Source organism: Salarias fasciatus, chromosome 15 (genome assembly GCF_902148845.1).
Source record: "Salarias fasciatus chromosome 15, fSalaFa1.1, whole genome shotgun sequence".
NCBI lineage: Eukaryota > Metazoa > Chordata > Actinopteri > Blenniiformes > Blenniidae > Salarias > Salarias fasciatus.
Genome location: NC_043759.1, coordinates 3,145,626 through 3,289,352, shown reverse-complemented (window position 1 = coordinate 3,289,352; position 143,727 = coordinate 3,145,626). Strand labels below are relative to the sequence as shown.

General features: G+C 45.3%; 7 protein-coding genes across 7 annotated transcripts in view; 6 read left to right on the top strand and 1 right to left on the bottom strand.

Moving 5' to 3' along the window:
* Positions 1–29,777: 29,777 nt before the first annotated feature.
* tbc1d32 (TBC1 domain family, member 32) lies at positions 29,778–107,048 on the bottom strand. Its single transcript, XM_030110574.1, is given in 36 exon segments — positions 29,778–30,660; positions 40,912–41,100; positions 46,918–47,058; positions 48,163–48,317; positions 51,912–52,027; positions 53,296–53,365; positions 59,574–59,657; positions 62,444–62,569; positions 62,651–62,716; positions 62,719–62,743; positions 66,399–66,504; positions 70,374–70,496; positions 81,810–81,898; positions 82,116–82,235; positions 83,346–83,464; positions 83,676–83,763; positions 86,729–86,867; positions 88,632–88,711; positions 89,641–89,676; positions 89,678–89,846; positions 89,991–90,118; positions 90,190–90,332; positions 91,746–91,835; positions 94,876–95,007; positions 95,669–95,768; positions 96,584–96,643; positions 96,746–96,890; positions 97,362–97,423; positions 97,545–97,648; positions 100,188–100,266; positions 100,654–100,779; positions 101,610–101,681; positions 101,772–101,925; positions 102,508–102,672; positions 103,201–103,363; positions 107,001–107,048. Coding segments are annotated over 35 exon segments (3,876 nt in total). The 5' UTR covers positions 103,356–103,363; positions 107,001–107,048; the 3' UTR covers positions 29,778–30,540.
* A 732-nt stretch (positions 107,049–107,780) lies between these two features.
* hsdl1 (hydroxysteroid dehydrogenase like 1) lies at positions 107,781–111,461 on the top strand. Its single transcript, XM_030110572.1, has 5 exons — positions 107,781–108,240; positions 108,901–109,304; positions 109,391–109,474; positions 110,006–110,137; positions 110,636–111,461. The coding sequence occupies exons 1-5, from the start codon at positions 108,021–108,023 to the stop codon at positions 110,705–110,707; spliced, it is 912 nt and encodes a 303-aa protein (XP_029966432.1). The 5' UTR covers positions 107,781–108,020; the 3' UTR covers positions 110,708–111,461.
* A 3,884-nt stretch (positions 111,462–115,345) lies between these two features.
* On the top strand, positions 115,346–117,599 carry LOC115401756 (gap junction Cx32.7 protein-like). Its single transcript, XM_030110065.1, has 3 exons — positions 115,346–115,474; positions 116,515–116,700; positions 117,009–117,599. The coding sequence occupies exons 1-3, from the start codon at positions 115,346–115,348 to the stop codon at positions 117,597–117,599; spliced, it is 906 nt and encodes a 301-aa protein (XP_029965925.1).
* Positions 117,600–121,446: 3,847 nt separating this feature from the next.
* Positions 121,447–122,298, top strand: LOC115401757 (gap junction Cx32.2 protein-like). The gene has a single exon (XM_030110066.1). It carries the CDS (start codon positions 121,447–121,449, stop codon positions 122,296–122,298), a length of 852 nt encoding a protein of 283 aa, XP_029965926.1.
* A 3,939-nt stretch (positions 122,299–126,237) lies between these two features.
* LOC115401758 (gap junction Cx32.2 protein-like) lies at positions 126,238–127,482 on the top strand. Its single transcript, XM_030110067.1, has 2 exons — positions 126,238–126,366; positions 126,829–127,482. The coding sequence occupies exons 1-2, from the start codon at positions 126,238–126,240 to the stop codon at positions 127,480–127,482; spliced, it is 783 nt and encodes a 260-aa protein (XP_029965927.1).
* A 2,679-nt stretch (positions 127,483–130,161) lies between these two features.
* Positions 130,162–134,214, top strand: c15h1orf198 (chromosome 15 C1orf198 homolog). The gene is made up of 6 exons (XM_030110064.1): positions 130,162–130,485; positions 131,499–131,549; positions 131,633–131,758; positions 131,905–132,072; positions 132,178–132,516; positions 132,885–134,214. The coding sequence occupies exons 1-6, from the start codon at positions 130,180–130,182 to the stop codon at positions 132,939–132,941; spliced, it is 1,047 nt and encodes a 348-aa protein (XP_029965924.1). The 5' UTR covers positions 130,162–130,179; the 3' UTR covers positions 132,942–134,214.
* Positions 134,215–142,563: 8,349 nt separating this feature from the next.
* The window catches only part of clec11a (C-type lectin domain containing 11A), a 6,959-nt gene continuing 5,795 nt past the window's right edge, over positions 142,564–143,727 (top strand). Inside the window, exon 1 of the mRNA XM_030110297.1 lies at positions 142,564–142,650. Coding sequence (XP_029966157.1) covers positions 142,564–142,650 — 87 coding nt within the window. The remainder of the gene's footprint in view (positions 142,651–143,727) is intronic.

The following is a 143,727-nucleotide window of genomic DNA, read 5'->3' as shown; positions in this document are numbered from 1 at the left end:
TGACTCGGTGGCTGAAGGGCCGGTTGCATGGTTGGTTATTCAGATGGATGGATGGATGGCCACTCAGTCTGTAGGTTTGCTGTTTGGTCGATTGGTCATTCGCTCAGTCAATCACTTGGTTGCTGGTAGACCTGACTGAGGGTGCTTTCACACCTACAGCATTTGGTCCGCTTGAAGCGGACTAGAGTCCCCAACTCCTGCAGGTTCGGTTCGTATGCGCTGGTGTGAAAGCAGACCAGCTAGTTTTGGTCCAGGACAAAGAACCGTACTGAGACCTCCTCAAGGAGGCGGTCTCGGTGCAGTCTCGGTGCGGTCCGCTGCTGGTGTGAACGTTGACCAGCCTCGGTCCTGTCGGCTCTGTTCTGAAGAAGGCTTTTTGGTCGGCGGAGGCTTCCGTAGCAAGCCGCGCGGTGCATCACGTCACACATGCTGGCCAATCAGGGTTCACTTCCGTCACCCAAAACACACTATTGTGTGAACAGTGCCACCAAGGGGCTGGAGGGTCATTGTGGATAGTTCATCTGCATAAACAAGTGGTGTGAATGTGAATCGAACTAGCTGACAGGTGCGACATTTATGTCCGAACCAAACCACTCTAGTGGACTAGTAGGTGTGAAAGCACCCTCAGTGGCAACCTGGTGGCGACGCAAGTCTCAGCTGGTTTTGGCAACGTCTCTGCAGCATCTCCTGGAAACGAGTCGGGCTTCCAGCGAAATTCAAACATGTTTGACTTTCTTGGAGACTTTTTCCAGTCTCCAGTCGGTCTCCTCAACGTCTCCTTCAATTGCAGCAACATCACGGAGACTAATTTGATCCACGTCAAGGGACACGTCTCGGTTCAGACGTCTCCAGCACGCTGCCCTGCTGTTGCCCTGGCAACGTCTCCATCAGTGAGCTCCGCCCTTTAGTTGCTCTGTCTTGCAGCTAGTTGGTTGGTGTTGGTCAGCTGGGTTTCTGGATGACTCATTGATTGATTGGTGGATTTGTTCATTCATTCTCAGCTACTAAGTGCAGACTGTCAACAGTGACGCATTTCCAAACGAGACAAAAGGTTTTAAAAAGATGTTTGCCTGGTTCCGACTGGAGATGGAAAATTGTTTTCATTAGAGGTTTACAGGTTTGCAGTCTGACCCCTGAATCCAGTCCCAGAAGACCTCGGAGGACACGTTTGTACCTGTGTTTTTCCCTCACAGCCGTGGCTCTCATGCTGTTTGTTCTGGAAGTCTCATCAGCAGTGGAGCGTGTCAGGCAGCTGCAGCTATTTTCAAACCTCCTCCTCTCCTCTCTCTCCGCCGCGCTGCGATCCCTGGCAGGATTATCACAGCGAGGCCGTGTCGCTCCGGCTTCGGCGCCCGGCAGGGTGCACGGGTCGCCTTGTAGCCGGACGGCTGGCTCCCTGACTCACGCCTCCGCCGGGCGCTCGGCGAGTTACGTCACCCCGACAGGAGGAGCGGATTCCTTCCGCCAGGCTGAGTCTCAGCGTGGCGGCAAACGCCGCTCTCGCACATCTTCACGCCGGAGCTGCCGTCACGTCAGCCGCTTCGTCACAGCTCGCCACGCTGAAAATGAGACATTAACAGATACTCAAATCCAGAAATCCTGCGGAGCGCCAGTTTTGCATTGCTGCAAGAAAACAAACAATCAAAACCTCATTTATCCACAGCTGTCTGGGCTTCCTGTTTAGGTGGAATCAATGTAGAGCTGTGGATTCATGCAGCTGTTCTCATGTGTGCATTCATCAATCAAGAAGATTGGTAGAGTGGTCGACTTTCAATCAAAGTGCTGCAGGTTCAATTCCCTATCCGTCCACCTGTCGATGCATCCTTGAGCAACCAGTGGAGGGACTGAACACCTTACATGGCAGCCGCCTCCTCAATGTGTGTGTGTGTGAATAGATGCTTTGAGGACTGCTCAAGTGATGGAAAAGCACTTAAAAGTAAAACTTGTTTACTCTGCAACATTCTTAATCAATGGAGTTATCATGCCAGGCCACTAGTTGGTGCTGTTGTATGTTTATGTAATAAAACCACACATCAAACATTATAAGCATTAACTATGGAAGAACATCAAGCGAATTAAGATAATAATTGACAAATAGTGCACTAGAATATTTGAGTCATTGTCAAACAAACATTTCACCAATAAAATACACTAAATAAAGCTGTGTTTCTTAGAAATAGAAGCTTTTTTCCTGCTGGCTCTTCATGATGTGTATAATTTTTCAGGATGTGATAGTTATGTTCGCTCATTGAGAATATAAAACCTTCATCTTAAATAATAATGCTGCTATTCTGTCATAATCCTGGCAGTTGTTACATTACTGATTGTTATTATTGTACATTATTGGTTGTTACAAAGATAACATCCACAGACATCACCTTAGGGGTGCAATTTTTAATTCAGACATTATTTAGTATTTCACAAAGGGATAAAAGTGCAAAATTTCCATAGCGAGCCTTTGTGTGTTTCCCTTTTCCAGCTGCATGGATGATTTTTTTTCATCTTCACATGATTGCCAGTGTGAGCGACTTCATGAACAAAGGATCAGCGACTCTTTCTCTGCTCCGATTGTTGGAGAAGCTTTGACTTTGTCTCCCTCAGGCTTCGGATGGCTCACGCTGCATACTGGGTTTGTTGCAGGCTTTATATATATGTATATATCTTGTTGCATAAAATAAGATTTAAATGCCAGAGAAATCATCTTAGCCTTAAGTGGCTGCACGCATCTTGTGGTATTAGATAACTCTTGTTTCTGGGAGCCGGAGGCTGGACAGCTTAGCTGCTTACTCATGACCAAGGACAAGCATCGGGGGGAGAAAGGGATTTAGCAGCCAAGTCGTATTAACGTCACATGTGGTACTGCGGCGGGGAGAAACGAGCTCACCTCCACTCCCGAACAAATGCTCACCACGGGTTCTGACAGACGTTCGCGATATTTCACGTTTCGACCGACTCGCCCTCGACGCCGCGGCTGATTGACAGAACCTCGATTATTAGGTCAATTAGATTCATTATGCCTTCAGTGTATATCTCCTCCTTTCTTCTCTTCGGGCGAACTGGGCTCCGACCATCCAGTATATTAGAGACGTCGTCTTGAGGAGAAGATGCTGATGAGTCCTGACTGTATTCTGCCTCCATTTCAACTGATGTTCATGATAATTACTGTGGAAGTCAGAGCAGCCCGGCTTCCAGCTGAAAATCTCCCCTCTACCACATCCCATAGATAGATAGATTTTGTTCTTTAGAGCAGCTTCATTTTCTAAATGTTGCCATGTCAAACGTGAAACTTTCCTGGACAAAAACACCAAAACGATGCATTTCGCTCATTGTCAAAACACTGACTTTTTTTTCAGTCTCAGTTAATCTCATTTTAAATTGCACGTCTTGTTTGTTTGGTTGTTTTGCATTTCAAGGCCGTTCATCAGTCCAAACAGGAAGTTGATCTGATGAATAATTCAGAGTCAATCAATCTCCGTCAATTCGGCCCAACCTTGTAATTTTGTCAACCTTAGCTGAAGCGTCTTGTAAACGGCGACTGGTGAAGCGGTGGAAACGCGTTATGTAAATAAAGTCCATTTACAACACACAGCTGATATAAAGATGATTGCGATGTTGCCTTTGAGATTCTTCTCCATCACACCGGGAAAGCGGGAGGTCGAACCATGAAGATGATGAAGAAGTGGAAACGCTACCTGGAGAGCCGGCAGCTGTGTGGAGAGCCGGGTGAAAGCAGAGCTGCTCTTGACTACCAATCTCTCCCCCTTGAGGAAGGAGTGTAGATTTTCAATGAGCTTGATATCCAGTGAATGAGAAATAAATGCCGCTCTTAAGTACCTGTCAGCAACGCGAACAGAGCAACAGCTGTGCCACGCTCCGCTCCCCGCTTTTTAAAGCTTCCCCGGCTGAATGCTGGAGATGTAGAGGTTATTGAATAAGCTCGTAAAAAAAAAAGTCGGCGCGCGCATAAATACGTGACAGATTGCTTTTTCATTTGACTGTCGAGACATTTAGCTGACACTCTAATCGGAAGGAGATTAAAGCGAAGCCAGGAAACCAACCTTAAGACACATTTAAAAGCGAGAGTGAGGAAGTGATCATGATTCACTTATCTTAAAAAAGCACATGGATATGATGTTTTTTAAAAGCTTAGAAGAGAATAAAGTACGAAATAAAACCTTCTGAAAAACCATCAATAAACCCAAATAACTGGAGAAACTGATAAACACATCCATCAAGTCTCTACAAATAGGAAAGTTTGCTGGAGGCGGCACGGTGGAGCAGTGGTTAGCACTCACTGAGAGACACCAACCATGAAACAACCAAGTAAAACTGTTCAATCAAGGAAAACAAACCAAAAATTCAATGAACCAGTTAAGACAAAAAAACAAAACAAACCTGAAACCATCCAGTGGACCTAATGCTAAGCCCCGCCCCCAAATGCTAACGTTCCAACTACCAACTTATCGAAATTTCGTAGAAAAGTATTATTAGAGCTGGACACACTTTAGTTGCTTTCTGGGCTAATTAAGATGCAAAAATGGTCGAACGATGTTCCTGGGGCTCGTGCAAAACATGCAGCCCGCTGCAACAGCAGCTAAGGGGGGCGGGGCTTAGTGAAAGGTCAGCTGAGGGTCGATCAGTCTGCCGACTGAGCCCGATTCGCCTCGTGACTCCTAATCCAGATTCTCCTGGACTTGGATTCACCTCTAATAAAGCAAACAAGCTAACAGGCTAGCTACAGTAATCTCTCCCCACCTGATAGTTTTCAAACTTTGCTTCTTTTTCGAACAGAGTGGTTTTCTTGTAGTTTATTATTTTGGTTGTGGTGGTTTTTGATTTCTGAACGCTCTGACCACATGAATGTCCGTGTTCTCATTGCTAATGTTTCATTACAAAAACAAACATCACCCTCTAGTGGCTGAACATGCTAACTACATCAGTTTTACTGAATGGCTGTTTTCAAAACGTTGCCATGGAATTTATTCCTAAATTTACTGGTAAAACGATCAAATTGTCTTCAGGTGTCGAGTCCTGCTGGGCAGCAATGAGTTAATCAGTCATGACTGAGGCTTTTCCCGCCGTGAGCAAACGTCAACATAATACACTTCTTAGCAGACACTTATTAAAGGCTTCAGTGTGTATCGGCGCCGTGACGAGGTCGGTTTCCCACGACGTGGGCACAGACCGCGTTCCCGTCCGGAGCTCGGCCGGTTTAAAGAGGGTTCCTGGATCGACTGTTCCCCGTAGAAGAGTGGCGTGTATTGATGAAGGGCTTCACCTCCAATCGACCACACAGCTGACCGGCCCAATCAATTACAGCCTGGTGGACAGGAAGGAGGCCGGGAGGAGGGGAGCGGGGGGGGGCGAGGACGGGGACGGCGTCTGGAGAGACGATCCACAGTTAAACCTGTCATCTGTTCCAGGGTGTTTGTCAGCCGTCCTCCATTGTGCCTGTCAGGCTGCGTTCAGTCCTGGTTCCAGGATCAATCTCTCTACATTTTGCCGTTTGAACGTGAAACGACCAGCCAGTGAACGGCGAGGCGAAGAAAACCCGACGTCCTGTCGAGTTCACCGTTCAGTTCTGCTTAATGCTGCAAGCTTTTCATTTTTTTAATCAAAACTATCTTTCTTTCAGTCAGCAGAAATAACAATGATCAGTGTGGTGGGTTCAGGGACCGTCTGGAAATTACAAAACCGCTGCAGCAGTGACGACAGAGACCACAGAAAGATCTGATGCCGTCTCTGGTATTCACTGCATTTTTAACAAAGTCACTGCAGCTGTCACTTCTCTGACTGAAACACTCGATTTTATTTTTTTTAAAAAAGGCTTTTTCAGAGTTTGAATGGATTTAATTAGATCAATGAATCTCTCTTCAACTACGAAAAGAGTCCTGCTGATCATAATACAGCTGCTAGTTTAACCAAAAGGAATGAAAGAATGTTTTTATACATAATTTTAATCCATTTTTACATTCAATAGCTTCACTGTAACGCAGTGCAGATGAATGAAACTGTCAAGACGACTGCTGACCATTTAAAAAACTTGGTTAGATACTGATTTCATGGTAGTAGATGACTTCAGTGTGTGTAAATTTAGACTCGAGGCACTGAAAGATATGAGATCCTGATCCTGTTGGTCTCATGCAAGATGGAGGTCTGGGTCTCGTGTGCAAAAATATCTATTTCAGCGTTCAGACTGGTTGTCCTCCCCTCTTGTTGTTCCCTGCTTCTTCCTCTCCGTCAACACTCTGCATATATCTCCTGACCCCTCCCCCTCCCCCCTCATCAGCATTCACGGTGCCGGCCTGCTCGTCTGTCCTCATGAAACGCTGTTGCATTTTTGAAATGCTGCGGCGCCGCAGCCGTCACGTTCCCCGGCTAATTCAGGATCATCATGATGAGAGATCACCGAAGCTTCCCTGGAGCCTCTGAGCCCAACGCCACTCTGCCTGCGTGTGTGTGTGTGTGAGTTACAGCGCTCGCCACAACGTTAAGTGACAGATATTAAATGGAGGCAGCGGCAGTTTTAATCCTCGGCGTCGGAAAACACCGAGCCTCCTGCATCCGACTGACCCACAAAAACAGCTTCTCTACTTTCACCCTATTTGTAGGCTAAAGCACAAAAACTGCTCTGCGAGGAGCCGGTGGCGCCGGCCATGAATTATAGATGGCATTACCATCAATTTAAATATTTAGTATAAACACAGCAAAACAACATGAGAGCAGAAGCAGGCTTGAAGCGCGGCTGGTTTCTGAGGTTCTGGCGGCCAGGAAGCTTCGCACACCCGCTGCTGGCGCTCGTCTTCAAACATCACCCCGGGGTCTGGGCCGCCCAGCCCTCGCTGCATCATGGGAAATGGTGTCTATCCAATTGTAAGCAACTAAAAGAAAAGACTGAGGAGTGATGGTTTTGTTTGTGGCTGTGGAGTCCTGTACGAGGTCTGGGTCTGCGAGGAGCGTTCCAGAAACGATCCGCCAGCAGCAGATCTGTCAGAACGGAGAATCCACTGTTTTCAGAGGGAACGTAAAGGAATCCTTGATTACTGATGTTTCCTTACATTATGAAGTATTAGTAATTCCATCTGCTCTGTTTTCAACATAGAAGTCCAAACAACTGGCCTGTACGTGGCCCCGGAACCTGCATAACAGCATAGCCATGACAAGCATAGACGTGTGACACACAGACCCCTCGCTGGCTGTGGATGGATGCACTGCCGGGCCTATGTTGTATATCTATGGTGACTTCCTGGCACCATCTTGTGGAAGTTGTCAGTCAAGCAGCAGTGCAGGACAGTCTGGAGGTCAGAGGTTCTCCTAAAGTACGCTGCGATGCTGCACATGTGTATTTGGTGCTTCATGATTGGCTCCACCACCTGATGTAGACCCGGGGTGTAGAGCTCAGACTGAATGTTCACATAGTCAACTCAAATATGCATGAATGAACACAAACAAGGCTGAACTGAGGATTTTATGGCAGACAGACAATCATATGGACAGAACACCAAGTTGACTGACTGTCGACTCTGAAAGTACCAGGGCCAGGAGAATCTGGACTGGGAGTTCTGGCACTCTGGTCGAAAACGTTGTTCTTGTTTACTTCTGCCGTGGTGCTCATGAGCAGTAGCAGTTTCATAAAAGTTGCATTTTCCCCAGTTTACATGGAGACAGAGTTGTTTGCAAAAATGCATTGGACGTTTTGTGTTTTCTCCTGAACCCATCCTGTGACCTGGGCTGTAGTTCTTCAGCGTTTCTGACTGTCGCTCTTAAAGCCAGAGTCCTCCTCTGTTCTGCTTCCCTCAGTGTGTCCACCGGTGTCTTGTCGTCTCCGCTCACTACTGATTACCTCCAAACTCCCTGAACGAACATTATCGAGCAGCTCTGGTTGCTTTACTTTCCCAAGTAAAGGTTCCTGATGGGTTCCAGCTCACAGAAAACAAGAAGGACGACAGGAAACCTGCTCCAGGGTCTTTTTTCCTCTCTGAAACATCAGACCTGAAGCCCTGAAACCGTGACGGCTGCTCCTGCTCCTGCCTCATATCAGTGAGTGTCTGAAGGACGTCATGTCAGGTGATCTAGTTCAGGTTCGTTTCTGCTGCTGCTGCTCTGCAGCCAACTGAAATCATCCATTATTGATCTGTTAAATGAAGAAGACACGTCTGCTTTGTGAACCGTCCAGGCTTCATGACTTTGTGTTGTTTCACTAATTATTTTACAATCAGAGGCTGTTTCCATTAAATGGGTGGTTTGATTGAGTTAATGACAGCAGGAGCTCCACCCAGCGTCTCCTCACAATAGACAGAAACAGACTCGCTGGGTGACTTCAGCTCCTCCACCCTCAGCAGGATGGAGATCCTGATCCGGTTTGTTCTCAAAACACGCCTGGCTTTTTCAACAAGCTTCTCCACAAACTCCAGCCTCAAGTGAAGTGAAAACACATCGATTTAGTGTTTCTCAGGTTTCCGTGGAGACAGAAACAGAGCGTTTCCACAGAGATGCTCCAGAGTTGGAGTATTTTCAAAAAGTTGAATTTTCTCTCATTTCCATGGAGATGAAGTCATAGAATTGAAAAAAAACTAAAAACTTGTGTTTTATACTGTTTCCATGGAGACAAAGTTTCAAAAAGTTGAGTTTTTTTCTGATTTCTGTGGAGACAGATTTGGATAGTTTATGAAAAATTGTGTTTCCACAGAGGTAGAGCCGGAGCGTTCTCAAGAAGTTGCATTTTCTGCTGTTTCCACGGAAACAGAGCATTTTCAAAAAGTTGCATTCTCCCTCGCTTCCACGCAAACGGAGTTGTAGAATATTCACAAAGCGCCACTTTTTAAGCCATTTTCAAAACTTCCCATTTTCCGGGAGTCGTGTTGTGAGCAGGCGTCCAACACGCCGCTGAACCGTTCTGCCTTCACTCCGAAATGCTGCGAAACAACAGAAACGGGGCCCGAAACTTGTGATTTCTGCCGTGAACGTTAAACTCTCAGTTTTTGCTGGCGTGGCTGCGCCCGCTTCTCCATTTCCCCCGCGGATCCCGATTCCTGCACACCAGCAGGACTCCGCTCGCCCAGAGAGAGAGAGAGAGAGAGAGCGCTCTGCCGCCGGCAGCCATTGTTCATTGTCCGCCGTGAGCTCGCCTGCAGTCAGTCTCCACAGGTCACAGCGAGTCAGTGGGGAAAGACATCAACACACACACACACACACACACACACACACACACACACACACACACACACACACACACACACACACACACACACACACACACACACACACACACACACACACACACACACACACCTGCTGTTCACCGCCCCACCGCTGACGAAGCTCTTGCCGTTTGTTTTTTTCTGGTTTATCGACTTCGCTCATGCTGACTCGGCATCTTGCAGCTGAAATGAAATAATTGTAGCTGCGTATAAACAAGCCTCGACAATAAGCAACAATAAAGCTTTATGTGGAATCGATGCGCAGCTCCTCGGTCCGTCTGAGAGACGCAGCCGCGCTCTCTTTTCAACCGGTGTGTGCGCCTCGTAAGTAATCAGATTACCTCTTCCCGGGCTTGCCTGAAGCCGTATGGATTATGGATCAGGCTGCTGATAGCAGTCAGATCTGGTAAATCACGGCTCAGTGTGACCTTCAGCTCCACGTCCCAGCAGCCTCTTCTATTTTACACCTGATTGAGCCGGGATTTTCCAATATGCGCTCGCTCTCTGTGACCAGACATGATTGTGTTTGATCCGCCGCCTATCAGTCCACCATGTTTAACCAGATTCTGTCTTTTAACAAACAGTAGTGATGAATTATCTTATCTCCAACAGGAAATGGATTACACTCACTGCTGTCTCTGTCATTTCTGCTCATTGGGTCACATGTTAGCATTAGTGGAGAATATTTGCGCTACTGTTACTGTTACTGTTAGTACTGATGGAAGCCAAAGCTATTATCCTAGCTGTTACTTTTCCACTGAACTCCTGTTTGCCAGAGAATTTGTGCATTAACTTGAGTTTTCTGATAGCAATACAGTAAGTAAAATTAGCATTAGCAACCCGATGCTAATCTAATGCTAAGTAACCTCAGCATTGAACGAAGGTTAGTTCTGTTTTCAGTCGTTTTGCAGAAGCAGGACGGTACTGAACAGGTGTGCGTCTGTCTAATCAATGTTTTCCTACTTGAACCGTATGAGTACAAGTAAGAACTGTTCAACAAGAAATCCTTCTTCACTAACACTGTTAATTCATTTCTGTGACATTAAGTCACACTGTCTGTAGGAATCAACTGACTCCAGAATGACAGAAAGTCTTCTGGTTCTTCTTTATGGAAACACTATTTCTGTTTTGTATTTTTCTTCTGTTTGCGTTGTTCATTAAGGTCATGAACTCATCTCTGGTAAATCATCATGATTCCATCTGAGGACGATTGGTACGGTGTCATTCTGAACTCGCCGTCTTTCGGTGGAGAACCCGGCAGCACCGAGAGGCAGTTATCAGCTCCGACAGCAATCGACAGCTCCACTCCTCCGTCCCCCGAGTCCAGATCATCTTATTAACTAGTCCTCTGGATCAAGTCAATGATTCTGTCAAAAGAAATCGAGTCTGATCGCCTCACTAGACTTGATCTGTCCTCATTAAGAAGCTTAAGAAGAAAGACTCCGATTGATATCCAGGGAAAAGTTTCAACCCCAGATGAGCAGATAACAGTATCGATATCTGATGCTGCGCCGATTCTTATTTAATGTGGAAACAGAGACGACAGAGTCTGCATGTAAAGAACACTGGTGCATGTTGTGCTGTCTTCTCTGTATTGATCATCTAATTAATGCTCTTTCTTTGATTGGTTTCTTAATTCTGTACATGTTCAAGATAAAGCCTCTACTAACCACCACTATTTAATCTGGCTAAAAACAACTAAAGCAACCTGAATGACGGAAAACAGACAAAAAAGTTAAAAACTGCTCAAAATAATAGTCCAGGAAAAATGCTAAAATAGCAAAATGATTATAAACAGTCCAAAAAAAATGTACAAAAATGTAATATAGAGAACCTTTTGGAACCATTTCAAGGTGCAGAAGAGCTGCAAACAGGAGCAATGGCCAAAAGCATTGACTTAAAAGGGAGGCATCCTCAGAAATGCATACACAATTAGCTGATAAAATACAAGCTCACTGGTATTTAATCCATATGCTGGTATCGGTACTTTGTATTAATAAGTCGCTGCCGTTTCCTGTCAGTCGTCTTCTCAGCCTGGAGCTTCATCAGCCGATCAGCCTGGCCGTGGCTCCGCAGTAATGAAGGTGTTTCCAACAGTCACATGGCGGCGAGGAAGTCTTTCAGTGTGTGGTTTATGCTTTATTATCTGAAGGACAGAGACTCGATGGGAAATGCTCATATAACTGCTGAACGACTGACTATCATAGTAAAACAGAAGAGGACGAGGGTCACCAGGGAAACACGTCTCCGGGTGGAAAACCGGCCGAAGGTCACATTCAGTGACAGAGAGAAGGAAGCATTTAGCCTATAGAGGATAAATGAAGACGCTATACTCACTTTACGCTATTTTCAGAAAATAACCGGGCATTTTGGGAAACGATTTCCAAAAATCTGCAGGAAACACTGAGTCAAGAGTTTCCTGCTGTCCACGTTATTTCAATAGAAAGAGAAATATTTGGTTTAAATACTGATAAAGGAATGTAAAAACGGCTTTAACAAGGAACTGGGGGGAAGATTGACCCTCCTATTAAAGCTCAGTGATCAACAATGAATGAAGGAATCCATGGAAAAACAGAACTGATGAAAAGAAAGACAAATGGAAACAAATAGACTGAATGAGAGACTGGGAATGGACAAAAGACCAAATGAAGTGAGGATACCCATCAGTTACGTTCTCAGTTTTTCTCTGTATGTTTATAAAAAAAAAAAAGTTATATTTTCCCCATCTCCATGGACTTAGTTTAAAAAGAAGTTGCATTTTCAGTGGCTCTCAGCACCGTCATGGAAACGGACTCCGATAACGCTTCTAAAGCTTAAAATCTTCATTTGAAAAATTGTGACGTTAAAGGAGTTTGCACATTTTATGCGAAACAGCGCCCCCTGCAGGCCTTGGGCGTAATGCAGCTTAGTGAAAAACTCGTGCCTGTGGCTCGCGTGCACGGAAGACAGGAACTCCTTCCTCGCTCTTTTAGTAGCGCTCCAGTAAAATGTAAGTTTCTTTTACCTGGTGGAGTCTGTGTGGAGCTGTGGCAGTGCTAGAAGCCAGTCTGTTCTGACTTTCTGGAAGTTCCTGCTCAGTTGTTGCTCACTAAGCATCTGGCGGAGTAATGGCGGACAAAATGAAACCTAACTCCATCAGGCCAGCCGGGCGTGCATTACGTCATTCCTTTCAAATTCTCCCCAAAAAAACTCTGGTGCCGGACCGGCACTGCAACTTTCAAGTGACAATTTAGCGCTGTTAGAGGTACTTGTAATGAATATGTCAGGGCACATTGTACACATCATTAAAAATGTGTAACATGTTTATGGTGGAAAATAAGTATTTTTAAGGTTGTAAAACTCCTTAATGCACCTTTAACATGACCTGAGTGTTTTCCTGTTGCATTGGTTTAGAGCAGGGGTCACTAACTGGCGGACCGCGGTCCGGATCCAGACCCAGACGCCATCCAATACGGACCCGGACTTATATTGAGCGGAGCGGAGCGCGGCGTGCGGAGTAGTACGGCGTGTGACGCATGGATCGGTGCGCAAAGCGGTGCGGCACGGTGACTGCATGCGGTGCCCGTCCATGCTTCACATGTCCGCGTGGGTGCGCGTTGCGCGTTGGTCCGCGTGACGTAAAAATCGTCATGAATTCCTGTCCGCTAGGGTCCGCAGACCGATCGCGGACGTCCGCGCAGCAGCCAGATTTTGAGACCGCGTTGCGCGCAGCTCGTGGCGGTATACGCATGCGCCAGAGCGCCACAGCAAACCAAACATGACGGTAAAAGTGAAAGTAGACGGAGCTACAGCCTGATGGCTCCATTTAAAGACACCGAAAGAGTGTAAAACTCGTGGAAAGAGAGAGAGACTGTCTGGAGGGAGGAGAAGGTCTGCAGACAGAAGTGAAAAAGTAACTAATCACTCCGGCGCCGCCCCCGCGATTCAGAAACAGGAAAAAAAGGCTAAATAAACTTCAATACTTAATGATAATGTACCGACAATGTATGTGCTTAATTTTCTCTAAATAATCTGTAATAAAGGAGCAGATAAACAGTCTGTAGTGCCGGAAAAGCTTCGAGGATGCGTGGGTCAGCGTTCCTACTGAACGTTGCGCACAGCTGAGCTCAAAATGTAGTATCGGAGAACTATGGGAGAAAGCGCGTGCACATCGGTGGTGCGCGGACACTCCAAAGCGAACGCGGAAACGCGTACATGTGAAGCATGGATGAGCCTATGGGTCGGGGAGGCGCGGAGCCTGCATGCTGCGTCGGGATCCGTGAGTGGGGTGCTGGATGCCCCCCCCCCGCCTTTAATTCTGGCCCCCCCCAACCCTGGGCCCAGCACAACAGACCCATTTCCCCCCCCTGTCGGCGGGCCTGGAGCCCAGTATGATCAGTCCACCAGGATCCTGACAGTCACTCACTGCCCAGCAATGTGCAAATGAATGTTCCCTCAGAGTTGCTTGGATTTTGGGGCACCACAAAAAAACATTTAGTGATGGGAGGTTGTCAAGGAGTGCATGAATTCATTTGATTTGATAGTCAGCTACTGACATGCAGATGCTCATAGAACTACTAGGTTACATCAGCATATATCACACTAATTCAGTTAGACATTATGATGTTCCGGACCTTTGCTTTAACAAAATATCCCTGACCGGACCTCTGTGAATTTTAGTTGCATACCCCTGGTTTAGAGGAAGATCTGGAGCGGGTGCAGTTTTAGAGACGATCTGGAGCAGCTGCAGGTTCAAAGCTTTTGGACGTGTGCCGAGGAGAGACGGTGGACGACGGAGGGCGGGAGAGGAAGCAGTAGATCCTCCGTGAAGCAGAACCCGGTCCAGGTGGAGGAGGCAGACCTGGTCTGTGGTGACCAGAGCGGACCGATCCAGAGACGAACCGGACGGCGCCGCGGCTCGGCAACCCGACATGCCGTTAAAACATCTGAACCAGCTCCTCACTGCCTCACTCCACTTCCAGAAGGTTTGCGTCACGGCTTGATTTGCGCTGAGAACCCAGATCTCATCTCACCAGCGGCTAATCTTCATTTTTCAGTGAAGAACTCGCCTCTTTTCAGCCTCTGAAGGTTGAGAAGAGGAGAAAACCTCGTCCTCAGAAAAACGTTCTCAGCCCGCTCCAGCCTTCAGATCAGACTGTAAACATGATTTGCTCAGAGGCAGCCTGGGAAGAGAACCATCGACAGTCATCTGCTGCGCCGGCTCTGACTCCTTCTGGTGTTTTTAATGGATCTGAAGCAGGAAGGCGCCGACCCTAATGTTCTGAACTCAGCGTCTTCTCAAGCTTTTCTCTAAAATTCAAACCACGTCGACGTTCTGCCTTCCAGTGGAGAACCCACCAACTCCCAGCATGCACTCCACTCCTCCACCCTGAGACCAGGTCACCTTATCCAGTGCTCTGGATGGGCTCGGTACAGTCTGACTGCTGGAGTGGATCGCTAATCATTACAACGCTTCAGGAGAGTCTGGAGGAGGTGTGATGATAAATATCAAAACATCAGATTATTTAGATATCTACATTCATTAAAATCCAACTTTCACAGATCAGAATCTGGACTAGTAACCAGGAAATGTTCTCAGTCCAACATGATCTCCACTAGCCCAATTTTTTTTTCCACTTTTAATTTTGAATTAATAGTTGAATATTTTATTTTGTTTCAGGTGAAAGCACAGAAACAGAGGGGTTTTTTTTGGGGGGGGGAATTTAAAATGTAAATTAATCACAGTCATAAATGTGTTCCCAAATACCCCAGTCCAAATATCTTCATTTTCCCTCAACTTTCTCTTTATTGGTTAGTTTATTATTTACCCGGGAAAAGGAAGCCCAGCGAGACGGAGATCTGCTGTACAGAGTGACCTGCTCAAGATGCCCGAAAACCATATTTTAAACCAACACATTTAACAGCAGTTAAAAAAGAACAAAGTGCAGATTTCTAGAGAAAATATGAAATAAATACAAGTTATGTCAATAATAAAGCACAATAGTAAGATTCCAAGGTGCACCGGTCCATTGCAAAAGACTTTAAAAACACTGGTTGGTGAAGATTTGCTCTGTTATGTAAAACTGAGCAGAATTCACTGAAACCTGTTCAGATGTTTTAGTTTGTACTCTGGAGTGTTCCTGGCAGACATGACAAACTGAAAGCTGCTTTCCCAGAGTCCATCTGGACACGGGGAAGAAACATATCACTGAAGGTAAAGTGTAGCGTCTGATGGTTCTCTGGAGGGGAGAACTCAAGCAGGAAGGAACCGAGACAAGAAGAACCTTCAACACGGAGATCATCCAGTGAGTGGAGCCGATCAGCTGATTAGGAAAATACCAACAAAACAAAGGAAAAGGAAACTAAAGGCTGTAACCTGACCTTTAGAGACAGGAGGACGAGAAGAAAAAACCAAAGTCAAATAAAGAAGGGTTCTGACTGCTGCTTAATGCTGTGAACAGAGATAGAGGAAGCCAACGGCTCTCCTGCAGAACCCGGCTTCTCTGAATCAGCTCCAGTATCGAGGTTCTGGAACCAGACTGAGTCCAGCTGCTGGCCTTAAATCCCTCCTCCCTCCGGTCCACAGCCAATCACAAGGCTGCTGGTGTCACGTCCATCAGGACTTCCCCACCTGCCCTGCCTCAGCCAATCAATCAATCAATCAATCAATCAACCACTCATGTGAAGAGGAGAGCAGCAGCTCAGCAGGACTCTGCTGGTAAGCAATCGAGATCGGACATAATCAAATCTGTAACCGAGGCCGCGAACAGGTTTTGGGGCTTAGAGATTTTCAGCCAAAAGAGGCTATTTTCCTACATGAGGTCAGCCCAGAATGATCCTGTGCAGCCGAGCCAGGCCAGTGTGCGGGATGAGACTGAAACTGGCGATGAGGAAGGGTGTGACTTTGATGATGAATTTGAGTTCGAGAACATTGAAGATGTTTAGTCTAGTTCTCATGGTTAGTATTTTGCAGCGGAATGCACGTAGCCGTATCGCCAATGGGCAAGAGTTTAAAAAGTGTGTTAAAGATCTTGATACAAAGCCAGATGTGTTATGTGTTCAGGAAACATGGTTAAAGCCGTGCCTTGATTTTAATATCCCGGGATATAACTGTTTGCGTAAAGACAGAATTAGTAATCCTGGAAGGGGTTGCACCACTTTTATAAAAGAAGAGTTTCAGTACAAATGGTGTGATTTTGATGGTTCGCTTGAATGTTTGATCACAGAGGTGTGGAGTACAGAGGGGAAATTTCATATTGTTAATTGTTACAACCCGCCCAATCCCTTGATGTTTTCAGATTTAGAGGAAGTGGTGGAGAAAACTGGATCACGGACGATATGCGTTGGTGATTTCAACGCTCACAACCCACTGTGGGGTAGCCAGGAACGGGACTCCAACGGTTTGGTGATTGAAGATCTTTTGGACAGGAGTGGCTTAGTAATTTTAAATACGGGTACTCCAACACGTATTGATGTAAACTCAGGTAAAACCTCTTGCCTTGATTTGACTTTTGTTTTTCCCAACTTGGCCAGTATAGCAGAATGGGAGGTTCTGAATGACACCATTGGCAGTGACCACTTCCCTGTAAAAACGACAATTGTAAAGTCCTTCGTAATGGAGGCTCGGGATAGACTGCCTGGGTTTGATTATGCCCGTGCAGACTGTGAAAAATTCAGAAAATGTACAAATGATGGCCTAATGAATGTAAACAGTGAGGATTCAATTGATATTGTGTGTGATTCAATAACAGAAACGATTGTTAGGGTGGCCTCTGAGACCATAGCATGCAGAAGGGCCCCTCGAGATCGGGTTATTGTTCCTTGGTGGAACGAGGAGTGTGAAAAAGCTGTGAGCAAAAGGAAAAATGCAACTCTAGAAAATGTGGTTGAATATAAAAAGTGCAGAGCTTTTGCTCGTAAAACTATTAAAAAAGAAAGAAAGAAAAGTTGGAGAGACTTCTGTGGCACGTTGGGCCCTGAGACTCCGATCAGGCAGGTAGGGTCAAGGGTCCACAGAATGGCGGGGAGAATTACAAGCTCTTCTATGCCTGTCCTGAAGGCAGGTGGGAAAGAGGCAGTCTTAAGCAAAGAAAAGGCCAACATGTGTGTCAAAGTGTTCCAGGATGTCCATGATGCAAAGTTACTCAGGAAAGAAATTCTTAAGCTTGGAGATGAGTTTCTGTTGACTCAAGGCTGGAAGTTAACCAGTGGTGCTGAGTCTACAGATATGAATAGCCCTGCTAATATGTATTTCTCTTTTAGACAGATAAAGGATGCAGTAGAAGCTGGAGCAAATTCTTCCCCGGGTCCAGATCAGATGAGCTATAAGCTGTTGTAACATCTTGATGAACCTGTGCTTGAAGAGATCCTTGTGCTATACAATTATATCTGGGAGGCCGGCGCGTTGCCAAAGGTATAGAAGCATGCTGTGGTTGTACCTATTTGTAAACCAGGAAGGGACCCTTCTGCTCCCTCTTCTTACAGACCCATAGCCCTAACCTCTGTGCTGCGTAAGGTGATGGAGCGAATGGTTACGAACAGGCTTGTCTACTTTTTGGAGGTCTCGGGGTTTTTTGTTAATTATCAGAATGGTTTGAGAATTGGAAGAAATTCTATGGATTCAGTAGGAGTTCTAGACGGAGACATAAGAAAAGCGATTATTAATAAAGAAGCACTGCTTGCAGTTTTTGTTGATTTTGAAAAGCGTATGATAGTTTGTGGCGTGAGGGTTTATTGATTAAATTATTTGATGCAGGGGTTAGGGGGAGAATGTTCTCCTGGATTAAGGATTTTCTAAATAATAGATGAATTCAGGTGAGGGTGAACTGCGAATGTTCTGAAAAGGTTAGTATTTTGAACGGTACTCCTCAGGGATCGGTAATTAGTCCTGTGGTTTTTAATGTAATGTATTTTTAAAAATATTGACTCAAGATTTGGAAAATCCCTCTTTGCTGATGATGGCGCAATTTGGCGCAGAGGCAAGAACGTAGATCTTTTAATTGAGCATACTCAGATTGCTTTGGATCAATTAGTTCAATCAGCGGGGCTTTAAGATTTCCACCTCAAAGAGTAATTTCATGATTTTTGGTATTAAAAAGAAAATTCCAGATAGTGCATAGTTTTTATATGACCACCCACTGGAAAGGGTTAAAATCTTTAAATTGTTAGGTATGTGGATGGACTTACGTGGAAGTGTCATATTGAAAAAGTCATCTGTAAATGTGAAAAGATCATCAATATACTTCGCAGTTTGGCCGGCACGGATTGGGGGGCAGACCGTCTAACTTTTAAATGATATTTAGGGCGATGTTGAGGTCTACTTTGGATTACGGCTGTTTTGTGTATGGAGCTGCATCTGAGACCAGCTAAACTGGATAGAATTCAGGCAAAAGCACTGAGGGTCTGCTCAGGGGCTTTTAGAACGACACCGATTCCGGCTTTGTTAGTTGAAATGGGAGAGACCCCTTTGGGAATGCGAAGGCAGAAGCTCGGGCTCCAGTACTGGGCTCGACTAGCTGGGAGCATGATTCAAGTGCAAAGAGCCTCCTGGGAGAATGCTGGGAGTCCGCAAAAAAAAAAAAAAAGAGAGAAGGGCTAACTATCTGAGCTCATTATGCCGGGCTGCTTGTGATTTGGGGCTGAGCAAGCAAAATGTGACTAGCATAGTATGGTCCCCTATCCCTCCTTGGCTCCGACCAGATCCAGAAGTGCAGCTTGACCTGTTGGGTCAGAATAAGGAGAGTTTACCAACAAGTGAATGAATTTATTTCAAAGAGTGATTCGGGGTATTTTACTTTTACTGATGGGTCCAAGGACCCAAACTCAGGAAAAGCTGGCTTTGGAGTTTACATAATGAATAAGGAGATTAGGAAAAATATGCGAGTATCTAATAATGTGTCTGTTTTTTCTACTGAACTGTTGGCAATCTGGTGGGCCTTGGATTGGATCGAGCGGAATAAACCTGAGCTATCGTACATTTTTTCTGACTCTTCAGCTGCAATTCATTCTATAGCTGGTGGACTTTCAGGAGAGCGCTCTGATATAATCCTTGAAATTTTGAGCTGCTTGCGTAGAATTGAACAGTCTGGCTGTGCGGTAATTTTTGTATGGATGCCTGGTCACTCAGGTATATATGGAAACGAAACCGGATAATCTTGCTAAAGATTCTCTTCTTCATACTGAGGTGGAATATGAAATGGGCCTTGGGAAGCTGGAGTGCATCTCTCTTTTCAAAAGTGATGTATACAAACAATGGCAAACAAAGTGGGATAAGGAAACTAAAGGTAGAGTATATTTTAGCTGTCAGCCCGGAGTTAAAAATTGCAGACCACTGATAGTCAGCAGAATTAACCAAGTAAAAATAACTGGCATCAGACTGGTGCATTGTGGGCTTGCTGCCTATTTAAATATATCAGGAAAGCATCAGAGTGGCTTGTGTCAGTGTGGGGAAGCCGAAACCGTTATCCATGTATTATTTTCTTGTGTGTGTTACAGTGTGGAGAGGCCGGCTTTATATAAAGAACTATCACATTCTGGAATAACAGTCTTTTCCTTTAAGTCGTTATTTTCTGCCGGTTGCAATTCTTGCTTGATAGACAATGCTGTGATTAAGTTTTTGCGAGCCACCAACCTCAACTCCAGAATCTAAAGTGTGAACTGATGTTTACTACTTAACCTGAAGGGGCAGCATTGCGCTAAACAAGCGTACAGCCTGCCGGAAATCATTAGAAGAAGAAGAAGAAGAAGAAGAAGAATTAGAAGAAGAAGAAGAAGAAGAAGAAGGACTCTGCAGAACTTGCAGGAGTTCAGACCCGGTTCAGAACTCTGGAATTATGGGCGTTGGCCGTTTCCATGGAGACGGACTGAGAAGATTCTTTCAAAATGTGTCCTTTTTGCTCAGGCTTAAATATATTTTGAACTCTAAAATCTTGATTTCATTTGATTTGATTTGCAAGCTTTATTTCGAACATGTAAAAAAAAAAGTGTACAGACAGAAAAAGAAAGACAAACAGACATATGAAAGACTCATCACCATACCAGACTTTCACATGAACGAAACGGAGCAGGAAGAAGAAACAAATGTTAAATCTGTTTACATCAGTTTGAATAAACTCTTTAACATTTTTGATCTGTTAAAAAACAGTGTAACTTCAAATCTTTTTTGGTGCCGTTTCCCGTCCGGCCACTGAAGATGAAGTGGAGCTGAATGCAGAACCTGAAATAAAACGTGTTCGTCACTGATTTAAACCGTGCGGTCCAGGTTTAAACCAGGAGACAGTTTGATGGATTGAAAGAACAAACAATAACAAAAAATTTAAAAATGGTTGTAATCTGATCTGTGATCCTAAAACAAGGTCTTGTAGCAAAACTGTAAAAATAGATAAATAAACGCACTGCAGCTTAAACAGTTAAAAATATGCTGTGGTTAAAGCAGCTAGAAAGGGGGGAACGCTTTAGTTAAAACAGTTCAAATGTACTCTCGCTGAAAGAGAGTTAAAAACAATTGCAGGTGCTTCTCACACACACACACACACACGCACACACCCCGTCTGATCTGCTCTGTGTGGCGTTGCGGTCACGCTGCTTCAGTCACGGTTTCAGGAAAGAGAACTCCTGCCGTCTTTCCTTTGTTCTCCCTCTGTCGTTTCCGGTTCATCGTGAGCGCCGGCGCCGAGCCGAGCCGTCGTCCTCAACGCAGCCGGGCCGCTTCAGACCCAGGAAGAATCCGCCGTGGTCAACATTTACATGTTGGAGCTCATTTTCAAAGGAAATGTCAACCAGGGAGTTAAAAAATAAAAACAGAAATCACAATCTATCAAAATATAGTCGCTGTGTGCCAATACACTTAAAAATAAACCAGAACTACCCATTAATGTTGAGCCTTAGAAATTATGTATCTAATATAAAAATGTTTAACTTTTAACCATTTACATGAGTCAGATCACTTTTGAAATACACATTTTTACAATCAAATCTTCGGAAAACCACCCAAAAATGAGGTGCTGTGATAAAGAATCTGTGTTTGACTTTAAAAGATTCTCTGAACGTAGCAGATTTTTTTTTGTCCTGACGTAACCTAGCTAGCCTGATCCTAGCATAGCAATGCCTTGCCTTTTTACTTTAATAGTACTGCATAGATGTTGCAGAGCTGCTGTCTCTCTTCTCTCTGTCATTAGCATAATCTCAAACTGTTCCAACATTAAAAATATTTCAGAGGGTCAGCAACATTAGCATTAGCTTAAATCCACATTATTTTCCATGATCATTGGCAGCCATGGATGAATATTAGTTTCTTTATTTCAAGAGCAGGAAGTAAACTAAAGTTTATCTCAGCCTCAGATCATGATTCATTCAAGAAGAGTAAATATCCAGATTATAGAGCATCTTCCTCAGACTACCTGATGTAATTACAGCCGAGTCATTAATCTGATCCACACAGTGCAGATGGCTCAGCTAATGCTAATGCTAATGCTAACACTACAATGATACCATTGATCCGCCTCCATAATGCTCTCCTCCAGTCCTCGTCACTGAAAGCTGCTGTCGCCTGTGTTTTCTGACAGATTTCTGACTTTGTCGTGAACGTGTCGGTAGAACGAGCAGAGCTTCTGCTCTGTTCCACAAAGAACGTCAGTCAGATATCAAAGAGCGGCGACTCAGACTGGGGCCAAGACAGAAATACAAATACCTGCTCCAGCGCTCAACAGGATCCCACATAAACTCAGGATGGTGTGTTCTCTCGCACGTATGAGGGTCGATTCTTGTCGGGGCTCAGCCGGGATTAAAGTCAGAGGTTCTCCCAATCCTAACAGTACAAACAGTTCAGCCTGGCAGGTCTGAGAAGGCTGAGACAGAAATCTGTGCTTCAGCAGCACAACAGGAAAATGTTCGCATGGGATAAACTTCTAAATACCAATTATAGCAATGTGAGAACCAGAGTCAGGGAGACTTCCTGCAGAACCAGACTCCTGCAGAAGCTGCTGAAGCTTCAGTCCTGACTCCCTCCACCCAGCTCGCTTCTCGGCTCACTGTTTCAGTGCTCTGTAGTTTCCAGCGTGGTTCCCTCTCTCCACCCTCCTGACTGACAGTTCTGGTTGCTGCTCTCAGTGAAAACACTCTGATCCTCCTCAACCCTCCAGCTTCAAATGACTGACAAATTTAGCAACTCGCTGGTGACAACAGCGGAGCAGCAAGAATCAGGCAGGAGAAGCTCGGCGTTTGAATCCCAACGCAAAACACCATCAAACAGCCAAACTCTCCCGCGTGAAAATTCATCTGTCAGGGTGAATATACTCGTGTTCTGCTTTTATAGTGTGTAGAATATTTCCACTAAAGCAGAACACTGAATATGAAATGTCGTTTATAAAAGGAAAGACAACTGAAGCTTTTTGACAAATAGTCAATGAATGGTCTAAAATAATGGATCTGCTCTGATAGAGAACCTCAAATTCAAGACATTTGATCAAAAACTGAAGAAAAATAAGATTGAGATTTTCACAAAGTTAATGAGAGCAGAATTTCTTGTTCATTTCAGCTGCTTGTATCTGGATCTTGTCCTTTCGGTCATGACCTTAAAGCACATGACCAGAGGTGAGGGTAGGAGCAAACGACTGACCAGTAAATCTAGAGCTTTTCCTTTCGGCTCAGCTCCCTCTTCGCCACAACGGACCGATATGACGACTGAATCACTGCAGACGCTGCTCCGATCTGCCCGTCAGTCTCACCTCCATCCGTCCCCCACTCGTGAAGAAGACACCAAGATACTTCAACTCCTCCACCTGGACCAGGGTCTCTCCACTGACCTGGAGAGGACAGACCACCTTCGTCCGGTCCGGGACCATGGCCTCGGATTTGGAGATGCTGATCCTCATCCCCATCGCTTCACACTCGGCTGCAAACCGCCCTGGAGGAGGCCCCGGGGAAGACCCAGGACATGCTGGAGGGACCATGTCTCTGGGCTGGCCTGGGAACGCCTTGGGATCCTCCGGGGAGAGCTGGAGGACGAGTCTGGGGACAGGAAGTCTGAACATCCCTACTTAGGCTACTGGCACTGCGACCAGGTCCTGGATAAGCAGCTGAAAATGGATGCATGGATGGGTGGATGGATGGATGTCATTTTTCCATGGAATAAACGCTAAAAAAAAGGTAATTTTCATGTTGGTCCACTGGTTGGCGCTGCTGATTGTTTTCATAATGAACCACACACGCACATGCTGCAGAGAACACACTATAAACAAAAAAAACATTGTTTGATATCCAGAAGTTTTCTGTGGTTCTGTAGCAGCTTTCTGCTGTTATACAGTGACATCTGGTGGTAACAGGTGGTATCTACTGTCTAGATTGATGTATGTCGCCATTTATTAGGAGTCACATGACCAGAGTTTCCAGTGTGTTTTCCTTTCAGAAAAGTGTCATGTTTCAACATTTTGAAAACGATGTAGTTAGCATGTCGGTCCACTAGGTGGTGCGAATTTGGACTGGGAGTCATGACCCTCTGGAGGTGTTGTCATGTAAATGCAGCCTTTAGCATAAAACGGCCTTTACGGTTCCTGTTTCCTGTCGAATGGTCAAACATCTGGTCACCGACTTTCTGGATCCTACAGTGACCAGGACGAGTTTAAAAAACACCAAAACAAAATTCAACCTTTACCATTTCAGCTTATTTGCGTCAGCAGATCATCTGTGAAATTCGTCTTTTCTTCCTCTAAACCTGAGGAATAAAATCACTCACGCTGCTTTCCTCCCAAAGTTTCACTCTACGAGGCGTCGCCTCCTTTCTCTGAAACTTTCCCCACATTTGAACAATCTCCCTGAAGAGCAAACACCAGCAGAATGCTAAAGACGCCGATCTATACCCGTCTGCACGGCCGGGGCGTTCTCCAATCGGCCTCTCGTCCCGTTGTTCTGGACGGCGTGGTCCCGCCGTCTCCCGGTCCGCACATCGACGTGTTTCTGCCGCTCTTGTTGAGGAATTTGGAAATAAATGTGATTTCTGTCAGTAATCAGTAAAACGGGACTGCAGGGGAGCCGCAAGTCTCAACCCAATTAGTGACCTCCTTCGCCGAGCACGTCTCCTCTGCTCTCTTTGTATTCGCTCCCAGCCCTCCTCTCCTCCAGCCGCTAAACCCTTTCTTCTCTCCTCCGCCGGACTTGCTATTCTTCTCCTTCCCTTTCTTTTTTTTTTTCTTTTTCTTTTTCTTTTTCGTTCTCTCCGCACAAATGAGTCCATTTTGCCCCGGGGATGAGACCGCGGCGGTTAAATCAGATTGGGGCGAGGTTATATTTGGACTGTGGCGAGAGAGAGAGAGGGAGAGAGGGAGAGAGAGGGAGGCATCCAACAGCTGGGTGATGACTGCATGGCCTACTTTACGTCAGTAAATTGGCTGACAGTGAATTCCCCAGGCGCATCCAGATGACAATATTAGTGATATTAGTTTAATAAAAATACTCGACTCATTTGAAGCTGTCGCTCTAATTATGATGAACACACTCAGATAACGAGGAGGGATCCAGAAAACGACGGACGCCGATGGAGCCGTGACCTTCAGCCGGGAATCGAACGAACGGCCGAGAAAACCCAGGAAGGGTTCAGGACCGCTTCACACCACGACGATTCAGGGGAAAGATGGAAAACTACCGCCACCGTTTGGGAGTCCGATCCATCAGAGCCACTGAAAATGCAACTTTTTGAAAACTCACGAGTCCCAGTCCAGATTCTCCTGGTCCTGATTCTCCAGGTCCTGGTCCTGGTCCCAGTCCAGACTTGCCTGGATTTGATAGTTTTATGGGGCTTTTCCACTGGCACCTATGTGAAAGACCAGCACGAGGGCAGAGTCGTCTCCTTCTCCAAGTTTTTTTTAAATCCTTTTTGAACATGTTGAATGAAACAAGAAACAAGACTCCTTCCACAAGGTGGAGCTTTATTTTGAAACTGCCCGGTGCTGGCCCGGAGTGGGCGTGTCCGCCAGTGTTTGGGAAAAAGGAGGCGGAAGATGAAAACAGGTCCGGGAACCATTGTTCTTAGCAACTTCCAAAAAGTGAGGAAATGTCAATTTGCGGAAATCTTCTTGTTATTTTTTAATCCACAGCCTCAGCTGTGCTGCTCATCCCACAAATGTGGCCGGAGAGAGAAACACAGTGGCTTCCAGTGGTAGAAGGCTTCCTGACATGAAGCATCGTCACAAAAAAAATAAATAAAAGAATGGACTCCTGCTCTTGACATGGAGACTCTCGACCAAAAAGCCCCGCTGTGGGTTTCCTCTGCTCCAACTGGAGCCACTGAGCAGGAACGCCGTGGACAGCGCCGCCATTTTGGGTCATTAATGAGTGGCTGCAGTGAGCAGCCGAGCGGAGCAGTTTGAACTGATGGCAGCCGGCAGCCTCCGCTCTCTGATCACAGAGGGCAGCAGGAAGTGGCGTTCAGCGCAGCAGAGACTCCAGAAAGAGAAGTTCTTCAGCTCATCGAGGCTCAGGGGAAGGTTGGCACCCTGCATGTAATTCCACTGCTGTCCTTCAGGTGGCAGCAGTGAGACCGAACATTTCCACAAACTGAAGTCATGAGTTCATGTACAACAGAACGGAATATAGGAAAATTCTTTTCTGCATTTCTGGTGTTTTCATTTAAAAAGGACATTTTTTTCAAAATGTTACCATGTAAACGAAAAAGTTTTCTGAAGCAACAACTCAGCATTTTTTCATTTGGAACGTTGTCGCTCCGGTGCTCCACGGTTTTTTTCGCACCACAGACAGGTTTTAAACTGTTATTTTTGCGCGGACCGACCTGCAGGACGGTGAATCAAAACGCCTTAAAGAAGGTTTAAAAAACTGACGGAGTTCAGTGCAGGAAAGACACGCTGAGTTTTTCAAAATAAAATTCAAAGCAGATTAATTGAAATTTGAATGTAGACTTTCAAAACAAAACAGTTTGTTCTTCACCTCAACTCTCAGCCTGGTGGGTTGTTGCTTCCTGGTCCAGATGAGGCCTGATTCTCTCTATCATCACCCAGCAGCTGAGTCTCTGGTTCAGGGCTGCTTCAAATTCAAAAGTCAAAATAAGAGCATATCTTGGTCATTTCGACGCCTCCCAGGGGCGTCCCCACCGACTGACTGAAGAACTGCCAAAAACTTGCTGTTTTCTTCCCCACTCCACATCAATGGACCCAGAATGACGGAGTTTTTGTCTCCATTCAGCTCAGATGTGAACTTTTAGGGATCTGATGATGAAAACAGCTGCTGTGATCCTGTGTGTCCGATCAGAAGACGAAGACGGAGCCTTTTCCTCTCTGTATCTTCCTCTCCTTCAAAGGCTCGCCATCGCTGCCGCCCGGTTCGTCCTCGTGTCGGGAAAACGGGGTCAGACGTCCCCTCGTCCTCTGGAGCTCCACTGCAGTCTGCAGCGGCACGAATAAACTGAGAGAGCTGGACCCGGCGGCGAGGAACACCCGATCCTCTCGGCGAAGTCGACTGACCCAAGGGGGGAAACGGACGGAAGAGCCTGGTGGACGGTCCGGCGCTCCAACAGCCCGCCGCCGTCTCTCCACCGTACAGCAGTCAAACCCCGTCTCAGACTCAGACTCTGACGCTGATCTGACGGCCCGGTTTTGGACCACGGGCCAAAGATTGTTTGAAAGAAATCAATGTTGTTGGTTTTAGTTTTCTTGGCGGTATGGCGGCCGGATTGCCATTTTCAGCCCACGAACCTTATGTTTGACAAAATGTCAAAGTTCTTCCTAAATAGCGGCGTAATTGATCAGCGGCTCCTCTCGGGTGGGAAACGTCACCAGCTAAATGTTAAACATTTGATCCTCCTGCCTGCGGCCCCCTCGGCCCCCCAGCAGAGACGGATGAACGGGACGGACTCGTTCGTTATTCGTGTCTGAAGGGGGGCGGCGGTGGCGGCGGCGGCGTGGGGAGGCCCAGATAACGTCCTGCTTACTGATGAGTGTTTATCGCGGCCGAGCAACCTTTCCTCATGCATCTTTCATATGGAGATGAGCTCCTGTACGCCGCCCGCCGCATCCCTCTGTGTCCTGGCATTAATGACGACTGTGTGCCGGGATTTTAACCTGCCGCCGGCACGAAGCGCCGCCGCGGAAACCACGTCTCTCCAGCTCGGCGCTGTCATTTCACAGATCCCGCTTATTCAGAGCGTCCAGATCTGACAAAGAATTAAAACGACCTTTTTTGATTACTATACTATCCAGAATATGAGTCACATTGTTAAAAAAAAAAAAAAATATATATATATATTCATGGAAATATAAAAACAAAAAACAATCCAAAAAAACAAAACAAAAAAAGATATTTATAGTTTTTTCCTGAAGATAATTCACAGCACAGAGTTAAAAATTTTCTGTTGCTGGAAATGCGAAAAATACCAAAGATATTTAAAGTATTATCCAAAATAGGAGTCACATCATGTAATAAAAATAACTTTTCTATTGATTGAAATGTGAAAAGATGCAAGATATTTCCTGTAATATCCAGAATATAAAACACACACGAGTAAAAATTATATTTGTCACATGCAAAAATACAAGCTGACGTGATATTTCATTTAAAGGTGCTTTAAGGAGTTTTACAACCTTAAAAATACTTATTTTCCACCATAAATATGTTACACATTTTTAAAGATGTGTACAATGTGCCCCGACATATTCATTACCAGTACCTCTAACAGCGCTAAATTGTCACTTGAAAGTTGCAGTGCCGGTCCGGCACCAGCATTTTTTTGGGGAGAATTTGAAAGGAATGACGTAATGCGCGCTCCGGCTGGTTAGGTTTCATTGTCCGCCATTACTCCGCCAGATGCTTAGTGAGCAACAACTGAGCAGGAGCTTCCAGAAAGTCAGAACAGACTGGCTTCTAGCACTGCCACAGCTCCACACAGACTCCACCAGGTAAAAGAAACTTAAATCTTACTTGAGCGCTTCTAAACGAGCGAAGACGGAGTTCCCCTCTTCCGTGCACGCGAGCCACAGGCACGAGTTTTTCACTAAGCTGCGTTACGCCCAAGGCCTGCAGGGGGCGCTGTTTCGCATAAAACATGCAAACTCCTTAAGGCACCTTTAACAAAGGTACCAAAAAGTAAAATAAAAACAACCTTTCAATTGCTGGAAAAGTAAAATGATGCAAGATATTTATCATAATATTCAGAATAAATGTCACATTATACAGTAAACGTAACTTTCATATGGCTGGAAATTCTCCATATTATCCAGAAGATGAGTAACATGTGAAAATGTGTTTTATCTGTTATATGAAAACATTTTGAGATGTGTGTCACTTCTTGATGAATTATATAACCAGTTAAATTACTGAAAAGGGTATGACTTTTAGTCTGGGAAATACAGTTAAATGCTGTAAGCTTCTGTAACTACCGTGTTTCCCAGAATATAAGTCGCATCTGTTGGATTTTGTCTCAAAATTATGTTGTAAATTATAATTCAGTCTGCCCAAAAATACGGCATGAAAAACAGAAAAACATATGAGTGACTGTGACAGGCTGCTGCCGGTCTGCGGTTCAGCTGCAGGGAGGCCTGGGCAGGGCGTCCATGCTCTGCATTTGAAATCAAAAACACAACAACAGAAACACTCCGCCAGAAGGCCCAAGACCCAAGACCCCCCCCCTCCCAACTCGACTGTTGTCTCTCCGCCATGTCTGCTCACTTCTGCTCAGCCTGTTCATGAGGCTGGTTCTGCTGGTTCTTCTGTGGGTTCTCTCTCTCTCCTTCTCGTTCTGGAGCGCTCTTTTAAGCCCTGGGAGGGGGAGGAGGGGGAGGAGGGGGAGACGACCAACTACTGACACCTGAGATCAATCACCTCCCCCGCCTGCTACAGCTCCTCCTCTCCCTCTGATAGGCCTCCAAGTTTGGCCACGCCCACCACAGTTACATTCAATCATCTATGTCCAGATAGAAGTTGAATATCCCTCAGAATGAATCAATTATTCATCCATCCATCTATTCATCTACACTATCAGATTCTTCTCTCCAGTCCTCTATAAGTTTCTCACACTCTAAACTCTGTTTCCAATGTTTGTCTTGAAATTCTGCGGTGGACGTTGTTCTTTTTTGAGATATTTTTTCCTGCACTGTCAGTAAACACACAGAAATAATGGAGTTTACAGCTTTACGATGTTAAAAAGGTGACAGATAATCTGGAAAATACAGTAAAACAGAAAGGAAAATGGACTTACCGTATTGTTCAGAATAGAAGACAAGTTTTTTTGTTTTTTTTTTTTATTATTAATTCTGCAAAACAGGCCTGAAAATGTGAGATGATCTTATTTTTTGGCTCTAAGGAAAAAGAAGAATCTCTGTCTTGTTTTCAGACAAAGTCTTTAACCAAATCTTGATGATCGCTGCTGCAGTCGGATCTACTGAGGCGCCTCGTCACGACCTGGGAGGACGAACCCGACCTCAGGCAGGTGGTTTTAATGTTACGGCTCACTGCTTTCTGCTTCTTCCATTCTTACATTTTCATTCATTCAGTTCAAGTCAGCAGAAAGTGCTGCGGCTCGCATTACTCTGGGTCTCATAAAGACAACAGTGACTGTAAATAAACCACAAGTGGGTTTTTTTAATGAACAGTCGGTTTGTTTATTGATGCGGCGCCACGTTTTCAGAGCTTAATTCACACAGATAATCTCTTTAAACGGACTCCTCATTTATCTACTGATACAAAACACAAACTGCTAATTTCTTCTCTACAAGGTAGAAAGAAAAACAACCAAACAAAAGGCTGAAAAATCCACTGAAGTCACAGTGAAGAAATAAATATTGGATGTTTAAAAAGTTTGAACAGCTGCTTTACAGTATTTACAACAACTTACAGGAACATCGCGTAGAAAAGTTATCTTACAATAGGAGAACAGAAAAGTTTTCCTTGGTCCAGAACTCATTAAACCACATTCAGCCTCCGTAATGTTTCTGTTTGATTCCACTGATTAGATTATAGAGCAGAAACACAAACCGCAGCCGTTCGTCCTGCGAGAAAAACACTTTTAGACGCTGCTTTTTTAATATCTGGGAAGTCTTAACAAAAAGTCTACAACTGTTGTAAATTTCACCATCTCTTATTTTTTTCAGTAGAAAATTGTTGAGTTTTTAAATATTTAGCAGGATTTCTTGAAAATTAAAGTAATAAAAACATTATTATTATTGTTATTATTATTAATGAAGACAAATAAATAATTGTAATTAATAATTTGAGATTTTGGATTTTTCACAGGAGGATCTTCGTCCGGTGGGATCTGTGTTTTCTAAACTCTCTCATGGTTCTGGTTAAGCTGACAGACTCGCTCTGGGACTCTGAAGTCAAACCCGGAGGGACGTGGAGGATTCTGGGAGTCCTGGTCCTCTCACTGCACCGGGTCCAGGATGGTCTTCATGTCGGTCAGGACCACGCTCCTGTAGCTGCGCTCCAGTCCCACCATGAAGTCCATGTGGTCCCCCAGTCTGAAGGCCTGGATGGGCTCCTCCTGTGGGGGGACAGAGGGACCCTCAGGGACCGGGCTGGACTGACGAGGACGGTCAAGCTAGAACCAGCAAGAACCAGTGAGAACCAGCGAGAACCAATCACCTGAATGGAATTCAGCTCTGAGGATTCTGCCGTTGCCGTGTGAACGCAGATCATTCTTAAAACAAAATGTAAACGTGAAACTTTTCTGAAACGTTTTCGAGAAACATTATTTCTATTGGCGAAAACCAAGAGCAAAGCAATGAATCCTCATTAAAGAAAACCTGATCCGAGAGAACCGACCCCAGAGCGGCACGGCGCCGCCGCCTTCCTGCGCTGAGATCTGTTCTTCCAAATCACTTCCTGCCTTCGTGGACCAGCTGAACGCAGACAGAACTGGGTCGTGTTTGTTTCTCTTTGCTTTTTGATCACATCTGCTTCTGAGTTTCCACCAGCAGCGTTTCAGACGTGGAGCGGTTTGTTGTTTTCTCTCATTTATTCCTGTTCGTTGTGTTTGTTACGACGAAGTGTTGAAATAATGGAGCGAAAGACGATCAGACTCAGGTTTTCTGATTTACTCTGTTTCACTGATTTCAGTTATAAAACCTCATCGAGGTGTTTTAATTTGTGATTTATGGTTACAAAAACTTTTCAAGTTAAACTGAACTTTAAAGGAGGAACTTGACACAAGTTTTAAAGTTCAACTAAAACAAAAGTTACGCAAGTAACTATGGTTCCATGAATCCTGGATGACTGCCAGAGGCGGTTTATAAAGCACTGAATGATCATCTTTGCACCCTCGCAGGTCGAGAATGTATACAAACAAAGTCACCTGTGACCTCCCGGTGACCTACGGGCACCTATATAAGTCACGTGACACCGGAAGCCAGTCCCTTAGATTTCTCGCGAGCACACGAGGATTCCGAGGGACCTGACGCTCTGGCGGTCATCCAGGATTCATAGAACCGTAGTTACATGCGTAACTTTCATTCTATTTCATCCTGTCAGACCGCCAGAGGCGGTGCATAAAGCACTGGATGACACATACCAACAAAGTCGCGAGGAATCGAAAGCAATCCCCGCAGAACAAGTGCTCACCTCAAGATGACGACTGTCGCCCCAGGACCCCCTGAAACGGATGACGCACCGCCACATTCACTCGGTAGAGCTGGGAACGTAGACGGCGGCGTCCATGAGGTAGCCACACAGATGACGTGGAGGGGAACCCCCGCCATCGCAGCTCATGAAGTGGAGAGCCCCCTGGTCGACTGACACCGCACACCATCCGGCGGGGGATGGCCCTGCGAAACATAAGCCTGTTGAACAGCGCCCACCACCCAGTGAGTGAGTCGCTGCGTGGACAGTGCCAGGCCCTTGCAAGGACCACCATAACATAGAAACAGGCAAGTAGACCGGCGCATCGAAGCTGAGGCCTGGATATACACATCCCAGGCACAAACCGGCACAATGGCTTGTCCGCCGTTGGCGGCCCTAACCGTGCCAGCTTGAGGGGGTGGATCTCGCTCCCGGCTGTAGCCACCGTGGGAAGGAAGTAGCATCAGGCCACAGTGTAACACCAGAGCCCTCAGCATTCCATTTAAAGCATAACTCATGAATAGACAATGCGTGCAGTTCCCCAACACGTCCTAATAGAAAGAAATAGAAAGTCATTTCAGATCCGCCCGTCCCAATGGGTCAAATGGAGCAGCCCGCAGGGCCTCCAACACCACCGGCAGGTCTCCTGATGGTGCTATGGGACGTGCCAGGGGATGGAGCCGCCTGGCGCTCTTCAAAACGGAGACACATTCCTGTCAGAGCCCACTGAGCAACCCTGGAACCCTTGATGCCAGCAGGAAATCCCTGCCACATACACCGTCAGGGTGGATGGCGAGCGACCCTTATCCAACAGGCCCTGTAGGAAGACCAAGATAGAGGCGACCGGGCAACGAACGGTCTCAAGTTCCCGTTCCCAGCACCGGGCCTCAAACAGTGTCCACAGATTCGCGTACAAGCGCCGTGTGGCGGGGGCATGAGCACTGGAAACAGTGCGTCCAACAGCCCCCCTAAACTCAAAGAAGGAGACTCTGAGCCCTGCAGTGGCCACACCCACAGCTGCAGGCGCTCCAGCCCGGGATGCACCAACCGCCCCCCCCAGTTGGGACAAGAGATCCCACCTGGAGGGCAGAGGAATGGGAGAGCTGCAACAGAGCCTGTGCAGCATCGGGAACCAAACCCTCCCCGGCCAAAACGGAACCACCAGGAGGAGACGGTGACCCCCGTGAAGGACCCTCATCAGTGTTGGAAGATCAGGGGAATGGAAGGGAAGGCATACAGGGGAGACCGGGGCCAGTCGTGCGTCAGCGCATCCTGCCCCAGTGGACCACCGCCGTCCCCGAGTGAAAATCACAGGAGACAACGAGCATACCCCCTGGAAGCAAACAATCCACCACAGCCCTGCTGAACAATGCCCAATTGCGGTCGACCACCTGCGGGTGGAGCAGCTACTCCCCGGCCCGGGACCGCCGGTGAGACAGAAGATCTACCACCAAGTTCTGCGTGCCCGGAATGTGTGCAGCCCTCAAGCTGAGAAATCGCGGGGCAGCCCAGGACAGAAGCTGCCGTGTCAGTGACACCAACCTCCGAGAACGTGTCCGCCCATGTGGTTGATGTTGTGAACCACAGTGGTGCTGTCCCAATTCACCAACACATGTCTGTGCCGCAGTACCGGTAAGAAGTGGTCCAACGCAAACTGCACTGCCAATAGCTCCAGCGCGTTGATGTGGCCCAGGCGCAACGTCAGGGCCCACGTCCCCTCACCCTGTGAGAGACGCATCGGTGTGGACCACCTCCCTCTGAGACGGAAGGGAGCCCAGTGGAACACCCGCCACAATCCACGCCCTGTCCCTCCACTGGGACAGGGATTCGAGGCAGGGGGTCGACATGCAGAGCCATGTGTACCTGTGCATGAACCTGGAGGGATCCAGGCAAAACCCGTTGAGCCACATTTGCATCGGCTGCAGGGAAAGCAGAGCCAACGGAACGACCGTGGAGGCAGCAGTGAGCTTCCCCAGAAGACGCAGGTACAGGATGAAAGGCAGGAGTCTGCCGGCGCGGAAGACACCCAGCATGTCCACGATACTGTCTACTCTCGGGGCAGAGGGCCGAGCGAGCATGGTTACCGAATCCAACTCCACCCCTAAAAACGCCGTGTGTTGCACGGGTATGAGACTGCTCTTGGCCAGGTTCACCCGCAGGCCCAGCCATGCGGCATGATCCAAGACAGCCTGGGTGTCTCGTACAGCCTGAGCCCGAGAGGGGGCGCACACCAGCCAATCGTCGATGTACGGGAGGATCTTCAGCCCGGTCGCCTGCAGCGGAGCCAGCGCAGCAGCGACACAACGGGAAAACACCCTGGGTGACAGGGAGAGGCCAAATGGAAGGACGCGAAACTGGTAGTGGCAACCCCTGAACGCAAACCGCAGGAACCGCTGATGCTGTGCCGCAATTGGCACATGAAAGTATGTGTCCGTCAGACCGATGGATGTGAACCAATCGCCCCGGGAAATCACCTGCAGCATCTCCTATGCATGCAGCATGTGAAACGGAAGCCGTTTCAAAAAACATTGAGACCCCTCAAATCCAAAACCGGGCGCAAACCGCCGGTCTTCTTCGGCACCAGAAAACAACGAGAGTAAAAACCCCCCGGATCCCGCTGGGGTTGACGGGCACAATAGCGCCCTTGTCCAGTGCCCGTGCTGTTGGAGGGCCGTGGATGGCCGTGCACCTGACCCGACCAGGTATGGGTGGCCGACGGTGGAATTGGAGGCGGTAACCCCGGGACAGTGTGGCCAGCACCCAGGCGCCCGGAGTGCTGCGGGTCCAGTAGTGCAGCTGTCACTGGGTAAACAAACCCAAAATCGGCTGAATGGCCTCACCCCGACCCTGGGAGGGTCCGGGGGGACGCTGGCGGATGGCGCAGGCCCAGGAGACCGGGAGGACTGCACCCTCTCGGACCGTCGCGGCGCCTGGTGCCTGAAGAAAACACTGTCCGACGCTTCCGGGACCTGCGGAACGTCCAGATGCAGGTGGGCGAGAGCAGCGCAGACCACCGAGGGGCCAAGGGCCTCATCACACTCCTGGAGACCAACGGAGGTGTGAGACCCAGACTCCAAGGACCAGTGTCGGGTCGGACTCACTCTTTTTGCGTCTCTTCCGGGTCGCCCCGGCCTTGGGCCCCGTAGCCGGGCGCATCGTCTGAGTGGCTGGCATGACATCAGACAGCGCAGCAGTCAGCGGATCCTGAGCGGCACGGCGGGAAACGCACACCGCTCGGGGTCCAATAAGTAGTTAGGGCAAACCTGCTCCGTAAGCCCCTGACACAAATGCTCAACGCCCAGACAGGACGGCAAAGGGACCATCGTCCTGTTGGAGAGGCGCCAGACAGGCCCTATAGGCCAGGGTGTCCATCCTGGCGTCACACCCGAAGCCGCAATCCCTTCAGGTCGGGCAGAGAACGCCCCCCACGACCAGAGCAGACAGGAAGCATGTCGAATCAGGTCGGGCAGAAGATGCCACTCCTGACTCGGGATCCAAGGGGCACCGCCGTACAAGCTCCCCCACCCCCGCAGGCTGCTGAGCAGAGACGCACCCGCCGCGGGGAAATCCACAACACAGAGCAGAACGAAAACGGCCGCTCGTGGAGAAAGTGAAAAAGAAAAAGCAAGTAGCCACACACGGCGTCACAGACCCACGCGAACACACGCTGTACTGGAGCCACCAATCAACCCACGCAAGCCAAACACAGCTGCTGGAAAACACAATACTCACCACTCAGTCCGCTCCGGAAGAAGAAAGCAGATGAAAATGAAACCAGCCGTCGGTGCCCGCACCCGCGCGGAAACACGCCGGCCGGCCGAGCCGCCTGTGCAGCCTCTGAAGGGCAATAATGTCGCAACTCCGACCGAAGTCACGAGGTTCCCCGCAACAAGCGGCAGAAAAACGCTGGTATACGAGCATACGCTCACCAGTCCTGATCTCGACCCACTGCGAAGCGAGAAAAGAAAAAGGGACTGGCTTCCGGTGTCACGTGACATATATAGGTGCCCGTAGGTCACCGGGAGGTCACAGGTGACTTTGTTTGTATACATTCTCGACCTGCGAGGGCGCAAAGATGATCATTCAGTGCTTTATGCACCGCCTCTGGCGGTCTGACAGGATGAAATAGAACTGTTAGATTACATTATTTATTATTAGGTTAGATTAGATTTCCTTTATTTGTCCCATAGTGGGGAAATTTAAGGTGCAACAGCAGCAAAAAAAAAAAAAAACAAAAACAAAAAAACACAGTGCAGAGTGAAAAGAATAAAAATGCAAAACACAACAGAAGAATATGACAGAAAATATGGAATATAAATATTAGATAAAAGAAAGTTTAAGATAAAGGGGAAACGGTGAACAGAAGAGTTTCATTTTGTTTCCTGCAGGCTAGCGGGCCTTTATTTAATTGACTGTGTTTTGTATTTTGTATTTAAAGTTTAAGAAACTAAAGAAATTAGCTAATTTTTCATACTCAGTGTTTACGCGGTTTTCAGTATTCAAACTTAGATTTTATACTAAACAATGGTAAATATGGGATTATCGACCATAACTGCAATGTTAAAATTGATTCCACTATCGGTCAACATTGTCATCTTGGAGCATTCCTCCGTTTGATGCTTGGAATTTAAGTTTTCATGGTTTATTCGTCTCCACTGTGGTTGTTTTGTTTCCAGTTTCCTCCCGTCTTCCTCAGAACCGTCGTCCCTGTTGTAGAGAAAGACGAGTCCTTAAACCGTAGGCAGGGGGCGTGGCCAACATGTCGAAGGTCGGCCACGCCCCCTCAACATCAGCTGACATGAAGAGAGATCGTCCAAATCGATACTTGTCCAGGCCGTACTGGGCCTTTAACCCCTCACTCCTGACGGATCGGTGAGGTTCTCTTCAGCTGTGCTCCTCGTCTGCTCTGGCGCAGGAAGCAGGTTTTTAAGTGGCGGCTTCCCTGTGATCCCTGGAGAGCGAGGGCTGGAGCGCCACTCCAGAGCGCCGGCCAGCCAATCACAAGCTCCCACACTGCTCTTTTTAAAAACATTGTCCGAAGAGCAGATTGTTGTGGGCGCCGTTGTGCAATTATCGTCAGTTCATTGGTTTTTCTGAGACGGGGATGGAGGCAGATGTGGCGTCTCGGTCTGGATGATTAGAAATCACCGTTTCATTAAAATAATTTTACATTCAATCTGCCTCAAAGTCACAGGAAATGGAATTAAATCTGAAGGACACGCCTGCTCAGCTCTCAGGTAACGAGGAGGCAGACAAATAAACAAGACAGCTTAAAGGAATATTCCACCCAAAAAACGATTTGGCCTCATTTTCTACTCACCCTCATGCTGAGAAACACTCTGGAGCATTGTTTTGATGTCTCAAATGCAGTTGGAGATCTTGGGGGATTTTCGTTTTCCACAAACAGGGACCGACAGAGCCTGACAGAAAAAAAGGTCCATAAAGTCCACAAAACGTGCCCATTTTCCTTCATACTGCTCGTCCGCTGTAATCCAAGTGTCCTGAGCGGGTAACGTCCATAATTAATTCTTAACGAGGTCATTTAGTACATTTTAAGAGCCTAAACAGTGCTCTCTCGTACTTGCCCAGTGCACGTCTGCGCACGCAGCCTGAACTACGGAAGCCGTGGCAGACCAAGCCAGACGCTTGCGCGCTTTCAGCGACTACTTTTCAAAATTGCAAGCGTAGAAGAAGAAGTTCCGCTGTTTTTATTCTGCTGTGAGTGACCGAGCTGTGGACAATCACAAAAGTGATTGGCTACTGTTTTAAAGCTTTGACTTCGGTGTCCTGCTGAAAGCGCCAAGCGTCTGGCTTGGTCTGCCGCGGCTTCCGTAGTGCAGGATGTGCGCGCAGACGTGCACTGGAGCAGTACAAGAGAGCACTGTTTAGGCTCTTAAAATGTACTAAATGACCTCGTTAAGAATTAATTATGGACGTTACGCGCTCAGGACACTTGGATTACAGCGGACGAGCAGTATGAAGGAAAATGGGCACGTTTTGTGGACTTTATGAACCGTTTTTTCTGTCGGGCGCTGTCGGTCCCTGTTTGTGGGAAAACGAAAATCCCCCAAGATCTCCAACTGCATTTGAGACATCAAAGCAATGCTCCAGAGTGTTTCTCAGCATGAGGGTGAGTAGAAAATGAGGCCAAATCGTTTTTTGGGTGGAGTATTCCTTTAACAGGCGCGACCGTCTCCGGCGGCCTCGAGTCCCCGGAGACAGGACATGTCTCAGACATGGCAGCAGGGGACCGGTTCACCTCCAGGACGAGGAATGATCCCAGCTCGACCAGTCGTCTGTCGTCCAGATGCCAAACTCGATCTACCAGCATTCAGTTTAAGAGATAGAACAACTGTATCTCATTTTTTGTACTTCCTTATTGGTGTTAAATAACAATGGAATAATACATTTTCATCACTTTTTAAAAGCTTTAAATATGGGGAATACAAGAATTTCCACGGTTGAAGTGATTCTAAACACATCTGTACACCAATGTTTTCTTTATTCATTTCTTTCAGCTCTGACTCACGGTGTGTTTACTGTCTTCTGTTCAATAAAAAGATTGTGAACCATCAGTTCAAGAGAGAAGTCATCAATCAGCCGGGATGCTACATCGGTAATGTCAGGAGATTTAGACCATTGAATTCATCTTCAGTCACAGTGCTACAGCATTTTTCTTCATACGTTACTCATTTTTTCTTTTCCATGATGCTTCTTTTAACAGATGAAAGTCCTGTCGAGGTGCGACTCTCAGTCTGCTAATCAGATAATCGCATATTCTACATTTCTGAAGAGAAAGATGAGACGAGTCTCATGATGAACTCTACTGTGATTAATCCAGACAGCGGCACATCTGATTAAAAAAGAAAAAAAACCTGATTTTAATTTAATCTGGTGAATTGAAGGTCAGGGATGATATACCGAAGCTAATAAAGACTCACATGTGACAGACAGGGAACTATTAAAACGTTATATTGTGAGTAAAGATGCTGAATGTAACTCGATCGCCGCCTGAGGAACAGAAAGCAGTGGCGTTCCGGCTGCCTCCTCTCCCTGTAAACCCTGAAACGCCATCAGGAGCGAAGGTGTTGCTCGGTTGATCCGTGGCGTCGCAGAAACAGCTGCTCACACTTGAAGCACGCCGGCGGAGAGGAGTGCTGGGAATCACTTCGGGGAGGATTTCCAGCCCGTTGTTCTCTCACACGGAAAACGCCAGGATGAAATAAACATGAGATGATAATGAGCCGCGCTAATATGAGTTTAACACACATTTATCAAAAAGAGAAAAGAGAAATAACGCAGGAATGCGACACGGGCTGCAGCAGGTGACGGGAGCCGGATCCTCGTATTTCAGCCCTCTGGGATCATTAAGGAGCCTAATTAAAGCTAATGACTGAAGATTTCTGTTTTCTTTAGCACGTCCCACCGAGATGAAGCCACGATGGCGATGGATTATTAATTAGAATAATCTGAAGCGTGGAGAGTTTATTATGACCAGTGACTCGTGAAGGAAGGTCATCTGTTTCTGCCAAAGGTTTGGATTAATAGTTAGAATCTGCAGCTTCTCATTCAAATGAAACCTACCAAAAAACATTGAACGCAGCATTGAGAATGAGCTGCACAGTGCATCACCAACATCGGCAAAATGCAACATCGGCAAAAAAAAAAAAAAAAAAAAAAAAAATCACACAAGATGAAATTTCATGCTCTGTAAATTCAAAATGATGGAATTTTAAAGAAGAGAAAAGAAAAAGTGGATCAATCCTTGTTAATTATCAAAAATCTTACAAAAATTCATGAAGATCAGCTGCATATTTTCAAATGTAGATCGTGAAGTCACTTCAGAAAACATCGGAATTTTATCGCTTTGTTGGCTAAATTTTCACATGCTGATCATGACCACTAGCATGCCAAGCTAACAGTGTTAGCATTAGCGATTTTTATTCGAACATGCTAATGATTCTTTCAGAGTAGGTTTCCCTTCATGTAGTTCAGTCATTATTAGTTGGACGGTATTGATATGGAACAATGCTTTGTCTTCAAGTTGTGGAACTTGTCCCGTCGGGCTGAGCCGGGCCTCGTGGGAAAAGGCCCGGCCACCAGCTGCTCGCATGGAGCCCCGACCCCGGGCCTGGCTCCAGGGCGGGGCCCCGGCTGCACCACACCAGGCAACGTGTCGGTCCTTCTTTTTGCTTTTCTCTTAAGGACCCGACGAGGGGCATGAAGCCCCCGACAACATCGCTCCTGGGATCATGTGGTCACTCCAGCCCCCCCGCCAACCCACCATGATACGGTGTCAGGTCAGGGGGAGCATAAAGCATCTGCTAAATGAAAATGATGGACACTAATCTGGGAAGTTCTGGAGCCTGAAAGGACAAACTCTCCTTCTCTGTGTCTTCTTGCTCTGCTTCTATTCAGCCGTCAGAATGATCCTCACAAGTCGTCTGCCTTTTCAAAGTTTAATCCCGATGAAATATAGATAAAGCCGACAGTGAGACGGAGCGCAGTGTGGAGGAAACGGTCCCCACAGCGGATATGTGGCGGTGAAACGCTCCCTCACAGAGGGCGGTTCGGCAGCATCGGACTTCCTGGGGTTCAGCTCGGGACAGGGAGTGTGTGGAGTGTGTGGAGTGTGTGCAGTGTGTGCAGTGTGTGGAGTGTGTGGAGTGTGTGCCGTGTGTGAGGCTGTCGGAGGCGGCCTGTCGCAGCGCTATCTGATGCTACAGCTCATTAGAGGAGCCTCCTCAGATAAAGGCTCCACGACTGATCTGTTATTCACAGAGAGTGTCAGCGGCGGCTCGCTCCGGTGTTAACGGCACGTCTAATGAGGGACGGGCGCTTCCTGCCGGCGCCGGCGCCGCCTCGGCTCACGTCCCGCAGAACGCCACTCCTGACGTCCGGGGAGTCGTCCAATCTGACCGGCGGTCCGAAACAACTCAGAAACTTCTCTCTGCTTCACACTGCAGTGCCCGGTGAACACGATCCATACGATAGTTGTGCTCTCGCCTCTGCCTGAACCACGGTTTGAATCCCTGTCTTGGCTTTGTAATATAAACCCATCACATCCAGACTGCAGGGCGGGTGAGCACTAACTCGTGATCAAACTTCCACCTTGAAAGACGTTCCAGGTTACAGAGAAGCAGAACCTGGAGACCCTGGAGGGTCTGGCCGGACTGACCTTGAGGAAGACCTGCAGCTCCTGGGACTGGGTGTGCTGCAGGATGTCCGGCTGCAGGTGCCTCAGCACCGCCACGCACATGTAGACCTGGTAGTCGGGTCCCATCACCACACAGGTGCACAGGTAGCGGCAGATCTCCGTCCAGTCCAGGTAGTTCCAGAAGCACTGAGTCAGCCAGTGGAGGCACATCTGGAGGCAGACAGACAAACACCGCAGGGTTCAGGATTCAGGTCCCAGCTGGAAGTGTTTAACACAGGTGAACGCAATAATGACCGGGATTTGATCCCAATGACGTTTGGTAGAAATTCTGGAGAAATTCATGTAATAAATCGAAATGAAATGTCAGAAGAAAATGTTTCTTTATCTGTTGTGTCTGTATGTTTTTCTTTAAAATGTGAAACTGGAGTAAAAATACAGAAAAGCCACATTATGTCTGTTTCATTAATACATTACCTAAATGCTTACATGAACTGGGAATTCATCAGTTCATTCATCAGTTCATCCATCCTTTAGTCTATTCATCCTCTATCCATTTCTCCATTCAGTCATTCAACCATCCAACAGTTCATTCATCCATCCATCCATCCATCCAAGTCCTCAAAGATCCGTTCATTCACCAATCAAACTTCTTCAACTGACCATCCATCCAAACAACCATCCACCCATCCATCTGTCATTCCGTCCATCCATCTATCCATTTATTCCATCTATTCATCCACCCATTCAACTCCTTCAATCCACCTATCCATCCATTAATCCATCCATCCAATATTCAATCCACCTATCCATCCATTAATCCGTCCATCCATCCCGATCCTTGGTATGCTCAGTAAGAACATGCAGACTCTTCAGAATCAAACCGGAGTCCTGTCGAGGTGAGGTGTCTCCATTTCTGCTCACGTATCCCAGAGAAGCGCCGCTCGGTGAGACTCAGAGTCTCACTTCTCGCCGTCGACGCCGCTGAACCTGAACGTGACGTTTGCCCCGGAGCTTCACTCTTCACACTCCAAACACTCACACAAATAACACTCCGCCGTGGTCACAGACACAGCAGGGCGCCCGGCCATACACACATCCCTTCCACTGCCCTAATGTTCGCTCGTGCTCCCCTCGGCTGGTGGAGGACCGCCGTCCTGATGTGTGTGTGCCGCGATACAAACAGAGAACGCTCGTTGTTTTTCAACCCTCTGGCAGTAAATCCAGCGCAGCATCACTCTGCAGCACTTCCCGTCACGATAAATCCTTCTAAAAACTCGGCTTCTCGTGTTTCTGTGAGCCAAAACTCAAAGGTGAGCGCCGTATTCTTCATTTTCATTCCTCCATAAACGGGCTCCCGCGGCCGGTAATGATCCGAGCGGGTCAGCTCTCAGCCGGGGATCCGTCTTCTCCTGTAAAACACCGTCTCCTCGCGGAGCCGGGCAATTACGAGGCGGATCAGCCCTCGCTTATCTGAAGGTGCTCGTGTGATGTTTCATTTTAAACCCGCAGGAAGCAGGAGGGGGAAATGAGCTGAAGGTTTGGACTAAAACAAGGAAAACAGTCGTTAGTTAACAGCAGGGTGAGTCTTTTCCCCGCAGCGACGGCAGTCTGCCTCCAAAGACAACTGAGCAACTACTCTCCCATGAACGACCTTCAACCTCCAACGCATGGAAAGATTCTCAAGTGGAAAAGGTTTAACAAGTGTCGTCTTCACTCTGAGGATAACGCGCTAATTTGTCACCTGATTCTAAATCATCTCGTTCCACCAACACTAATCACAAATCCTCTCAACACTCAAACTGTGTTTAGATTCAATGGTTTTCGATAAAGTTTTTGTGCTTAACACGAAGGACGCACTGATATCAGCATTTTGTGCAATACCGATATCCAATATTAATATTGTGGTTATGACCGATTGCCGGTTTTTACTGATATCGATATTCCTATAGAAATAAGTTTCTATGATGTTTTATATTCTGAAAACCATGTAAAAACCATTCAAGTCCTGCCAGCTCACATCTATGAAGTTACTAAATCAAAAAAATCAGATCCATGACTGAACTCAAACTTTTTTCAGCATATTGATCGACTTAAATCAACTCTAACCCACAAAGAACGGGAGCTAGAAGGACATAAATATCAGCTGTTAATATCAAACCAGTTTAACCTATTGGACTGATACTGATATTATCAACGCCGATACGTCAATCATCCTACTTAAAACCAGTACAGCAGTGAAGAATGGATGCCTGACCCTTCAAGAGGGAGCTAAAAACTACCATAGAGTTTTTCATCCATTCATTTCGCTGTGAGAGAGTGCTGGGTGACAGTTCCAGATGTTACTACTCCGTCTGTGGTGACAGATATCAGAGGAGTCCTTCATCCACACACATTTACTAAAACTCTCCCGGATGAAGTTTTGTCAGAAATTTTCAAAGCTCAAACTTGTTAAATGGATATTTCCATTTTCCGAATCAGGTGAACATTATTTCCCCCAAACAAAGAAGAGCCGAGCTGAGTGTTAAAGTATCACTTCGCCCCAGAGACATCAGGTCTTTGTGATGATAATGAGCTGCAGCTCATAAAAGGACAAAACGTCAACGTCAAAAACATTTTCTGGCACTTTAATGTTAACTTTAAAGTAAAATGTATCATAGTTTTGGTTATCTGATTGTCAACATTTAAAAAACAGGATCAACACGTTGTTGTCAACTTTGCCACAGGTCATTTATTCATGCAATTCTAGTTTTCACCACAAGGTGGTGTATTGAGTCATTGAAACAAACATTGAGCACCAAGAGCCTCTGAAAACGGGGGAAAACAAGCCTTTCTGAGCAGGCTCTGTCTCCATGGAGACGGAGGGAAAGCCTCTCCTGCACACGCTCAGTGGAGACACGGCAAGAACAATGTCTTCCGCCAGAGTCACGAGATTTACAGAGTCAGTAGTTTTAGAGTTAAAGCTTCATAAAGTGCTCAATACTTTGAAAATGTCCTGTGTTACCATCTGAGGAGCAAAATAATGGAACGAACTGCCTGGAGGTCGATCATTATTTTAATTCAGATGTAAAGAGCCGTCTCTTGGTGACGACCACGATAATTGGTCTGTTTGAGGACGGTGTTGGATTGACGGAGGTTCAGCGACTGTTGTAGAAAACAGAAGCTGCTACATGAACATGAAAGCATACATGAAAACGCTGCTCATGATCCAATTATCACATCATGTAACAAATGCAGGCTGACGTCAAATTCATAGGATTAAGTCATCGACATAAATCCAAAGGGACAGGATTAAACAAGTTTCCACTTCCTCCTAATCCCTCTGGTTTATGTAAATCCAGACGAGCACGAATCAAAGACACATGATGTTCTCTTCTATATTTGTATAATTCACGTAAATTGGTTCCTTTTCTTACATTTAATTTGTTTGTTTTGTTCTTTTTTTACACGTTTAAAATAAAGATCCATCAATAGTCGACAGCCGGACATAATTTTCAGATTGTTACCATTAAAGTCAAACTATTCTGAAATGTATAAATGCAGCCTGACTCGAAATCCAGAGCAGATGAACCCACAGGATTCCCGTCTCATCATGTCTCTTATAATACTGACATCTGCAGCGTTCCGACTCGTCATGTTCCCGTGTTCGAAGCTGTACGTCCAGTTCCGCCGCACAGCTCCAGGATTCAACATCCTCAAGACGGAGCACGACGCTTCGTCTTCGGAGCATTAAAATGAAATCAGAGATCCAGACTCAGGTGTCAGGGGTTAAAACACAGAAAGGACGAGGTGTTCGACAGAGCCAGGAGCAGGAAACCAGCTGAACCGCTGGATGCAGCCGTCTGGAAGCAGACCGCGGCGTTTGGGTCGTATCGTGTTAGAAATGCAGCCAATCGCTTCTCTCTGGCCAATCAGTGTGGAGTTAATGAGGAAATATGGACGGGATGCCGCACATGCTGATTTACATGTGAACTGAAGAAGAAATTCTGATTTTCAACACGCCTTTATCTGTCTTGATCATGTTGGAAACACAAGATCCCGTTCTGTTTATGGTAAATAATGAAAGAATTGAACACTGTGAAGATCCTGGTCAAAGCCTGAGGACATTATAAGACTTTATTACTGATGTCTGAAGATGTTTTAGGAGAACAGGATTCAACTAAACTAATCAGGGAAGAAAACCTATTTTTTCAAACTGAAGGAAACGGTGAGTCTCTCAAACCTCAAACCAGCACATTAAAGAGAACTTCTTCTGATTTCTGCGACTTTTAACATCTTCAGATGTTCACACAGAGTTATAGATCCATTTTTTTTAGATCACATTTGTCTTTTCCTCAGCCGTTGGTCCCTTTAGCTATTTACGGATGAAGTAGTGCTCTAGGTGAACGCCAAAACAAGAAAAAAGTTCATGCCGCCGTCTTTTTTCAAACCATTCCCTCAGTTCTACATGTTTTCCATCTTTCATTGGCCTTCTAAAGTGTATGAAGACAGAACCAGCCAACAGCATCGCAGGAGGCGTGTCTGAAGAGGAAGAGAGTGAAAATCCAGATTTTATCAGAGGAGAAGAAAATAGAAAACAGAATATTCATCCAAACAACAGAGTTTCTTGGTGCAGTATCGCTCAAACTGCTCTGTTAAAAAAACCTCAGTAATACTTTATTTGGCTAAATGTGGACTCTTTAAACCAAGTGTTTCTGCTGCCGTGCAAGACGCTCAGTCAAGCCAATCGGAGCAGTTCGGGGTTCACTGTCTCGCTCAAGGACACTTCAACATATGGACAGATGGGGAATTGAACCTCCAACCTTCTGAGAGACAACCAGCACTAAGAGCAATAGGGTCACTTCAGGTTCAAGAAAATATCAAAAAGTTGAGTTTATGGAGGAAACGACGTGAAGAATCCATCAAGACAATCGATGTGGTGAAACCTGACAGGATTTCAAACAAAGTCGACCAAAGTTTGAGGTTCAAGGATGATTTCAGGCTCATTTAAAAAAGAACTCACTTAATGAGAACCGTGCCGCTCAAACTGAATCCGTCATTAGACAGGAAGTTAAAGTCAGACGGACGCAGCCGGGAAGACGGCGTCCTGTCGCTTTCCTTATCCGCAGCCAATTAGCTTTAATGAAATAACTAATTCTCACAGCGGCGTGTTGGTAAAACGCCGGGCGCCGTTGGATCAGTGGAGACTGCTAATGGAGGGAATGAAAGGAGGCTTTCAGGAACCTTTCATCACCGCGGTTTGATACGTCTTGACTGGAAGAAGAACAGCTTGTTGGATCAGAGAACATCAGGTCTGAAAGGTAGAGTCGATACCGTAGAGTCAAACATCAGTTCAGACCTTCACCTTCTGACGGACGCCTCTCGTGTCTAACTCGGTCCAGAACCGGAAACATCCAGAAACATCCGATCAACATCAAGTGGAGTGGAACCCCTCCAGCCAACACTCAGGTGAGAACACGATCACAAATACTGAATCACAACGAAACATCCCGAAAACTGGACGTTCCTCTTCCAACGACAATGTATTGGAGGTGAAAACGGAAAAGTTTACGAGCATTTTGAGTGTTCGTTTACATGAAAATGGCTTTTTGAAAACTGTCCGACTGGGTCTCCATGGGAATGGGCGAAAAGCACAACTTTTTGAAAGTAATATCCTCCTGGGATTTGGCAGTTTTAGACTTGATAATAACAATCCAACTTGGTGTTCTGTCCATAAGAATGTGTGTGTTCTCCTATTGTTAATGTTTAGAGTGTTTTGTTCTCTGCAGAATGTGTGTGTGGTTTCATTTCAAAAACAGTGCCAACTAGTGGCCTAACATGAGAACTACATTTCTTCTATTTCTGTTCCAACAAGAAAACATTTCTGAATCACTTTTTCACATAAAACATCACACCTCATTATACGATCTTCCTGTTTCTCTTCTCTATCAACGCCTCACGTTGGACGTCTTTCAGCGTTTTCCTGCATTTAATCTCCACGTCTCTTAATTTGAAGAAGCCTCCCCCAGATGGTGGGTTTCCAGACGATACCTGTGACGGGGTGAATCCAGACATCCTGAAGGCGGAGTGGACCAGAGGGACCTCGGCTTTCAGCAGCAGCTCCACGTAGTGAGCGGTGCACCAGTAGACTGGCGGGACGCCCGATTCGGCCACTTCTCTGGGGAGATGGACCTGTCACGACAAGACAGGAAGCAGCTCTCAGCGGATACTGTCACCTCATTTAACTGTGAAGAACCAGGAAGATAACAACTCTGACAACTACCATGCAACACTTACATACTGAAACTCATCTTCTACGTATATATTTAAAAAGATCATTTCCAAGATGGCCTCCAAACGTTTGGTGGATATCAGCCAGGGGGTTTCTTTATTGGGCAGATGTGAGTTACACTATATTAATGCACCTGACTACCATTCCAACTTATCTGAACATTGATTGTATATGCTAGGATGGTGGCCATCTTGAAAAAACGGCAGCCACTGTTTTTTTTCTTCTTTAAAAGTATTTGTGACGAGTTTGGCCCTTGTATCTCATTTTAAAAAATAGTTCCAGTTGTCTGCTGCACTGTTATTTATGAACTGCAGACATGAGGTGTTGGAGTTAATCGGACAGTTTTATTTTAAAACATGCTGATTTGACTTCAACCGGGATGAAAATGAAACAGATTCAGAAACAATTCAAGTCTCCAGGTTTCAGCTCAGTAATGAAATGAAGCCATAAACAGTCTGAGTTTGAGTCTGTGTGTGTGTGTGTGTGTGTGTGTGTGTGTGTGTGTGTGTGTGTGTGTGTGTGTGTGTGTGTGTGTGTGTGTGTGTGGTGTCTTAATCATTTGTGCCCTTTTCTATTTACCGCCGTATTGACGGGATCGACCACACTGCCAGGTTGAAGTGAGGACCGGCGTTCCGGCTCTGTCGAGCTCGTAACACACACTCTGTCGAGTCCGACCGAGGCGAGATCGACTCTGACGACTTAAGACGAGACGACGGGACGTTTTCATGACAGCAAAACCCTAAATACTTTAAAAATTTAAAGTGTTTTTAAGGTGGAACTGAACTCCTGAGTTCTTGGTTTCCTGTGGAGGAGTTTATATGACGGCTGACATTTTCACTGGAGTTGGTTTAATTTCTCACTGCGTCTTGGTTTTATGCAAATCGTGCCAGAAATAAACACCCGTTCCAAAAGAACCTGTGTCCACGGTTTTAAAGAAGAGACCAAACCAGCGTACAACGGGTTCTAGAAGTGGTCACTGTTACATGGTCGTCGTTTCTACTCACAGAGGCGTGGATCCTGGCAGGCCAGACGAAGGCGGAGGCGAGCAGGGCGGAGAGGTTCAGCAGAACGCTCAGAGAGCGCTCCATGTCTCCAGCCATGAGGAGGAAGACGGTGGACAGCAGCCAGTCGTGACCCGGATAGCCGTCCTGCAGAGTGACTGGAGGGCCGAGGTAAAGAGCCAAAACAGGCTGAACACACACACACACACACACACACACACACTACAGTCATATGAACACACACAGAAACACCCTACGTCACATGGACTTAATGCATGACAAAAAAAGACACTCTGACAGAAGTAAAGGTTTTTTCAAAATAAAACTCAAAGCCAAATAGCAGATATTTAAAATTCCGATTTCCAAATAAAACTTTATTTTCTCTTTGCAGCCCGATACCACATGATCCAAGGACCAGTACCGGTCCACGGCCCAGTGGTTGGGGATCCCTGCCTTAATCTGTCCGTCTGTCCATCCATCATTGATTCGTGTGATTTTCAAAAATTAATCCTTTCGTCAGTCCATCATCCATTCATCCACCCGAATCCTTCAATCGACCATCCATCCATCCACCATCCATCAACTCCACCAACTGACATCCATCCATACATCCATTATCCATCCATCCATCAATCAACCCCTCCAACAGACCATCCATCCATCCATCCATCAACTCCTCCAACTGACTATCCAACCATCCATCCATCATCCATTCATCCATTGATCCATTGATCAACTCCTCCAACTGACCATCCATTCATCCATCATCCATTCATCCATCCATCAACTCCTTCAACCAACCAGCCATCCATCCATTTATGTGACTGCTTCAACCATTCATCCACCCGAATCCTTCAATCGACCAACCATCCCTTCATCCATTCATCTTCTCCCCATGTATTAATCAGTTCGATGCTGGAATGGACTGTTCTAACGACTAAAGCTGGAAAAACACAATGCAGAGTTAAAAGTCCACAAACTGGCGTCTGTCTTTCCTCGTGTGAGTGTTTGAGGTGAAAACAGCCCAAACTGACGGACGTCAGGAAGCTAAGCGTCTCGGCAGGCTGGCTGCTCCGTACGGTGAAACCCGGCGTCGCTGCAGAAAGCGCTTCATTCAGCCTCTGCGGCATCTCGCTCATTACAGCCACTTCATTTTGATGTTTGATCATTTCATTCAAACCCTGCTGGCAGCAAACAACTGCAATGATACGCGGATCTCCGTCCCGATCCAGGAGAACCGCGCAGCGATTCGTCGGGAGCGAGAACGCAATCTGGCTGCGCTCCAGAAAACAACCCCGGGCCATCCAACGCTCGCTGCTCCTTTTTATGTCTTTCTGCTGAGCAGTTGCCTTTGAAGGCTGTCGACCTTTAATTTTTATTTAGGTGGAACGCGCACAGAAAGATTTAATTAGCACTTCTGCCCTTGAAACATTCACTCCATATATTTGCAACATGTCAAATATGCTTTAAACGCTCGGGGAATTAGTGAAGGAGTCACATGTCTGCCCCGAGAGAAATCAAAGGATGTGTGCTGCTTTGTTTAATTCATATCAGCTTCTTTAAGAACGAGGAAACAAATGATATGGAAGAGGTTTAAAACTGTTTGCAGCTCAGCTCAGTGTTTTTTTAAATGGTGCAATCTGTAAAATGTTTGATGACGGTCCAAAACGAGACCAAACACTCATAATAGCATCTTAATGACGACTTGGTGACGTGCTGCTTGTTTCCCTCCCAAATTCAGCAAGTTGTCCGACTTAGCTGATCAAATTCAAGCCAGTACAACCAACTTCCACCACTAGGTGGTGCATGGAGTCACTCAACAGAAGCAGCTGGAGGAATAAACAAAACCACAACAGAAGCTTTTGGCTTCATAATAAACACATTTTACCTTCCAACTTTATCCAGGACTATTATTTAACCTCTAAAAAAGACCTAAAACTCCACTGAGTGACTGATGAAGAACGAACATGCTCAGGGTGACACTTGTTGAAACATCACTCAAAGGTTCAACCCTCAATGTTTAGCGCTTGTATGTCTAACAGAAGCTTTAATAAGACGATCCAACACTGGATCAAAGGGCAGACTTCATGCTGGCTTGAAAGTTTTTCATATTTGTTAAATTTCCAGGTAAATCTGCTGTAATAATAACTGGTGCATTTATTCACTTCTCATCTAACTCAATATATAAGATCTGTGAAAAGCCAGTTCTGTGGATGACTAAGAATACTGCATCATATTTTATTCAAAAAGGCAAAAGAAACTCCTTCCTCTCATTATTGCCACTACATAATTCTGAAAACACTGAATCCAGATCATCCCGATAACCTGAGTGAGCGTCTCATTCAGAAACTGCTGGTTTAACCTCCACTTCCTGCTGGGAGGTCAGAGAAGTCGCTGCAGCGACAAACCAGAGTCCTGACCCACAGAAACTCTGCTCGGAGCAGATTCCCCACGCCTCCCGAGCCCGCGGACGGAGCCATCTGTCTGGACGGAGAAACGGGAGGACACGTCTCGGTCGGCCAGAGGTGACGAGCCTCCGCCGCTCGGCCGGCGTTCAGTCGGAAAAACACTCCAGACTGTCTGACTGTCAGATTCAGTGCTTCATTAACTCGCTCACACAGCATGAGGGATCAAACCGTCAACCTTCTGAATGGGAAGACGACCCCTGACCACCCACAACTCAACTTTTCTTTTTTTAAAAACTGCACTTTAGTCTTGCCGTACCATCAATTACCACCATACGTACCATCAATTACAAAAAAATAAACTAAACTCTATCTCCAAATTTAACAAAGACGATATTAAACATGACAATGGTTCAAGAGAAAACGCACCTTTTCAGAAAAGTTGGCACAGTCTGTTTTTGGAATGAAGCCACACACACACCCTGCAGAGAACGACTGACGGAGCATGCGCTGAAGAGCCGTTCACTCTGGCCGCAGTGCTCATGAGCAGTGGCAGCGTTTCAGAAACTAGCTTTGCCCCGTTTCCATGGAGACCAAGCAGGAGTCATTTTCCCGTTTCCACTGAGACGTAGTCACAGTGATTTCTAAAAGTTGTGTTTTCCCCTCGTTTCCATGGAGACGAGGTTGAAGTTATTTTCCCGTTTCCATGGAGACGCAGCTGCAGTGTTTTCAAAAAATTCTGAATTGAGAGATATTTTCTAATAGCTGCATTATGAGAGACTCAGAGGAGAAGTTGTAAACAGACGTCCAAAACATTATGAACGTTTTCTGTTTTCAGTTAAAAACTTCGAGTAATCCGGTTGGAAATGACTTTCCTGAGTGTTTCATTCCAATCACAGGTCATGTTTAATAAACGAGGACACAAACAGCAGACGAGATTTGTCTCTAATTATCAAATATGCATGAGATTCATCAGGAAGCGGCTTCCACAGGCACGTTATCTCATGAATACACAGGTGTAATCCTGACGCAACACCGAGAGCAGGTTGACTCAACACTCCACGGCAAAGACACCCGAGGAAACTGGAAGTGAGTGACTGACAAGACTCCGTCAGGACGGGATTTCTAAGAAGAATTCTAAATGAAGAGGTTTCCTCAGGAGAGGAACGGCTTCCTGATCTGCTGCTGCTCAACAGCCTGAAGGAGAAACCAGGACAGAAGGAGGGCAGAACAGTTCAGATGGATGGATGCTCTATAATCTGGATGTCAGAGGAGGAAGATGCTCTATAATGTAGCGTACTGTGATGTAATCTGATGCCGGAGCCGGATTATGCCGGTGAAGGATACCGAGCTGCGTCGAGGTCCTCGCTCTCTGTGAGGACAGGAACGTCTTGACGTGCTTCATCAGCTCCGCCAGCTGCTGAGCGGCGTCTTCCTCCAGCAGCTTCAGGTTCCTGCCGTACCTGTGAACGTCAGCGACACATCGGGGAACAGCGCGTGTGAAGAAGTCCAGTCAGAACCACGGCGAGCCGACAGGAACAGTCACTCTCTGGGTTTGAATTCTTTGGGTGTTTAAAAGGAGACTTCTGAGAAAATCTTCCCATTCTGTGGAGACTCCGGTCCAGAGTTCAGGCTCTGCTGCCATCATGACTAAAAGAGGCATTTTTATGATTTTCCACCAAAAAAAAAAAAAAAATCATCTGAAGGCACAAAACATGATAATTATCTGAAATGAAGACACTTTTCTTCTTTGAATTGCTAAACATATAAAACAGAGGCTGTATTCAAGAGGTGTCACAGCTGTGATTTAACTCCATCCTACTGCTTTTAGTTTTTGTGGTTATTTTCAAACATTTTTTTAGATAGATTTTCTCACTTTGTGCCTTGTATCGAGTGAAATCTTCAGTTTAATTTGCTCCAGTAAGTTCTGCGCCTGTTGTGCTCACTGTTAGCATGTCGATCGGTTTCCTGGGTATGACAGATTCATTCTTCATACCCCAGTGGCTTCAGACTCCACGACTCCTTCCATGGTGACTATGACCTGAACGGGACCCGCCCACTGGAGCTTCTCGGCCAATCACAGCGCAAGAAATGATGGACTTCCTTTTCCACTATACTCACTCACACCTACACACATTTTTCTCTTACATGCATATATTTTCTTTGTACATAAGCATATATGCAGATTTATTTAGGAGGATGTATGTGTGTGAGAGGTGAATCTATGTGTGTGTGTTTGTGTGTATGAGGGCCACAATGAATGAAGTCTTGTTCGACCCCTCAGACAGGCAGAAACCTGTGTTTTCAGAGGCTCCTGTCCTGTAAACCGTTTTCGTGTGAACGGAGCCTGAGTGACAACGATTCACCTAAACTTCTCAGTTTGGGGCTGAACCTGGAGGAGAACCCGCCACAAAAAAGAGAGGGAAAACATGCAAACTCAGAAGTCCAAGAGGCATCCTCGACCAGATTCGAACAGGGAACCCTCTGAGGTGAGATGTGAGAGTGATCCACTACACGAGGCATACGGGCTGTGGAAGGTCGTCTGAATCGAGCAACGAAGTTTTGAGGATAGTAACAATATTGACAGTCATGTTTCTGTTAAAAATGCTGATAATCCAGAGGGATTACACTCTGCACCCCCCCCCCCCCCCCCCCCCCCCCCCCCCCCCCCCACTCCAGTCGGTGCCGTCTGATTAAACCAGGCTTTATGGCCTCTGGAATCATAACTTACCTGAGGCAGGTGTGGATTCCCAGCTGCTCGACGGGGGATAATGTGGCGTTCTTCACACTCTTGGCCTCCGCTGTGAAACGAGGCCATTAACAGAAGAAAGAGTGGCGGTTATTACCGAGCCAGGCTTTTACCAGAAACCAAACATCACCGAGAGCCTGAATCCCATCCAGACAGGAGAGAGGAGAGAGGAGCCACTGCTTCAGGGATCGATCCTGTCCTCGCTCTGAGGTTCAATCAGTCCGATTAGACACTTCTGGGCAGGTTAGAGATACTTCTGGGGAAAGAAGTCAAGTTGCTTCAACAGTTAGAATATATGAGCTGAAATTACATCAGTTAGAGGAGGAAGATGCTCTATAATCTGGATCAACGGAAACATCTGGTGGAAACATTTTAAAAAACGAGGTCAAGTTACACCGAATCAGCTGAAATGCCAAAAACGGAGTAGCGAGCATCCGAAGCCACGAGTTGGCGATCCATCTGCTGCATTGGTAATTTTGAACTCGATCTGGTTCCAGGTTCTTTATGTTTCAGTTTGACTTCAAACACTGATTGATCAGAGTTTTCAATGCTCATAGTTTTTATTCTAAAGCGGCACAAAGCAGAATTTACCTTTTTCTAAATGTGTTCCCAAACAACAACTCGCAAAAGAACACGATAACTCACCGCTACACATATTTTTGATGAGAAAAATTCACAATTAATGTTGAAGTAGTTGATTTTTGACTCCGTTTACAAGACGCTTCAAGTCAGAAGTCATTGTTTCCGCTTTTTCCTTTCAGAAATATTCTGCTTTTTCCACCTTACAGATGTCCCTGTGCTCCCACTGCTCACGTTCACAGCGGATTACATCGCGGTTTCTGCCGTTCCCGTGGAAACGGACACGAGTCTCAAAAACAACACCGTGAAACGGGACACTTTTCTGAAGCAAAAACACAAAAACGACGCGTTTTCACGTGAATCGTCACGGAAACGAGGCCTCTCAGCAATTAAAACTCGTCTTTTGAGTTTTCAAGTCATGTTCGAACATTCGACCCAATTCCTGCACGGAAAACAAGAGCGCTGGATGCAGAGAGCGCTTCATCAGGATTCTCTTTCCCTTTATTGAAAGTGTTAAACTGCAGTTTCACGAGGAATTATGCATGACCGATCAGTTTCAAATCTATTTTTCATGCCCCCCCCCCCCCTCGCCCCTCATGAGCGACGACCCTGTGCTCCTCTTTAGGAGGAGGAGGAGGAGGAGGAGGAGGAGGAGACACGCCCGCCTCCTGCAGAGAGCAGCGATGAGCAGAATCTCCCCAGAGCTTCACGTTAATTAAAGGAAATGAAGGAACCTGCGGCTCCAGCCGCTCAGGAGACGGACTGATTGCTGCGAGATCCGTCAGGACTCAACGCGCCCACTAAACCTGAAAATGAAGAGTGAAATCCGCGTTACGTCTCCCTGGTGAAGCCTGAGCTGCTCACAACAAAAGGAAGAAGACAGAAAGACAGAAAGAGGACTGGAGATGTGTTGGAGGCTGAAGCAGGACACACATGAAGAGAGTCGGGCGGGTTTGTTCCGACCTCACACGGAAAACGGCCAGTCATCCGTCATCTAAAGACCATCTTGAGGTCTTCTTTATTGCTTCTCGTCTTCGCTGACTGAGATCACGTTTGATGACGTGAGATATTTACCTTGGAGGGCAAGATTCTCGGTCGGCAGTGAGAGAATCGGTGTGTGTGTGTGTGTGTGGTGTGGTGAGAATATCGGAGCACACCACACACAATGCGATCTAAACTGATTAGCGATCTCGATGTCTGGTGTCTTGAAGAGAAAAACAAAAATCACTCAAGATTTTCAAAATCCTCATGTATGGCCTGCAATAGGCGAGACTGTTAGCCTCCGAGCTAACTGCGCTGGAAGACTGAGTGGAAAAACCTGAAGTACCAAGAAAACCTGGACTCATCTGGAGGTGGAGACCAGAGAAGAGGAAATCTGAAGGTTGCTTGAAGACAAAGGGACTGGAGCAGTCTCCCAGGCTTTGAAAGCATATCAGTAATATAATTATATCAGCATGTGTAAAATGGATGCTTTTACTCTGAAAGTACGAGTCATGAACATCATTAACTACATTGTTTTCACTAAAAACGAGGCTTCAATCTCACCAGGAGGAATTCCTGTTAATCCAGATGTCTCCTATTTAATGGATCGACCAAGACATACAATCTGTGTCAAACAGGCCTAAAATCAGTTGTTTCATTTATTAAGAAAAAAAAAAAAAACAAAAAAAAAACTGCCACATCTTCTCACACTTTTTTTTTTTTACTCTCCCATTTAATCAGTTTTAATCTCGCCCACCTTGTGCTGATCTTGGATTTAAGAGCCTGTCTGGTTTCAGGCGGCTTCGCCTTTACTTTTCTCCTCGTATCTTTTTATGTTCGACATAAAGCTCTTAAAATAAGTAACATAAAGCCGTCCGGCCTGGATCTCCACCTTCGCCTCATCCAATCTCGGTGTTCCAGAAGGCTTCGCTGTCACTCTGGATGTAAAAACCTGCAGGAAAACACCCGAAAAGAATCCTTTTGGAGAAAGTATCTACATGTTCTGATAGTATGAAACTGACTTGGCATCTCCTGATGTGGCTACACCAATGTCACAGGACCAAAAATCTTGAGGACATTTTCATTTTCCTGGTAGAATACAGCTCAAGCTATCGTCACCGCGTCCACAGCAGTCCTGTTTGATCTGGACCAGAGTCCGCTTCAGGGACTTTCTCATCAAGTCCTCTTCATTTGATTCAAGCATTAAAGCTCCTCTGAACTCTGATCCGGATCAAACTAGTGAACTCTGGTCCTCTTGGGTCTCGGTTTACTTTCCAGCAGCAGTTAGAGGACGTGACGTAGAGCGCAATGCATTTTGGGTAGTGAACCAACAAAGGCACCAGACATACAAAGAAAGCGTCTGGAGGTCAGACGCAGGGTGGTGAGGAGGAGCAGGAGCTCATGGATTGACGATCAGTGGATGACATATTGCGGTTTCTTGTGGCTAGCGGTCGGCTAGCTAAAGGGGCGGGACCTCTGCTTTAAGTCCAATCATTGAGCCAGGCTTCTTCTTCATCAGCTTTCTTCCTGGTTGGTTTCAGGTAACAAGCATTTCCAAATCAGCAGCTGCTGGAATGCATGATGTTGTCCAGGAAGTTTGTTCTGGTCTCTAAAGTGAGTGAAAGCAGCCAACGTGAACGGAGCAGCTAATCAGCATTTTTAACAATTTGAGAATGTCATTTTAAAAGTTTAGAAAGAATCAGAACACAAGTGGGTCCCTTACAAAACATAACCAAGTGAGCTGAGTTTAAACTTTTTTTTGTAAAATACAACTAATTTACGGTTTGAAATGTTTTTGGTCCGGTGACATCAGACGGAACTCAGGTTTTAAAATGGAGAAACTTCTCTGAAATATGAAGTGAGGAGTATCTGAATGAGGTGCTGAGGGGAGAGTCCTGCCAGGAACCAGCAGGAGAGATCTGATTTCTGCATGATTGCTTTCATCACGTCTCAGGTGATTCCAGTGTTTCTGCCGTTGCCGTGGAAACGGACGGGACATTTTGGAGGTTTTAGCCAGAAAAGCGTCCGACACACTGAATCTATTAGCGCTTCATTTGGATCCACGCTGAAACAGCAGAAGTTGATTTAATGATGCTGAGATCGACTTGGAGCTGCATTTTGGTAGAGGGAAAAGAAAAAAAAAAAAAAAACCCTAAATCAAGATTACTAAAAATATGCAATTAGTGCTTTACTTCCTTCAGGAACATTTACAGCTTGCTAGATTAGGAGTTTTCACTAATTAGCATGTGCTATTTGTTAAGATGAGCTTGTTTAGCCTGCTGGCTACCAAACACGCCTCGCTGCAGAGAGTCTTCACAGAACCAAACGGAGGCTGAAGAACAAGAAATCCTCTTTATTTCCTCATTTCAGCCCGTCTGCTGAACTGAAGCTGACACCGAGTTCCTGACGCTGCAGGGAGAAGATCTGCCCCAAGCACAGCCTGTCGGGACCGGGTTTGGTTCGATCTGGACAAGAAATCTGCCCCGGTCATTGGTCCCGGGTCAGATCCGGAGCGGTCCAGGACCGACGCGTACTGATCCTGCATGTGCGTGACGGCCCAGAACACAACCCCAAACAATCCCAACACAGCCTCAATGAAACTCCAAAATGATGCCAACATAACCACAACAAAAGCCTTAATTGTGACTCGAACGCTAGCCCAACGGAACCCCAACAAACATGCAACATGGCTCATCGACCAATAGGAGCAAAGTACAAAGTCACATGGCGAAAGGCCGAGTCGTAGTCCGAAAAGACAAAGGACAAAGTCCTCCAGCAGCAGGACAAATGTAGCTTCAGTGAGAACGATTCAGACTCCGAGACGGAGCTGTGTGAACTCAGAGGCCACGCCCCTCACTCAGAGGCCACGCCCCCTCAGCACACACACACACACTTCTCCTACCCGGCCGGGTTCTGAACAGCTCGCCGGGAGTCCAGCAGCCTGGTCCACTGGTCCCGGACCAGGGCAGAGTTCTGGACTACCAGAGGGTTTCCGGGTCTGGCAGCCTGTCAGTCAACGTCACCACTTCTCAGGCCGGGACCTCGCCAGCAAGGTCGCGATAAAGTCGCCGCCGGACTTCATCTGCAGCGGCGTTCGCAATCTGCCCCGACATCTGCCGCCGTCTGACAGGAGCCGGGAATGATTGATACTCCGGGCTGGAAATTCAATCTGGCTTTAACGCCGCGCTCTGTAATCCCATCAGCTCGCCGTTTCATTTTACACAATTAGCCGTTATTGCAGACATCAGTCCGGCGCCGCTTTTTTGTCCTTATTGCTTCACTGAGTATTAAACTCCACCATGAATGTTTCATCACGTTTCAAAACCGATCTTTCCAGATATCCTGCTTTATTGATGGACTGGTGTCCGGCGTGCTACTGGTAGATGGGACTGGTCATCTGCTGTTCCATGGTAACGTCTGACCGGTTTACCACAGCTTCACAGCCCCGTATACTCACTGTAATAATGGCCAATAAAGTAGTAATTGAGCCATTTTAGATGGAGTGAAGCCAATAAGGCAATAAAACACCTCAGCCGATACCGCAGCACATTGGGCCAACGTTTTGATAAGTTATTACAACCGACGGTCGGTTATGAGATTATTAGAGTAGCCTTTAAATTCCTTTGAAAATGACTTCATGTTCTGTCTGTGGGCATCGAGTTGTGCAGTGTTTCTGTCTACAGTGGGAAAAGCCACTGAAAACGCTGGAGGAAACCATGCTGTGCACGAGCACCACCGCAAGAAACAACGGTCCCCCTGTTATCCAGGGTGTTCCCACTTCTACAGGAAGCACTGCCCCCTGCAGCCTCACAGAGAACCTACGGGTCATACAACACATCAGTTAGCATCATTCTTTTGTTGAACTTCTTAACATAGGCTGATGAATTTATATGTAAAACATCCTAAAGGTAAAAGCTTCTGGGTTAAAATGTTATGTAAAACTTCCAATGACAGGAGCCGCAACACTTAGAATTTTGCATTATTGCTTAATTAAAGGGTGGAACGCCAACAAATAATATTGTAGCGTTACGGCACTGAAGCAAATACTGGGAACTACTTTTTCTTTGAAATCACTACGCCCAGACGCCATATTTAGTAAGTAGTTCCGTCTTAGCAATCTTCGCATAAACAACTCAATCTCGTATTTGCATTAATACTTCACAGCGTAGTGAATGTGCAGATTATAACGTGTCCACCAAAGTGTTTTGGGGTTGTTGGATTGAGTATTTGATGAGTTTGACGAGGGGGAACAAAATACCTTTCACTTCCATTGTGTCCGTCCCGAAAACCTTCCCCGACTCACCTCTGAATAAACAACAGCTCGCCCTCACAAAAAAGTAAGTATGCTGTTCGAAATGACTAAGGAATTGCGCTAAATGGGCCTATTTGCCAAATGTTGAAGTATCCCTTTAAATGCTACTCTGAGCCACGCTACATGCTACATGCTACATGCTACAGAGTTTGAGGATTCTTACTTGTACTTTTAAAACATGATATTGTTGCATCCCTGGTTTTTGTTATTACTTCCTCTCCCCGATCGCCGTGCGAGGTGCCGAGGCCCGGACAGCCCGGCGTTCCAACTACAAGGGATCCGTCTGCATCCGCTGCTCCGCACAGCGCCCTTTAGATATTTACCTTTCACTAAACTGTCAGGATTAAAAAAAGAGAGAAGGAAGTGGAGTGTAGCTTTCTGCACTGACCTTTGTACCGAGCGGCGGAGAAGAAACACTCGGTGGCGGAGCCGGACAGATGAGCCACGGCTTCCTCCAGAAGGTCAGCCAGCGCTGAGGAGAGAAAACACACAGCAAGCATCACCTGCCGAGGAAATCCAATTTCCTCCAGTCAAATGCGCCGGCTATTTTTAGGCTGCGCGGCGTCCTGGTGTGAATGCTAGCAGGCGGCGATGAGCGGACGCTCGGCGCTGAGCCATCACTCATTAACCGCCAGGATGAAGGAAGAGACGCTACAGGAAGGATCCCAATCCACGTCAGCGTTTGTTACTGGGAAGACATGAAAAGTGGCTCATTCCTTGAGTGGCTCAGGATGCCTAATTTACCCAGTGGCTAATTTCAATCATCTGTTCTTCAAATTTGTAAAAGTTTTAACTCATGATGCGCCAATGCCACTTTTAAAAAGACGAGCACATCGCTGGTGTGTGAGTCATGAAACTTCCGCATGTAGCATCACAGGTGTGTGAGCCCTGACACTCTTTAGCATGTAGCATGTAGCACGGCTCAGAATGAAAGCCTCCTGGATCCACTGAGCTGTTAACCTAATGGTCACTATGCACTTTTCTACACTTCTATGAAGATGTGTCTTTCCCTGTTTCCATGGAGACAGAATGTTTTCAAAAAGTTGATTTTTTCCATGTTTAAATGGAGAGAGAATGTCTTCATAAAGTTACATTTTCCCTGCTAATATGAAGACACAGTGTTTTCAAAAGTTGCATTTTCAAAAAAATAGAGATAGAGCGTTTTCAAAAAGTGTTGTTTTGTTCCGTTTCCATGGAGATGAAGCCGGTGTGCCATCTACAAGGAGCTGGGCCCCAAATGTTTTCAGAAAGTGCCATTTTGCACTGCAATGATGCCCAAAAACTTTCACTTTGGGAGACGTTTCAGTGACTCAGAGAAAAGTCGCCATGTAAAATTGCGAAACCCAAAAACATGACGAAGCGTTTCTCATTTCCCCCTGAGCCTTGTGGTGTGGGCGGAGCCTGAAGCAGTCCTGAGGGTCTAACGTGGAACCAGTCGCCCAATAAAAAAAACGCCCCGAACGAATCGACACCGCGCCACTTTTAAACATCCACAGGCTGCACAGGTCTGCAGGCTGCAGCTGCGCCAAGTCAAGGCGTGGAGCGAGAGGAGCCTCCGAGCGCCCCTCGCCTCCAGCGCGCCGCCTCGGGATCGTTTCACGGGCCGCCGGTTCAGACGAGACAAAGATCATAACGACGCGGGAAACGAGACCAATTAGGCAGTCAATGAGCCGCGGAGGCGGCGCGGCGGCGAACATGAAACCCTCCTGATTGCCGGTGTTTTGGATGGGGAGATAGCGGGAGCGCGGTAATCACTCCGCCCGTCTGGCGCCTCAATGGGAGCCCGTGATCGCGGCGTCGTTCGATAAATCGCTGGGAGGGAAATGAGGTTAATTTAGTGATTCTGCGGTTTACCCCCCGACACTCGCCGCCCCTCAAGACAAGCAGGTTCTTTTTTATTTATTTATTTTTTTTTTTTACCAGCTCTGAGAGATAATGAAGTGTACGGTGAAAAGCCTTAAATGAGCGTGATGGAGCGGAGTGGAGCGCGGCGGCTGGCGGATGAAAGGAGGTAATCACCGTTACAGTACGCTCTGCAGCGCCTCGTTTTGTTCGGCCCGCACGCCAAGTCGGAGGCGGAGCCGCGATTCTTATGTGTCAGCTGTCAATAGGAGAGATGAAGAGCGCTGAGAAGAAGAGGAGGAGGAGGAAAGAAAGAAGGGTGACGGACGTCAGGGAGAGAAGAGCTCCAGCAGGAGGGGGAAGCAGCGCCGCGTCAGTGTGTGGAGTTTAGACTGTATCACGATGTGTTTTTATCAAGAAGAAGAAAGACGACAGAAATCGTCACGATCTGCAAGGACAGAAGAGATGATTCATCTGAGAGCGAAGAGGAAGAGGAGGAGGAGGAGGAGGAGGAGGAGGAGCAGGGCCGAGAGGCGATCAGGAGGCTGTCAGGCCGACGCCCCGTTTACACAGTTTATACGAGAAAACACGACACGTTCTTAACGTTTGGTGTCAGTTTACACGATAGCTCGGAGTCACTGAAAACACAACTTTCTGAAAACGCTCCACCTCGTCATCTATGTAGACGACTGAAACGTAACTTTATCCATTTCAATCAATCAATTTATTTTTGTATAGCCCAGTATCACAACAACAGCTGCCTCAGAGGGCTTCAAGATGTTACATTGGTTGGTAAAAACAAAAACAGTGAATAAGCATAATGTTAATATGTCAAATTCACTTTAGGAAAACAGCTGCTAAGGTGGAACTTTTGAAAACGCTCCAACTCCGTCATCCGTGTAGACCAGGGAGGGGCAACTGGCGGCCTCACCCTCACTTCGTACGGCCCTCAAATTAATTTTTAAAAAGGAAAAAATGTGTTTTTTGCTGGACACATTAAGTTGCAATGACATACTTTGGCCACCAGATGGCACGCCCTTCATGTTTCCCGCTGGGTCCTACACCAGCGAGGAAGAGAGAGACAGGAGCCATGGCCATGGCCCCCCCAGTTGACAACTCCCCGGCAGCCCGACCCGGTGCCAGCTGCCCCCCCCGCTCAGTAGCAGGAACCTGGTGATGCCAGCAGTAATGAGTCCATGTGGCTGTTCGTTGCTCGACTGGACTGATCTCAGGCCAGGTTGTTATTTTTCATTTTCTGACACAGCTGCCTTGATAGCTTTTCATTTTCTAGATGAAAGAACTGAAGAGCTCATTAACACCGCCAGAGGACACCTTTCCACTTCCTCACCACTCTTTGAGGCTCAGCAGCTCCGACTAGTGGCTGGCAGATGAATGACAGGTAATGGGCTGTCTCACCTGCTCCGGTCAGCGTGTCGGGTTTGGAGGTCAGGGCTTTGCAGAAGTGTTTCCTGCAGACGTCCATCCAGCTCTCCGCCGCTCTCCGGTCTCTGGGTGAAGTCAGGAAGGCGCCGATCTCAGAGTCTGGGTAAAGAACAGAGTCAAGGTCAAGAGTCACGGTGAGGGAAGGATAACCATTTCATTTTCTGGATTATTTTCTCTGACCCTGTGAGCTGTGGCGGAGCTCTGGACGGTCCAGCGTGTAGCAGTCAGGAGGAGGGTAGGAGGTAACATGGGCCACGGGTAAGGATGCTCTCCCTGGGGAAGGGACAACGGGAAAAAAACACAGTTCTGACAGTTAGCAAGAATTCTGCTGTTGTTAGTTTATTAAAAAATAATGGATTTACTTTTCCTTAATGGAGCTGAATTTAGAGGAGGAAGATGCTCTATAATCCGGACGTGAGCTACCTGAGGATTGATCTCGTTTCAGAATGTTGAGCTAATCTCGACCTTCTGAGCAGAACAGACTACCAATCATTCCAAGAATGAAACAGAAACTTAAATAACTGTGACTCATTTCATAAAGTAATCGATTAACCTTTTACCATATCTGACCTAACACAGCGTAGTATTAAACTTGGGACCACATTTACTAGATCTTGGCCTTCAACTCTGTCTTCGCTTCTTGAGGTCTTGATCTTGAGATGCTCTGGTCTTGGTTTTGGGACTCTCTGGTCTTGGTCTTGGTTCGGGGGTTCTCTGGGTCGTGGCCTTGTCTTGGTCTTGAGATTCTCTGGTCTTAGTCTTTTCTTGGTTTGGGACTCTCTGGCTTTGGTTCGAGGATTCTCTGGTCTTGGTTCGAGGATTCTCTGGTCTTGGGACTCTCTGGCCTTGGTCTTGAGATGCTCTGGACTTGGTTTTGGGAACTTTCGGGTCTTGGTCTTGGTCTTGGGGACTCTCTGGTCTTGGGTTTGGGACTGTTTGGGCCTTGTTTTTTGGACTCTCTGGTCTTGTTCTTGGTTCAGGGACTATCTTGTACTGGTTTTTGGACTCTCTGGTCTTGGTCTTGGTTCAGGGACTCTCTGGTCTTGGTCTTGACACCAGCAGCCCTGTGGACCCCCTACCTGGACCGCTCCAGCCACAGAAGGTGAAGCGGTGCAGAATCGAACCGCTGCTCCTCTTCAGGCCGACCTGCTCCCTCCTGATCGTTTCTCTGATTGATGTCGGAGCTTGCGTCTGCTGGCGAGCTGTCTGCCGTCCTGACGCATCGCTACGCGTTGTTTGTATTTCCTACTTACACTAAAACCTGCGCCATGCATTGTTTGATGACAGCATTTCAGAGTGCGATGGAAATATGAACAGCGCGGAGCGTTAACACCGCCTCGTTGATTGAATTCATTACTCTGTGATTGTTTTCGCAGGAGCCGTGAGCCATTCATCAAATGATTTGCTCGTGGTTTATGTGCCATCCGTTATTTCCTGCTCTCTCTCCCTCCTTCCCTCTTTCATTGATTTGTTTTGTTGTAACAGCAGACATTTAGAGTTGCAGTTCTTTGTCAAAACTTCTCTTTTTGTGGAAAATAAAATCTCAATCCGGCGATGGGTCCATGGGGAAACCGGGACGGGCCCGATCCTGGTTCAGTTCGGGAAGAAAGGTGACGGTTTAACCGCTGGTCCAGTTCCACTGTTTCCACAGAATTCAAAACGCAACACAGAGCACTTTTAGAAAAAGCTAGCTTTCACAAAGCCAACAAAATTAGCATTAAAGCATAAACTGGGAGATTATTGAAACTAAGAAATTAGCATTAGAGCCGTACTGTCGGGATTATCAACGCCAACAAATTAGCATTAAAGCATGACCGTTGAGATTATTGAAGATAAAACATTAGCATTAAAGTCGTACCATCAGGATATATTTGTGAAAATATGCAAAAGAGTACAGAAAAACAGTTTTTTTTTTTCACATCAGCCTAAAGGAAAACACGCTGGCCTGCTGGTTATCAGATGACACTTTAGTCATGTAAATTTCACTTGTTAACTTTGTAAAAAAGTGTGATGAACAAAAAGATGAACATTTTGAGTAGGAATGCACTAATATTGATACCAGTGTCAATTATCACATTGGATACTGCACAGACTAAACTAAAGAAAAAAAAAAACCTCAATATAACCAGGTGAGTATTACAAGATGCATCACAGCGCCACCTGGAGGAGGTATGCGTCGGTGCAGAGGCGGTTCACAGCAACATAAAGCCTTCCCGTATTGTTGGAGATTTTCTTTTATTTTGAAATTGATGTAAACTCAAGTCGAAGTCATAAACTTGATATAAGTTCTCAAAATTGATCATCCAGTAAACATCTAAATGGTTTTCAAGCGTTATGGAGTCGTGACCTTCAGGTCGGCGGGTTCTCCGCCCGTTAAGCCCCTCCTCTCGACCACCAGCAACGCAGGAGATGAATAAAAGAAAACTCCGGCTCAACTCATTTGTTCTCTCCCTTCGTGGAAATCTCCTCCGCATCCCTCCGCTGACCTCAGCATAAATTAGATCCTGTTTGGAGTTCAGCATAAACAACGGCTGAATAATTGATATTCATCCCGAAACATGCTGAGTAAATGAGGCTGCGGGGATTCGGGCGGCGAGGGTGATCGCCTGGCCTCCTTTCATCTGGGCTGAAACCACCGGGAGCCGAAACGCAGGAAGAGACAGAAAAAGGGGGAAGGGAGGGATGTTTGGATGACGAGAACAGAGAATACTGAGGTTATGTGAATGATTTACAGCGACACGAAGGAGCGGGAGGAGTTCCACGCTTCAGCGAGGCCACACACCGTCGGGGTGACTCGGGGCTCGTTTCCATGGAAACCATTCCAAGTGGAAACGCGAAAAAATGTAAATGCCTTTACACGTCAGTGATGCTGAAAAATGAAACTTTTTGAAAACGGCTCCCGAGGGGAAATTGTTTTGGGAAAACACTCAGACTCCGTCTCCATGGAAACGTGCAAAAACAAGACCACAGGGATGATAAACAGAGAATTCCCGATGGGGCTGGTGGGTACTGGAACAGGACTGATATTAGCAATGTTTGATTGATCTGGTTTCAGCATATCCAGCCGATCACCTCCGTGTTTTCACATCATTCTCTGTGGAGTCAGCTCCGTATGAAAAGACCTTAATGAGGACTTTACCATGTACAAAAAAAATGACAGGACATCAGGAGAGAAAGATGCGTTGACAGAAGTGAAAGTGTTTTTCAAAATAAAGCTCCATGCAGATTAATAGGAATTCAAATGTTCATGTTCAAATTTAAAAAAAAAATCTTATGTATTTTTACTATCCATAATTTCAAGATAGCAATAGGACATAAGTAACCGGCACTAACCGATACTCAAATCTGAAAAATCCACTTGTATCAGGGGTGAAAAAATGTGATCAGGACTTCCTCTCAACGTTCCTATCATTTCTGCCTCAACGTGATGAATGCTAATGTTAAAGTCAGAACACTGAAGCCAGGTCTGTCAATCTGACCTCTCTTAGAGTCACAACACTCTGGTAAAACCACTTCAAAACACAATTCGACTGTCCTTCGAAAATGTTTTGTTTTTTTTTTTGTTTTTTTTGTTTTTTTATGTTTTAATTCCTTATTTATATGATTTGATTCAAATTTTACTGGAGAGGGAAAATGCTCAGGAACATTTGTTCTATTAAAGTTGCTCATTTGTGACCTTCTACTTGTTTCTATTAGTAGCAACTTTACATACTATGACTGGTTTTAGTTTTTTTTGTTTTTTACTTTATTTCCAATGATTCAGCATTTTTGGGTGCAACATGAACTTTTTTGTCGTTTATTAAAAAAAATGATCACTCCAGTAGTTTTTGCTCTGTTTCTCTGGAGTATTTTTGAAAACAACCGAACTGCTATGAATTGAGGAGCCGCCGCCATGCAGACACCAGTGGTGCTCCGGAGCGGATCTGACCTCCTGCAGGGCTCGAGCAGGGAGCCTCCTCTCCGACGGGCCGCCCACCACGCCACCCGGACCAGACCTGGTTCCTCTCCACCGACAGGCTGCGATGATCACCGCCCTGAAAACCAAAAGACAAACCCAAAGCTTTCAGCACTCCAAGGCCTTTTAAAGCTGCCATGCTTCACTTTTCATTTCAGTCTTTCTTTTTCAGATTCTGACTCTGCGCTCATTTACACGACAGCAATTTCCAAATGAAAATGCACGTCACGGAAAAAAAACTTTATCAAAAACTGGTTTCAAGATGAAGTGTTTTCGAAAATTGCTTCTACGCCGTTGTCGTGTAGATGAGCAGAAACGGCACTTTCTGTAAACGCTCAGGTTTCTCCTTCATGATGGAGTTCCACAGGGTGCTGAGTTCAGACCCATAGTTTCATCTCATACGTGCTTCCTGTGAAATGATTAAAAATGATCGGGCAATGTTGTTTAAAGGATTTGATGCTTCATAAGTCAACTTTTTGAAAATGGTTCTCTAAGTGGAAGTTTTTGAAAATGCTCTGTCTCCGTGGAACGTTGGGAAATGAGAACTCTGCTGAAACGCTGCTCCTGGTCCTGCTCACCACGGCTGCACGATGTAACACGCATTTCATTCCTGAATGGAAAGTCCATTTTCTGACGTCCACACCCGGACAGATCAGAGAAGTGCTGAAACATATGCTGCGTTCAAAACTTTGCTTTCGTGTCTTGGTGAAGAAATAACGTCACCATTGGTAAAAAAATCACCACTTTCTCTGTTTTGGTTATATTAGGTGAATAATCAAAGAAATTAAAGAAATTTACCTTTATTTGTAAATTATTCGCCGAAAACAGATGCTTTCCAATCTAAAACATAAAGTAGTTAACCCTAATAGACTATAGTTTTAGCACAAGCAACCAGGAAAAAACACTTTCAACAAAGGAACCAAGAAAATCTGACATTTTGGTACACGGTGTAGACTCTTCTGCACATGCTCAGTAGACGGACAATAAGACCAATGTCGTCCTCCGGACTGTCATGACTCCCAGTCCTTAATCTACTGGTTCTAGTCCTGGTTCCAGTCCAGATTCTCCTGGACTTGGTAGTTTTAGAGTTGACAGTCACCGTAATAACAATCCAACTTGGCGTTCTGTCCAAATGAATGTGAAATGTGAAATCGGAGTTTGAATCTCGACGTCTGACATCTCTGCTCATGTTCTGTTGATTCCATGAGCCTGATATGGTTTGTTGAATTAGCTTCAGTCACTTTGAGCGGGAGGTAAATCTGCAACTGACTCTGTCTTTCTCTGGTTAACGTCATGCAGATTCAGAGGAATTTTGTTTAATATGCATGATTCTGATCAGAGGACAAAGTATTCCTGGACGGACCGACCTTAAATAAAAGCATTAACTTTAAAGGACTTCTGTCTTTTTTTTCAGCAGGCAAGGTCAGACAAATGAACACGTCCACATCAAAGCCTGAAACGTTTGAAAACTTTCCCATTTTAACCTTTCTAAAAGTCTCCTGTCAGAAAGTGGAGCCGGTCCGACCCGGTCCGGAGCGTGACGCCTCTGAGCGGCGGCCGTTACTGAAGAACAGAGGACGATCGCACAATGTTCCAATTACAGAGGCACTTTAGGAGTGAGGGACGTCTGTCCTGGTGGATGCTTCTGCAGTCGGAGCCGCCGCGACTCCAAATGAGTAATAAGAGCACTATTTCCTCCCAAAGTGCTCCTTCCATGGGTGTGTTTGCCACAAAATGTCATTTGCATAGAATTTCCTTTCAGCTGTCAGGCAGCTGAAGTGATGTGCAGATTGCTGCAGAAAACTGTTGTTGCTGAATTCTTCCACCGCCGACCTTAAAACCAAAAGAGACGAGACTCTTGAGGACTTTGTTCTTCTGTTTCCGTTTCTCTGATGACCCTTGGCCCGATGGTCCCTTTGTCTTTCACTTTGTCTTCTTCACTTCTTTGTTTTTCATCTTTGGGTTTTTGTCTTCGCTGTTTCACTTTGTCTTCATATGTTTTGTCTTCTTGGTCCTTCATCTTTAACTCATCCTCCAGTCTTCCTGGTCTTACTCGTCTTTTGTTGTGTCTTCTTTGTCCTTGTCCTTCCTGATTTGTCTTCTTCTCATCTTTTCCTTCATTTTATTCATTGATTGTCTTTTCGTGTCTTTCTGGCCCAAATTTCAGGATGTTTCAAAGTGAAACCGGAAAGCTTTCATCGTGTTTTGGGCGTCCGGTTCCAGCAGCAGTCGCCTTCTTGCATCACTGATCAGTTTAAAGCAACATAGTTTTTCTGTGGACTGGCAGGACGGTGTGGAAAAATGCTGTAATGGGGGTTTAATTACGCATGAAAAACAAAAAAAATTAAAAATGGACCTCTGACAGAAATGAAGAGTTTTTCATAATAAAACTCAATGCAGGCTGCAGGAAGTTCAAATGTACATTTTCAAAATAAAACTTTTCCCTCTTCGGTTTCTCCGTTTCCAGTTTCCAAACGAGAAACGGGAGACGAGCCGCCTCAGGGTTTTTTTGTTTTTTAAACATAAGATGGTCTCGTTTCCCATTTTTGGTTTTCCTGAATCAAACAACATTGGAGTGGCTGGAAGGTCGACGGACCCCCGACATTCTAACCACGGCGTTTTCAGCATTTCGGATGTTTTCATGGAAACAGACGTCATTCTAAAGCAATGTGGTGAAGCAACATGTGATCACAGTCCGTGGACCTTCTGGCTTTTCAACTTTAACTTTGATTTTGGAAATTCAAAAGACAGGAAATGAACCAGCTTCCGTTTCTCATTTGGAAAGTGGAAATAAAAAAAACGGAAAACGAACCTTGATCTGATTTCTTATATTTAAGGAAAATCTTGAAATAAAATACGACCAGATTCATGATCTCAAGTTCGCTAGAAAACCAAAAACAGTCTTGTTCCTTCTTCTTCTGATCGTTCACTTGAGGCCTTGAGGCATAGGCGGAGTCTTGTGGTATGGGCGGAGCCTTGTGTGGGCGGAGCCTTGTGGTGTGGGTGGAGCCATGTGGCATCCATTCTCTTTAGCCCCGTCTTTCTCCCCGTCCTCTTGTCTGTCTGCGTTCGAGGTGCCGGAGCAGCGAACCGCTCCGTCGTCCTCCGCCTTCGCTCGGTCAGCAGCTTCGGCGACGCTCAGTTCAGTTAAACGGCGCCGAAGACGAATGGACGGATGAAGGGAAGCGGGGATGGAGAAATGAGCTCCGCTCAGAGCGCCGTGGAGTTCGCAGCGTCAGCAGACCTGGAGAACACTTCAGTGTGAGCGGCTTCATCACCGACCGTCCGACCTCCGGCTTTACCGAGGATCCGCGGGAAGACGGACGAGGAGACGCTGAAGAGTGGAGCCTGGATGAGAGGAATGAACAGAGAGCCGGAGGAGAGAGAGAGAGAGGTGGAGGGGAACGCTCCACTTCCTCTCCACTTTGTTTCATTCATTTAGACGAGCCAAACGCTCCACCTCTCATCCGTGAATGCATTTTCACGGTGTTGTTCTCCGTGCAGGAGAACGTTCCCGGAATGAGGCGAGTGGTAAACTAACCTGAAATAACTCCCGTCGGCTGCAGTGCCCCCCTCCTCCCCCCGACTTCTTCTTTCTTTACAAAACGCGCTTTAAATTATTCAGCGGAGCTACAGGAGTCATTCTGAACTCGGCAGCGAGCTGCTCTCCCCGATTCCTTCAGCTTTCAGAAGAAGTTAAGCTGCTCCGCTCCGCTCTCGCACAAACCCACAAGACGAGGCTGACAGGAGTTTATATTTTTAGAAAATCGCTTGAAAAGACCAAAACAAAGGATTTGTGTTCCAGTCCTGCCTCGAAAGTTCTTCTTAAAGTTCTGGCTCGTCCGATGGGAGACCACCAGGCTGAATGTGCAAAGCTCAACCTCCCCACCTGAATTCAGCCTCAACGACACGGCCCTGTCCGTCTCCACGCTGCGGACGGCTTCTTACCCCTGGCCGTCTTCCGGGTCGGCCATGTTGTCCCTCTGGCTCTGCAGCAGCATGGAGGAGACGCCGTACTGGCTCTCCAGCAGCAGGAAGGAGTCCAGGCTGCAGCAGATCACGCTGAGCAGCCTGCAAAACACCGAGAGACACCGAGGCGTGAGGCTGGACCGGCCTGAAGCGCGGAGCACCGAGCGGGAAAACCCTCGGCTTAACACAGTCAGTTAGGATTCGAACTAATTACCAGATGAAGACTAGATTAAAGATCGAAAAGTGTCAAACAAAACAAGTACAATTACTGGTAAAAGATGGAAAATTGCCACTAAAAAAATGTAAATTATCACCAAGAGATGTAAAGTTAGTACAAAAGGTCAGGCTTATTCCAAATCACAGAGCTCCTGGTTTAGAGAAGGAGTCTCCATCAGTATTATTCACTGCTCGGCTGATAAAAAACACAATTCACCAGATTTCTTTGGTAAAGACGGAGGAATGTTGTTGAAACACCTCTGAGGCATGTTTACAAAATACTGCCTGAAGAGACACAAACAAAACAGTGAGGATGCACAGACATCGATTCCAGTATCAGGCATCAGGTCTGATCGGGGACTGATACACGAAAAAGACGCAGTATGAATTGGGTTAATGTCATGTAAACAGTACTTGGTATCAGTAAGTAGCTAAAGGTCAGCTCTCGTACCAAAAGAGTGAAATCAACGCGTCTCTACTGAATCCAGCTGTTGCTGCAGGATAATGGAAACGTCTCTCGTCTGTTTCTTGTGCAGCCGTATTTTGCTCGACACACCTCGGATCTGAACTGTTGATCTGTACCGACCAACGTTTGGTCAAAATACATCAGTAGAATTCAAAAAGCGGTCAAATATGTTTTCAATATACTAAAACCAAGTGATTATCCGACTCGTATTCAGGAGAAAGGCACTGGAGGAAAAAAAACAACAGCATTTGAAAAGGTGACTTAACATGTTTTTCAAGGCCTGTAATTTCCTGGAAACAATCAGATAATTATATGGTCTTTATTTATTTATTTTCAGAACATTACCCGGGAAATGATTGTTATTCTGAGAGTAATAATCACAGAATGAAGGAAGCGGTGTTGTGGAGTGATTGCCTGAGCGGAGCAAACACTCGGGAGTTTCAGAGCAAGGAGGCGAAACGTCTGGAACCCGGAGCGATGGGCGGCCGGAGGAAGCGACCGTCCGTTTCAGCTGAACGCTTCTTTTTCTGCCTCTGTTTCAGAGAAGTTTTGTTTGTGTGATTCCTGATTAAGACAGTCCAACAGGGAGCTGAAAGGCTGTAATTTCAACAATTAGTTCAAATTCAATTAGTCTTTGAAATTTTCTAAATTGAGTGTTGAAATTGCAGCATCGCAGCGGCCTCTTGCTGCTCCAGATTCACCAGATCTCTTTACAGTGAGCCATTTGATGGACGTGCTGGACATTCAGAGCCACTGCAAACGCCTCGGTCACTGGTGGCGTCCAGACCTCCAGCAGGGAGCGTCTCCACGGCGTGGTGCAGCTGGTCATAATGTAACGGCTCATCGTCTCCGACAACACCATCAGCATAATGGTGCTGAGGGCCATCGCCTCTGGAGAGTGAATGAAACCATCCAATAACGCAGACGGGGTAGAAACTGGAGGAGGGGGGTCGGAGCTGCCGGTCGTCATGACAACAAAGAGGCTTTTAGGAGGACTGGGGGATTTAGCTTTCATTAGCTGGTGAAGATCAAGAGGGGAGGAAATTGCCGTTTTTCTCAGCGACTCTTCAGGAATGCTCGGTTCGTGTTGACTTATCGTGGGAAATGGCAGGAAGCAGAAAGAAAGCCTGTTAAGAGGCAACACTTATGGTGAACGGCGCTGGTTTGGGATTATTTTCTAATCTGAGTTCACATGGACTCCTGAAGTTTGATACTTCTCAGAATTTAGGGGATAATGCTGAGTGCAGGAAGGGTACTGAAGTCTTACTGATAACTGGATCAGTCTGATGTGATCAGAAGAGATGGAACGCTCACTGATAAAAAAAACACACGGCTGTCACAGAGACGGGAATCGAATGAGTTGACGTTCCAGGTGTTTCTACTTTACGTGTGTTTTTAATTTGAATTTGTTTGGCATTGAAAACTCGGTTCTTCGGGTGACAAACTTCCTCTGGGCTTCATCTGCTACCATCATATGTACATTATCGAGTGTGGAGTTTCCTCTTCTCTGCCGCTGGTTAACTTGAGTTTGATTAGCTGTTTCCGTAGCAGGTTGATTCTTTTACGAGATAGGGTTGCTAGCCCTAAGCTCAACCATCTTCTTTAGCACTGCCCAGGGGGGACCTAGCACTTCCTTAAGAGGCTGGGTTCCGCCGGAGAGAACCGCAGTTGTGCTGGAGGCGAAGATGGACATCCCCAGAAACCTCCCGGAGAGCAGAAGGGCAAAACTCGCTTGATCTTTATTTTCAGTATGAGTACAGACCGTGAAAGCGGGGCCTCACGATCCTTCTCACTTTTTGGGTTTTCAGCAGGAGGTGTCAGAAAAGTTACCACAGGGATAACTGGCTCGTGGCGGCCAAGCGTTCATAGCGACGCCGCTTTTTGATCCTTGGATGTCGGCTCTTCCTATCATTGTGAAGCAGAATTCACCAAGCGTTGGATTGTTCTCCACTAATAGGGAACATGAGCTGGGATTAGACCGTCGTGAGACAGGTTAGTTTGACCCTGCTGATGATGTGTTGTTGCAATAGTAATCCTGTAATAGTAATCTGAGAACTTTAAGTGGCATCGTTGCCGAAAGAAGACTACGTTTGGCTGGGCATATTCTGCACTTGCTCGACACGCCAATACCGCCTTTTCGTGGACCCCAACCAACGACAGGCGAAAGAGGGGACAACCACGCATCACCTGGCGCAGCACATTCAAGAGACATGAACAATCTGCAGATCGAGGGGACGGAAGTCAAGACCAAAGCCTCGGACAGAGATGGCTGGAGGAGATTAGCTGCACAATACTCCGGACGGAGTTGGAGGAACTAAGTCTAAGTAAGTTTAATTTGAAATGGCAGCAGATTTTAACCATAACTTTAGTTTTTCCTTCACTCTTCACATGTTTCTGCAAATTCACTTTACAGTTATGAGTGAGTTACAGAGGGCAGAAGCTAAAGAGCCTGGAATGAAAGGGAGAAACAGAAGGACAGATGGATGGAAAGATGGACAGGTAGATGGATGGATGGACGAATGGATGAACTTATGGATGAATGGATGGACGGAGGGAGGAATGCATGGCTGGATGAATGGATGGATGGATGGATGGACGAATGGATGGATAGATGGATGGATGGCTGGATGAATCAATGGATTAAGGATGAAGAGATGCATTGATGGATGGATGGATGGATGGATGGATGGATGGACGGATGGACAGATGGAGTCTTAAACAGCATTACTTGTCCCTGAATCAGCTGCACAATGTATAAAAACATCTTAACGATGCAAAAAAAAAAAAAAAAAGGAAACTGAGTTCAGACAGGCTGACGGAAGTTAAGCGTTTTTCCAAAATAAAACTCAATGGTGACAAACTGAAATTTAAATGTACACTTCCAAAATAAAACTCTTTGCGGGCCGGAGGTTGGGGTTCCCTGCACCAGAGCACTCAGATCTGGGAGTTTCAGGGGGTTAAAGTGAAAATGAAGCCACGCCTGAACGTGACGGCGGAGCCTCAGACTGAGTGACGGGGAGCAAATGTGGAGAAGGACCATTAAACCACTTCCACCTGGAACGGCTCACACTTCTGCACTGAGAGAGAAAAGACGTGACTCCACGCTCCATTACCCTGGAGAACAAAATAAAACAAACACGTTTGGATATGAAAAACATCCTGGAGCTGCCGCCTGTGATTCACTCCATGGTGTACGTGATAAATCGACACCTGAGCACGTTACTGCGAGCGCACGGCCACAGGAGGAGGCCAGGCGTCCCACTTCCACTCCCCGAAAACTTTCTTCAACACCAGAAACCCAGCAAAACTCCGCCGACCTCACGCCCCACAATGCATCTGTTCAGCAGGTAAACACACTTCCTCTCATTTACACATCCATTGTTCACCAGGCTGGATAATTATCTGCTCTTTTCGTTTGGCCGACTGCAGACCTCAGTGAAAAATAAAAAAAAAAAAGAAAGAAAATGATATCCAGGGAGCGATCTCGCCGCCTGCCTGATAACAGTATCAGAGTCACATTTAAAGGCCTTCATATCGTCTTAATGCAATCCGTTGCTCTTGTGTTATATAGAACAGAAGCCGTGAGACGAGTCCACCCACCAAACCTGCATTATTAAAACAACGCCGTGTGTGATTGTTTGACCTGCAGGTGGACCGCCGTGAGATCAGAGGTCTGATTTTTAATAATGTATCCTTGGCAATGAGGATTTAAAAAAAAAAAAAAAAAGAACATTTCTGTGATCATTACGGAGTTCGCCTTCATTCTGGGGTTTTATTTTCTGCCCTTGCAGGCATTCAGAGGAACATGAGTGTAAAAATCCACACATTCTTCTGGGAAGGTTTGCTCTGATAACAGGCTTTAGTAACATGGACGAGTGGTTGGCAGAGAGACGCATTGATACTCGATACGTAACGATAAAATACTCTGAAGAATCTATTCAATAAACAATCATAGGCAAATTGCAATATCTGTGCGTTATTTTCTCACCATTTTCATTTCACCACTCTCTCTAACGTCGGACGTCGAACACGTCCCAACGTGGGACACTGATCAAAGAAGGGAAGCGTCCAGAAACTAGTTAGCGCCCTCTGCTGTTTGACCTGATTTAATTAGTCACAAGTTTGTATCGCTTTTTAGCTGTCTTACAATGTGTTGTTACCATTGCTAACCGTACCAGGCCAACCTTTAGCTGCTTACTGATACGAAATACGAACACCAGTTCTTATTAAAGCTATAAAGCCTCATTCATACTCCAGAATCAAACGAAATGTGAAGGCCGTCTGCTGTGAACCTCCTCCACACAACCTGCTGCTCTATAATCTGAAGGAAATCACAAACTGCAAACAGCAAAGCAATGAAAGGGAAGCTGCACCTGCTAAAGCTAATCACAGGTAATGAGGACCAAGCTTTAGCTGACAAAAGCTAAAGCTAATGCTAATAGAAAGAAAGCAGTTCCCTCCTTCCACAAAGGTGGCAAATAAAACACGCTCGAGGAAACTACGCACCTAACTGTCACCGGTTAATATCAGCAATAAAATAGCAGCTGATTGGTACTGAAACTGTTTTATAGCAGAGACACAAGAAGAAGGAAAAAAAAAACTGACTCGCATGAGAAAATCTGGCATCAGTAGAGCAATATGTACATCAGCGACCTCGTATTCCAACAGATGTATGTATGATTAAAAGCTTTGAACGCTCCCAGCTCCACTCTGTGTGATGTGTCGCTTCTGAAGCCCGCCATGTTTTCCACTCGGTAATGATGCATCGTCCACATTTCTTCTTCGCAGCATCCTCGAGCAGCAGCAGAGGTTTGATCCTGGCTGTGACGAGGAGTTTTCCCGCTCGCTGCGCGCTACCCTGAGACGGCTGTGCAGGTACTGCTGCAAGAGCAAGTACTGCTACTTGAGCAGGACTCAGATTGACGATGATACAAATGTGTGCATTCAGATTTCACACAAAATGTTGCCAGACGGTGATCAATCCAACGAGTCTAAACACACATCCACATGACTTTTGTAGTGTAAAATCACCTCTAGCTGGATTATTTAAGAACCTCAAAGTGTTCTTTAATAGTCATTTTTAAAATACATCAGAATATAGTTAACATTTAAAACCAATTAGATCATGTCATTTCATTTTCATAAATCGCCAATGCAATGTTCAATTTGAACGGTGAAAGCATTCTACATTCACACAGATTCCTTCCATGAATGTGTTAAATGACAGGATGTAAACCTATTATATGGATATTGAGCTGGTCGACAGAAGAGTCGTGGTTGGGTGGGCAACACTGGATCCAATGACATGTGGGACAGCTGGTTGACAAGCGGGTTGATCGGTCAGTTAGTGGGTGGTTGCTCAGTTAATGTGTGGGTTGGTCGGTCGATAGGCAGGTTGGTCAGTCAGTGGCTGGATTGGTCAGTCAATGGGTAGGTTGTTCAGTCAATGAGTGGGTTGGTCGACTGATGGGTAGGTTGGTCAGTCATGAGGTCGGAACATGTGGGTTGGTCAACTTGCCAACGGGTAGACTGGTCAGTCATTAGGTCAGTATAGGTTGGTCAGTAGGTGTGTCAGTTGGTGGGTGGAAGGGTCGTGGACATTTGGGTGAGTTGGTTGACAGTTTGGTTGATAAATCCATCAGTCAATCAGTGGGTGAATAGGCATGTCAGTCAGTCAGTTGATGAGTAGGTCAATGAGTCAGTGAGTGGGTAGACATGTGGGTCGTTTGCTTGATTTTATTGGTCGATTAGTCAATGGGTGGGTAAGTCAGTGATCCAGTCAGTTGATGGGTGGGCCGGTCTATGGGTAGGTCGGTCATATAGCTGAGTCAATTGTTCAATCAGTCAAAAGGTGGACTAGTCAAATAGTGGACGGATGCAACAGTGGATCGGTCAGTCAGCAGTGGTTTGGTTGGTCAGTCAGTGAGTGGCTTGGTCAGTCAATAGACAGATAAGTCTTATTATAAAACATCTTTCTTAGATCAGTAATTTATTAAAGAATTTAAATTTATGGTTGAGAAAGAAATACTCCAAATATTCAACAACCTGAATCACAAGTAACTACTGCGTACAGCCAAGATTCTAATGATATTCAAAGCTTCTGATCTGCATGTTTGGAATCAATATCTTTACTTCTTTGATCTGCCTAATACTGGCATCTGTTTTAGAGAATGCATTAAAAAGGAAGGTGTTTCACAGGCGTAAAACGAATCAAATGCAAACTGATGTGTTTTTGATGGCAGGTAGAGAAGTCAGAGGATTATATTCTGCACTCAAACAGAAGCTTCTCCTGACAGCCTCCCCCCACTTCACTCCTCTGCCTCCCCTGTGTAGGATCTTCTTTACGCTCACATTCCTGTTGGCACATTGTTCAGTAATCAGAGCGCCGTCCTTTTGTGGAGACGTTGTTTTACTGATGCGATGGGATCAATAAGCACAAGCCGTAAAGAACCCTGTCACATCCCTTCAGGCAGAGTATAATCAGAACATCAAATGATAAACGGGCACTGCCCGCATTGTGAGCGGAGACGTGTTGCCTGGCAAGTCTTCTGGGTCCCCTCACCCCCCTCCAACCACCCCCAAGGAAGCCTTCAAATATAGAAGAATCCGGCAGAACTCTTTCAGCACTGACTTGAAACTCAAGTGTTGAGATAGTGAAAAAACCTGTGAAACAGAACCAGGGTTTAAAAACCAACTAGAGCTGCAGGAATACCTTTCTTTAAAGACAAGTACCAACATTTAGCTAGTAACGATTCCAAGTACTGACACCAGGACTTATAAAAGGCAATCAAGCTTCATTTCATACACCATTCGCAGATGATATGTGAAGGCTATGAGCTGCGGTGACCCACCTCCGGCAGTCGCACAGTCCGCAGTACGTACGTATGCAGACAGCGCTACACTATGTGTACTGTAGACTGTCACTGTGCTGATTTAATAAAAATCTGTTAAGCTACAAAAGAAGCGAGTAAAGGCAGTAAAACTCGTGAGTCATCCAGCGAATAAACATTTCTTGGTCTTTCAGAACAAGCCCACATCCCGAGGCTGTCCGCCCCCTCGCTGCTTAACTCTGCAGGACATCGATCAAGATGAAACAACTGTGCAATCAGATTTAGGACTTTTATAAACTTAATGATGCTGCTGCTGTATTCCGTTTTATATGACCAATTCCATCAAGTTTATGCATTTGACCTATTGCTTGGTATTCTTACATATGTAGAGTTTAGTGATATGCTTTTTTTTTTTACAGTTTATTTTTCTTTTTTATTGTAGGGTTCTCTTCAGAGTTTCACATATCTTGCTGATTTGCTTAATATCGTTAAAATCACACTATATACTCATATTATTTGAAGTATAAACTATGAATATTTCTCTGTTAGGTAATCCAGCTGAAGTCCATGTGTTGTGCTGGATGTATGTCGACTGGAGTTAGCATTCAAATTTGCTGGTATGGTAAGGATGGATGGATGGACAGATGAATGGATGGATGGATGGATGATGGATGGATGGATGGATGGAGGGTAATAGGTTTTGATGGATGAGTGGATGGATGGATGGATGGATGGATGATGGATGGATGGATGGAGGGTAATGGTAGGTTTTGATGGATGAGTGGATGATGGATGGATGGATGGATGGATGATGGATGGATGGAAGGAAGGATGGAGAATGGTACATTGTGACGGAGGGATGGGTAGACAGACTAATAATGGATGGATGGATGGATGGATAGATGGATGGATGGATGGATGGATGATGGATGGATGGATGGATGGACTGACTAATAATGGATAGTTGGATGAATGGTTGAGAATGGTAGGTTTTGAAGGATGGATGGATGGATGGATGGATGGAGAATGGTACATTGTGATGGATGGATGGATGATGGATGGATGGATGATGGATGGATGGATGGAGGGTAATAGTAGGTTTTGATGGATGAGTGGATAGATGGATGGATGATGGATGGATGGATGGAGGGTAATGGTAGGTTTTGATGGATGAGTGGATGATGGATGGATGGATGGATGGATGGATGGATGGATGGATGGATGGATGGAGAATGGTACATTGTGATGGAGGGATGGGTAGACAGACTAATAATGGATGGCTGGATGGATGGATGGACTGACTAATAATGGATAGTTGGATGAATGGTTGAGAATGGTAGGTTTTGAAGGATGGATGGATGGATGGATGGATGGATGGATGGATGGATGGCGGAGAATAGCAGGTTTTGATGGATGGATGGATGGATGGATGGATGGATGGATGGTTGAGAATGGTAGGTTTTGAAGGATGGATGGATGGATGGATGGATGGACAGAATAATGAATGGGTAGACAGCTGCTCTGATCGATAGATCTGTTCAGACATTAAGAAAACATTCACAGACACCGAACAGCTTCACTCATCGTCGACTCCAGCGAAGCATCAGATGAAAGCGACAGATAGCGACATGCTACATTAGCGCCCGCAGCGGCTCAGGCGCGGCTCGGGCCGGCGGCGTGTCGGCTCATCCATCAGCCGGGGCTGTAAATGAAGAGAGCGTCTTGTTCTTTTCGCTCGGCCTCTGGATGCTAATGGGAGCGGCTGACTGACAGGCGGCAGACAAGTGAGTCAGCAGGACTCCGAACCAGCCCGGCTATCGGCGCTCAGCCTGTCAGGACGCACAGCTCCACGCCTGCCTGTGAGGACGGAGGCAGACTGCTTCATATCTCCCTGACACAACATTTCAGCCGCGACCGGAACAATAAACCTCGACTGGCGGAGTGTACCGCACAGTCGAAATAAAAACCCTTCTCAGGCGTTATTAAACCCTGTGAGCCACGGTATTACAGTGATAACTTTTCACTGCAGCAGAAAAGTGAAACAATCATTCAAAATGTGTTATGGGCACCACATAAAAAAAAGACATGAAACTCCTCTTATGATGGAAATTTTAAAAAATGTTGTCCTCTCAGCCTAAGATTTAAAGAAAGGTTCCAAATCCATGATGCCTCTCTGTGTTAATGAATGATAATGAACTCATCATGAACAGTTAGCTGAGATAAACTACACCTCTTTGACATAGATTAAAGTACACATCAGAGTATAAATCTGTTAAAAATGCATCAGGAAGAATTAAAACACCACTTAGTCCAGCAGCTGCTGCTCCAAACCTTCTGTGAATATGTGTTTTATCCAACGGTGAACCTTGAAAGTTTTCTTTAGCGCATTCTGAGGTCATATAGTGACATCTAGTGGTCACAGATGGTAGGTACTGTTGTAGTTAGATGTTTAGGTAACTTCTTAATAGCATACCTCACATGACCAGCCAAACTACTGAAAAAGACATGGACTTATAATCTGGGAAATACGGTAAAATACTGCAGAAACATCCATATTAAGTATTGAATATAAAAAGCATATTTCTGAGACGAGACGTCACATCTGGAAAAAATGTGGCATGAAAAGAAAATATCTAATAAAATTTGCATTTATTTGTCCATATCCAGCTGTAACTGCGGCGTGGAGGATCCTGGTCCAGCAGCAAGCTGTTCCAGTACCGTAACAGTTTCTCTGTTTGCCGACGAACTTCTCTATACTTTAACTTTGTATTCTGCTGTGTAGATTCTTCTTTTGGAAGACATTTTTTCTTGCTCAGTTCATCAAATACAGTAGCTATGGATTGTTTTTTTGAAGTACTTTAGCAGCGTTCTGTTGTCATACAGTGACACCTAGTGGTCACAGATGATATGTTCAGATAATTTGCATGACTGACAAAAAAAAAAGTGGAATTACTAATCCAGAAAGTACTGTAAATGTCTATATATGGATTCTCCTGAACGTTTTCTATAACCTAACACCCCGACTTTAAAGCGATACTTCAACATTTTGGCAAATTGGCCCATCTAGGGCAATTCGGTAGTCATTTAGAACAGCATACTTACTTTTTTTGTGAGGGCGAGCTGTTGTTTATTCAGCGGTGCGTCTGAGGAGAGCTTCACGGCGGACATAATGGAAGTGGACGGTACAGTTGCTTCCCCTCGTCAAACTCATCAAATACACAATCCAACAACCCAAAACACACTTTGGTGGACACGTTATAATCCGCACATTCACTACGCTGTGAAACACCAACAAATAATATTGTAGCGTTACGACATTGAAGCAAATATTGGGAACTACTTTTCTTTTGAGATCACTACGCCCAGACGCCATGTTTAGTAAGTAGTTCCGTCTTAGCAATCTTCGCAAAAAAACGCTCAATCTCGTAATTTTGCATTAATATTCACAGCGTAGTGAATGTGGGGATTATAACGTGTCCACCAAAGTGTGTTTTGGGGTTGTTGGATTGTGTTGGATTGATGAGTTTGACGAGGGAAGCTACTGTACCATCCACTTCCATTATGTCCGCCGTGAAGCTCTCCTCAGACTCACCGCTGAATAACAACAGCTCGCCCTCACAAAAAAAGTAAGTATGCTGTTCTAAATGACTACCGAATTGCCCTAGATGGGCCAATTTGCCAAAATGTTGAAGTATCGCTTTAAGCTCCAAAGGAAGCAGCTTGGAGCTGACAGGGATTTCTCTACGTCCCGTCTGCTGTTGGGACGTCTAAAGTAAACATATAGAAAAATGCATCACGCTGTCAAACGCCCACACAGCCCGTCTCATTCCGCTCCCAGCCGATAAAAATCCTCTCATCAAAGTGTACAGAGGGACGCCACTCAGAAACATATATTCATCCCACCTCAGGCCGAACGTGTGAGACTGCTCGTAGTGGAAGAGGGAATGAATCTTCACATCTGAATTCACCGCCATCAGCCTGTCAATCAGATCCTGCCGGGTTAAAAGGAAAAAGACAAACAGCGCGGTTAAGATGCAAAACAGAAACAGTGTGGATGTGGAGCGTTTGTGAGGTGAGAAATGATCAAGAGTGGAGGAATCGCAGGGTGAAACAGAGTGTGGGTGGTGGATGGAGGGAGATTGGAGCTTTTAAAGTGGTGCAAACGCGCCCTCTGGTGGCGGCAGGGGGAAGTGCAGCCTGGACACTCACCGGGACGGAGGTGGGGACTTCTCTCAGAGGATACTCGCTCTTATTGGCCAGAGGCTGGCGGCCCAGCAGCTCCCACAGGGACCGGGAGGACGACAGGACGTTGACCAGGGACAGGAAGGACTGAGGAGGACGGGAGGGACAAGTCAGGACAAAGACAGGCTCCCAGGGGACCGTCTCCAAACGAAACCAAAAAACTATTACACTGGTAGCTTACATTTAAAAAAAAAAAAAAGGATTTACTACAAAAAAGATATACAAATATAAAGAATTTAACCCAAAAAATACTAGAATTTAAGAACATTAAATGAAACAAATGCACAAAAAATGTAAACAACAAATTTTAAAATATAATTTAAGAAAGAAAAAAAAATTTTTTTTGTAATATACATGGAATGAAAAAATATATTAAAATATAAATTACAGGGAATAAACAATATTATGACATTAAATATAATGGGAAATATAATATAACAAAAAGTATAAAAACGATAAAAACTAATATACATTGCTGGGAAGAAAAAAATACAACAAATAGTGTAAAGACTAATTGGAAAAACTAAATGTAGAACAATAGCCTTTAACAGAGCTTGTGTGGAGTTAAACCTGCAGTCACACAACAGATGGCAGCAGATTACAGATTACAGACGGCAGTGTGTGTGTGTAGAATCTGTCCGCCGCTGGAGGGACGCAGTTCACACTCCTCTGACTGTTTCCACTGAGAAACGACTCGACTATCAGAGGAGGAAATGTTCCCTCTGCTGCAGTCTGAAATAAGATTCAAAAGCACAGGCAGGCCTCCAGGGGTCAGATTAAAATGCTAACATCTACTCATGCTGGTCCTCTCTCTTTAAAGGCGTTAGCAAGAAAAATATGCTCCATAATCTGGATGTTAGAGGAGGAAGATGCTCTATAATCTGGATTTCAAGCTCCATCAGATTCTGCAGGTCTTAGATTACAGAGTGGAGAGTCCCCATTCCTGACTGACACTGGTCCCCCTGCTGGTCCCCTGCTGGTCCCCCTGCTGGTCCCCTGCTGGTCCCCCTGCTGGTCCCCCTGCTGGTCCCCCTGCTGGTCCCCTGCTGGTCCCCTCCCCTGCTGGTCCCCTGCTGGTCCCCCTGCTGGTCCCCCTGCTGGTCCCCCTGCTGGTCCCCTGCTGGTCCCCCTGCTGGTCCCCCTGCTGGTCCCCTGCTGGTCCCCTGCTGGTCCCCTGCTGGTCCCCGTGGTTCCCACCTTGAGGCAGGTCCGGTCGATGGGTTCCATGGGGGTGGGTTTGGGACGGACCACTCTGACGTCGTCTCCACCGCACTCCAGCGCCGACCACAGCTCCACCACCAGCGCACGGACCAACCCTGCAGCGCACGTCCAGACCGGTCTCACACTGCAGCTGAGAACCTGAGGTGTGTGTTCCAGTCCCTGGAGTGTGTGTTTACGTCCCTGGAGTGTGTGTTTCAGTACCTGGAGTGTGTGTTTCAGTACCTGGAGTGTGTGTTTCAGTACCTGGAGTGTGTGTTTCAGTACCTGGAGTGTGTGTTTCAGTACCTGGATGTGGTGTTTCAGTACCTGAGGCGCGCAGAGCCCGGACCCCCGGTGCCGTCGCCGCGATCTGAGTCACCATCACTCCGTATCCAAACTTCTCGCAGCGGCTCACCTGAAGAAGACAGAGAACCATGAAACTCCTCCGGGACGACTTAATCTATCTGATGAAGGGACTCCTGAAGAAAGAGGAAAGAGGAGAGGTCAAAGGTCATCTGAAGTCAGTTTCACCTGGTCTTTCTAAATGTGAAAAACACGAAACAGCTGATCAGGCGACTGGAGCCACTTCAGATCACCTGAACGCACACACGTGCACAAACAAATGCAGGAACACACACGTACGCACACAGGCACGTGCACGTACACACAAAGAAACAAACAAAAACATGTCCAAACACACACACACACACACACACACACACACACACACACGTGTACACATGATCACAAGCACAAACATGCACTTTGAAACACACAACCATGAATGCACACAGACACACAACTGCATACACACACAAATATGTACAATCCTGAACACACACAGCATCTCATTCCAGTGAACAGTGTATTCATCTATTTCATCTTATATTTGATTTGTTTTGTTTTCCTACATTAAATTCTGTTGAGGCTTTTTAATCTGTTCCACTTCATCTGATTAACACTCAGTATTAAAGTTCAATGAGCATTTGATTCTGTTTTATCCCACACTGAACAACAACAAGTTCTTTACTTGTTTTATTCTTCTTTTAAACAGTGAGATTTTTACCACAAACTAAACAGTCTCATCGTTTTCATTGACATCTGTGTATTTTTGCAGTGTTAAAACCTGCCTTAAAGATTCTCTCTATACTCTTTCATTCACCCAGTGATTCATTGATACACTGTGTGTTCACCGTTTGGAACTGAACCTGGATTTCATCTTGAAAACACGAAGAAACGTCTTAAATTCAGCCTCCTGTTTAAAAAAAAAAAAAAAAGCATCCGATGTGTCGTTCCGTGTAGAAATCAAACTGCAGATTGATTCCGGAGTGCTGCCGCATCGCCGTTAATTACAAAACAATGTCGCCGCTGAAAACAGGAGGAACATAATCACACTCCGTAATGAAAGCGAAACGCCAAACAAAGATGCAATTACAGGAGAGCGTAAACGCGGGGATTATCCGGCGCCCGCGGCCTCGGCGGCGGCGTGGAGGCCGCGGATGAATACTGAGCAGCCTTCAGGAGGACGAATCGTCAAACACAGGCTCCAGTCCACACTCTGGGCTCTGTTTGCATGTTCTTCCTGTGGATTGTCATGGTACCGATACGAGTTATTAATAAATCCCACTCCATGTGCACACGATACGTGAAAGCAATGCATTGCTGCGTCCAGCGTCGACGCTACGTCACCTCCAACAGTCTGGAAGGCTCCAGTCAACCACTGAGTCCAATATCCACAGAGCGAAGCCTCTTTAATCATGTGTAGCAAGTAGCATCGCTGGAGCATTAGCCCTGGAACTCATTAGCATGTAGCACGATTTTCATCTGTGAAAATTATGAAAAACACTCCCATGTATCACCCATTACCGAAGCAACATTCTCTTTAAACAATCTCTCTTCTGTTTTCTTCTTTCAAACCAAGATTAATGAAGGAAGAACTTTGGTGGGCGGGGCTAGACCGTCACTACTTCCTGGTTCATTTCAGATGTGAGTTCCCAAGGTTGACTGTAAATAATCCGATTAAAATTGAAATGAGGAAGTGGATTAAACATTTGTTCCTGGAGTCTCTCGTTCACCTCCGTCTTCCTGCAGGATCTCTGACTGAAGATGGAAGTTCCTAACGTTTGTTTTTCACCCTGATCAAGTCAGTAATGAGCGGCTTCGCTCACTGTCTGACACCGACCTGTCCGACAGTTTTCCTTCTTACTGTTTTCAGACCTGAACCCATCCAGGCAGAAAGCCTGCAGGTCTTCCTGTTTGAAGGGAGGCTCTGGTTCTATGATCGCTGAATGTGAGACACTTGTTGGAAGTTCCTGAAGTAGAGGAGACGGGTGAGGTTTTTGTGCCGTGCAGTGATTAGCTTTTTGTTTCCCCGTCAGGGATTAAACATCAACAGTCACAAAGCTGCGTATCTCAGATCTCTCTCTGGCTTATTGGATTACAGTAGCTCCATCGCCGTGGCGCCGAGCCACCGGAGCGGCGCACAATGACTCTGGCATCTTGATACGGCGGCGAGGATTGTAAAGGAAAGAAATGCCACCGTGACTCAAATAAAAGCAGCGAAACGACGGCAATTCATCAATATGTAACCATATCGACGGATGAAACAAGAGGAGGAAGAGGAGCTTACAGTTTAACTTTTACTGCTTTTTATAAGAGTTCCTCCGGATCGCTGGCTGTTAAAACGTGTTAAAACGTGTTGATTGGTGGAGTTAAAATGTGGTAAAGCCAGAAGGAACAGTCACGCCATGTCAGGAACACTCGGAACACGTGAAAACGTGCTTTTGTTTCAGAAAGGTTTTGAATATAGACGGAATCGTTTTGAAACCGGTGTCGGTTTCCACGGAAATGGCAGAAACTGTGATAATGATCTAATTTTCCTGTTGTTCCTGTTTTCCACATTTTCCGTTTTTTAATTTCTCCCTTTAAGTCTAATTTCTTCTTTCGTCCCATTTTTTCTATTTCTGATCTTCCTGTTTTCTCTTTCCTCCCTCCTTGGCTCAGCGTTTAGAGTGAAAACTCATCGTGTTTGAGTATTTCATTACTGAAAAGTTTCGTGTTTTTACAGCAAAGATATGAAAATGACGACGACACTGAAAACGATGTAGTTTTCATGTTGGTCCACTAGTCGGTGCTGTTGTTCATTTTTGTAATGAAACCCAGCACAGACCAGGACAATGTGGACTTTTTCTTTTTTTGAACACTGAAGTCAGTGAGAGCCGAGCACACACCCTCCAATCAGCACCAACCCAACCAGACGACTGTTACCGACTCAACACTGCCACCTGATGCACACCGGTGGAATTACCACCGCTAACCCTGAAGGGACTGCACAAAACAGGAAGGAGGGGTGAAAGCTGATGGATGAAAGGCATGAATACCTGCAGCTTCCTGGTGAAGCGAGAGAACATGTAGGAGACGCACTCGTTGATGGCTCCGGTCTGCTGCAGCAGCAGGAGGCCTTTCGGCGTCGCGGCGAAGTTCAGCAGGCTGTCCAGCAGCGTCTCCTCCCAGGCGAGCCTGAGGCCAGATCACAGGGTCAGGACTCCCGCGATACTCGTTTCAGACCCGATGTGTCGACGCATCAGTGGGACTATATGAGATTACTTCATGGCACACGACAATTTATGGAACTTCTAATGTATAAAGAAGTAAAACAGAACTAAATACTGGCACAAATGATCCTTACATTTCTTCTTCTTACATATATTTTTTATATATACTGATCTAGATCTTTAATATATTTCCTGTAAAATGATTGTTTTTTTGTATACTTTCAAGAGGAAAAACATAAATCAGGACTCATTAACAGGTTTAATTCAAACTGATGTAAAGTCCGACTCTTCTAATGTGAGATATCTGTGTGATCTTCATGAACACTGTGACTGTTGTTACTATCACATGAGCGTAAATGGTTGCCCCCAGGGGGCGCCCTCCTCGCACTGCTTTACTCCAGGAGTCAAATCAGGAGAGCGAGATCAGGCGGTGGAGCGATCCACGCTACCCTCAGCTTTATCATCTCCACACTATCTTGATAGTGACGACTGAACTGTGCCTCAGTCAGTATCTTCTACCTGCAGGAGTGTTGTGTAACCGGTTGTTAGAGGCGTGAGGCAAGTTGTGTAACGCTCCTCTTGTTATTGTTTTGAAGTGAGTCCTTTCACACACAGCGCTGATGAGCAGGCGACACAAAGGTTGATAATAAAGCTACGTTCAAAATCCAGGGAAACAGGCCAAGTTTGAAAGGCTGCTGCAGTCGACACGTGCCGCAGCTTCAGGACTAGAAATCACACCTGATCATCCTGCTGCAGCAGCAGCTGCTCCGGAACCTTCTGTCAGGTTTCACTAAACTCTGAACCCACGATTAGCTTCGTAAGTTTTACTGTAGCAGCTTTCTGTTGTCATATAGAGACACCTAGACGCCACAGTCAAGAGTCAAAGCCTCCCTTGCAAGTGCGTTGGGCGGCGCCTATCTCCGTTTCGTAACCCCAGGCCACACAGCTTCTGTGAGCAGTGGAAGCTACGGTGGGGGGGTTAGACCTCTGGTCACTCTGTGTTCGACCCCCTACCCCAGTCTAAACATGCCGAGCACCTGGCTAGAAGGCAGCATTTTTAAGGTCTTCGGTTTGAGAACCCACGACCTCCCGGTTGTGAGGCGGATGCTCTACCACTAGGCCATCACTCCGGTCTAAGTGTGGTCAGTATAATTCAATATATGAGTCACTTTTCAATAATATGAGTCATGTGACCACCCAAACTACACAAAAAGGTGTGACTCATATTCTGAGAGATACAGTAAAATCTAACGTAAATGATCGTATTTCCAAGATTAGAACTCGCATCTATCAAAGGAATGCATCAGGAAAAGAAAATAATCATTTTTTAAAATGTCCAGATGTAAGTGAAGCGCTGGTCACCCTGCTCCGGAACTTCCGGCCAGCTTGTTCCTGTGCTCAGGTCGTCATGCTTTCAGCCACCACTATCTTTTGTTTTTTCTCTTTCACCATTTTTTTTCTGTAGCCCCTCACAAGTTCCTCACACACCCTGAAGGCTTTCTCCTGCTTTCTTTCTGTTTTCTAACACTTTAACTTTAAATTGAACATTTTCGTTGTGTTTGGGGCCTTTTTTCATGTTGACAGTAGTGATGGAGGTTTTTCTGTAGCAGCATTCTGTTGTCATACAGAGACGTCTAGTGGCCGCTGACGGTATGAAGCTTTTCCTTTGAAAATCTGCCACTTTTTACAGTCAATCACGTTACTGTAAAAATAAAATATGTGTCCTCACATGCTGTGCGTCTCCTGGGTGGACGTTCCGGCGCTGGCTCCAGGCACCGGGGTCGGAACTCGTTCCGACAGAGAAATAGTCTAAAGACAGACGCACAGAAATATTAATCGATTCATTCAGAACATGGACAAAAAGATGGAGGTATGATTGGTGAAAAAGGCTTGAGCTCCTGTAAACGCTAACTTTTAGATTATTATTTTTATTATTTAGATTATTTTTCTCTCTCGAAAAACCACACAAAATTTACACATTCACAAATCCTTAATCCAAGTGTACAAATCCAGTTTTAAAAGTTATAGATTAAAACATTTACACACACATTTTTCTATTGTTGCAGTAAATTTGATGAAAAACAGATTTGTGTTCCTAGAAGATCAATGTGAAGTTCTTCCCTCAGAGTCACAGATTATTTATTTAATTACAAATCAGAGATCACTGCTGCTCTGACATATTTGGTGAAAAACCATCTGCAGTTCAGTCAATGGAGAAAAAGGCGGAGCTTAACTGTGATGGACAGACTCCACAGCCAATCAGAGGAGGGGAACTTTTGCCCCAAAGCCAATATCCACATTTTTAATTATGTTCAATATTTTTTTAAGGAAAAGCAGTAATTATATGAATGATCACTTTAAAAAAGAAGAGAAAAAGATTTTCAAAAAGAAAAGAAAATACGTTTACAGATATTATGATATTATGAGAAATTATGAGAATAATAATTTAAAAATATGAACAAACAAAAAAGAAAGTAATATCACTTTTAAACTATTAAAAAGAACTGGATGTGTTCATCTTTTTTTTTTTTACTGAGACTTAATCATAGAATTCTAACTGAAAACAAGGAAGAAAGAAAAACAGTTTATGAAACTTTTTCCTTCTGTGAAGAATTAGATGAGAAACAGAATAAAGAAACCATATAAATCCAATAAAGAGACGGCAGAGAGGCTGTGGGTGACGCTCTCTGAGTTTCCTCCCGTCAGAATCAGCCTGGCGGAGTGTCTGAGAGACCGACCTGCTTCCAGGCGGCGGCCAGCGCTCTGTGGAGGGCCGTACGGCAGCACCGCCCTCAGGCCCTCGCACGTGTTGTAGATCTGCCGGCAGACGAAGACCAGCGCCCCGCACGGCGCCGAGCGCCGGAGGTCCGGTCCGCAGGCGGGGGCCGGGTCTTCATCCAGCAGCCTCACGCAGAGCTGGACCACCACGTGGGCCGCCGACGTCCTGGGAAGAGGTTCAGAGGGTCCAGACCAGAACGAGGAATCAGAGCCGAGGCCCAGCTGCTGAGTGGTTCCGACTTTTTAACTGTTTGACTTCTATTTTTTTCTGACAAACGAGACACTGGTGGTGATGATGGATCCGTCTCACCTCTCACTGTGAGCCAACTCCAGGTTCTTCTGGTACAAGAAGAGCGATAATCCTCCGTCTGTGTTTGCGATTCGAGCCAGAACATCGGCGATGAGCGTCAGGGTGGCTGCAGGAGACCGGAGCTGGACCTGAGGCCAGGAAGGGAAAGAAGCACTCCAGAGTCTGCAGATACACAGCGTGTGTGTGTGTGTGTGCGCACCTGCCGGCCCTGCAGCAGCCCCATCAGGGGCTCCAGCAGCGTCTGGATGACGGAGTCCTGGTGGAGACACTCGGCGGCACACTCGTCCCGCTCACACAGCGAGCACAGCAGCTCCATGACCAGAGAGCTGGGAGACAGGCAGTCTGGACACACACACACACACACACACACACACACACACACACACACACACACACACACACACACACACACACACACATTACATTTTTTACTTGAACAATTTTTTTTTTAATTGATGTTCGATGTTCTGGACCAGGGGTGTTCAACCTGCGGCTCTGGAGCCACATGTGGCCCTTTCGTCTCTTAGTAGCGGCCCCGTGAAGCCTTCATGACACAAAACGTGAATAAACATTTGAGTACCATTACAAAAGATTCATCACTCTTGGTTCAAAAAGGATCTAAAAAAAAAAAGGTACAAGTAAAATTTGGAAAAAAAATCTGAAACCACGAAGAATGGGGGAAAATTTTAAAGAACGGCTTAAAAAACCAGGAATGTTCAGAATTTCTGAAAGTAGAAAATGTAGGCAAAACTACATAAAAAGAGGCAAAATGGCTAAAATGACAAAAATTTGTAAACTGTCCACAGAAAATGCTTGAAAAGAGGAATGTAACTTTTAAAACTGTGTCCAAAAACAGGTCAAAATATAAGAAAAATGTTTTCTACCATGACCTGCTGTTAAAACCTTAAAACACATCAGAAGATATCATTTTTGTTTGTGCATCAAAACTATTGTAAACTTCCTGAGCTGCATTCGCGTCAATGTAAAGGTTAAATGTTCTTCATGGCTCCAGAACTACTTGACTGTGGCGGAAAGTCATAAAAATGGCTCTTCTGGTCATAAAGGTAGCTGGACCCTCTTCTGGATTGTTCAACACCGAGAGAGAAACTGGGACTGGCCTTCCCTTGAGCAACTCTACTTAGGTTAAAAGATTCAGATAAAGTGAATTTTGTGCATTAAATTAGTGATTTTGTATTGATTTGAAACTCACAAATGGTGCGATTAATTGTGATTAATTGTGGTCAGAGTTACGATTATCTAGTATTTTTTTTTTATTATTGATTGACAGCACAGGTTGCTCATAGTAAATACTGACTAATGGGGACGGATAGATGGATGGATGGATGGATGGATGGATGGATGGATGGATGGATGGATTCTGTATGAACCACTGGATTGAAGTCGACCCTCCAGTGAGCAACTGGACCAGTGGAAACCATGAGAGGAGTCCAGGGTTACAGTCGTACCGACTGTAACCCTGGACTCCTCTCATCGTTCCCACTGTGACCTCCATCGGACCGGAGGTCATAGGTCATCAGCTCCAGAGGGACGGTGACTCACTGCGACCGGCGGCCGTGTGACGACGGCGCCGAGCCGTCAGGAAGTATTGATCGGCGGTGGAGTAACTGGAGGTGATACCTGAGAGTGACGGGGCAATAAACTGGAACTACGTGACTCAGGAGATAACAGGTCTGGAGTGAGGAGTGCTCGGGTGTGTGTGTGTGTGTGTGTGTGTGTGTGTGTGTGTGACTCCACCGGAGTGCGAGGCGTGGCCGGGCAGGGTCTTCGGGTATCGATACATGATGTTTATCAGGATGACGACGAGGTCCGTCAGGCCCAGCGGATCTGAAACACAGAGGCCATAAAGCGGTCTAGACGGGGCGGATCCGGGGTTGGGGGTGGGGGGGTGGGGGGTCCGTCTGGGGGGTTCTGTCACTGTCAGACTTCACAATCATCTCTCCCATCCAGTTGTTTACCGCGTCAATCACTGCCGTCAATTTACGTCTGATAACAGAAAAATGAGATGAATAGAACATTTCTCCGGTTCATAAAGTAATCACAGATTTCACACACCACACTATGAAATGACTGACACTGAAGCTGTCGACTGTATTCAGTCGGACGCCACGTTTCCACGACAACGGTCCAAGTGAAAACACTTCACCCTAGTATATTATTTTCCGAAAAGTTTCATGTTGAAAGAGCAACGTTGTGAAAATGATGTCTGTTTATATGGAAACAACAAAAGAAATGCTAAAAACGCTGCAAATAAAATTTTGGGCCACTAGTTGGCGCTGTTGTTTGATTCTGTAATGAAACTACACACACGCTCTGCAGAGAACAATGCACTCTGAACTTTGACAGTGGGAGTAGCGGTGTTTCAGAAATGTTATGTTTTCCTCCGCTTACACTTGATGTTTTTCAAAAAGTTTTGTTTTCTTTGGCTTTGAGTGCCGTTGTCGTGTAAACGGACACCAAGACAAAAGAAATGTTTTGTTTTCACTTGAAAATATTGAGTTCCTCACATTTATCTTATTCAACACTTTGTAATAATCCTTTGATATCAGCAGCTTTTACTCACATTGGGGGTTTTATATTGTAGGGATTCAATTATATTCAGAAATCTTTTTTTTTTTTCCTTCTTTTTTCTTTTTCCAAAGCCATGCTCAGGATTTAGTTTCTGCTTTACAGCTCATTTATCAAATATGATTATAATCTTTCTGGACATTGACAGACGGGCAGTCAGCGCATGTAGATGTTAAAGTGAAGTGGGCCCAGGATGGAGCCTTGAGGAGCTCCACGTGACATTCTGCGGAGCTTCTACCTCCAGAGCTAGCTATGTAGCTCAATAAACGAAAAAATATAACATAATTTATGTAAAAATATATGCAGCAGTTCATGGCCATGCACCATCATAGCTAGCTAGCTAATACACTTGAATTTAGATTAGCTCGCTAACTAGCGTTATTAGTTATTTGTCTTAAACTTACTGGCCTAAATTCAAGACAAACAACAAATATTAAGACAGGAACTCTAATATTCGACTATTATTTAATTTAAATGTTTCACACTGGGAAATGTCTTGAATATTGATAAGCTGAAGATGATTCTACACGTTTTGCGTTGTATTTTTTTCTTCCGGTTTGCAGTGAACACTTGAGAAACAATGACGGGAGTGTTGCTGATCAACAAGCCCTGAAAAATCCCGTCTTATCAATAAAATCTGGGTTTGCCGCCGACTCTGCTCCGTGGGACGGGACTGAGAGTGTAAATGAGTAACATGTCTTCATCATCTCCCTCCGTTACGTAACTTTATCAGCCATTGAAAGGAGGCGGAGGGGGGGCGATCAGAGGGAGCGGCGCCTCCACCGAGCTGATCACACACATTCCTCACAGGCAGATTGCTGATCGTAAAGATTGTTTTTCAGCGTAGGATCGCCGCGGCGGCCCTTTAACTGCTCGGCATTGATGAAACCGGTGAGGAGAGATTCAGGGTTTAATACATCAACCACGGTCAAACCCACTTCAGTGGTAGAAAACCTGTTTTTTTTCCTGGGATTCCAGAGAATTCCTCCAAGTTTCAGACCATTAATGATTTATCAAAATATCACAGTGAAACCAAAGTCTGTGTCGGGATGAATCAGTGATCAGAAAGCTTCTGCAGCGTCATGCCGGCCGGGTTTCAGCGATTCAGGTGTGACGTTTCCAGTGAGAAGACAATGTTCTTGTATTTCTTTCTCCCAGTAAGTATTGAGTTCCGACTACAGAAGCACTGATGTGAATCTCCTGATTGATACTGATAACCGACATACATATTGTGGCATTATGATATCAACAAGTTTCTATGATGTTGTATATGCTGAAAACCATGTGAACACTGAATGTGAAAAACCCATTGATTTCTCTGTTTTCCACAACTTCAAATCCAAAACACATTCAATGAAATAACAGAGTTAGCTTTAGACTGACTTTAAAACTTGAATCAAGCTCCTCCGTGAGAATTCAGGTTAACTGGAAAAGTTTTTATTCGTAAATCACAAATTAAAATACAAAGTTGGTAAGGTTTCATAAGTTTCATCAAGTTCAACTGAAATCAGTGAAACAGGCTAAATCACAAATATTAAAACCTGTCCAGACGACATTCTCACTGATCAGATTTATTGATAACAGACTCTGGAGTCAGTGGAGATTTTACAACTTAAACTATAAAGTTAAAGTAAACGTTAAAACACTGAAACTACGACTGGAAGAAGAAACCAGGAAAAAAAAACACTCCTAGTTTTTAATTAGTTAGTTAATGTGTAAGGTTTTGTTCAAAGTCTAAACCAACACAAGTCACATCAACTCATATATCAGAACCATGACTGAACCACAACTTGTTTTTACACAATGATCAGCTTAAATGGGAACGAGACAGAAATAAACTTCAGCTTGGACCGACACCGATATGTTAAATAACGACCGATATCGACGCCAATATATCATGAACCTCTAGATGTTTTTGGAAAACAACGCCCGTTTACCTGTAAATGGCAGAAATGCCGGAAATGAAATCCTTTCTAAACGGTTAACTGCACAGCAGCAATTCACAAAAGTAGCATTTCTTCACGTTTCCATGGAGACAGGGCTTTTTCCAAAACTGCCATCTCAGAAGCCGTTTTTCAAAAAGCGTCTCCGAGCGCCGCTGACGTGTAAACAGACACCAGAAATGGTGCGGAACTTTTCTGTTTTTAATTGAAAACACAGTCACTCCCATAATTCCTCGCTCCCATCCAGCTCATCCTGCGCTAACTATGCTAAAGGTTTTAAAAAGTGTGCACATTTAATAAGTTTCTCCAGTGTGAAGGCAGCATTAGAGAACCACGATCACGGCGGCGCCCCAAACCTTTGTGTTTCCTGAGCTTGACGGGAAACAGCTTCCTGCCGTTGGCGTAGAGGAGGATTTTTCCCAGGATGCACAGGGAGTGGACGAAGCAGGCGTACTCCAGCTCTCTTCCCGAGTAGACGCTCCGCTGGGCTGAAACGTCCAATCAGAGGGTCAGAGCAGCACTTCCTGCCTCCATCCCTCCCAGAGCGCTTCAGCAGCCGTTAAACTACTTTTGTAAAACATGTTTTCAACCTCGCCGTAACGCGTTGTCATGGCGACTCACGGAGTCAGGGCTCCATTGATACTGTCTTTTTTTTCCTGAAACTTTATTTAAAACCTTTTCTGGTTTTATACAAACACAACAAACTGAGCCAAACAGTGAGGAAAAATCCACCGACTGAAAAACAAACGCTCTCAATCTTAAACTAAAGAGCGCTCGCTCAGAAGAGCCTTGACAATGAAGGAGGCCGAATAAGAGCTACACTTTCACCCGAAATGTTGTGGAAACAGAGTCTGGATCTGCTGACTCGGCGAGTTTTAAAGACAATAAAACGCCTCTGAGAAGCAGCTGAGCCTCATAGAAAAGCCTCATTTCTTCATGAGGGCCGTATCAGCCATGGCCGGGGGGCCGGGGTCAGGCGGGGGCGCCGGCGTATCGCCGCAGCTGGCTGCAGGGCGATAACGCCGCTCTGACTCGCTGAGCTCTGCCACGCTGCATCATTCTCCTGTTCCACAGTCCGAGCGTGCCGAGGCTGACAGGATCTCCTGTGAGGGACGGAGAGCCGGCGAGAGCGTGTGGAGCGTCACTGACCGTGGCTCTGCTGCTCGGCGGCCAGCAGGGCGGCGCTCTCCTCTGGGAATCGCTCACAGGCCTCGCTGTAGCGGACACACTGCTGCAGAGCCGCCACCACCTGCAGAGACCGAGACCAGCGATCACTTAGTGTGGCTTTCCGTCTGACTCGTGACTCGTCTGGCCCAAGAAAACATCAGAAGCTCCTGCTGCTGCTTCTTTTACTCGTCTTTCTTTTAAAACACAGATATCGGTACCTGACAACCACCAACACTCCAAATACACTAGACCCTGTTCACACCACAACATTTCAGCTGAAACTGGTCAAAAGTTCCGCATTTGCACGGCAACTTTTTGAAAACATTGTCAGTTTCCACAGAAACGGCAGAAACACCAAGATAATCTTGTAAACACGTTGAGTGCGTTTTTCAGCTTCAGCGTTTCAGAAAAGTTGTGGTTTTCCTCAGTTCCCATGGAAACAAAATATTTTCAAAACGTTGCTTTTCCCTCCATTTCCATAAAAACCAAGCACGAGCATTTTCAGAAAGCTGCATTTTCCCACTTTCCATGAAAATGGAGCAAGAGCCTTTTTTTTTAAACACTGTGGTTTTCCACATTTCCAAAGAAACGGGGCCCAAGTGTTTTCAAAAGGTTGTGGTTTTCCCTGTTTATATGGAAACAGAGTTCAAGCATTTTCAAAAAAGTTGCGGTTTTTCCCTGTTTTCATGGCGACAGAGCCGTTTTCAAAAAGTCGTGCCTTCATTGGCTCCGAGCACCATAGCTAGGCAAACAGACATCCAAAAAATTCTGTTTTCACTGAAAACTGTGTGTAAACGAACACTGAAAGTTTTTCATTTTGACTCGAGTCGTATAAATGGGATCTGAGGGGGAGGCTAATCGGACATGGTGAAGGGTATTGATTATTAAAACGCTCACCAGAGACTTGTAGCGTTTCTCCAGGAGTCTGAGCACCACGGTTCTGCTGTAGTAGCCGTGCTGAGGGAGCCAAGAGAACAAACACAAGAACATCCAGGGACTGAGGTCCTGTGAGGAATCTAATAAAACACACCCGAACACGCTACACACACACACACACACCATCCACTTCTTAAACCAGGTCGCTCTGACGTCCAGCAAAGCCAGCAGGTGAATGGGCTCCAGAGGCTTCTCCGGTCCGGCGGCGCCGTGATCCTGGTGGAGCGTCAGCATGGAGAACGTGGCCTCGATGACTTCCTCCATGTATCTACAGCAGGATCCAATCAGAACCAGAGCAGAAACCACAAGAACGCCGGACTGAAAGCCCAGAACAAGAAGACGAGCTCTACCCACATTTACATCAAAGCAAAGGCAAAATTTGCATTTTTTCCCCCACATTAGCATTTAAAAGGAGTCCAAGTGTTTCCAAAAAGTTGCAGTTTTCCATGTTTCCTGGTAAAAAAAAAGCCCAGATTTTTTTTTAAGTTGCAGTTTTGTCCTTGTTTCCATGGTAACAGAGCCAGGGTATTTTCAAAAAAATTGCAGGTTTTCCCCCCCGTTTCCATGGAAATGGAGCCTGAGTGTTTTCAAAGACATTTGCAGTTTAACTTTTTGAAGATATTTTGCAAATTTTATCCAGGAAGTAGAAGCATGACGCGCAAATAAACCAAAACTCTGATCATGTTTGTGTGCGTCATGTTTCCTGGAAGCGTCGGGCTTCCAAACAAACAACGCTCACTTCTCCGGATGGCGGATCCAGAAAGTCGTCACCTCCTTCTGGAAGTCGTTCATCAGTCGGATCTGAAGAAGGAAAGAAGAAATTAGGCGATCCTGGAGATCGGGTGGAGGTTTGATGGAGGTCTAGTGGAGATCGGGTGGAGATCGGGTGGAGATCGGGTGGAGATCGGTTGTGAAGCTGCACCTGTTTGAGAAGACGGCTGATCGGGGCTGAGTTGACGTCCAGAACAGAAGAAGCTCCGGGAAACAAGAGCTTCTGAGAGGAGAAGGACGACTCCACACTCTGACCTGCAGCAGGCACAGACCTCCTGATGAGTGTGTGTGTGTGTGTGTGTGTGTGTGTGTGTGTGTGTGTGTGTGTGTGTGTGTATACGCGTTTTTCTATCCTTGTAAGGACCAAATGTCCCCACAAGGATAGGAAAACCTGGCACGATGTGCTTTGTGGGGACATTTTTCCGGTCCTAATGAGGGGAAACAGTGTTTTTTTGACCATGTTGTTGTTACTGAAAAAAGTAAAAGTGCATGAAACATTTCTTTAGGGTTAGGCTGTGTTGTGGTCTGGGTTAGGGTTAGGATTAGGGTCAGGGTTAGGAGTTACACGTGAATGGGAGTCAATGGAAGGTCCCCACAAGGATAGAAATAAGAACCTGTGTGTGTGTGTGTGTGTGTGTGTGTGTGTGTGTGTGTGTGTGTGTGTGTGTGTGTGTGTGTGTGTGTGTGTGTGTGTGTGTGTGTTCTTGTATTTCTATCCTTGTCGGGGCCAAATGTCCCCACAAGGATAGCAAAACGTGGAACGACGTGCCTTGTGGGGACCTTTTTCCGGTCCTAATGAGGGGAAACAGTGTTTTCTTGACCATGTTGTTGTTACTGAAAAAAGTAAAAGTGCAAAAACATTTCTTTAGGGTTAGGCTTTGTTGTGGTGTGGGTTAGGGTTAGGGTAAGGGTCAGGGTTAGGCATGTGCCGATATGAAAATTTGATATCACGATATTGGTGGCCCAAAATATCACGATTCACGATATTATCACGATATTTGGCGCGTTGCTTTTAATACTATTGAAAATGCTCAAAAACACTGTGAAATCCATCAACATCTGTCAACAACACTGTGCATTTTAACATGCCTGAGCACATTTTGATAAAGTAGAGGGAAAAAATTAAACTTTTACCCTTGCCTGTTTTTTTTTCCAGATTCCATACTGAAAAACACCATGATAACAATGAAGCAGCCATAAAGCTGCCACTGACTGCATTCAGCAGCTCCTGGACTACAACTGGACCAGGTTTTTATGAGATCAGCATAAAACACACAGATTTTATAGTGTTTAGTTTGGATAGAACCAGGAGAACCCTTCATTTGGCCATTTGGAGACCAACCTATACCAAACTATAATAAGTAGGTTTATAAGTTATTTGAAAGGAATCTGACTTTAAAATACTTTTAATTTCCACTACAGGAGTCTGTATGCAATGCAGCCTTTGGCTCTGATATTTAGCCACTATATCATACATTTCTGCACAGTTTTTGTGCAGAAACTTAGAATTTTGCACAGTATTGTGCACAGTATAAAATACTTTTTTTAATAAATGACTGAGCCATAGCATTTAGTTTCCAACTGAAATATATTTATCATAATAAAATCAATACAAAAATAGCCAATTATATGACAGGGAAAACAAAAAAAAAAAATCCCCTTTGCAACATGTAAACACATGAAGAAAAAAACAAAAACAATGAGCAATAAGCTGTAGAAACGCACAATGAAGATAAATGTGCACGTTTCAGAATAAAAAAATTGCCAAATATCACAGAAACAATCACTGATTGTGTGTGTCGCGTGTGTCTCGCTCTGCGGTGCGCACTGCTGCGTCTTTTAGAACCAAGATGGCGGCGGCGCTCGTGCGGTTACGCTAAAAGATGTCTCCCAGCTGGATGATGCCTCAGTCACGTGTATCATATCGTATGAACGCTCACCAGACGCGAACGAATGTCAACAAACTTTATTTAAACTCCCAAGATTAACGACAAGCCCACAAGATGGCGACAATAACATTCAGGCGCGTGACGCGCTGTCACTACTGCAGAGGATTATGAAGTTAGTTTTGGTCAGAGGAGAGCGTGGATAGGTGTAAAATGACCACAGAACGGTAAGGAAATAAAACATGTTGTGTTTGGTGTGAATAGCTTTGAGATTTGGCGAAGAAGTGTGAGAGAACGTGCAATCTGAGGCGCTGGCTGTGAAATGTAAAGATGGGTTTTGGGTTTGTTTTGCCGCTGACGGGAGGCGGTCGGCTCAGAGAAGATTCTGCCTGGTGTCTCTTAAAGAGCAGCTTTTCTAGTTTCACGCGAGGCCCAGTACGTTGGGATGGAGCAGACGGATCTCTGGTTCTGATGCGTTTTGTGTCGGGAGGTGCGCTGAGGGGGGCGGTACAGTGTCTGTCGGGCCGAACTCGTTAATGCCTCATTTTAATCATCCTGGCATAAAATTACTTACTTTCGGGGTTTTCTATGGATCTGGGACTTTTGTGGTGGTTTGCAGTACATTTTGCTGCAGAGGCTTTGAGACCTTGGGTAAGATCAGTAGCTGTTTCGGTAACGGGCTTGTCTCCAGATGAAACAGACGATATCTTGTAAATGACGTGATATGATAATCTCGGCTGTCCAATATCGTAAATCGCGATTATATCGTAAATTGGCACATCCCTAGTCAGGGTTAGGGGCTAGACATGAATGGGAGTCAATGGACGGTCCCCACAAGGATAGAAATACAAGACGCTGTGTGTGTGTGTGTGTGTGTGTGTGTGTGTGTGTTTGTGTGTGTGTCTCACCCAGGCTGGTGTAGATTTCTCGAGTCACATTAAGCGGAGAGGAAGAGAAACTTCTGGAAAAGAACTGCAGCACCAGATCCTATCACACACACACACACACACACACACACACACACACACACACAAAATACACACAATTTAAACATGTACACACTCACAAACACAACATGAACATCTATTCCAGCAGGATTTCATGATGTTCTCTCTCTCAGGCTTTAGTTTTCTCACCACAGTTTCCAGAATAAGTTTCAGCTTTTTTTTAATAATTTTGCTGATCGAGCAACTTTTACTAAACAGCAACTAGTACTTAAAAATCGACCAGTATCTGTATCAACCTATCAGTAAATACGATGAGGAGCCACCAGTCGTCAGACTGTGACTCCAGCAGCCCTCGGGTGTGACCTGTGGTCCAGGATCTACGGTCAATCCTGATCCTGGTCTGATGCAGCGGCGGCGGCGGACTCACGCTCAGGTCGGGGTCGGCCTCGCTCAGTGCGGCACACAGGTTCCTGCGCAGGCCGCTCCAGCTCTCACAGCTCAGCACGTCGGACGGAGGCGCACAGCACAGGGCCTGGAGAGCCTCCCAGCGCACCTGAACGCACCACGGACAGCATGGGGAAACATGGCGGCAAGGAGGCCAGATAGAGCTACAACGTCCTGGCTAGCTAGCTGGATGGATAACCACGTTAACAAACAGATCGTTTTAATCTACGACTTTTTGTAAAATCATGTTAAACCAAAGTGGGCCCAGGGTGGAGCCTTGAGGAACTCCACATGGACTTTTTGCTGAGCTCAGGTAGTTTTCTTCTATAGCTAGCTGGCTAAATAGCTCAATGATTGATCAACTGCTCTCACAATCACTGCTGACTCACTTAAATGAATTAAAAAAAAAGACATCTTTATGTAACACTATCAAAACAGGGTTTTATGGTCATGTGCGATGATCACATATCTGCAGCGAAAGAGTCATTTTCATCCTGTTTCAGAAATTTCAGCTTTACAAACATATTTAGCTTAAGACTCATGAAGTACAGCTTATAATATCTGCATCATATTAACAGTTTGAGGGATTTCACATATTTACTTTGAGACATTTTCAGTTGTTTTAACTTGGTTCTTCCTTTATTTATTGAAGAAAGTTCAGCTTTTTTTTTACTATTTCAGCCATTTTAGCCATTTGATTTGTTTTAGATGTCCCAACCATTTCAACTCTTCTTCATATGGAGTAGAGATTAACCTTTATGGTATTTAAAAAGTACTTGTATCAGTACTGGGTCACTACAGGTAGCTAAAGGTTCGTACTCACAACCTTTAAAAACTAGTTTTGCAGCATCTCTAAGAAAAACATCTAAAACTGTAATAACACTTGATCATCTGCATAAAGTAAAACCAAGAAGCAGCAGAAACCCAGCAGCTTCCTACCTGTTTGGGTTTGCTGATATCGAGTTTCTCCACCAGAACCTGCAGCTGCTCTTGTCTGATGAAGGCGTAACTCTGGAGAAGCAGAATTCAAGAGGAGTTTTATGGGCGATACCGGGACGGGGGCAGCCCGTGAAGCCACGTGGCGTTCGGAGAGCCTCGGACCTGGTTGAAGGACGAGTCGCTGTCGGAGCAGTTGTCGGCGTTGGACTGACTGTGCTGCTTCTCCTTCCTCAGCTGGTCCTCCTCAAACTTGTTGATTAGCGACTCCACGACCACCATCATGGTGTTCTTCAGGGTCTGCATCATCTGCTGGTACCTGAGACCAGAAAACAGGACCAGTCCGAGCAGAGAGATCGACTTCAGCCACGTTGAGTTTTTTTTTTACCGGCTGTATCGAGCAGGACTGAATTCAAACCTCCTCAATGTTTTACCGTGAATATTATGAGAGTTTAATCTGATTTAATCGACTCAGCTCAAACCGGTTCTGTCATCGAAACCATCTGACCCTGGACCGAGTCAAGACCAAGACTTTAAGGCACAGAGACCGAGTCATTAATAACATCAGATCATCCCAAGACCAAAACAAGACACAAAGACGAAGTCATTACCAAGATCAGATCGTCCCAAGACTTTATGGGACAGAGTCTGGGTCAAAACTGAGACCAGATCATCTCAAGACCAGATCGCCCAAAGATCGAAACAAGACCAAGACTTTAACGGGCAGAGACCGAGTTGGGACCAAGACCAGATCATCACAAGACCTAAACAAGACCAAGACTGATCACACAAACCTTCACGTTCAACTATCCGGGTCCCAGTCAGTAGGCAATACTAGTTTGTCCCACCGGGTGGTGTATTGAGCCGCACTGCGACTACCAGTCAGAGCAGAGACACTCACTCGGCCGAGTCCCTGGTCCCTCGGGTCACGGCGTGGATCAGGGCGTCATGGCCCGAGCCGATGGCGTGCTGTACGTCCCCTCGGGTGAAGCTCCTGGTCTCCTCCTCCACCACAGAGCCCAGAGAGCTCTCCACGTACTGACGGAGGAACTTCACAAAGTCGTAGCTGAGAGCGAGGGAAGCAGCAGAGTCGCCAAGACAGAACAGAAATAGAGAATGAAAATGACTTTTCATGAACTCTGTTTTAACCTCTTCTTGTTTGCTTTAGCATCTCTTCTCCAACATGAAAAGACCAAAAACAGGTTTTTCTCCTATTCTACTTTTTTCTTTCCTAAAAAAAAATATACCATGGATCTATTCTGGCTGTTTGACCTGTTTTACCTTTGTTAACTAATTTTATCTTGGATATTAGACCATTAGCATCAGAGTGGAATGCAAATATGAGAATTAAAAAATCAAAACATATTTATGTACTTTTAATCTTCTGGAACAAGCTGGCTGCAACAAGCCGGCAACACTACAGGATTTGAAGAGCCGCAGGTTGAAGATCTGTGTTAGGAAACAGTCCCCCCCCCCCCCCCCCCCCACCACCACACACACACACACCTCGACCCATCCCAAGCCAACTTGACCCCCCCCACCCCACGACCACCCCCACCACCCTTTCACCCCACACAGTCTCGTTCGTCCTCACTTGTGGAAGTTCTTGTCGGTCTCCTCCAGGTGGAGCAGGATCTCCTCGGCGCACTCCGCTGACGGAGCGCTGGAGATTCGGTCGTAGATGCTCCTCAGCAGCTGCTTCAGCAGAGCCTGCAGCTCCGCCTCGTCCTCAGCCGACAGCTGAGACATGTCGGCTGCTGCACAGGAGAAAAGCGGCTCATTCAGGCCCCGTTTCCGCAACCTTTCAACGTTTCTGCTTCAGAAAATAGCCTAATTTACACAGAATTGGTCATTCTGGCACTAATACATAGAAGTGTGTCATCTGCATAATTATAATCACAAAAGTTGTAAATGTTCCCAGATCTGAGCCAGAAGAAGCGTGGAGATGTTAAATTAAAGGAGCCCGAGGACGGAGCCCTGTGGAACCCCGCTGGTGATTTTCATTGGCTCAGATTCAGAATGACCTATTCACACCCAGGAGTCCTTCATTTAAAGCAATGCCAGTAAATCTCAGCCACATTTCATGTCCCTAAAGCAGCATGCTGAGATCAACTCTGCTGAAAGCGGTGCTAAGATCCAACGTTCTCAAGAGAAAACACAAAACTTTAAGAGCATTTTTAAAAATCACTGGTGAGTTACCGCTGCAACAACATATCATCAGCAGGGCAACACTAAACCAGTCACATGACGGTCTAATCCCAGCTCAAATTCCAACAGATATGCTCCATCAGCACCACTTTCCTTATAATACTCCATTTGATCAGTTCTCAAATTAAATCAGATCTGTTTGTTTATCCAGAAGCTTATTTCCAGTAACCAAGATCTTCCTGACAACCTCGAAAATATATCTACTTTCTCAACTCTGATTCATTCTTTTCATACCAGATACAGCTGAAATGATCTACATTCACCTTTTACTCGAACTTCTTGCACCATTTTTTATGTGTGCTGAGTAAACAAACTCAAACTCGCGTTCACTATTATTGAGTAGGGATGTGCCAATTTACGATATAATCGCGATTTACGATATTGGACAGCCGAGATTATCATATCACGTCATTTACAAGATATCGTCTGTTTCATCTGGAGACAAGCCCGTTACCGAAACAGCTACTGATCTTACCCAAGGTCTCAAAGCCTCTGCAGCAAAATGTACTGCAAACCACCACAAAAGTCCCAGATCCATAGAAAACCCCGAAAGTAAGTAATTTTATGCCAGGATGATTAAAATGAGGCATTAACGAGTTCGGCCCGACAGACACTGTACCGCCCCCCTCAGCGCACCTCCCGACACAAAACGCATCAGAACCAGAGATCCGTCTGCTCCATCCCAACGTACTGGGCCTCGCGTGAAACTAGAAAAGCTGCTCTTTAAGAGACACCAGGCAGAATCTTCTCTGAGCCGACCGCCTCCCGTCAGCGGCAAAACAAACCCAAAACCCATCTTTACATTTCACAGCCAGCGCCTCAGATTGCACGTTTCTCTCACACTTCTTCGCCAAATCTCAAAGCTATTCACACCAAACACAACATGTTTTATTTCCTTACCGTTCTGTGGTCATTTTACACCTATCCACGCTCTCCTCTGACCAAAACTAACTTCATAATCCTCTGCAGTAGTGACAGCGCGTCACGCGCCTGAATGTTATTGTCGCCATCTTGTGGGCTTGTCGTTAATCTTGGGAGTTTAAATAAAGTTTGTTGACATTCGTTCGCGTCTGGTGAGCGTTCATACGATATGATACACGTGACTGAGGCATCATCCAGCTGGGAGACATCTTTTAGCGTAACCGCACGAGCGCCGCCGCCATCTTGGTTCTAAAAGACGCAGCAGTGCGCACCGCAGAGCGAGACACACGCGACACACACAATCAGTGATTGTTTCTGTGATATTGGCAATTTTTTTATTCTGAAACGTGCACATTTATCTTCATTGTGCGTTTCTACAGCTTATTGCTCATTGTTTTTGTTTTTTTCTTCATGTGTTTACATGTTGCAAAGGGGATTTTTTTTTTTGTTTTCCCTGTCATATAATTGGCTATTTTTGTATTGATTTTATTATGATAAATATATTTCAGTTGGAAACTAAATGCTATGGCTCAGTCATTTATTAAAAAAAGTATTTTATACTGTGCACAATACTGTGCAAAATTCTAAGTTTCTGCACAAAAACTGTGCAGAAATGTATGATATAGTGGCTAAATATCAGAGCCAAAGGCTGCATTGCATACAGACTCCTGTAGTGGAAATTAAAAGTATTTTAAAGTCAGATTCCTTTCAAATAACTTATAAACCTACTTATTATAGTTTGGTATAGGTTGGTCTCCAAATGGCCAAATGAAGGGTTCTCCTGGTTCTATCCAAACTAAACACTATAAATCTGTGTGTTTATGCTGATCTCATAAAAACCTGGTCCAGTTGTAGTCCAGGAGCTGCTGAATGCAGTCAGTGGCAGCTTTATGGCTGCTTCATTGTTATCATGGTGTTTTTCAGTATGGAATCTGGAAAAAAAAACAGGCAAGGGTAAAAGTTTAATTTTTTCCCTCTACTTTATCAAAATGTGCTCAGGCATGTTAAAATGCACAGTGTTGTTGACAGATGTTGATGGATTTCACAGTGTTTTTGAGCATTTTCAATAGTATTAAAAGCAACGCGCCAAATATCGTGATAATATCGTGAATCGTGATATTTTGGGCCACCAATATCGTGATATCAAATTTTCATATCGGCACATGCCTATTATTGAGTAAGCAATCCAACGCTTGGTGAATTCTATTTCACAATGACAGCCATAGCCGTCATCGAAGGGTCAAAAAGTGACGTCACTGTGAACACCTGGCTGCACCAAGCCAGTTCTCCCTGGGGGAACTTTTCTGACACCTCCTGCTTAAAACCCAAAAAGTCAGAAGGATGGTGAAGCCCCGCTTTTACCGTCTGTACTCGTACTGAAAATCAAAATAAAGCTTTTGGCCTTCAGCTCGTAGTCAACTTTTTGAAAACGCTCTGACTCTATCATTATGGAAACGGGGGACAGCACCACATAGACACATATCATTCCTCTGCACATGCTCAGTAGATGAACGATAAAAATGTTTTTCTCCAGAGAGTCATGACTCCCAGCCCAGATGGTCCTGGTCCTGGTTCTGAACCCAGTCCAGATTCTCCTGGATTTCTTCTCCCATTGTTAATGTTTAGAGTGTATTGTTCTCTGCAGCATGTGTGTGGTTTCATTACAGAGACCACCGACAGCGCTCACTAGTGCCATGGCATCCTTCCTACATCATTGTCAGCATTTTCGCTCCATTGCTGTGTAAACGTGAATATTACGTAAATGGCGTTTCACTTGATGCGTCGTGTCAATGCTGCATTATTTATGTGTTTACTGATAAAAGCACAGTCTGACCCTGTGCCATTCTGTATACATATCCTAAGTGTCTCTTTACAGATGTCAGAACAGAGTTCTTTCAGTAGGAGTAAAGTGCCTCTCTGAAGACAGCTGTTGACATTCTGTCTAACATCTGGAGCTACACAGTTAAAACATCTTAAAATAAAAGCTGTAGCCTCCAAACATGCTCTTTGAAACCGGTGCATCACATGTAGATTCAGCAGCGGCCTGTAAAGCTGTGAATCACATGAATGAGCAGCGACACATTCAGATTGTTTCATCTCTGTGCTCGTGCTGAGCTAAGCCTCATGCTAGCTTAGCATCACTGACACACAGCAGCCTGGAAAAACAACAATGCAATAATGCAGCTCAACGTGAAGCCAAGAGGATGAACCCACAGCCGACGAGCACGTAAACGCACCAAGCGAGGGGTTTTAAAAGCGGGTTACCTCGATTTTGTCCAGGAATAAGGTTTCATCCGGGTAGCAGCAGCCGTCTCTATGGAAACACGAGGAGCCGAGCCGGTGATGCGTTTAAGACTATCGGACAATTACCACTCAATGCCTAGTTAATAACCGACAGTTGACAATTCAAATAATAATTAAATTCAAACACATTATCTTAAAAATAAGCTTAATCGACAGTCTGAATAAACATATTTAAAATAATACACCATGAATATGTTGATACTTCCAAATTCAGTCATTTAAGTTTACAGTTGCTAAAACAAATAATATAAAATACAAATGTACAAATGTAACGAAAGTATTGCACTTCTTAATTCTTTTTTCGGGTATTTACGAAGAAATATTAAAGATCTAGTCGAAATTATTACAATAAAGTCAACGTTTTCAAGGTAAACGCATAATATTTTACCAAAACAAGATAGAAAACAGTCACAACGGAACTTTTTTATTTGGTGTAAAGCAATAGAAATCGTAGCAATAAAGTAGAAATATTTCTCCTTCACTGAGAACTGTCTTTGTATTTCGTCCCTAAAATGAAAACTCCTGATTGCAAACCTTTCCCTTCACATAGTCCTCAAGGTATAATGCATATTTAAATTATTATATATCTAATATTCATTGCATTCATAAAACTTGCACTGATGATTCACATTTAAAGTGTCTTGATCAATTGAATCAAATTAAATATTTATTCAAACGTCAAGTCGTTTCGACGGCATTATGACGGGTAGCCCTGAACGCACCATGATCACGTGATCCAATGTTTTGCTCCGCTTCCGGCTTCTGCTCTGGAATGACAGCCGTAAACCACCAACAATAATCTATCAGATCTCAATATTTAGAATGAAAAACTGACATATGGGATGTCGACACCGTGTCGCGGGTGTGTTTATGGATCCGACTCGGCTCGTGGCGCCGCGGTGAGGAGGAAACTCAACGTTTAAAGCCGCCGACGCTAAGCCGTGTAGCTAAGCTAGTTAGCATCATCTTCATTGTGGAGGCATGGCGGCTGTGGACAGCTTTCACCTCCTCTTCGCGGAAATCTCCCGCTCCTGCAGCGTTTATTATGAAGCTCTGGCTCTGGTCGGAGCTGCATACGTTGTCAGCAAGGCGGTGGTCCTGCTGAGGGACTGCTGCGCCCTGGTCAGGGTGCACCTCCTCCCCAGAGTGATGCCGAGGAAGAAGCTGAGCCAGAGGTTTGGAGCCTGGGCTGTGGTTTATGGTGAGAAATGAGGGAATCACACACCAAACATCACCTGTTTCTGTCAGATGCGTGGAGGATGCAGGGTCTACCGAGAGGGAAATGGAACTTTTAGAAAGATTACTGATCTAAACTCATCCATCCATCCATCCATCCACACACTTTAAAAGGTCAATTTAGGGTCAACTAAAGGAACCCCCTACACACAAAGGGGGGACATGCAAAACTGAAGACCTTGTGTTACTCTCTTTTTGACATTCAAACCATCAGATTGTCCCAAAGTGTTGACCTGTCTGCCATGGGATTTGAACCTGAAACTCCCAATCCCTAGTCCACCATTGTCCTGTTAAAGAGCTCACCTCCTTTGAGCCAGGCTCTAACCAACAAAATAAGGATTAGAGGGATTTAAACCTGCCATTCTTAATTAATCCCTTTGGAGAAATTCCAATTTGCCAATCCTATTTCCAGGATGTTGTTGGCAGCCACATTCCATCGCTCTGGGCAGCTGATGGGGGTCAAGGGTCATGCTCAGGGACCCACAGTGGTGACCTGCCAGACTCCTGGCCCCCCGTCCACTGCACCGCCCCACAGAGCTTCACCGCCGGTTTAAAAAGCGTCTGGTATTAAAAGCTTGATGCTGTTGATGTCAGTTTGTGTTGAACCGTGTCGTCGCCCCGCCAGGCGCCTGGGAGCCCGCCGTCGAAGCGTACGCCGAGGAGCTGGCCAGGAACGGCATCAGCATCGTCTTCGTCGCCCCGAGCCAGGCGTCGGTGCGGGACGCCGCCGAATCGCTGACCCAGAACTACGGCGTGGAGACCGTCGTCGTCCTGGCCGACCTCTCCCTGGACCGGGCGGCGGAGAAGCCCGTCGGCGAGGCCCTGAGGGGGCGGGACGTGGGCTTCCTGGTGAGCGGCGTGGGCGAGTCCCGGGAGAGCCCCCCGGACCTGCTGGACCTGCTGGGCCGGGACGTGGCGGGGCCGACGCTGATGGCCCGCCTGGTGCTGCCGGGCATGGCGGAGCGCGGCCGGGGAGCCGTGGTCAACATCCGGCCGGGCGGGAGAGCCGCCGCGCTGACGGCCGCCGCGGTGAGACGCTCAGGACACGCTCAGGACACGCCCACGCCGGTCTGGTCTCAAGACGTTTCTCTCTGACGGGTTCCTCCTCGTTTCAGGGCTACGTGGACGCCCTCTCCAGAGCGCTGCAGCTGCAGTACGGCAGCAGAGGCATCGTGGTTCAGACTCTGACTCCTCTGCAGGTCATTACAGCCAGACGAAGAGCAAAAACCACCGGGGAGGGTTTATCATCAGCCTCAACAGGAAGTAACAAAACTCCTGCTCTGGCTTAAAGGAAATAGATTTTTATGGAAAATGAAGTTTCATCTATGCAGCATCATGACGGGATTATTGTCACTTTTCTCTTCCCTGTGTATGAAAATGAATTCTGATGGAACAGACTGTAGTTTCACGTATCAGTAATTCATCCTAATAAGTGATCGTGAATATTTAACAGCTACAGCCTCAGAAGTGGTGATTACAGGGTTTTCTTCATTAAAGTATGAGGTGTAATAAGAAATAAGGTTCAAAATGAGATTTAGCTAGTTTCCCAGGCCCCGCCCCTTTTACCTCCCTCGACCAATCACGGTAAGGCAGGCATCGCCATGGTAACATATTACTAGCGGCATCCTGACGGTCAAAAAATGGAGAATGAAGGCAAAATTTAACTAAAACACGAATGAAAAATAAAGATATTGCTAAATTAAATCAGGAAACCTCTGTTTTGCGTTCAGATTTCCTCCAGTAGAGACCAGCGGTGGACGGAGAGCTGGTTGGCGCCGAGGCCAGAGGTGTACGCCCGCCACGCCGTCTCCACCCTGGGCGTCTGCAGCCGCACCACCGGCTACTGGCCCCACACGCTGCAGGTCGGTGCGACGGGGAGTTTCACAAACCGCCTCCCCCAAGGTTCTCCTGAGCAACGCACTAAATGACTACAACTACAAAGAAATACAAATCATGGGTAAAAAAAATGGCAGCGGTGGAATCACTTCTATAGCTGAGACTGGAATTCAGTCAATAGGAAAAAATGGCTAAAATAGTAAAGACGCATAATTACTAAATTGAGTTAAATTAAAAAAAGAAAGCAAAGGAAAACTTTACAATAACTACAAACCAGGAAAAAATATTAAATTGCATCTGATATTGTGACTGAAAAAATTGTAAGGCAAGATGTTTTTACTCTGTATGTAAAGAATTTATTATAATTTATCAGTTAATTCACATGTTTCATGGCTCCAGACTGTTTTTCTTTTATTGTGAAATCATGAAAATGAGTGCTTTGGTCATAAAGGTCTCAGAACCAGCCGCTCTGGACCCAGCTCTCTGTCTTCTTAATCCCCTCCCTGCCGTCTCTCCTCCCACAGCTCGGCCTGATCAGCTGCATCCCGGACTGGATCTGGCTCCTCGGCTCTCGCGTCTTCGTCTCTTCAAGTTAAAAGCTTCCAGCCGCCGCTGGATGTTGTCTTCTGTCTGAAGCCTTGACCTGATTACAGAAACCGTCTGATTCTCCTCTCGTCACTCATCTGGGACACAGTTTGAATTAATGACAAATAGAAATTCCTCTCAGTGACGTGATTTCAGAGTGTGTGAAACAAGCATCAGTTTATCGATGAAAGAAGCCAAAACATTTAGTCTGCACCTGGAAAAATATAGAAAAGCTCAACTTAATAGTATAAAGTAACAAATCTGATCTTCATTCTCAACAATGCAGCTCTACAGGTTCTGTTTTCTCTCATATTGACCTCAAATTAAAAGATCTAAAACAGGTTTTTCCTAATTTTGAAGCAGAATTATCAAAAATCAGAAATATTTAGACTTTTTCATTCTGATATTTGACTGCATGATTTCCTGACACACACACTCTGACATTAAACTGAATAAAATCAGTGGAAAAGTCTCAGATTAACTGTAAATATGTTAAAGAGTCTACAGAGAAACCCGGCTGGGTGTTTTTGTCTTGATCTGATGAGTGGTCAGCTCATCTCTGGGAGATGGTTCTGCTCTTCTGACGTCTTTTGGGAAATTTATTTTAGAAACGACACTTCAAGTTCCAGTTTTTTTCCATATGTAGACTTTTCCTTGAAGATATTTATTTACAGTGTTTGTGGCACATTTACATTTGTTCTGCTGATAGAATAATTATAAAGAAATGTTAAGTGAAAATCTTAATTGCAGAATAAAATAAATTTAAATTTGTTCCACTGCTTTGTGTTTTTTTGGGTGCTTTTAAAAATATACAAAGTAAAACGTCTTGATCCCAGGAGCGATCCCTGAGGTGCACCACATTTTATCTCGCTCCAGTTTTAGGTGGATGTAATTGTTTCTTTAAGTCAGTGCGCTTCTTTTATTCACTCACCTGAACTTTCCCCCGTCGAACCAGAGGTCCTCGATTCAACAAGTACTTTTATTTTGAAGTGTTGCTACTTTTTTTTCTCTCAACCAGTTTAAGTTTAATTGAATCAAGGGGGATGTTGTGAGTTTTATTTTCTCTCCTCAGATGCAACTCCCCTTCGGTCTGAAGCTCCTCCCCCTCGGTCTGAAGCTCCTCCCCTCACCATGACGCTCCTTCCCCACATCCTGAAGCCCCTCCCCCTCATTCTGAAGCCCCTCCCCTTCATCCTGAAGCCCCTCCCCCTCATTCTGAAGCTCGTCCCCTGTCTCTGAAGCCCCTCCCCTTCATCCTAAAGCCCCTCCCCCTTGTTTCAGGTAGAATTTCCCTGCATTGCGAACGGAGCCAAAGTTTCAAACCAAACGAAAGAATTTCCTTTTTAACCTTTTTGGATGTTCCTTCAAAATAAAGTACCATATAAACCAACTAAATACAACGTCTCTGTCAAATACAGTTTTCAAATTGAAGAATATCCCTAACCATAACTCTGTGATCAAACAAATGACGCTTGAATGACAGCATGAAGGAGAAAACGGTTAGTTTTCCTCCAGAGGGACGTCGGTTCGAATCTTCTGATGAGAAGACCACCGGTCGGTCTGCCTCCGTCCTCCGGAGAGCTCCGGCCGCCGGACGAGGCTTTCCACAGCCTGTCAGTCATTTACGACAGCAACCGGCCGTTCACCCCGCCACCCCTTCAGGTGCGCCGGGGTCAGAGGTCACGCTCATGGACGCACGTGAGGACGGCGGGATTCAAACACGGGAAAAACTGGGACAAACAAAGTGGATTTCTGGGTTCGATCTGCTGATCAATGAGGAGAAGCAGCACTGGGAGAAAAACAGAAAAAGTTTCAAATCATCCTGTTTGAGTCACAGAATTTAACCTTTAAAATCAGGAGAATCTGTTTCACAGCTACAATTTACTACGTTTGACTTTTTCTTTTTTAGCAGTTTGATTTTTTTTTAAGGAGTTTTTAGTTGTTCAAACGGTGTTCGCCACTTCAGCCATTGTAGCCATTTTTAAATGAATTTTTTTTTATTTTGACTTGTTTCTTCATTTTACATGTATTTTTCCTTTTATCTTTTCAAACGAGCCTCTATACATTCTTTTTTATCGGTTTTTTGGACTCAATTTAACTGTTGTGACCTACTCTTTGTAATTTTTTATTTGACTCTTTCAGAAATTGCGTCTGTTCTAACTTTAAATTGTTTTAATCGGTTTTAGCCTTTTTCAACCTTTTTTGGTTGTTTTTGTTGTGATTTTAGTTCATCTTCTTGGTTTCTTCTTCTCTGCAGCAAATTTTTGTAGTTTCATTACCAAAGCAACCACCTGTGCCACCTAGTGGCCCGCCATGCTAACTGCAGGCGTTTCTGTCGTCACCGCAGAAACGGATATCAACTTCAAATGCAAAGATGTTACGAAACGGAAATGCAAAACTAATATCTGGAGCTTCAATTGTCTTCAAATTTTATGTCAAAAATTTGGATTTTTACTGATTTTTATTTTAATCTCTCAATTTCTGAGATATAGAATTAAAAGAATAAAGTGTGAGTTGAAACGAGGAAAGAGACGCTGTGCAGCTGCCGGGTTCAGAGAGGTGGAGGTCACTTGATGCATTCAGGAGGTTTTTTCCTTCTTTTTCTTCCTGATAAAAGCGAACAGATGAAGACTGGAAGGAGGACGGCTCCTCGCTCACTCTGCTTCCTGCTCTGCTGTCTGGAGGCCTCGCCACCGCCACCGCCACCGCCACCGCCACCGCCGCTCCTCCTCCACGTCTTCTCCCGGTAAATACCTCTATTAACTCACCAGAATGATGCAAACTGCAAATATGTGCCAGAAAATGTTTTGGCTGTTTGCAGCGCCGTCGAAAGTTCATAGATTTCCTCAATTATTCTTACACTCACTTCATTCACAGCATAACTGTGATATTTAGTTTAAAAAGTGGTTGAAATGTTAATTTTTATGACATATTCTAATATTTGTGATATTTATGCCAAATATTCACTTTATGTGTCATAAATGTAAAAAATACAGAAAACGTTTTGTCATAATTTCCGCTAAAGTGTTGGATTCACTCCAGTTTTCACATCATTAGAGAATAATAACTAAAGTATCATGATGCTTCGTGTGTTCTGATCCTCCATTCATGTCTCCATATGATGATTTTGTGACTTTTTATTGACCATATTTGGTAACTGAGTTTATTTCACTAACAAGGGATATTAAAAATTTAAAAATACAAGCAATTTTATTCTTTTCCCACAGAATATTGTCAGATTATTGTTTTAATTAGTAATGATTGTGATTCTCTGGGGTTTTTTTTAACTTCAGTTCAGGGGCTTCATTCACCCCAGCTTCATCTTCAGTGGGTTGAATATGGTTAAAATAGCGACTAAATAATCTTTAAATGCAAACTGTAAAGCTGTGAATATTTTCCAAAAAGGAAACATTTACTGTGGAAAATAACAATTAAATCAACATAAAGCTGATTTTAAAGAAACACTGTGGACTTAAAAAAAAAAAAACAGTGAAATGTCCTTGAAGCTTCAGTAACTGTTGCATGATGGGTATTTTTCCACCCTCGGTCTGGCAGCATGGCATTGAGGCTAATGCTAGTTAGCAGTTAGCTGTCGTCTCCTCCTCTCGGTGTTGTGACCAAAACTCTGAAGAAATGTTTCAATAAATCAATATTTCCTTTGAAATCCTGCAAAAAAGTTTTGCCCAAACACAAGATATCAACACTGAAATAAAGAAAAATACTCTAAAAACTAGTGAAACTATCTGTCCATTCAGCAAGTACATTTTACTTGATATAAGAATTTTAAAACAAGAAATCAGTCTCTCTCTTAAATTCATCTTAGATCAAGAGGGAGGAGACATTTTGAGACTCATGAACTTGGTAAGATTTTTGAATTTTTTGCAGTTTTTGCAGTATAAAAGCAGGAATCATCTGAGAGTCAGGCTGGTGAATTGATTTTTTTTTTGTCTTTCACTCTAACCCTAATACTGTTTATTGGTTTCTTACAGTGCTCAGAATTTATTTTGGTTTATAGAAAACATTAAAATCTTAAAAAAGTAAGTAAAACAGCAATACTGAATAATAATTGGAGGTTATTAAAAAAATTAATACATAAGAACTAAAAATCATCAAATATTTCCAATGTGATATGCAAAAAGTTTCAAAGGTTTTGGCGTAGCAAACTTTAAACTTTAAAGAGCTGCAGAGGGGAGGGACAACCCCCCCCGGCCGGGCTCCACATTCTTCACACAGTTCTGCGGAGCGGCGAGGTGAAGGCTTCGCTCTGCGGCAGATAAAGAGTGTTTTGGAGACGAGGAATCGGCTTCTATCTGCGGGCGGCGATAAAACGCTCGGCCTTGTGAGAGGATCGCTCTGTTTTGACTTCCCACAATGCAGCAGCTGTCCTGACGAGGCACTTTCACTCTGAAAAGACTGGGAGTGAGAGTGTGTGTGTGTTATGTTTAAGAAACTGTTCAAAACTGGTTTAAGATCTCTAAAAAAAAAAGGATTTTTCACCCTTCCTGTGTTCAGGATGAAGGGTTGTTTCACACACGTATCAGCTGATTCTGTCGGGATGATTCAACTTTCATTCAATGTGGAAAAGAAGCAGGTTGAGTCTTGATGAGTCTCATGGCGTCCCTCAGAGCCGGCTCGCCGCCGCCGCCGCCATGGGCGATTGGGACCTCCTGGGCCGCCTGCTGGACAAGGTGCAGACTCACTCCACGGTGATCGGGAAGGTTTGGCTCACCGTGCTGTTCGTCTTCCGCATCATGGTGCTGCACACCGGCGCCGAGAAGGTCAGCGCTCAACAGCCTCCGCAGCCGCAGCATTCCCCCCGTGGCGATTTCAAAAAGTTGCATTTCCCACATTTCCATACAGCATTTTCAAAAAGTTGCATTTTTTTCCCAGTTTCCATGGAGGATTATCAAAAAGTAGCATTATGTCTTGATTAAATGGAGTGTTTTCAAAATGCTGCATTTTCCACATTTCCATAGAGCATTTCCAAAAAGTTGCATTTCCCCCAATTCCATGGAGTATTTTCAGAGTCGCACTACCCCGTTTCCAATGGAGTCTTTTAAAAAAGTTGCGTTGACCCCATTTCCACTGAGCATCTCCAAAAAGTTGCATTTCCCATGTTTTCATTGAGCATTTCCAGAAAGTTGCGCTTCCCATTTCCATTTGGCTTTTTCAAAAAAGTTGCATTTTCCCATTTCCATAAAACATTTCCAAAAGTGTCATTTTCCCCTGTTTCCAATGGAGGGTTTTCAAAAACAGCTCAAAAAGGAGATAAAACTTAAACTCCTGTTGAAACTGCACTGATGAAAGTTGTTGGATGTAATTTAAAGGTGCTGTAGGCAGGATTCCACATCTCCGGCTCCACATCGTGGACGATTTGAAACCCAGCACAGCCAATCCTGTCTTGTTTTCTCTGACATTGCGCCCTTACGCAAGTTAAGCCCCTCCCACAAGAACGTGCGACGAACGCCCCTCGACCAACCACGGTTAGAGCCTCATGGGCTCTTCTGATTGGTCAAAGATACCTGGAGCTGTCGAGATTCCTTTTCAGCTCAGAACAGAGACAGATGGAAACGCTGCGCCCTCGCGGTAGTGCAATTATGCTACACTCCTAAAGGATTATCAATGGATACTCTAACATTTAATCCAAAGAAAACACAGAAAAATTAGCATTGACTAGCAGAATCCTGCCTACAGCACCTTTAAATGTCGTCATTCTGCAGGTCAGCCATGTTTTCTGCATCCAGGTGATTTTATTTGTTGTTGAAAAGCTTCCTGAACGCCTCGTTCGTGGTCTGACCGCCGCTGTGCTCCGGTCCAGGTGTGGGGCGACGAGAAGTCGGACTTCGTCTGCAACACCCAGCAGCCCGGCTGCGAGAACGTCTGCTACGACCTGGCCTTCCCCATCTCCCACGTCCGCTTCTGGGTGCTGCAGATCGTCGCCCTCGCCACGCCCATGCTGCTCTACCTGGGCCACGTGCTGCACGTCATCCACGCCGAGAAGAAGGTGAACCTCCGGTTAACGCTGCGACACGCTAGCTTCGCTTTTAGCACCGAAATATTCCTGCAGATTTTCGCTGTTTTGAATAATATTTAAGTATTAAAACTAAGGACAAACCACAGTCCTCGTTCATTTAAAAGATCCTCGATACATACAGCTGATGCTACATGCTACATGCTAAAGAGTCTCAGGGCTCACAAACCAGTGATGAAAACATGCTATATGCTACATGCTAAAGAGTTTCTGACTCTAAATATTTCCAGAACTCCAGCCCTTTGGATCAGTCATGTCTGGTTCTCCTCCTCTGTTCTCAGCTGAAGGAGAAGATGAAGAAGCAGGCGGCGCTGGGCGACCCGGCCGGCCTCTTCTTCCAGAGCGCCTCCAAAGTTCCCAAGTACATCAAGAGCAGCGGCAGGGTGAGCATCCGCGGCCGCCTGCTGCGCAGCTATGTGCTCCACCTGCTGGCCAAGATCGTCCTGGAGGTGCTGTTCATCGCCGGCCAGTACCTGCTGTACGGCTTCACCCTGCAGACCCGCTACGTCTGCAGCCGCTTCCCCTGCCCGCACAAGGTGGACTGCTTCCTGTCGCGGCCCACCGAGAAGTCGGTCATCATCTGGTTCATGCTGGTGGCGGCCGCGGTGTCGCTGGCGCTCGGCCTGGCCGAGCTCCTCTACCTGTGCGGCAGGGGCGTGAAGGAGTGCGTGGCGCGGAGGCGGGACTACACCGTGACGCCCGTGACGCCGCCGCCGCCGGCGGAGCGGCGGATGTTCAACGGCGGCGAGGCCGTGCAGAACCTGGTCAACCTGGAGACGGAGCTGCAGGGGCGCAAGCTGGCCGTCAACGGCGGGGCAGAGGTCGCCAGGAACGTGTCGTCCGAGAACAACATCGGGGAGGTCCACATCTGAGAGAGAGGGTGCGTGCGTGTGTGCGTGTGCGTGTGTGTGTGTGTGCGCACGTGTGTGTGTGTGTGTGTGTGTGTGTCCACAGCTTCTGTAAACATGACTCTTTCACATGATAAAACGTAGCCCTAAAATGACTTTTTCCACAGATGATTGCTCCTTCTTTACATACAATAAAACCCATTTTCAGAGACTCCTGGAGCACTGATCGTCTTTTTCTTTCTTTTTCAAACCTCGCATTTCCCGCCTGAAAGGTTTTAAGCGTGGATTCCATCGGTCTGCGTGCGAAGCAACAGTTTCTAAGACGCTAACTTGAACTACAGTGATCAGAAAGTCACTTAAAACACGCTGCAATCAGTTAAATGTTGATTTTCAAAAGCTTTTCTTGGAAATTTGGACCGTTCCCTTGGTGGTTTGGCCAGACTGGGGCTCAATTCTTGCGAGCCGTTTTCTGCTTCTTTTCCATCAAATCTTCCTCCTTCCGCTCGCCATCTTCTGGGGCCTTACCTGTAAAGCTCACTGCGCACAGAACCAGCCCCAAACTTTGCTCAGCGGCTCCTCTGCGCCAGAGCCGGTACTTATAAAAATCTACCGCAGGGAACAAATGCGTTGGACTTTGCGGTCCTCACCGCAAACAAAACAGCTGCCACGGACCACCAATACACGGACCACACAATTCAGAAAAACTACATGGAGACGAAAAAGAAGGTAACAACGAGGGGAGACACTTTGAGGAAGTCACGTTTTGTGCGCTTTGGGATGTTTTCATCTCTACCTCACCTTCTACATCTTCTAAAATAAACAAAAAAATAAATAGTTCCAAGGGGAGCAATCAAACACATCACAAAATAAAAACACGTACACTGTCTTTGGGCGAATCCCAATTCTCTGCTTAATCCTCAATCTTACTCCTCATTCCTCAAAATGCGCGCTCCCGTGAAGTTAAGTGCTGTCCCATTCCTAAACAAGTTGAGGAAAGGAGCGAGACTAAGGGACGTTATCTCCCTTAATTTTGAGATTCTACCAGACCTACCTTGGAGTTAAGGAGAATCCAGAATGCTTGTTAAATAGTTCGTTTTGCTGTTATTTTATTAATAAAAAATGGTGTATATTACTTTGGGAGTAGTTGTATTAACTTTCTATCACAGATAATATTTACAAAGGCTATTAGAAAGAAATCAAGAAAATTCATTTGAATGCATTTATTAACAAGGTCACACATGCAAAATGTTAAACATTTCTAATGCAGGGCGCATTACTTACAATTATAAAGGGCGTTGTTATGGATCATTGACCAAAATTATCACTGCTGCCAGCCCCCCCCCCCCCCCCCACCACCACCACCACCACCACCACCGCTACCGCACTAAATTCTGCACCGCCTTGACAACGGAGAGGGGAAAAAAACAGCGGTCCACGCGTGTGCGCTCTCTCTCTCCTTCGGACGGTCCAAAGAAGCGTCGCGCGAGCCCCTAGCACCCTCCCGACGGTCCAAAAACTCCCCGCCGCGCGCTCCCCCCTGGCTAAACTTTTTTCCTGCAGGAAACGCTGCACTTCTTTCGGCTTTCTTCTACCCTCTTGCGCAGTGCTGCCCCCTGTGGTCCAAGGACGTAACTGTCTTTAAGGGTTGTCCCATTTCCAAGTGACATTACATTCCTTAACACTTGTTTTTAGGAGGCACTTAATTTGAGATTGAGGATCAAGGTTGAGGAGTGAGGATTAAGCAGAGAATTGGGATTGGGCCTTTGTCTCTGCACTTCCGGCTCTCCACCTCACCAATAAGGGTTTGGATTTCTGTCTCGCTGAAGGGTCGCTTCTTAGGTCGTTTACGGTCCATCGTGCATGTAACAGTGCTATGCGCCACACCCTCTAAAATACCCAAATTTCATTCATGAGTTCATTTGCATACCCATATATGGTGCCAAGGGGTGGAGTTGGGGCGGGATTGTGGGTGGGATCGACCGCCGTCATGTTCTGGCGCAGGATTGGGATCCATTACTTGGAAATTGCGTACAGCCGTGCTGCGGACAGTTTTTTACCTCCCGATTTTTTTTACGGACAGAAGTTTGTGTTGCGTTCCCACGCACGATTATTGTCAGATTTTGCCGCAGAGTTTTATAGGTAAGGCCCCTGCTCCTTTCCGTTTCTCCTGAACCTCCTCCTCTTGCTTGTACTCCTCCTCATATCGACTCCTCCTCTCCTTATTTGTTCCGATGAAACACTTCCACATGATTTCCTCCTGATTTTCACTCATTAACCAGCTGAACTTCAGTGACGAGGCGGATATTTGATGTTAAGTCAGTCGAACTGGAACAAAAAGGGATCGCAAGAAAACGGGGGAGGGGTGGGAAAACACATGACGGAAAAACTGCACGATTTTATGAGAGTAAAGGAGGAGATGGACTCTTCTCAGAACCCAAAACAGAGAGAAAAACTACAAAAATGACTAAAACACATGGAAGATATGAGACGGCTTATTTACTGCAGAATGTCTTTCTTTCCTTTCGTTTTTTTTTTTTTGTAAATGTTGGAAACAGCTTAAAATACATTTTAAAAAATGTGTCAAGTTGAGGTTTTAGATCAGGGTTGTCAAACATAAGGCTGTGGACCACATCTGGCCCACAATAGGCACCAATCTGGTCAAACGACCGACGGGCACGGTAAACATTTCAAATAAAATTAACTTCTTCAGAGTTCTGGACACAGCGTGTTACTGAAAGCTGAGCTGAGATATGCTAACATGAAGGCTAGCAAACTCGCGTTAGCCTTTAAGCCATGCTGTCAGTTCAGTAAAAACACCCATAATGCAACAGCTGCAGGATGTTTTCTGATCATTTCACTGTATTTTACACCAGAAGGTTTCATTAAAATTGTCTTTATATTGAGATTAAAGTAATTTTCTGTCACAACTGTTTGGTTTTGTGAAAACGTAGACATTTTGACCACTGAAGGGAAAGTCCTAAAGTTTAAGTTTTAAAGGCTTTGACATGGTGCTTTTAGATTATTAGGTTGTACCAGTTGAAATCAGACTGAATATGGTCACCAGAGGATCGTCTGAAGGTGGCTGAGGGAGCGTCTCAGTCCGGACGGCCGGTCCGCAGCACGCCTTCAGTCCGGGAGAGCGTCTGCCGAGCGCCTGTCAATCATTACTCTCCTCCCCAGCCCGGTTTCTGCTGGCGTCTGCGGACGGGAGCAACGTGACATTGCAGCCAGATGTGTGTTGCGCAACTTGATCCCTCATGAGGCCAACTCCACCAACTCCAAGGTCCAACCGGCAGTTAGCGATTGGTGGCGAGCGCAGGCAGTCCTCCGTGACCAGGTCAGCAGGTAAGATGCAGCCGTACCTCTCCGCAAGTCTTCTTTACTGATTTCATGAAAATACCAATTTTTTAAAAAATTAATGCCACTTTTTTGGACTTTCTTTTGCTCGTTTTTTCTCTAATTCTCAGAGTCCTTCTTTTACAATCCTTCTCCGTAAAGTGAGTTCTTTCAAAATCTGCTCAATAATTATTTGGCTTCAATATTGACCGAATACCTCGAGGTTCAGGGAGGAAAATTCAAGAACCAACAAAGGAAAGATCTATTGACAAAGCAGTGGAGCCTTTTCCTTTATCACCGGTCTATTGATTGAATATGAAGCAGGGTTAATGTTCTGTGGATAAGGGGCAGTCCTGGAGCCGCCGGCTCAGCGGCTGCAGAGCCGCTCCGTGCCTCGGGCCAGCATCTGTTCTCCAGACGCTCAACCGTCCGGCTGTTGCCCACGATGTGTGATTTCTGTCCTATATCAGATTCTAAATCAAGACTTCTTGACTGTTTTCCTTGGTAGATAAGTGACTGAGAGCCGTGTGGAAAGATGGGCGACTGGGGGTTCCTGTCGACCTTGCTGGAGAAGGTCCAGTCCCACTCCACCGTGATCGGGAAGATCTGGATGAGCGTGCTCTTCCTCTTCAGGATCATGGTCCTGGGCGCCGGCGCCGAGAGCGTCTGGGGCGACGAGCAGTCGGACTTCATCTGCAACACCCAGCAGCCCGGTTGCGAGAACGTGTGCTACGACTGGACCTTCCCCATCTCGCACATCCGCTTCTGGGTGCTGCAGATCCTCTTCGTGTCCACGCCGACGCTCATCTACCTGGGGCACGCCATGCAGGTCATCCACAAGGAGGACAAGCTGCGGGAGATACTGAAGAGCCCCGGCGGCACGCTCGTCAAGGTGCCCAAGTACTCCGACGAGAAGGGCAACGTGAAGATCAAGGGCAACCTGCTGGGGAGCTACCTCACCCAGCTGGTGGCCAAGATCATCATCGAGGCGGGCTTCATCGTGGGCCAGTACTACCTGTACGGCTTCGTCATGGTGCCCATGTTCCCCTGCTCCCGGAAGCCCTGCCCCTTCACCGTGGAGTGCTACATGTCCCGCCCCACCGAGAAGACCATCTTCATCATCTTCATGCTGGCGGTGGCCTGCCTCTCGCTGCTGCTCAACGTGGTGGAGCTCTTCTACCTGCTCTGCACCCGGGTGCGCTGCGGGAGGAGCAGCTCCCACGGGATGATCTCGGCGGAGCACCCGGCCATGCTGTCCGGCCCCCGCTGGCCCACGGCGGACGACGCCCTCCGGCAGAACCAGAGGAACGTGGAGCTGGAGAGCCGCAGCATGGGCGGCAGCCTGGACGGCGCCAAGGACGAGAAGAGGCTGCTGGGCGGACACTGAAGGGGGGGGCTCCGCACCTCGGTGTGGCGGGGTTGGGGGTCGGGCGCTGGAACCCCAGCAGTCATGACCCTTGACTTCTCCTGGTGTGGGCGGCCCCACTGGGGGTGTTTCCCATGATGCTCAGTGCCATGTCTCCTCTTTTGTATGAAACATACCGGCGGTGTGTCTGTAAGTGTGTGTGATCGATGGTGCCGTTTTGTTTTTTGGTTTTTATGACTGATTTCACCGTTCAGCACTTTGCAGTGTTTTTTATGAATATGAGAAGTGCTCTGTAAATAAAGAATGATTGATTGACTGATTGAACCTCAACCCCAAACTTCTTCCAAAGCTTTTCACCCACAAGGGACGGAAGCTGAGATCTCTGCAATGTTTTTAAGTCACAGTGAAAAATACAACGGTGTAGAAATATGACGGTATGTTTTTTGTATATTTTATGGAAGAAAATCTGAATAAACGTGCAATACTGCCAAGGTGTTGGTACTCACTGGTGAATGTTTTCCTAACTTATTGTCATGTTTCATGGATTTTAAAGTAATCTCCTTAAAGATGATGGTTGCGGTTTTTCTTTCTATTGATGTGACGGAAACTTCATATTTTAATGTATGTTTTATTGTTTTTAATAAATCATTAAAGGTGTTTCAGTGTTTCATACCTTTTATTCACTGTCGAAAACCTAAAGTATGTTTGAATTTTTCAAAATTTTCTCAATAAATGCTTTAAAAAAAAAACAGGTCCAAAGTGTCACATTGTGCATAACGAGTTATCTTGTTTTGATTTAAAAATTTATCATCAACTGACAAGATATATGACTTATATAAAATGAAATAATTATTAACTTTTACGATGATTTCTGCTGAACAGTAGGTTGTATAACAGGCATGTGGACGATAGTTAATATGAAGCAACGCCTTCAATCCTGCACGTGGAACAGGGATGGAGAAATGTGTTTTTTGAACATGAAAATAAATTTATCATTAACTTCATTACAGTGGAATAACACAGAGATGGTTTTCAAAAATGCAAACCACAATATTGATTTTTCTTAACGGTCTTCACAATTTCAGCTCCGGAGTCATAAAAATAAAAAAATACAGCAACAACATTTGAATTTTCCAATGTTCAAATGATGCAATTCTAAATAACTGAATTAAATCAGTATATTCTGAATTTATTTTACATTATTCTCACATAAAACTGAAATATCATAGATTATTCAGCTTTATTCTCTATTTTTATCTTATGAAATTGTATCTTCAAAAATGTTAAAATATTCAAAAATTACATATCTTCCGTTTTTTATCAACAAAAAAGAAGTTTTGCGAGTAAAATAGAAGAAAATGTGTGTGAATAAAGGTTTTTAATGTAGAAAAAACTGAATAAAGCATCGAGTTTTCAAATGTATTTGACCTTAGTGTACCATAAGTAAGTAAAAGTTTATCCTTTTCAGCATATTTCAGTTCAGTATATTATTGATTTGTTAGACACACACGAGAATTGTTTTTTTTACTTTAATCTATATCTAATAATCTATACCCAATGTCCACACCTATCTAGACATACATACCGACATATGTCTGAGAATAGGAGTGTTTAATAAAGATTTTGCTGTGCGGTTTGCTCTGGGTTTAACCCTTCCACAAGGCACCCAGATCGATTCCCTTTAGATTTCATAGCAGCGTGTTTAATCTTTTCTTCTCTTATTACTTGAAATCTGGTTAAAAAGTGACTTTCCTGGCAGATCACCTCGTTCTGCTGTGAAACATTTTGACAAACAGATCATCAGGAAGCATGAATCACAAAAACCAGCAGGAGAATGTTGTTTTACGGTGCTGCCAATCATTAACCGGTCTGCGGTCGCTGTCAGGTCCAAACTTCTCGTTTCCAGAAGTCAGGAAAACGTGACGGCTTTCCAACGGCGAGGCTAATCTCAGAGTTCAAGGCAGCAGCGCAGAGTCAGCTCGGCTTGGCAGCAGCACCATCTCTTCTCCTGCGACTGAAGCTGCAGCACTCGACGGTAGGTCCGCCACACTTTACACTAATTCTACACATAGAAAATGTGTTTTTTATAAACATATGAGCTGAAATGTACTGGTTAATGAGCGATCTTTCAGAACAAACCGCTTCTGCCCGAGAATCTCTGGTTGATAAGAACATTTATGCAACACATCAGGAAAGTTTCTAGGAAACTTTATTCTTACTGAAGTCAAGCTTCAATTTGGAATACCTCAATAATAATAATTAAAAACATATAACTGTAAATGAGTTGTATTGTTGTACACTTTTACTTTTCAATTTTTTTCTTTCTTTTTTTTTTTTTAATTATATGATTTTACTCATACTTAAGTTCAGTTTAAACCAGGAGTGTCAAACTCATTCTAGCTCCGGAGCAACAACTGGCCTCCATTCATCTTGACTGGTAAAATTACACAATAATAATTTTCTAATTTCTTTACGCAGATGACGACAATGTCTTTATTTACAAAAGACAAACACTCAGGCTGCTAAATGACCACAGTCTGAACATGAAATGAGTTTTAAATAAACCTTCTAGTGGAAAATACAGTGAAACGTTTTATTTATTTATTTATTTTGCACATGGCTGTGCAAAGCCCCCAAAAACCTGCAGTAGTTCTAATAAACCAGCTGGTTTGCCAGTGTTCCTGAGAGCTCCACCGATTTCTCGTGTCCTGCTCTGTCGTGTAAATCTTAAGAAAATCAAAGGTTTCCTTTAAACAATTTTATGACTGGCCAGATTGGATTAGAGCTTCCTGCCGGCCGCTTTCGGCCCACGGGCCTTATGTTGATTTCGCGCATGTCATCAACCTCATGGTTTTATTGTGAAAGGTGTCAGTAACAGATTACAGGTAGTATTTTTATGGTGCACTTACATGTCCTTCACTACATGTACAGTCAAACAAACCTGGGTTAAAACAGAAAACAAAAAACTGGGAATGATTTGGTTTATGCTGATCGCCGCATGATAATGATAACGCATCTATTTTTTAAATGAATAAATAAATGAAGTTAACGACAAATAAACCGTTTATCTGACTTCCAGTTAAACATCTGTATCTTCTAGTTAAACATGAATATCTTGTGAACGTTGCAGAGACACGAGACACTTTACAGCTTTTTATTGCTCATTTATAGCAGAACAAACTTTGTCCTGTTTTTTTTTTTTTTTTTTTTGCATCTTTAAAGCCTCGAAAAAAAATGAAAGCAGTTGAAAAGCAGCAGAATTAGTCAAGATGTCAGAAAAGGCAAGTTTCTGAAAACACTCCGTCTCCATGGAAACAGGAGGAAATTTATTTATTTTTTTTCCAGAAATTGCTACTCTGCACTCAGACGGATGATAAATGGCGGCCTCTAGTGGCAGGGATGTCTGTAATGGAGATGAATATTTTCAGCACGTTGCCAAATAAAAGAAACCTTTTATGAAATATGTAAACAGGGTCCACAGTGGTTTGAATCTTACTCAGTTACAACAAAAAAATAATAAGATTTGTGTTTTTGAAATTTGACAAAGTTTAGCTCCTTTTTCACATCATTTAATTAAATTGACAAAAGCACACAAATAAATTTAATTTAGGAAATGTATTCGAATAAGGTACAATAAATTAAAAAAAAACATTTAATTGAGATATTTTTGAAAAAAGATGAGGATTTGAACACCAAATTGATTTTAGTAAAATAAATTAAAGAAAAAAAATGAATTTTAAATTAAAAATACATTAGAAATTTATATTTAGTTGTAGATGCATGGAGCAAGCTGAGCTGAACAGATCCCTAGATGTTTCATTTAAAATAAAAAGAGGATGATTCCAGTTTTTATCAGTAGTTAAAGTAGATTAGCTAGTTTAAACATAAGTGTTTTGTTTTTTTTCCAGACCGTTGTCTCTCAGACTGTGTTGTGTTGTGTCGTCTCCCCCCGCAGTAGCCATGGGAGAGTGGGGTTTCCTGTCGTCCCTGCTCAATAAGGTGCAGTCTCACTCCACCGTGGTGGGGAAGGTGTGGCTCAGCGTTCTCTTCATCTTCAGGATCATGGTCCTGGGAGCCGGAGCCGAGAAGGTCTGCTGCCCCTCCCTCTTAACCTCTTGTCTCTGTCAAACAGCGCCCTCTGCTGTTACCCCGGCTAACTCTTAATGCTAAAGTTACTGAGGAGTGTCATCACTTCTTCTTTTTTTTTTTTTTTTTTTTTAAATTGAAGTTGCACTGAACGTGCTCTGTGGAACTTTTCAGGTTTCTGTTACCATGAGCCACTGAGTGCTGCAGGCTGTCTTCAGCAGGGTACACACACAAGGATTTTCAAAATAAAAGGAGATTTCTGTCACACACAACACCACTAAAACTGATCAATGCCTGATTTGTTTGAGGTGTGTCAGAGATGAAAAATTTCTTAAGATTCTGAAAACAGTTGAGCGTCGTCATGTCTTTGAGGCTGTATTGATCGACAAACAAAACGTCTGCATGTTCTGCCTCGGGCAGCTCGTGGTCTGCTCACGGTAACACTCTGTGACTCGACTGTTTCAGGTCTGGGGCGACGAACAGTCCAAGATGATCTGCAACACCAAGCAGCCCGGCTGTAAGAACGTGTGCTACGACCACGCCTTCCCCATCTCGCACATCCGCTTCTGGGTGCTGCAGATCATCTTCGTGTCGACGCCCACGCTCATCTACCTGGGCCACGTCATCCACGTCATCCACAAGGAGAACAAGCTGCGCGAGTTCATGCAGAGGAACGCCGGCAGCCCGGTCACCAAGCTGCCCAAGTACTCCGACGACAAGGGCAAGGTGCAGATCAAGGGGAACCTGCTGGGCAACTACATGACCTCCATCGTGTTCCGCATCGCGCTGGAGATCGGCTTCATCGTGGGGCAGTACTACCTGTACGGCTTCGTCATGGTGCCCATGGTGGTGTGCTCGCGGGCGCCGTGCCCCTTCACCGTGGAGTGCTACATGTCCCGCCCCACCGAGAAGACCGTCTTCATCATCTTCATGCTGGTCATGTCCGTCATCTCGGTGGTGCTCAACGTGGCCGAGATCTTCTACCTGGTCTGCTGCCGCCGCCGCCCCCGGGGGCGGTCCGGCGCCGTGCCGGCCATCGTGCTGCAGCCCCGGCTGAACGGCGAGCGCCTGCTGAGGAACGAGCAGCTGGGCCTGCAGGACGCCAGCTACAGCACCTGAGGGGGCGGGGGCCGACTGCAAGACTAACCCGAACCCTAACACACCGGCTGCAGAGCGAGCCACGGCCACCAGGGGGCGGCCACGACGCCAAGTCGGTCCAACAAGAGGCTGAGACCACAAGAGTTTCAATACGGGCATCCTGTCACTAAGCAATATGCTTAAACATCATTCCAGTGTCAGGTTTCATTCATTTAAGTAAGATTTTAATTTATTCCTGTACTTTTAAAATAATGAGCGAAAATGTTAGATTACAAACACTGTGACTCCGTCGCTGAATTGGGTTTTATTTAGAGATTTTAAGAATAATTTACTTCACTGCTTTAAGAAGCATGTAAATTAAAAGTAATAAGTTATGGTTACAATGGTGAAAATGTTAAATGCATGTTTTTTGTTTACTTGTACAATTCTTTTCTTTTTGTATCAGATTTGTTGTTTGAACCAGTAGTGAAGTTTTACTCTGAACAGCGTTTTTAAGAGATTTTTGTGAGTATTATCTTACACTTTTCACTTCATTACTTTTGAAATTGCAATTTTTGTAATCAGGTTCAATTTTTCGTTACTCTTGTGAATTTTTTTTTTTTCAATTTCACTCAATGAAGTAAAATCTCCACCATGTAATCGACTTTTAAAATCTACAGTAGCTACCAAACAATCTTTTCATCTAAAAATCATTTTATCTCCACATTCACTTGTAGAACCATTTACGACTGAGCAGTTTTTAGACACTTTATTGAGGCGGGTATTGTGTGTTTTGATAGATTTTATTGGGATAAATTAATTTGCACTCAGGCTTTAAACAGTGCAATCCAATGAGGTGAAAAGGAACATTTCTGTTGTTTTCAAACTCGAAACTTTTCCCACCGACAGTGTTGGAATTCAGTGCAATGTTTGACTGAAGCTGCAGTATTTGTTCACTTCTGGACTCTTCCCACTTCGGGGTGTCCGGAAAAATGTGGTCGAAAGTTCACGACGGAACTTTATATTCTCCACCGATTCCAAAAGAAGTTAAACATCGATCAAAAGGAAAACTTAGGAAGTCGAGCAACTGAACAAATTACTGCCGAGCACAAAGTGTTTATGTGCTGCAGGTGAACTTAGAGTTAACTGTATAAAAATAAGTCCTACATTCAAAATTAACTGAGTTTCGAGTTTATTGCGCGGAAGAAAGTTTATGAGTTTAGCAACAAACAGGTAAATTTAGAGTTCATTGTGAGTTTATAGCTAACTGTGTGAGTTGAGAGTAGATTATGCGAGTTTAGAGTTAATTATGTCAGTTTAGAGTAAACTGAGTTTTGTGACCTGACTCGCTGGAGAAACCTTCCCCTCGGCTCCAGTTTGCAGCTGCTGGTTAAAATCCGGCGATAACGTCACAGACAAACCTCTGCGGATGTAAATATGTCAGTTTGACCGTTTTTATTTCATGTTTTGTTATACTGCTGTCAGTTTATGTCTGTGGTGTTTTTCCACCAGTTTTTTTAACCGAATAAATATTTTAATAAAAAACACCAGATCTACATTCCAATAAAAATGACAAACTATTCTGTCTAGTTGTTTAATTTCCACTGCTTTTATAGCAATGAAGCAATATTTCTGTTGCCTATGGTTAAACCTAAGGGACTTCCAGATGAAATTCCACTGAGCTCCACTGGGCTTTTGCTCTGGGAAAAGGAAATATTTCAGCTTTCTGTCCATGAAATTACTCCCTTGGCCGCTGGGCGGCGCCATTATTCCACAGCAGGAAACCGACCCGCCGGCTGTTGAACAGGGTTGCCAGATCACATGGTTTCAAGCTAAAACAATGGATTAAAGTTGGAAAAACTGAATTAATCTGTAGAAATTCATTTTAAAGCCAGAAGCTTTGCACATATGTGCTAAACAACGTGTACAACAACTTCAAAAGTTGTTTCCTCAATCATGGAGTCACAGCAACTTAATAAATGATACAAACAGGAAATTTGTAAATGTTCTTCTGCTTGAATCTCATTTTTTTCAATGAGAGAGGTCACAGCGGTTCAAGGAAACATGAAAGTTTACCTCTTTTCTATATATAATGACTACTAATTCGATTTTTTTTTGCGGGAACATTTTCTGAAACCTTGCATATTGCTGTGAAAGGTTGAATGATTTTTTGAGCCCACTTAAGGGATATGTTTAGGGTTAAATAAATTTAATGTAATTCAGGCGGGCTTAAGTTAATTCTGTAACTTTCAGATTAGACTTTAGAATTAATCATGTGAGTTTAGAGTTAATTGTGTAAGTTTAGAGTTAATTAGGCTCGCTAAGAGTTAATAATGTCAGTTTATTGTGTGGAATTAAGGTTTTTGTGCGTTTTGAGTTAATCATAAATTTAAAGGTAATCCTGAGAGTTAAAAGGAAAGGTTTAGAGTTAATCAAGTCACTCGTTCGTTAAACAGGTTTCACATTTAATGCAGGACAGTGGGCGTGACTTTGAACATTTGTTGGACCAATTTTCTGGTGAAGTTTCAGATTTTGAGGCCTCTGTGGTGAAAATTGTTCAGGATATGAATACAATTACCATTCAAAGTCACACCAAAACTGTTTCACTTATGTATATGTAATTTGAAGAAAAAATAAATCACGGAATATGATTGTGACTTTGGGGGAAACCGGTCGAACCTGGCAACCCGCCGCCTCCTCGTCCTCCGCCCACAACAACAACAGCAGCAGCGATCCAAGATGGCCGCCGCGACCATGGCGGGGCTCGAAGCCCACCGGATGGAGGAGAAGAAGCTGGAGTACTTCTCCTCCATCAACTCCATGGCCAGGAAGATCATGCAGGAGAGGGAGAAAATCAAGGCCAAGCACGGCTCCAGCTGGGAGAAGATGACTCCCCAGGAGCAAGACACCGCCATCGACAACTGGATGATGGACCCGCACATCCGAGCCCGGTACGCGATGCACCGAGTGGACCGGGAGGAGGTGGTCTGCTACCCCAAACTGCTGCTCCAGACCGGACAGAAGATCGTACACTTCGGGGAGGAGGTGCTTTACCCGCCTGTCACTTATTTCAGCCGCGCGTTTTAACGATCTGGGCGAGTTTTGAGGTAAAAGGAGGGGGCGTAAATGCTAACAATAGCCACGTAGCCGACGTGACTACGTCATCAGACGTCACTCTGACTAAACAGGAAGTAAATTAGCAATTTTATGCTTTATTCCAAAACAAATATTAAAGAAAAAAAAATACTGGTTAGTCTTTACCTGTAATAATATTGTTACATTACCTAAATCTTTCTAAATGATGCATTAATGATAAAATTGAACATCTATATATAGATGGAACACATTTGTACCTGTCCAAATTTTTAGGAAATGAAAAAATGCATCTTCTGTAATAGTGACAACAAATCCTTAAGCTGAGTGCTTTTCCATTCCTTATGTTTATCGACCTTATGAGTTAAAATTGAGAAGTATATCGTGTGTAAAAAGCTAAAAATAATGTCAAATTTGATTGTGAAATTGTATTCAGATTAAAACATTAAGTATTCATGAACACAAAAAATATCAAAACTGTCAAAGTGGTTAAAGAACTTCTCGTCTGTTGAAAATCGATTGATTGCGTTACCTTTGGTTGAAATGTTAGTTTCTTCTTTGTTCAATAAAGTTTAATTAAAAAAAGAGAAATTACCATTGAGTGTTTTTATGACAACAGTAACCACAGATATTAGCAACATATTTTATGTCCTAATTAATTTATATATTTAAAAATGATTATTACATTTTTTTTTAATGATCACATTTAGTTAATTACAAATACTAAAATTGTTTGAATTACCAGTTGTTGTAATCAGATGATTATCGGATGTAAAATTTCAATAATTTTGTTTTTATAGATAGATATGTACACATCTGCACACACACCACGGACACTCCCTGGACCAGCTCACGCCTGGAGGATTAATAATCTGATAGAAATAATGTTCTAATGTAACATTTGTGTATGTGTGTGTGTGTGTGTGTGTGTGTGTGTGTGTGTGTGTGTGTGTGTGTGTGTTCAGGACATCACCTGGCAGGATGAGCACTCTGCCCCGTTCTCCTGGGAGACCAAGGTGCAGTCCCGTCGTCCTGCAGCTCCCGTCTCCGTCTCCGTCTGCGTCTCCTGACTGTCCCTCTGTCCGTCTCTCCTCCTCAGAGTCAGCTGGAGTTCAGTCTGACTCCCGGCTCCGCGGATCAGCTCCTTCCCACGTCTCAGTTCGAATCCAAAGCTGCCAAAGCTCCTCACGGCGGCCAGCTGGGGAAGAGCAGCGCAGGAACCAAGGTACGACCGGAGCTCCGGGAAACACACACACACCCAGCAGGTTCAGGAGTTACAGCTCCTGATCCAGAATGAGGGTAAACCCCCTCAGTGTGAAGGAAGGCTCTGCAGGATCAGTGTGATCAAGTGTCGGTCCGTGGTGTCTGAAGGTGTCGGTGAGCGAGGGCCGCAGGCCGGACGAGGAGTCGTCCTTCTGGAAGATCAGCGCCGAGCGGTCCCGCCTGGAGGGCGAGCAGGCCGACTTCCAGTCCCTGACGCCCAGCCAGATCAAGTCCCTGGAGAAAGGAGAGAAGCCGCTGCCCTCCTACCTGAGACAGGTGAGGCCGGACCGGAGCACAGCGTTCAGTCAGTGTGAGGGTGAATGATGACAGGGTTACAGGTCGATTCTGAGTTTGAAGTCATGATTTAATCCTTCGCCACAGGAGAGCTCCAAGGAGCCCGAGACGCCCGAGTCCCACCCCCCACCGGCTGCCAGGTCCACCAAGCAGAGAGCCCCCAAGCCCCCGGCGCCCCCGCCCCCCGTCCCGGTAGCCGTCAGCGCCATCCCGGCGTCCATCTCCATCTCCCCGAGCCCTGCGCCGCCCGTCGGGCCCTCGGCGGCGGCGGGCTGGGAGCGGTCGCAGAGCACCCTGCCGTCCGTCAGCAACGCCGCGGACGACGTCTTCCCGTCCGCCGGCCTGATGTCCAAACCGTCCGCCGGCTCCGACAAGAAGGAGGACGAGGCGTCGCCCGGCTTCGACGCCGGGAACGCCTTCTCTCAGGTGAGCCTGGCTCCGCCTCCAACCGAGACTCAAACAGTTCACACGCTGGTTTCCACCGTATGCAGACGACGGTGTAGAAAATGTGACTAAATCTACTCTCACAAGAAGCCGTGTTTTCAGACACTCTGAGAAGCGTCATCGTCTAAACGAGCAACCAGAACCTGACCAAAGTTATTCGTTTTAATTTGAAAAAACAATGATTTGTTGGTTCGACCAGCAGATGATTGGATCGATCACGTTTTCTAATCGCCAAGCAGAAAAAGAGTCGTTCAAACCTTCGATTGCTGGAAAACAGCCTGCTCTCCGACACTTGATTCAGTCGTGATGGTCAGGACGTCCTAACCCCGCCTCCATCTGTCTTCCCCCAGTTCAACACCAGCAACAACATCCTGAAGACCGGGTTCGACTTCCTGGACAACTGGTAATGGTCTCCGTGGTAACGGTCCCCCCTTTCCGACCCCTCCCATCACCACTTTAAAGGACCACTCTGCCATGGCTCCAGTCTTCAAACACTACGTTCTCCTCGCCATCAGGACCTCGCCTCGCCGCCTGTTTGCTGCTGGGTTCATTTTTACACCCCAGAAGAATCTTTTCATCTCGCCGCCAAACAAACCTTTTGACTTTCATTGTTTTTTTTGCTTTAAAGAACTAAAAAAAAAAAAAATGAATAATTTAAAAGTGGATCAGAGGTTTTCAAAGTGTGGACGTCTGAGCTGGAACCAGATCTCATCTCCGACCATTTGGCTCCATCATCCGTAAAACAACAAAACTTTTCCTGGTTAGCGAAGCGCTGCTTTTGTCAAATATCCTGTTACACTTATTGTTTTTGCAACAGATTGTACTATTTCAGCAGTTTGTACTGTACTGATAATACATTCAGATCCAAAAAGCTTCTTCATTATTCTTTTTCTTGAGAGAAAAAAAGCGTCCCACTGAAATCTTTCCAGCGGCCTTTGGAGTGGCCCCGCCCCACACTTTGAGAACCTCCATTAGTTTCTGTTGTCGTCCATGCTACCTCCGGTAGCCTCTGTGATTCTGTTGCTTGCAGTGTGAAGTTGCGCTCACACGTAGCCGTTAGCCGCTAAGCTAGCGATGAGCAGAGAAGCGTTTAGCGGCTAAACGCATGTAGCGATTAGCGCTCCGCCCTCCTCCACACCTTCCAGGTGATTCGCCGTGCTTTATTTATGCTTTACAGTCAGTTTGAAGAGTAGGAAGTGCTGCAGTCTCGACACACACAGTGCAATTTACAACACGGCGTCTGTCCAGGGGATGTTTTCAAGCAAGAAGAAAGGGATTTTCAAAATCATATCACAAGTGTTTCTAGAGCGTATTTCCAGTTTTTATAGAATTAAAACAGTTTTTTGGGAGAAAAAGAAAAAAAAAAAAGAAGTGGGAGTGAATAAGAACCCTGAGGTACTCCGAGTCAGCCAGGGAAAACAGGACCTGTTCCAGACGCTCTCTGCTCCTCCAGACCTTTGACCCCTCACCCCCCACCGTGTCCTCACTCGTGCATCCTCACGTGAACATCGTGCCGTAGGTGAATGACTTGGCGTGTTTTAGAGGCGTGTCACATCCCACCTCCATGACTAGAGTACTATTTTCCTGAATTTTATATTTATCTGCTGATTGTATCTTCTGCTATACATGTATATTGCACTCAGATCAGGAGGAAGAAAATAAAGTCCAGATCGATCTGTCTCTGCTGCTCGCCTCGTTCTTGAAGGTTCTTTTGGAGAGGGGCGTCACGACGAGCGGAACAAAATCAGCTGACCCCGCCTCCCAATCGTCTCTGGCCAATCAGGTCAGAGGACAGGCGAGTATCTGCGTAAGGTGTCAATATAAAATCTTTAAGAAACGAATTACCTAAACAAATCAATTCTGACCATTCTGGCTCGCGAGGCGCGGACACTTTGGTCAAGAGGATACATTTCGCGTGCATGGACACGTTTCAACACGCCTTGAAGAGTGAACACCTTGACAAACGTGGAGGACGGACTAGTTTTTCTGGCAAATTCCAGTCGGAGCGGAAAGAAAAACGGCCTAAATACAGTCAGAGAACATTTTTAAGTCTGTCTCACGGTGTCCTGCAGAGGCTGCTGATGTTATTTAGTGAACAAGGCGACCGCTTTGTCTGTTTACAGAGCAGCGGAGTGTGGAGCTCCGCTCTGTCTTCTTCTGCGGCGTATTTCTGGCAGAGTTGTGGAGCTACAGCGCCACCCAAAGGCCGGATTGATGAACTACATCATTTTGAGTCGCTTTCATGAGGTCCTGTGGAGACAGACACTGTTTAAAGGGGAACGGTCGTTTTTACAATCTGGACCTTATTTCACATTCACAACAACAACATTTACTCACCCGTTTGACTTTCGTGTGATTTGCAGTTGGTTCGGAGATAATTAGATGCTCCCATATCCATATAACGGCAGTGGGTGGGGCACCGACATGCAGCCGTTACAGACGCTCTTTTCTCTTATGTTTGCTGTGGTGTGGTAGATACATGTAAATTTGTTAAGTCGGCATCACTTAACGCTATTGGGAAGTCTGTAAACCGGCTAGATTGAGCAGCTCTCCGGGAACTCTGAAGTGATGATGTCATCACACTGCGCCGTGGCGCACATTCACTCTGTTTGTTTACATGGGAGTAGCGTCTCTGCTCTGCAGTCAGACCACGGCATCTCGATCGGCTTTTTTAGGCAGTCAGAGTTTATTTTCAGCTGGTTGTAACTTTGGTACAATGGTTCCAGTGTGCATATATCCTGGCTGTGAAAGTAAAATGACAAGCTGGACGTCATTGAGCTGACAGGCTCCCACTTCGTGACGGGATTTATTGAAGCTATGGCTAATAGCGCTCAACACGGACCCCAGCATCAAAGTTCAAACTTTACCACATTTGGATTATCGGGTGTGGAGTACCCACTTCATATCTGTGGACTTCTTCCCAGTTCAGGAAAGAAATGAAGGCCAGAAGATCCAGAGAATGAACCTCAAAAAGAATGCCATTCCAGCAGCTGCAGGAGGAGAACAGGTCGAGGTAACGTGATGCTAACGCTATTCATTTTTTTCTTTACTAATGTCTAGAGGCTGGGATGTTTACTGTTTAGTTCATTTGAGCAACAACAAAGGATGATACAAGTATATCTGTCAATGACAAGAGTTGTACATAAAAAGTACAATATTCTGTACACTGTTGCTCAAAAGGAGTAGGGACAAGTTTATAACATTCTCGCCAACTCTAGACATTAGTAAAGGAAAAAATGAATAGCATTAGCATCACGTTACCTCGACCTGTTCTCCTCCTGCAGCTGCTGGAATGGCATTCTTTTTGAGCTTCATTCTCTGGATCTTCTGGCCTTCATTTCATTCCTGAACTGGGAAGAAGTCCACAGATGTGAAGTGGACACTACACACCCGATAATCTAAACGTCGAAAAGTTTGAACTTTGATGCTGGAGTCCATGTTGAGCGCTATTAGCCATAGCTTCAATAAATCCCGTCACGAAGTGGGAGCCTGTGAGCTCAATGACGTCCAGCTTGCCATTTTACTTTCACAGCCAGGATATATGCACACTCGAACCATTGTACCAAAGTTACAACCAGCTGAAAATAAACTCTGACTGCCTAAAAAAGCCGATCGAGATGCCGTGGTCTGACTACAGAGCAGAGACACTCCCATGTAAACAAACAGTGCGCCACGGCGCAGTGTGATGACATCATCACTTCAGAGCTCCCGGAGATTTGCTCAATCTGGACGGTTTACAGACTTCCCAATAGCGCTAAGTGATGCCGACTTAATAAATTCACATGTATCTACCACACCACAACAAACATAAGAGAAAAGAGCGTCTGTAACGGCTGCATGTCGGTGCCCCGCCCGCTGCCGTTGTATGGATATGGGAGTAGCTAATTATCTCCGAACCAACTGCAAATCACACGAAAGTCAAACGGGTGAGTAAATGTTGTTGTTATGAATGTGAAATAAGGTCCAGATTGTAAAAACGACCGTTCCCCTTTAAGCCCATAATGAGTCATATTCCAGGAACATTGAGCTCAGAGTTACTTTAATCCACCCACAAACCTTTTTTTGACACAGAAATGACACAGGCTTCGTCCAAAATTTATAAAGATGATGTACAAGAAGCACCATCATGGAAAAAAATATTGTCCAGATTTTATTTACATTTGAACAAAAAGTGGCATGTCCAGAATTATTCACACACTTCTCAATAATATCTAGTGGATTCAGAAAACCATCAACCATGAAGCTTCATCTGCACATCACTATATACAACGATCAAACTCTTCCCAGAACTACTGAGCAGCTTGTATGTCTCCACTGGGATTTTTGACCATTTTTAGCAATGAGCTCCAACTCCTTTGTTTTCAACATGTCCTCCCTTTAGTTCTCATAGCCTGCCCCTCTAAAGAGACACCTGTCTCCAGGGGACATGACCACTTAGATTTTAGGATGTCCCCTCATTACAGGCTTTACTGTAAATGTTTAATGTTGAGACGGTGACTGTCAGCTCTGGAACGACCAAGTCCAGGAGAATCTGAAATGGAACATGGACCAGGAACAGGACCAGGAGAATCTGTACTGGGACCAGGACCAGGAGAATCTGGACTGGGACCAGGACCAGGAGCATGTGCAGAATAACTACTTGCTACGTACATGTCATGCCTGACCAGCAGCTGCGTTTACATTCCCTACATGGAGATGGAACCCAACGCTTTCATTAAAGGCCTCCACACACTACAGGATAATCGGGCCGAATTTTGCCCCGATCTTGTCCTCCCGATCGAGGCCGACAGGGTCCGATTGTCGGGAGTATGCAAATGAGTTCGGGTCCGATCTTCGTGTAGTGTGCGGTGTGTTCCGAGAGATTTTTTCCGGTCGGAGCCTCTCGGGAGGCGTCGGAAGGGGAGATCGGAGATAATGAACATGTTCAATATTTCCAATCGCAAATCCTGTAGTATGTGGTGCGCTCCGAGTGGCACCGATCAGCTCCGAGTAGAGCTGTCCACACCCTCGAAATAAAGCTCTCTGATTGGATGAACAGCTCCGTCTCACCAAGGTGCAGCTGATTAAAAAAATCGCCCCGCAGCTGTCAGAGCTGGATGAATGTATGTCTGTGAAATATATTCACTATATGACAGTGAAACAGAAAAGCCAGAGCTCCTAAACTCAGCTGTGCAGAAAGTGAGTGGAATATCGCTCCTGGATGAACTGTTTCCTCCATTCAGACCCAAACTCCGATCTAATATTTGCATCTCCGCCAGTCCTGCAATAATCCCAATGTTTTAATTAATCTCCGTTATTAACCATCACGGAAGAATGGGGACGAAAAAAAATAACAATAAAAGAAAAAAAAACTTTCCGCTGACTCCGTGCCTTCAGAGACAGGCGGACTATAATGAAACTTAATCAAAGCTCAACATGTTTTTATTCTGGTGTAAACTATCACATCTGTGGACATAAAGAATGATGTAAGATATTTGGTGATTTAAAAAGTATCCTTTATTTGACACGGTCTGCTAATAACTTTATTCTACTGCTGCACTCGGGACTCAAAAGTTACAAAAAAAACACACACACACACACACACACACACAAACAGATTAGCTAATAAGCTTAATTATTCTTAAATGTGGAGGGTAAAGTATAATAAAATGATGTGAAACTATGTTTCCCTCTTCTGTACTGGAACATTTAAATTTTCTAACAAGGTGCTGACAGTCCGTGCTCCGTGCACGCGGCGGGGAGGGGGGGGGGGGGGGGGGGGGGGTCTGCACTGAAGGAGCAATACCGATGTGAATGAATGAACTGAGGAAATGAATGAGTTCTCCACTTATTATTGAAAGTGGAGATGAATGTCAAAATAGCAATGAAGGGAAACAGCACAATGTCACGCTGGACGACGCGAGATTTGGAGGAGTGAGGAGCCGATCGGCTGAAGAATCTTGTAGTGTGTGTTCTGCTCCAGAGCGACACCACACACTAGAAGATCAGGAGAGGAAGATCGGGTGCGATTGGTCCTCTGTTGTCTTGTAGTGTGTGGTGTCTGAATCGGGGAAGATTGAAAAAATCCTGTAGTGTGTGGCCGGCTTAAGTTGCGTTTCCAGAGGACTTTCAAAAAGTTCCACCTCAGAAGCTGTTTTCAAAAGTTACGTTTTCAACGACTCTGAGCACCATAGTCCTGTAAACAGGCCGCCAACACACAACAGAAGCTTCGCATTTCCACTTGAATTCGTTGAAATCCTGAAATGACATGAAAAGATTCCGACCCTGCCGGAACTGCAGACAGATCCCGCGTCCCGGACTCTGGATTCCGGATCCCATTGTGAAACTGGGTCTTTTCAGTCTGTTTCCAGAAGGCATGTCTGATGTGGTCTCTCATCGTGGACAGGTTCTTCCGGCACCCCTCCGTCAGCTTCAGTTACTGTACGTACGTGTGTGTGTGTGTGTGTGTGTGTGTGTGTGTGTGTGTGTGTGTGTGTGTGTTCGTCTGAGCAGACTGCACTGAGGCCCCTCTGTCCGGACCGCACCACCTCCCTGCAGCAGCACCACCCAGCGCTGACACTCTCTCAATGGCTGCTCTGTGTTGTTTCTACATATTTCTCAGCAAACTGTTGGGTGAATGAAAATCATTGCGCTGCACTGAAGCCACAAATAAAACAGGAACAGGCCTGTGATTGAGCAGCGGTGTGTTTCCTCATGGCCGATGGTCACGATGCAGCGTACAGATCAATTTTATAAAGCTGCTGCGTTGAAGAAACACTGGACGAGGATTATAAACACTGTATTTACCTCTGAACGTACCAAAAAGTGTCTCATATATTATTTTCCTCTTCATGATGCATTTTTTAACAGAAATGACTGATAGTCTGGGAAATAGGGGAGTTGATTTACAACAGCTAGTAGAATTTATGCAGCATTTTACCGTACTCCCCAGAATATATATTACATGTTAATATATACTATGTCGCACTGTTTTCAGTAGTTTGGTTGCTCAGGCTTTTTTTTTTTTTTTCTTTTTATAATATGAATAATTTACAAGTTTAATCGCAAAGTCTCAGCTACTGTGATAGGTATGAAAATGTATGTGGTATATTAATATGATGAAACAAATCATACATTATCATTTTTTGTGACTAAAAATACAACGATTCCTTGTAAATGCAAATATTTTGTGAAATGAAAATGCAAAAACTAATAAGTTTTCAATAAATGTCAGCATTTTGTTTTTTTTTTCCAACATTATTTTTATTAAATTAAATTCACAAATAACATCTGACAGTACACAGACAAAAATTACACTCATATCAAAGAAAGCATTGAGGGCAGCTAAATTATTGTCATTATCATCATTGTCTAATTTCCAGTCACCCTTACTTACAAACCACAACTGTGTAACATCAGTTAGTGCAAAACAGAATATATGAACTGTAAATATAGATAGTGTACATATTCAAAAAGAAAAACAAACAAAAGGGATAAAAAAACCAACTAATTACAATAAAAAAAAAAACAAAAAACAAACAAGTTTCTCTGTTGTAACATGGGGAAGCTTAAGGTTTTTCACTATTCTATCAGTTTCTCAATTTCAAAAAGAGTACCGTTCGCACAGGATAAAGAATCCCGGTAATAATCGAAAAGAAATAATCTTAGAAAAACTACAAAGGGCCAATGATGTCTATGCCTCAACCTCCTCATTCATCACATTACTTAAGTCCACATTCCCCATGTATTGAATAAAAGGGCCCCAAATATTTTGGAAGTGTGGTAGTTTATCCTTTATCCTGTAAGTGATTTTCCCCATTGGTAAAGTTGTGGACATTTCATAATTTTGTTTTAATTTGGAAAATCATTGAATATACTTAATTTATGAGTCTTTATTTACCCGTGCCTTACAGCACGTCACTTTAGCACAAACATTTTGGATTTATAGCTCAAAAATGTTATGAATAAAGGGGAAAAAAGGGTTTTAATGAAGGAAACAACAAATGTCAGACAGGAGGAAGCAGCAGCTCGGCTGGATCACTGCAGATTCCTGGTTTCCACAATAACTCAGAGCAGTGTCTAAACAAAGGGCTGGCTTTGGTCTGCTCTTTGGGGTTTTTTTTGGGTTTTTTTTTTGTTTTTTTTTTTGGGTCTTTTGGGTTTATTTTAGAACTCTGGAAAAGGTTACGTAATCCGTGGAGCTGAAACACATCTGTCCTCCACCAGAGCCCAGAATTTCACCTCCGTCTGCTTCGCTTCCCTGGAAACTGCTGGATTCTTGTGGCATTTTTAACTGGCATACCTTCTGCTAGACACACACACACACACACACACACACACACACACACACACACACACACACACACACACACTTACTTACATAAGGTTTCCCTTCTGGTCTTCACAGCATCATTTCCTGCAGATTGTCTGCTGCTGTTAGACCCAAGAAACCAAATGAATGAAGCAGGCTGGTCGGTCGTGTGCAGACGGGATGGTTTCTGGATTCAAGCTATTCTGGGAGTTTATGATCAATTAAAGGCGACTTCATTTTGTCCCAGAATGAGGACATTCCAGCGGTGCAGCAGTAATAGCTTCAGTAATTTAAGACCGTCGGGTTAAAAGTGTGAAGCAGAACAGAACACTGTGACAAGTGATGAGAGTCTGCCATCCATCCTTCTATCATCCATCTATACATTCATCTACCCAGTCATCATCCATTCTTCTACCCACCAATTCATCCATCATCCATCCATCCATTGTCCATCCATCGATCCATTCAAACACCCAGCAATCCATCCGTCCATCTATCCATCCACTAATTCACCCACCCATCCATCCATTGTCCATCCATCCATCCATCCATAAATCCGACCACTCATCCACTCTATCATCCATCCACCGACCCATCCAACCATCCATCATCCATCCATCGTCCATTCATCCATTGTCCTTGCCATTGGTCTTTCCATCCACCCATCTGTAAATAGTTCTGACTACTTACAAGTAGGATGACAATTACTGATAGTGGAAGAATCCCCGACTGTTTGTTACATTATATGTAATTACCATCCATCCATCCATCCATCCATCCATCCATCCATCCATTTTTGACTGCTTACCTGGACCGGGTCCCGGGAGTAGCAGTCTCAGTAGGGATTTCCAGACTTCCTGTCCCCAGATGTTGGCCGTTGCTTGAAACAACAACGGCGTTGGGCATTACAGACTTAACGCATTTTCGATCTGCTCTCGCAGTCGTAGACCAGAATGTCTGTTTACACAACAACATTTTCAAGCGGAAACAGTTTTTCGCATTTGTGCTGTTCAGTCTCTAGAATTTGACCGGTCGATCGACAGAACCTCATGGCACTGAAGACGCACTGATCTGTAGAAAGTCTCCTCTGAGTGACACTGAATGACATTTAAATGAGTTGGAGAACTTCACTGGAAAGTAATTCGGGTGCTAAACTAGACAGTTCCAACAGTTCCCGACTCTGTTTAAAGAAATATTCAAACTGAAAGCCATACTTTTGATGACTGTAGATCCAGGCTGAATCCAGTCAAGCTGGAGTGTCGAGAAAACAACATGAGAGCCTGGAGACCACAGAGAGCCTCCAGCTCGCTGGATGACAGATGAGGAGTCTGGAAGGAGGGTGTTCGTCTGGGTTTACAGACGGTTTACAGTGTGGAGATGCATGTTTTCCACCAGGGAGACACATGTGTGCACGGAGAGTGGAAGTGGGAGGTGGCAGAAAAACAAAGAACTTTCCTGTTGTTTATCCCTACAGGGGAGAGAGAGAGAGAGAGAGAGAGAGTGGGGAAGGTGGAGTTTTTCACAGTTTGATACCTGGAAGGGGAGAAAAAGACTTCATTCACATTTCTGTTCCACGAGGAAGAGGAAGAGGAATGAAGGAGGGAGAGATGAGTGGAGGAGTGAAGAAAGGAGCAGAGTGAAGGAGGGAGAGAGGAGTGGAGGAGGGAGAGGAGAGGAGCAGCTCGGGGGAGTGTTCCAGCGCTCTTCGGGCGAGAAGCAGAGTTTACTGGAAAGCAGAGATGGGGTCGGTTGCCGCCTCCGTGGCTCTGCTGTGTCTCTGCTCTCTGGGAAATCCTTCAGGGACGAGCGGCGCTGCAGCAGCTCAGGTCAGGACTGCACCTCTTCTCTTTTCAGACACTCAGCGTTCGCATTCACAGCCTGCAGCCTGTAGAAACCAGCAGAGAAGGTGTGAATGGAGAGTTATCAGCTGGACCCACCAACCGGACTGCTGCTCTCCTGGGAAACTTTAGGAAACATTTAGAAAACAACTCTCAGCTACATCTGGCCACATCTGGTTGGTGTTTAACCTGAACGAAATGTCTGGAGCCAAAGGAATTTATTACAACAAACTAACAAAATGCATATAAATGTAGATAAAAGAAGGTTTTTTTTGGCTGCAAACGTCCAGATGAGAAGGTTTGAATCTTCCTTCACCTCAGTATTTACCTCCTGGACTCTCAACTCGAGCTTCTATTTAAGCAGGAGGAAAATGACACAGTGGAGGCGGATGAAAGCCAAGCAGCCTGGTGTTAGAGCGGAGTCCAGCTTCAAATTAGAGCATCCCTCAGTCTCACACACACCCCCACACACACAAACACCCACACACACTGGCTTCACAACGAGAAGCGTCTGGTTTGACTCTGCAGGTCTTTGTCTGGGTGTGTGGAGTTTACATGTTCTGCCTGTGGAAGGGTCTGTGTGTGTGTGTGTGTGTGTGTGTGTGTGTGTGTGTGTGTGTGTGTGTGTGTGTGTGTGTGTGTGTGTGTGTGTGTGTGTGTGTGTGTGTGTGTGCGTGTGTGTGTGTGCGTGTGACTGGATGGTTGGAAGTTAAAAGAACAGATGGCTCAACACCTAATGACAGGATGGATGGACGGATTTTGAAAAGTGTCAGAACTAAATCTAAACATCTTAGTATATAGATTAAATCTAGGTCCAGATGTGTCTCTGAAGATACCCAGATGTGCTTTAAACAAAGGCTAGCAGGTCATTAGCATGTAGCATACATGGAATCTGAACCAAAACATTACAGCTACTGTGTAAAACAAGCAGAAAGCTGAGAGAACCGTCCACAGCAGTCCTCCAGTATGAGAGGTTTCCATTCATTAACTGCCTACCAAGGTATCCAACTGAAGAAAACACACAGCAACACTACAACGTGACTCAGAAACAACAAAACACGGCTG

Bases quoted from the DNA above. Each gene is read 5' to 3' on its own strand.
- hsdl1 (XM_030110572.1), top strand. From the start codon at position 108,021: ATGGCGGCTGTGGACAGCTTTCACCTCCTCTTCGCGGAAATCTCCCGC. The intron at 108,241-108,900 runs GTGAGAAATGAG...TCGCCCCGCCAG, and splicing joins AGCCTGGGCTGTGGTTTATG to GCGCCTGGGAGCCCGCCGTC. The intron at 110,138-110,635 runs GTCGGTGCGACG...CTCCTCCCACAG, and splicing joins ACTGGCCCCACACGCTGCAG to CTCGGCCTGATCAGCTGCAT.
- LOC115401756 (XM_030110065.1), top strand. From the start codon at position 115,346: ATGGGCGATTGGGACCTCCTGGGCCGCCTGCTGGACAAGGTGCAGACT. The intron at 115,475-116,514 runs GTCAGCGCTCAA...GCTCCGGTCCAG, and splicing joins TGCACACCGGCGCCGAGAAG to GTGTGGGGCGACGAGAAGTC. The intron at 116,701-117,008 runs GTGAACCTCCGG...CTCTGTTCTCAG, and splicing joins TCATCCACGCCGAGAAGAAG to CTGAAGGAGAAGATGAAGAA.
- LOC115401757 (XM_030110066.1), top strand. From the start codon at position 121,447: ATGGGCGACTGGGGGTTCCTGTCGACCTTGCTGGAGAAGGTCCAGTCC.
- LOC115401758 (XM_030110067.1), top strand. From the start codon at position 126,238: ATGGGAGAGTGGGGTTTCCTGTCGTCCCTGCTCAATAAGGTGCAGTCT. The intron at 126,367-126,828 runs GTCTGCTGCCCC...CGACTGTTTCAG, and splicing joins TGGGAGCCGGAGCCGAGAAG to GTCTGGGGCGACGAACAGTC.
- c15h1orf198 (XM_030110064.1), top strand. From the start codon at position 130,180: ATGGCCGCCGCGACCATGGCGGGGCTCGAAGCCCACCGGATGGAGGAG. The intron at 131,759-131,904 runs GTACGACCGGAG...TGGTGTCTGAAG, and splicing joins AGAGCAGCGCAGGAACCAAG to GTGTCGGTGAGCGAGGGCCG. The intron at 132,073-132,177 runs GTGAGGCCGGAC...CCTTCGCCACAG, and splicing joins TGCCCTCCTACCTGAGACAG to GAGAGCTCCAAGGAGCCCGA.